General features: G+C 38.6%; 1 protein-coding gene across 2 annotated transcripts; it reads right to left on the reverse strand.

The window, feature by feature from the left end:
• Positions 1–8664: 8664 nt before the first annotated feature.
• LOC126248479 (alpha-1,3-mannosyl-glycoprotein 2-beta-N-acetylglucosaminyltransferase) lies at positions 8665–110382 on the reverse strand. 2 transcript variants are annotated; one of them, XM_049949497.1, is made up of 12 exons: positions 110285–110382; positions 109052–109180; positions 99476–99587; positions 93272–93357; positions 91362–91589; positions 90981–91119; positions 56362–56602; positions 56133–56237; positions 55895–55985; positions 49275–49445; positions 31490–31618; positions 8665–14161 (listed from the first exon to the last, which is right to left on the reverse strand). In XM_049949497.1, exons 2-11 carry the CDS (start codon positions 109157–109159, stop codon positions 31505–31507), a joined length of 1395 nt encoding a protein of 464 aa, XP_049805454.1. In that variant the 5' UTR covers positions 109160–109180; positions 110285–110382; the 3' UTR covers positions 8665–14161; positions 31490–31504. The 2 variants fall into 2 exon arrangements, with proteins under 2 accessions (XP_049805454.1, XP_049805455.1); XM_049949498.1 differs by lacking the exon at positions 110285–110382 and adding an exon at positions 109546–110214 and having other exon boundaries at positions 56362–56590.
• Between the last annotated feature and the right edge of the window lie 33797 nt (positions 110383–144179).

The raw sequence follows: 144179 nt of genomic DNA on the forward strand, positions 1-144179 counted from the left end.
ATGTGAGCAAATGTTTATCTGTCCTTACTATTGTCTTATGCATACCTGCTGTATTTTGTAATTAATATTTATGTTTTTATTTTCAGATCCTTCATACATCTTACACATTTTTCACATTACTACGTCAAGTAAGTGAAACACAGTGACATCTGAAGTATACAAAGGGATATAGATTATTCTGCATAAAAAATCTTTAATTATTCTGCCAATAAAAGGCATAGTGGTAGCCAAAAGAGACTCTCTCTCTCTCTCTCTCTCTCTCTCTCTCTCTCTCTCTCTAACACACACACACACACACACACACACACACACACACACACACAGAGTAGAACTTTTCTCTGAATAACACTAAAATTTTCATAAGACAGTATTGTATCCTGATGAAAACGATGCTTCAGAGCCACAAAATACATTACGACACTCATTTTTGCTCTCAAGCATAGTTTTAGTTTGTCCGTAATTCTCAGTCTCAGCACTTAAAACTAAAGATCATCATGAGAAGTGAAGTACAAGAAGGGAATGCTGTTGGTTGAGTAGAAATAATAGGGTTGGACAAAACTAAGGAAACATTGGGAGAAATGAATGCTGGACCATAAATGCAAATGCTTGCCAAGCCTACAGGTTGTGCTGTTGTGTTTGACCATGAATGGCACCTGTGAAATATCCTCAATATGTTGCAAGCACCAGTCATGGTCAGAACAGTGCTCTGTGTAGTTGTGAGTGCATTATTTCAGAGCTAAGTGAATTTGAAGGTGGGCAAATTGCTGGTGCTCATATGGTGGGTGCTTCCGTAACCAAAGGAGCCAAAGCATTTGGTGTCTCAAGAGGCACCATATTGAAGATTTATACCACACACAGGGAAAGCAGAAAAACGTGACAATGCAGACAAAAGTGTGTGTTTTGTGATCATGACAGTCATTGAACAAGATTGTGACAAAAAATTAGAGGATGACAGCTGCAAAAGTCATTGCAGAACTGAATGTCGCCCTTGTGAACCCTGTCAGCACTAAAATAATGATTTTATTCAACCCTTGTATGTAGCACATGATAACCTAAGACTGGTTATATTTCTGTGACATTATGGATCAAAAGCCAGTAACCAGTAGCGTATAACATCAATACAAATCGACTACTATACACCCACAAATATGTAGGAGAAACATTAATTTTAATAAAACCTCAAATGCTAATGAGACTTTTTGTAGGTACTATGTCAAATTAGGTTCTTCAGCTACCATAAATTAACACGTGGGAAAATGTACTAAAAAGAAAGAACTATGCACTCCTCCTTACAGCTTTTTGCTAACTTCAATAGTCATATGAAACAGTAGAATACAGCAATTTAGTATAACATTCCTCCTACAGCAATAAACAGTAGACGTATATTTGTGGATTTCACAGTTATAATGTCATATCAAAAATCAGACTACAGGAATCAGGGAGAGATGATACTAATGACTGATCCCTCCCTGTTAATTTCCAAACTAAGTAACTTTTGGTTCCTATTTTGACCCTTCTTTAAACAAAATGTTTAGTGAAAGTGGGCTATGAAGCTTTGTACAATAGGTGCCAGAGTAAAACTAGTAACTCTGTTACAGGTCTGTCTCTCAGCCAACTTACATGATGGATTCCTGTTAGATTTCTCAAAGTCACAGTCACAGAAGCATATTTACATGGATTAAATGCCTGTAAGCAGTATAAATTAGGAGTAGTTGTTAGATACATACTGAATACAGGAAATACTTTATTTATAGCATATTCAGTAATGGGCTGCAATTCTCAGACAGCTTCAATGAAAAACTATAACACAGAGTGAGCGTGTGTGATTTACAGTAACTTTTTCTCTCATATTAGACATATTTCTCAACTACATATTTATACTGCTGCATAAAGATGAGACATTGTTTAAAATTGTTACTAAAAATCCCAAAAAGTTCTTGACCAACTTATTTCAGAATTTTACATGATGCTCTAATAAATATTTGGATGGGCATAGATTATTTGTTTTTCTAATATATATAATATATAACACAGAAACCTTGTTAGCACAAATATCAAAAAGTTCTTGACAGATTTATTTCAAATTTTTACACAAAACTCTCACAAATATTCCAACAGACATAGAGCATATATATTTTTAAACACCTATAACAGATTTTCTGTTAAGATCAACTGCAAGAAAGAAAATTAAAACTATGCAAAATACTGTCATTGAAGCTACTATCCTCACCAATCCAGCAGCAGGAGAGGGTCTCTCTCGTACACCGTATACCAATGATCCCAACAGATTTACCCACTCATTCTAAGCAATTTGCAGTTCCCAATCAAGGTTTTGTATGCAGTAACAATAAACAAGGCTCAAGGTCACACAGGGGGAAGAGGAGATGAACAGAGAAGAGGGGAGGAAGTGATCAGGGTGGAAGGAAGGAAATGGATGGGGTGAAGGGGGGAATGGATAGAGGTGGGGGGAGGGGAAGGATGAAATGGACAGAGGAGCAGGAGGAGGATTCAGAGAGTTGAGGAAGGAGGAGATGGCCAGAGAGAATAAGGGAGGAGGTGATGGACAGTGGGGGGGGGGGGGGGGGGCAGGACAAGGAGATGGACAGGGAGATGGGGAAGATGGAGATTAGGGCATATATCTGATTCAAACACATATTTAGCTATTGCGAAGCATTGCCGGACTTGCTATATTAACATGCTGATTGTCACAATGGTGCCGCTGACCACAGCACAGCATCACACTTGATGCCATGTGTCTGCCGGTGAAACATCCACTGCTATGCACGCAGCAGTCAATATGTTAATGACAAGGGTTTCTGTGCTAATCAGCAGCGGTCTACAGATTAAATGTGTAGAATCACTTTTGAATCAAAGTTGCAGTTCATGCAACACATCTGTCATATTTCTTAATTTTATTTCATCTCTTACTTTACGTTAATCAACTTTTCTATTCCTTTATGCACAAAACCATGATGTTTAAAAGGTTTCTTGTACTCTAATAGGAGGTTGCTGGTCAAAGTTAGGAAGGAAAAAAAATACCTTTTCAAATATGGGCAGTTACACTTGCACTGCAAAATTTCTGTACTTAGTGTCAAAATTTCTGTATTTAGTGGGGCTTCCTGCTGAAATTTGGTGCTGATTTTGTACTTGGTTAAGCTGGGTGTATTTTGTAAATTGAGTTTCATATTAATATCAGTTACAGCATTTGTACCAACTGTCTTCTACAAGGGAATACCCAAATGAAACTGAACTAATTTTTTGGTAGTCACAGCTTTTGTAGTACCATGTTTTGCCACTAGGGGCACCTAGTGTCAGTATGCCTGGTGTCATCACTGAAGGAGTTCAGTAGTAGTTTTGGCAGAGTTTATAGTGACAACTGTTTTGTGTCATTGTCTTTTTGAAATGTTTGATTTTCATGAACAGCATACTGCAGTGAAATTCTGATTTATGCTCACAAAAGTTGAACAGAAACTCTTGAAATGTAACAAACAGCTTACAAGGACAATGCTATGGGGAAAACTCAAACGTTTGAGTGGTTTTCCCATTTCAAAAATACTGACGTGTCAGTTCTACATCTACATCTACATACATACTCCGCAATCCACCATACAGTGTGTGGCGGAGGGTACCTCGTACCACAACTAGCATCTTCTCTCCCTGTTCCACTCCCAAACAGAACGAGGGAAAAATGACTGCCTATATGCCTCTGTACGAGCCCTAATCTCTCTTATCTTATCTTTGTGGTCTTTCCACTAAATGTAAGTTGGCGGCAGTAAAATTGTACTGCAGTCAGCCTCAAATGCTGGTTCTCTAAATTTGCTCAGTAGCAATTCATGAAAAGAACGCCTCCTTTCCTTTAGAGACTCCCACCCGAGTTCCTGAAGCACTTCCGTAACACTCGCATGATGATCAAACCTACCAGTAACAAATCTAGCAGCCCGCCTCTGAATTGCTTCTATGTCCTCCCTCAATCCGACCTGGATAGGGATCCCAAACGCTCTAGCAGTACTCAAGAATAGGTCATATTAGTGTTTTATAAGCGGTTTCCTTCCCAAAATTCTACCAATGAACCAAAGACGACTATCCACCTTCCCCACAACTGCCATTGCATGCTTGTCCCACTTCATATCGCTCTGCAATGTTACGCCCAAATATTTAATCGATGTGACTGTGCAAGCGCTACACTACTAATGGAGTATTCAAACATTACAGGATTCTTTTTCCTATTCATCTGCATTAATTTACATTTATCTATGTTTAGAGTTAGCTGCCATTCTTTACACCAATCACAAATCCTGTCCAAGTCATCTTGTATCCTCCTACAGTCACTTAATGACGACACCTTCCCGTACACCACAGCATCATCAGCAAACAGCCGCACATTGCTATCCACCCTGTCCAAAAGATCATTTATGTAGATAGAAAACAACAGCGGACCTACCACACTTCCCTGGGGCACTCCAGATGATACCCTCACCTCCGATGAACACTCACCATCGAGGACAACATATTGGGTTCTATTACTTAAGAAGTCTTCGAGCCACTCACATACTTGGTAACAAATCCCATATGGTTGTACCTTAGTTAGGAGTCTGCAGTGGGGCACCGAGTCAAACGATTTCCGGAAGTCAAGGAATATGGCATCCGTCTGATACCCTTCATCCATGGTTCGCAAGATATCATGTGAAAAAAGGGCGAGTTGCGTTTCACAGGAGCTATGGTTTCTAAAGCCGTGCTGATGCATGGACAGCAACTTCTCTGTCTCAAGGAAATTCATTATATTCGAACTGAGAATATGTTCGAGAATCCTGCAACAAACCGATGTTAAGGATATTGGTCTGTAATTTTGAGGATCCGTCCTTCTACCCTTCTTATATGCAGGCGTCACCTGCACTTTTTTCCAGTTGCTCAGCACTTTATGTTGGGCAAGAGATTCGTGATAAATGCAAGCTAAGTAAGGAGCCAATGCAGTAGAGTACTCTCTGTAAAACCGAATTGGAATCCCATCAGGACCTGGCGATTTATTTATTTTCAACCCATTCAGCTGCTTCACAACCCCAGGGATGTCTATCACTATGTCCTCCATACAGAAATTTGTACAAGACTCAAACAGCAGTATGTTTGTATGATCCTCCTGCGTAAAAGATTTCTCAAATGCTAAATTTAAAATTTCAGCTTTCGTTTTGCTGTCTTCCGTTCCAGGCCAGACTGATCAGTCTGGAAGCCTTCGACCCACTTGATGACAAACCTCATTCTGGTTGTCCTTCCACAAACTGAACACATGAAAATATTGAAAACATTCATACAATCATCAACTAAGATCAACAACAGACCACTGAAGAAATTGTGGAGCTGTTGGGTGTAACTTGGAATTCAGTGCAGCAAATTATGACAGAAGATTTGGGAATGAAAACGGTGGCTGTCAAGTTCATGCCACAACAGCTGAATGAAAAGAAGGTCATATGGAAACATGCTGTGCTTTGAAAGAAGAGTCCAAAAATGATTCAAACATTTTTTTTAAAAGTTATCATAGATGAAGAACGATACTGAATCAAAAGAACAATCAAGCCAGTGGAAGACTTCAAGTTCGCATCACCCCAAGAAAGCTCGTCAGGTGATATTACAAATTAAAACAATGCTGATTTGTTATTTCGATGTGAGAGGAGTCGTCCATTCAGAGTTTGTTCTGCATGGTCAGACAGTTAACCAGGCTTTCTACTTGGAAGTTTTGAAAAGACTGCACAACAATGTGTGGTGGAAGTGGCCTGATTTGTGGCAGTTGGGTGATTGGTTTTATCAGAAATGTTATGACCCCTGTTCCTCCCCCCCCCCCCTCCCTCCCAACCTTCTCACCTGACCTTTTTGCTTCCTAGAACGAAAACAGACGCAAAAGGAAACTGTTTTGCTGATGTTGCTGAGGTACAGAAAAAAATGACGGAGGCGCTGTCATACACCACAAAAGATGAATTTAAACAATGTTTTGAAAAATGGAATAAAGGATTAGACAAGTGAATTTGGGCAAGTGAAGAGTACTTTGAAGGGGATTCAAGGTTTGTGTTTAAAATGTGACTAAATAAGTTAAAAAAAAGTTTGGTTTCTTTTGGATACCCCTTCGTACATGAACCATTCCATATGTATCTAACTGAGGTTGTGTTGGTATCAGAACAATGTTAACAGTTCTGTGTATTGTAAAAACAGAAACACTTACTGAAATGGAATTCAGGGAAATAGTGGTATTGTCTGTCATACACACTAATTTAAATCCACAACACTGCATACCATTAGAAAAAAAAAAAAAAAAAAACGTTAAGCAATTTATTTCAGTGACTTGCAGACACTGGGTCATTTGCAGCAGGGAGAAAGGGTCACAACCGACATAACTCAGTTCCATTGCAGGGAGTGAGTGTTCAAAGAATAGAAAATATTCCTTTAACAACTGTGAGAAGAATTTCAGCTGCTGTGGGCATCAACATGCAAATGAAAATGAGACACATGGAAAAGAAGTTGTTGAACTATTTATTATTTCAAGAGTAATCATCATAACAGTTAACGTATGTATCCCACTGAGAGACAAGATGATCAGTGCCTTCATGTGAAAATGTTTGCAGTTACCTATGGAACCATGGTTGTACCATGGCTTGCCCCTCTTCATCCAAAGCAAATAGACAGTCACAAATGTCTTTCTTTAGGGCTCCAAAAATATGGAAATCACATGGAGAGAAATCTGAACTATATGGAGGATATGTAAAAGGCCTCCCAGTTAAACTTCTGCAGTGTACTAGGAAGCACTCTCAGTAACACGTGCACAGAAGCAAAGGAATAGTGGGTCACTAACTTGTTGGTAAGTATACTTTAATGGACACATTATCAACAATTTGTTCACAGCAGAGAATGCTATCCTTGCACAGGGTGATTTATGCATGACACAACACAATTACACTTTCAACATCTCAGACGATGGTAGCACACCAAAACTTTTAATTGATGACAGATCCACTGAAAAGAAAGAAGAAATGGCTCCCTGTTTATATGACCTAAGGCCTTTGGATTTATGGCTATATGCAATTTAAAGACATTTATTGGTCTCTGACATAGATACAAACCACACACACCAAGTTCAAGATTATTGGAAGAGAACTGGATGATGTGAAAAAGAGGTAGTAACCAAATGGAACACCATCTGCAGTTTCCACATATAATCTAGTTTTCGTTTCCAGGCAGAAGTTTATATTTTTTTTTCTGTTGCTGACCATAATAGTTTTTGCAAGAATACGGTGAGCTTTTTAAACATACTGTATGTGTGTGTATTTCAAAACATAATACATCTACTACACAGAAAAAAAGTATATTCCTTCTTGCTCTACCCAACAATACAAGGTAGCCCATTAATGTAGGCGTAAGACACTCCAAAGAACATATCAACTTTCAAGTGGATTACCATTGACAGTTAAGGTCCCCTACTGTTCTAACTGGAAAGACATGAATGACATCATAAAATATTCTGCAGTTATCCTCTCACTTCTTAAACTGGAAATTCTGGACTGACCATGGACCCTATTTTCCTGCACAACAGAAACTTTCATAAAAATAAAAAACTAAATCCCTTACAATTCATTCTCTCTCTCTCTCTCTCTCTCTCGCCCCCCCCCCTCCCCCAACACACACACACACACACACACACGGAGAGAGAGAGAGAGAGAGAGAGAGAGAGAGAGAGAGAGAGAGAGAGAGAGAGAGACTGACTTTTGGGAGGGGGGGGGGGGGATGAGTTACTTCAACCAACATGTACAGAACAATCTGCTGACTGTTGTTGACACTATTCTTAATTATACTCTTCCTGATGATGAATTTAACAATCTCATATCCTCTGGCATCACTTTATTTAAGTCAGTTTTTTCTGATAATGTAGTACATTGTACAGAACTATTTTATTTTTAAATGTATGTAGTCTCCAATGCCCTACACAAATGTTTGCAGACATGCTATGGAACCAAAAGCTACAAAGTGTAAAAAGTCTCTCTTATTTAGGAGAGAATAAATAATCTGATTTAGTTCAGTGTTTTTGAAGCAATATAGAGAAAACCGATAGATACAATTATGTGCGGGGTTCTCACACATACATTTTGTTTAAAAAATGATTAGCTACACTCTGAGTATATTTAATCACTGATGAAATTTTTTATCAAGAACCTATTAGAATTTGAACAGTATTTACAAACACAATATTAGAAGGAAAATTGACAGGGTTACCTTCTAGTGAATGTAATGTTGGTACAAATAGGCAAGAAACCCAGATCTATAAAACTCTTTGCAATCTACCAATGGAAATGACATCCTGACGGGCAGCAGAATTATTTTTAAAATCAGACTGAAGTTACTTCTCACAGCCCCTAAATTCTTGATTAAAAATTGGTAGTTAGATAGAAGCATGTCAACAGACAATATGTAGCCATACAAACATATTGGTTTTAGAAGTGTGTGCAATAGCTGTTCCACTGACTTCCTGTACACATAACATTTATTGTTAATGTTATGTATGAAACATGATTTACTAATTACACCAGATGACCCTTGAGGTCATCAATAGCACTGAATCTTAAATACTAATAAATAAACTGATGTGGATGAGAGGATAAAGGACACAAATAAAACTGAGTAAAAAAATTATCATGAACTGTTTTATTTCTGATTCACTTCACACACAGCGGATATATCGTCCGACTAATTCATTCACAAATGTAGTTTCTCCAAACACACACACAGTGATCACTGCAGTAAAGATTCTTAAGTTTAGTGCCTTGGATTAATGACAAGTGACTTGTACAATGGCCCACAGCATTTACTGTTATGGTAATAAATATAATGTTCCTTCCCCACAAAATTATGGAAAAAAGGTAAAAGAAACACTGCTTCACCTTAAAATTCTACAAGCTTTGTAGCTCCTCCAACATTTTATTTCCTGGAGCTGAACAAGATAATTTTAATTATCTTGTTTTTATCTTTAACATAACGTAAATATGATCATCAAATAATAACATAGCAGAAGTTACCTAAATATTGCTTTTCATAACTGCAGCATTTCTTTCTTTATATGCAGGATCTCTCTCACACATTACAAAAACAAATCACACACAAAAAAACAATGAAGAATTATGTAAACACAATACATTGTTATAAATTTGACTGGGTAAACTTACACACAATTTTAAACCAACAATTAAATATCTGAGCCGTTAATCAAAGGGAAACAATAATTACTTAATGAAAAGGATAACATAACAAAAACTCAGCAAGCAACATGAGATCATCAGTAACCTATTTATATAAGGTTTTCGATAGTTAATGTATTCATTTTATTTACAATAACAATTTTTAGAAAAATAAATTTATGCAATGATAACCAACAAGAAATTCATTATAGCAGCTGTGAAAATGATATGTCACACAAGAATTTATACTCTTGTTTTGGAAGTTTTGCACTTGCTAAACATACAAACAGCAGACACCTGTCTGATGACATTGCTGGTAACAGAAAACTTCACAAGGAACTATCATTCAAGAAACATAGCTCTGCTGTTCTTGTAGCAAGAAAGATTGTTAATAAACATGACTGAAATAATGTTTCACAAATACAGTGGTGGCTATGACCAATAGCACTGGCTATTACCTAGTATCAAATTTTAATGCAACACTTGATCCAAAGTTTAAAGGTGGTGACCTGAATCATAGTACACACATACAATTCTTCACACTAGTGGTCCACTTTTCCAAGAAAATGACAATTTCCAAAAATACTGGACAAGCGTACAAATTATAAAATGACAAATGAAGATCTACAAAGATATTCCTCGATCAGTATGGAAAAAAAGTACTGAATACCACTGATGATCATCAGAATATTCTCCATAAACGTCAATTACATGAGATGTTAAAGAAGCTCTAAAAGTTATTGTAAGAGTACTTTGCATTTCCAATACTAAATGGTGATATATGGATGGTAAACAAACAATATATTTACTAATGCCTAGCAACACAATTTTTGTCATTAAGAACTGGCAGAGAGGAGAAAGAGGTGAAAGTAGCTCAATTACTGCAGTATTAACAATGTCCATTTTTGTGATGGACATCTGAATGCCAAAAAGAGAATATATAAAGAGATGGTGACACGGAACACAGAGATTTATCTGTCATTTATAAAATTAGGTAATTAACAAGGAGTGATGTAAAAGGTAACAAACCATTCCAGGAACACCCATAAGCAATTGTAACAAACAGATAACCTGAAAAAGATCATGTCATTAGAAGGAAAGAGAGGAAGGAGCAATTTACAGTGGGCAGATTATAAGGATGGTAAATGAACCTCAACAATTGTGTGTTCCGTGATTCTTTAAGCTGCTTTCTTTCAGCAACAATATTTAAAATCTGAATGAATTAGGAAACTTTATGTGTGATGTTTGCTGCAATTTTCTTTTCTTCCTGTGTTTTCTTTCAGCATGTTATTAATGAGCCATAATTCACCGTTCATAATATAATAGCATATAACCCAATATTTATAACATATTTGCACAGTTTTCATGGAAACACACACACACACACACACACACACACACACACACAAACCAACCACCTATAGCACAACTGCAAATTCAGACACAAAAATAATAACCAATAACAATTTAATAAAGTCTTCATTTTGCAAAGTACTGCTACTGAACAGACCAGTCTTATGTTTTACCAGTTTTCACTAGACCTATTGTCAAGATGAACAAAGTAGCTGTAAATGCACTACTATGACCAGAACATGAGAGCACACACAATGATGTGATACACATTCAATATTAGTACAGGGGAATAAAAGTAAACATAAGAGAAGACAACTTCTGAGCTTAAAATGGAATAATGTCTCACCATCATGTGTGTGCATACATGGCTAGGAATGATTTTGATATGCAACGCAAAAATTATATTACACAATAAGGAACTGTAACACCACGTGTTGTGCACAGTACCACTACCAAATTAATGAACATGGGTGGTCACAGTCAAAAAGTGATAAGCTTATTTCTCTAGGTGCGACATACATTTTCTTAAAAACTGAAAGTGATGTTTAACAGTGCAAATATTCAGCCCGCACTTGGTAACACAGATGAAATAAAAATGTTTCCTTTTTCATCCATAAAAGGATAACGTCATGGAAGTTTTCTGTAGCTAATTTTAAATTTAAAGGTATAACTACCTGAAAAATAATAGCTTATCAACTACTATATTGCACCAAACCAAACAAACAAACATATAATGTTGTACCATTAAGTATACTTAAACCACAAGACAGGTAACAAATGAATTACTATGAAGTTTGCATATTACCCTTTGCTGCACTTTTGTGACAATTTTACCCAACAATTAACACAGTCTCTCCCATCGTTTTCCGTGCCTTTCCAAGCTGCCATCTCTTAGTGAGCGTAGTGAACATATTTTTCAACATTTGCTCCTGCAATTTCTATTAATTGACATTTACTTTGAACAGTCTGCTGCTATTTCTTGTTAGTTTTAATAATTTTCTCTGTGTCTGAAATGAGCTTTGGTTAGTTCTTCATGTCAGTCTTGTTAGCCACAACGAAAAAAAAAAAAAGTGCTCAAGAGTGGAAAATGACAACAAAAAATTACATCATTGACGAAGGGAAGAATTCTCAGTGGCACTACAAAAATCAGTATGGGACATACTGTTTCTGTTCAAACTACAACACAGCTAAACATTTAGAATGTGATTCATTTAAGGTCTCATTCCTTACATTGAGAGATATAGTTTGCCACTATCTTTATTCAGCTACAGAGTTCCTATTGTATTAATGATGCCTCTGTCAGATCTGTAAAAAAAATCACCAAGGAATCTATCAATCTCCTGTTGTGTGCACCACTACGCATTCTAGAACTGATGTGTTGCCACTGGAACTATAGTTATTACCTTTATCATTACACTCCATATACAAATGAGATTTGTTGTCTCTCTTGCCAAATAAAGTTTTCAATTCAATTTCTTTACATCAAGTTTTAGTGTGTATGTATGTGTGTGTGTGTGTGTGTGTGTGTGTGTGTGTGTGTGTGTGTGTGTAATGATGTCATCACGCACTCAGCGACCCAGTCTGAATGCTTACTAGTACATGAAACGTGTGCCGAAATATGTGACATTTCCTTTCTCTTCTTCTCCTTCACATTCTTATCACATTGTACATTTCCTCCTGCCAAATGAAGGAAAGCAAGGATTCCTGTACAACACCATCATGTAGTAGAAAATAACTCTGCTCAAAATGTTCTGTTTTAATTTTGAGAGGACCCTTTCAGCAAGTAACTGTTCCAATTGGCAGATGCATTTAGAAACATTACTATGACACCTTTGTACCTCTGACAACAAGCAGAACTTCTGTAACTATCCAGAATAATAGCAAACAAAGACTGTTTTGCTTCTCTTTATGTGCGGACATTAATTTAAAATATTTACAATTCCTAGGTAAACTGACACCCAATCAAAAGGCCTTTAGTGGATTACACATTTTACATCAAAGTTTGAATATCCCTGTAGCAGTGTTCATTAAGAAGTATGATACTTTAATGTAATGCACAGGTTTCCTGTATGACCCACATTAATAGCACTACTCAAATTAGTCCCAAAGCTTGCGAAAAAATAAAGACCAAAAACTGCAGTGCAGCCTAACTGGTCTATTGACTGTTTTGGTCTTCTACATATATGAAATGTGAAAAAGAACAGGGAGACTTGAAGGAATTAAGCAGCAACAAGAGTGGAATGGAGACACGAAGGAGAGGAGGCAGGGGGCCAGTATGAATTACAGTGAGATATGGAGGAGGGAGGGGGGGGGGAGGGAGTGCGAGGGTAAGAAGGAGGGAAGGCGAACAGAAGGAGCGTCTAATATATTCTAAAATACATGTGGTGTGGTTTCATCGAAGGATAATTATACTGATTTACATATTTAGCAAGCCATACCGATAGGTAAAGTTTATATCCAGAAAGTGAGACTGTATGGTTATCTTTTGTACTCAAATACCCCTAAAAAAGCTACATTGTAAATTACAGCACAAACTGAAAAAGATAAATTAGTTTGTTAGATCATTTCATGGAATCACTCAGTATAAGAGATGACATTTACATGTTGTATTTTCACATACATAGATCAGATTATAGAGCTGACCAGCAGCCTCTCATGCAGCAAAGGTAATATGACACGTACATCAGTAGATTTTAAATGCAGTATATGGCAAAGAGTTTTAGTCAGTTTTCTGGTGGACATCAAAGGCTATTAAAAAAAAGTTTCACATTATTTATCATGAAGAAGCACATCAGATTCTCGAAATCAGAAACTGAGGTTATGGTTACAGTTAAACACAAAATGCCAAAATCGATTTTTGACTTGCAGAAAGAAAGCTTTAACTCAGACATCAATTTTGTCAAATGACACATCATTAAATACTTCTGCAAAAGTTACATAAGTGAATTAAAAAAAAAAACTCAATGCCAAAATACTTACAATCTATTTTAAAATATTAACACACTTTGCTAAAACCTTTCGCAATCTCCCTGCCCACCCCGTTTCTCTCCCTTACTTCATAGTAAATTCAAATTTAATGTAAGTACAGATGACTCTACTATTGTCACACAAATTTTCTATTAGAACATAAGCTACCCCACTAAAGCAAAATGGCAGGTTAATGATGTACCTAAGTAGTGTATCACTGAAATTCCATAATTACAAAACTCATACATAAATAGCAACCCACAGGACCTAGGAATAACCAGATTCTGAAAACAGCTTGTTCTGCAAAACACAGACTGGTTTAATAGAGAGAATGACAGCACCTATATGGTCTGAGGGACAATTTCACATTACATATCACAAGCTTTTAGCTCCACAAAGCATGAACCACATGCCATTTTTTAATTATTTATTTACTTGTCTCCCCACCACATTGCTTTTAAATTTACAAAACAATCATTTAGGCTCTGTTCAACATTCTTCATCTACTGCCTGCAAGCAGATCACCACCATAGTATAATTCTCAGAAGAAACAGCATCAGCTCTGAGAAGTCACGTCAGGACCTGGAGGTGGACTTCATTGTCGACCATAATTTTCTCTATAAACCAGCCACCTGCAAACAAAATTTTTACTTTTATAAGTACAATTTTTTTATGTATCTACATAATGGATTCAAATTATGTAGTCAGCAGTCATACACAGATCAAGCAGAACAATGAGCACTCCAAGGTCAGGGGAAGGAAATTAGTGTTTAACGTCCCGTCGACAACGAGGTCATTCGAGACGGAGCACAAGCTCGGGTGAGCGAAGGATGGGGAAGGAAATCGTCCGTGCCCTTTCAAGGGAACCATCCCGGCATTTGCCTGAAGCGATTTAGGGAAATCACGGAAAACCTAAACCAGGATGGCCGGAGACGGGATTGAACCGTCGTCCTCCCGAATGCGAGTCCAGTGTGCTTCCAAGGTCAAGTGCAGAGCATGTGATAGAGTAACATGTGCCTTCAGAGCAAGGTGAAATGTGGCAAATGGCAACCTGTATGTCTATTATTGTTTAACCTATGTCATTATCAGGTCTATAAGATACCCAAAAAGTTCTATCATAAAGTAAGAAATTGTGAATCCCTACCACTACAAAAGCAAATTTAAATGTACCCCATTATCTACTTTTTCAGCAAATTATCAGAGTATCTATACTCAGACTGCAAATTTCAGTGTTTGTTATAAAGCTGTAAGAAAAGTAATAATGTAATATAAAGAGCACTCAGTATTTATAGATGTAAAAAAGTTTTCTCTGAAAAACAGCATTGTAATCATGTAAATCTTAACCTACTAATAGCAATAAACAACAGCTGTGTAATAAAACTGAGGAGGCAACAGCTTTTGTCAAAGTAGCAGCTTTCTTATTAATTTACTCAACTAATTTTAGATAGCATAAGCATGAATAGCACTAAGCTGTAGAGCGAGAGTTTATTGTTAATACAGTACACAGATTATCTTTCTATGGTGTCTTCATCTCATGTTAATGTATACCTTGACACATTCAACATCCCTGAAGGTGTTTCTTCTTGATGTGGACCACAGAATATGATGGATGGATGAATGAATGAATGAATTAATTAATCTCAGATACAAATGGAGCATGCATGGGAATATTGTGATTTGTCTGTAGAACACTGGAAATGATTTGTTTTGTGCCAGCTTGTTGATAGTCAGTAGACACATGGCTTTCAGGAGAATGCCTTCAAGACACGTGTACACATGTAGGAGCTGTATTGCTAGACTACCGAGGATTTTTATATGGGCTTCTTTAAAATCTGTGGTTGTTACACAAAACATCATAAGAGCTGTGGTTTAAGTCATTTAGCACAGGGCAACTTTTACAGAGGCAGAGCTTCTGTGCCATTTCAGTTGGAGACTCCAAGTAGCTCTGGTTGAATGGGGAGTGGGGGAATTTCAAACACTCAGCCTCTGTGGCCCCAGGGTAGCATTGTTTCCCCAAATCCCACATACATGGCCAGGCATCTATTTCACTTTACATACTTTTTGATATGCTAAATATAATGATAATTTTTCACTATGGCCTCAAAAATAGCAAACAGTGTGTTATCATAACCATATTAATCACTAAGATACAGGTATCAAATTTTTTCTTCTGTTTTAAATTAAACTGTGCTGTTTGTTGGTTTCAAAAAAATAGCTGTAGACAACTTCTGCTGCTCTTTATGCATTCTCAGTAAGTTAGTACACTGTCAACTAATTATACATTAATAAAAATCACTGCAGTCCTAAAATTCATCTACTCATACAAATTTATAAGACTATCATACTAAATATTTTGTGATCAGTATAAATTAAATAAATTTTTGTACTTTGCTCAAATCTACAAAATGGAAATGTCTTTCTTGGTGAAGGATTTTATTCTGGAGAGAAACGTCAGATTCCAGGTTGTGCATATTCAACCCACCATAGGAATAACAGGAAAACTTAACAATAAATACATTTTTACTAAATAATTTATTCACAAATATCTTCAGAAATTTTCACATACATGTATTCATTTTTCGTACAAGATTTCATTATTTTCTTGGCCCCTCATCACTAGTATAATCTTTGTAACATTTCTTTACATAATTGTGGAGACTACACTTTCCTCCACCTGTGTCTCAGGACCCCACACAGGCTACATAGTTTGTTTTTGGTGCTCTTCTTTCTCAAAAAACTGCCATACAACCATTTTCATATTTCACATGTAGAAAAATTATTATTTTTCAGTTAGAGATGGAATAATGTTCTCAGACTTGATCAAGAAGAATCTGCAAATCAATATAAATTTCAATATACATGCTTCTCTCTGTTCAATACATTCATCATATGAGAAAATAGTGTCAATGTCCATCTGCTGTCTTTTGTCAAATGACTGCCTCATCTCTTTCCCCACTGCCTCTTGCAGATAACTGCAGGGAGCACACTAGTTGGTAGCTCTAATTTACTCATCCATTAAGCAAATCAGCTATCTAGCTATATTTAGGTCAAGTAGCTGTCATTTTATTTGCTCTGGCTGGACCCAGGCTGCTCATCTGCATCTACAGCAGCACCAAAAGTAACCAGTGGGCACACAGTACCTGGTACTCCACATTACTCGATGGATAACTGAATCCACTGACCAGCTCTAATGTTAATATCATTGTTGACCACGTACATCTCTCTCTGACAGACTCCTTCCTCACCAGTCACTTTATTTTTAAGGACACCTATCTATATCATAGGCCCAGAATCTCACTACAGAGATTTGAAGAGCACTGTGATGAATTAGAGTTTATGCTCTATGTAGTTTATGAAAAACACCCCAAATCTTTTTTTTTTCTTTTCTTTTCTTTTCTGTTTGTTTCTTTTTCCTGTCCATCCAGTTGTTATCTTAAACTGCTTTACATATCAGGTCATCAACTGGTTACATGACTTCAGAGTCACTTTGTACTACTTTACACTTAACTGTTAACTGTACATTAGTTTTGTCAAATTATAACTGATTCTCAGGCCTACTTCCAAACATACTCTATTACATTCTTCCACTCATTGTTTAAGTTTATCTTACCTCCCCTAGAGGTAAACAGCATGTTATCTTGAAATAGAGCAATCTAGAATCTTTCCATCTGTTCTTATGGCACCTCTACTAATAATTCATTCTTTTTTTTCCCCCATTTTGAAGTTAGTTACAATCATTGGGTACGAGTAGTAAATGCCCAAATCTGTCCAAACACTATTCACACTATCACACTATATTTCTTGCTAACTCAATTTTTCCTATGATAATTGTTGGTCAACTGGTTCCAACAGCATATTTAGTTTTATTGGAAACTTTATTAATTAAAAGTAATGAATAATTGAACTTATCATAAAGACATGTAAGGATAGATTTTGTATGAACTAATCAGTCACTTAGACACACAGGTACTACTCATTAGAAAGACTGGCATCCAAACACTATAGTAACATAATTTTAATTGAAACTAATTAACTTATGAGACAATTAACATTAAATTTTGGAAGCACCTAGAGTTTCCATTGTGAATTTAGCCATTGTACTTGTTACATTCCAGCTTTTATCACTGTACTTTTAGTGCTCAAACTCTGCTGGCATGAATAACATCCTCCATTAAGAGGAGTAGGACGTCAAAAATTTAAAAAAAATCAATTTTTCAAAAATATGCCTATTTTGTAGTGCACATCTTCCTGAATAGTTTGATGTATAAAACATATATATTTGAGAGATTATAAGGCATGTTATTTGGTTTTAAGTGTACCAAAATGCAGCACCACACCCCTTTGCACAGCATTCTTCTGTCATTCATAAGTGTATTTCGCTCTGTAGAATTCGAATGTTTATATTTGCGCCAGAGATTATCATACGTGAAACAAAAGACTATTGATATCGATACTTTCTCTGCTGGTATCGACGTGCATTGTTTTGATCATTGATTTTGTTTGTTCTCTGTTTTGAAAAGCTTGCAGTGTGGTGTTGTGAACAAATGTGGCATATTATCGCACAAGATGCCTAGAATTCATTGCTTCAACCGTAATCAACGTCACCAGGGCAACAGATACACAGTAAAGGGGGCTATAACAAATGTTACACCAGTGTCTCAAGACTGCAACCTCTCAGAGCCAGTAAAAAAAACCACTGCCGAGTACCTCAAGAAGAAAACTTATTTTTGGTGCAAATGGAAATGGAGGCTGTGAATCTGAACATTCATGTCATGTTATTGTTGATGTTAACATACTGTCACAGTTAATATTGGACAATGTTATCTGCAAGCATTGCTTTCGTTTGCAGTGTGTTTCTGTGGTGGAAGATTAGAGTGCCAGGAAACACCTTGGTATGAACATATCTGTGATATGCAGCAAATGCAACATTTGTGCATCTTGCACAACATCTAAAATCATAAACAAAGGTTATGAATGAATTTGAGAGTAGCATATGGCATGTGCTGAATCCTCCACCTCCTCCAGCAAGTTGCAGAATCATCAATGAAAAGTGTTGCAGAAGAATCTATTATCGAAAATGATGGTGACAGGGCCATAGTGGACACTTTTGATGGTACCTGGCAAAAAAGAGGGCACACTTCATTCAATGGTGGTGTTACAACAACATCTGCTGACACTAGCAAAGTACTAGATGCTGAATTGTTGAGCAAATTTTGTAATAGCTGCGTGAAAGGGATTCCAGATGATCAATATAATATGAACTATAAAAGCTCAAGTGGAAGGGCAGTTTACCAGATCTGTTGCCTCCCGTGGCCTGCGATATGTGAAGTGTCTTGGTCATGGTGATAGCAAAGCTTTCCTCGAGTTTCAGAAATGTGATCCATATAGAGCTGAGACTACTGTGCAGAAGTTAGAATGTGTGGGATGTGTACAGAAAAGACTTGGCACTAGACTTGGAAGGTTGAGACAAAATTTGTTAGAAAAAAAAATTATCTGATGGGAAGGGAATAAAAGGGAGAGGGCGACTGACGGATGCAGAAATTGACAAGCTACAGACATATTATGGCCTGGCAATAAGAAGGAACACAGGGGACTTGAAACATATGAAGCCAGCAGTTTCGGCCTTAAACTTCCACAAAATGTCCACAGATTATAACCCTACCCACAACTTGTGCCCAAAAGGAAGTGAATCATGGTGTGTGTGTGTGTGTGTGTGTGTGTGTGTGGCTACAAAAGGTCAATTGCTGGTGGTGAAGAATATCATCACAGGAATTCTCTACCAACTGCTGTAATGGAAGCCATCAAACCTATATTCAGGGACCTTGCAAATGAAAAATTATTGAATAATGTCTTCATGGTGGTACCCAAAATCCAAATGAAAGTTTTAACCAATGTGTATGGGATAGATTGCCAAAAGCCATTTTTGTGGGAAGAAATGCACTTGCTATTGGTGTTTACGGTGGAGTTTAATGTTTTACTGATGGTGTGCAAAGCAGGAAATATGTTTTAAAGAAAATGGGAATTAAGCCCGGAGTGCATTGCATCAAAGCTTTGTATGCTATAGACAGAGCGCTTGTAGTGGAAGCAGATAAATCATTTTTGGAGGTGATAAAATCAAGAAGAGTGCATCATAGGAATGTGAAAAGAAAGAAAACTGATTTAGAAAATGAAAAAGAACCTGCTTATGGTGTTGGGCTGTACTAAAAGAATGCCAAATACAAGCAGAAACTTTAACAGCCATTTTCAGCAAAAAACTAATTTCTGTGCTTAGGTAAATGTAACATCCAAAATAAATGTCCTATTACTTTCAAACTTGGTATGCTTATTAAACACAAACTCCTTAACGTAAAAATCTAGAATTTTCCAAATCCATTAAAAACTGTGGTAAAAATTGAGAAAAAATTAAATAAATTCTAGAGTTTCACACACCTGTAAGTGTGGTTTGTATATTGTGCAAAATTCATTGAAGAATATCTCTTACTTATGAAGAAAAGTATACCTATAGCAACAAATGCAGCCAATAGTAAATGAAAAAATGATGAAATTTCACATGTAAAAAAAATTATTTTATTTCTGGACTTCCACTGCTATGAGTGTGAATCCTAAATCCCTCATGGTCATATTGACAAAGTTTTATGAATTTATTTGTAAAATTATAGACAGTGGAAATTAAAATGTCCTGTGGTGCCTTTCCTCATCCAAGTCGGCCCATTCGTCTGCCTACCACCCTTAATCAATCAAGCAAATAATTATAAATGTGCATAAATGCTTAAAAGTCTGCAAATGGTGTATGTACTAGTAAATGATTGTTCCCAATATTGACATATAAAATGGTTACATGAACTTTTACGAGGATGTTCTGAAAAGTAAAGTCTCCATTTTCTTTCTTTTTTTGTTGTAACTATTAAGGCTTTTTATATAAAATGAATGTTATTGATATTCTACATCTTTATTCATCATGTTTACATATTCATTTCTCCAAATAGTCACTCTGGTGATGTACACATTTCTCCCAAGAGACCAATTTGTTGATACTGTCACTGTTCAGTGTTTCCCTCTGCTTGCACCACTTCATCACTAACAAAGTGAAGCCCTTGAAGGTGTTCTTTATGTTTTGGAAACAGATGCAAATTGGATGGGGCCAAGACGGAACTTTATGGAGGGTAATCACTGACAGGGAACCCAAAGCATCAGACTGTTGCAGATGTCGCAGCACTTGGGTGTGGTCTGGCATTGTCATGCTGAATGGGAGGTTGCTCCAAGTGTGGATGAACTCTTCAAATTAGAAACTTGATTACAGCATGCTGTTTCTCAGGCACCAATATAGTTGCATTACACACTGCCATGTTACACACTAAAATTTGGAGCACAGTAGTGTTAGAGGGCTACAAATGTGTGTACATGAAGAATCAAGATGTAGAATGTTAATGTTTGTTTTATTTTTAAAAAAGGTGCAGAGTTTTCACATAAAAAATTTGTGTGGCATTAGTTTTCAGCACACCCTCCTACATTTTATTAACTCACCACATATCTACATCTACATCTACATCGTTACTCTGCAATTCACACTTAAGTGCCTGGCAGAGGGTTCATCGAACCATTTTCATACTACTTCTCTATCATTCCACTCTTGAATGGCGCGTGGGAAAAAGGAACACCTAAATCTTTCCGTTCAAGCTCTGATTTCTCTTATTTTATTATGATTATCATTTCTCCCTATGTAGGTGGGTGTCAACAAAATATTTATGCATTCAGAAGAGAAAGTTAATGATTGAAATTTCATAAATAGATCTCACCGCAAAGAAAACCGCCTTTGTTTCAGTGATTGCCACCCCAACTCGCATATCATATCAGTGACACTCTCACCCCTACTGTGCAATAACACAAAACGAGCAGCCCTTCTTTGCACTTTTTCAATGTCCTCCATCAATTCTAGCTGGTAAGGATCCCATACCGCTCAGCAATATTCCAGGAGAGGACAGACAAGTGTAATTTAGGCTGTCTCTTTAGTGGGTTTGTCGCATCTTCTAAGTGTTCTGCCAACAAAGCGCAGTCTTTGTTTCACCCTCCCCACAATATTATCCACGTGATCTTTCCAATTTAAGTTGCTCGTAATTGTATTTCCTATGTATTTAGTCGAATTGACAGCCCTTAGATTTCTGTTATTTATTGTATACCCAAAATTTATCGGATTTCTTTTAGTACCCATGTGGAAGACAACACCACACTTTTCTTTGTTTAGTGATAATTGCTACTTTTCGCACCATACAGAAATTCTCTCTAGATCATTTTGTAATTGGAATTGACCGTCTGATGATTTTACTAGACGGTAAATTACAGCGTCATCTGCAAACAATCTAAGGGTGGCTGCTCAGATTATCACCTAGATCATAGCAGAGGGCCTCTGACACTACCTTGCGGAACGCCAGATATCACTTCTGTTCTACTCAATGATTTACTGTCTATCACTATGAAAAGTGACCTCTCTGAGAGGAAATCACGAATCCAGACACACAACTGAGACGATACTCCATATGCACGCAATTTGATTAATAGTCGCTTGTGAGGAATGGTATCAAAAGCCTTCTGGAAATCTAGGAATATGGAATCGATCTGAGATCCCTTGTCGACAGCACTCATTACTTCACGGGAATAAAGAGCTAGCTGTGTTGCACAAGAATGATATTTTCTGAATCCATGTTGGTTATGTATCAATAAATCATTTTCTTCAAGGTGATTCATAATGTTCGAGTACAGTATATGCTCCAAAACCCTACTGCAAATTGAGGTCAGTGATATGGGTCTGTAATTTAGTGGGTTACTCCTATTTCCCTTCTTGAATATTGGTGTGACCTGTGCTACTTTCCAGTCTTTTAGGTACAGACCTTTCGCCAAGTGAGTGGTTGTATATGAGTGCTAAGAAAGGCACTATTGTATCTGCATACTCTGAGAGGAACCTGATTGGTCTACCATCTGGACCGGAAGACTTGCCTTTCTTAAGTGATTTGAGTTGTTTCGCAACACCTAAGATATCTACTTTTATGTCACTCATGCTAACAGCTGTTCTGGTTTCGAATTCTGGAATATTTACTTTGTCTTCTTTTGTGAAGGAATGAAGGAAAACTGTATTTAGTAACGCCACTTTAGTGGCACCATCATCGGTGACATTTCCATCGCCATCGCGCAGTTACGGTATTGACTGTTTTTTTGCCACTGGTGTACTTTACATACGACCAGAATCTCTTGGTGTTTTCTACCATATTTTGAGACAATATTTCATTGTGGAAACTATTAAAAGCATCTCACATTGACATCTGCACTAAATTTCGAGCTTCTGTGAAACTTAGCTAGTCTTAGGGATTTTGCGTTCTTCTGAATTTAGCATGCTTTTTTTTGTTGCTTCTGCAACAGTGTTCTGACGTGTTTTGTGTACCATGGTGGAACAGTCCCATCTCTTATTAACTTATGTGGTATGAATATATCTATGGCTGTTGATACTGTATCTTTGAATTTGAGTCATATCTGGTGTACACTTATATAATTAGCTGGGAAGGAATGGAGACTCTCTCTTAGGAAGGCATGAAGCAAATTTTTGTCTGCTGTTTTAAATAGATATATTTTGCATTTATTTTTAGTGGTTTTGGTTGATATGGTTTTGAGCCTCACTACAATGACCTTGTGTTCACTAATCCCTGTATCCGTCATAACGCTCTCTATTAGATCAGGAATATTTGTGGCTAAGAGGTCAAGTGTGTTTTCGCAACCATTTAGTACAATTACGGAAGAAGTTCTCTGTCTACCACTGACTTTGAACATGTATTTTCACCAACAAATCGAGGGTAGATTGAAGTCTCCCCCAATTATAACTGTATGAGTGGGGTACTTATTTGTAATGAGATTCAAGTTTTCTTTGAAGCGTTCAGCTATCATATCATCTGAGTCGGGAGGTCAGTAGAAGGAGTCAATTATTATTTTGGTACAGCTGTTGAGTATTACCTCTACGCATAGTAATTTGCAGGAACTATCTATTTCAACTTCACTAGAAGATAAACTACTACCAACAGACACAAACACACCACCACCTACCTTATTTAATCTATCCTTTCTGAACACGGTTTGCTCCTCTGTAAAAATTTTGGCAGAATTTATCTCCGGCTTTAGCCAGCTTTCTGTTCCTATAATTATTTCAGCTTCAGTGCTTTCTATCAGCGCTTGAAGCTCTGGTACTTTTCCTACACAGCTACCACAATTTACAACTACAATACCGACTGTTGCTTGGTTGATTCTCGTCTTTTCTTTACCCGGTACCCTTTGAGACTGGAGCCCTTTTTGATCTTTTCCCAGACCGTCTAACCTAAAAAACCACCCAGTCCACACCACACAGCCCCTGCTACCCGTGTAGCTGCCTCCTGTGTGTAGTGGACACCTGACCTAGTTAGTGGAACCCGAAACCCCACCACCCTATGGCGCAAGTCGAGGAATCTGCAGCCTACATGGTCGCAGGACTGTCTGAACCTCTGATTCAGACCATCCACTCGGCTCTGTACCAAATTACTATCTTTACATACAGCTCATCCATTAACAAAATGTAACCTATCTGTTTTCCAAATGATTATGTAGTAACCAAAATACGACAGTGTTCATACACTAGTCTTTATAACTCCTACCTCACCCCAAAATCCTCAGTCTGCACCTGGTAATAATCTTAGAGGCAACTTCTATGCAAAAGTTCAGGAACTTGAAGCTAGTTAGTATTGTGTAGAAGCCTGTGCCCACTTATTTTATGAGCAACATCTTGGTCGTGTTCTGCAATTATGTACTCAGTTAACATATATGTGGATGTTTGTTGCCAGTAATCACACATTCAGTATACCTGTGTGATCAATTAGCATCTGAACTGTATTAAACATTATGAATTTTACTTCGAGCCAATACTGAACAATACAGTGTTTTAGGGAACATTTGTTTATTTGTGTCATCTATCATAAGACATGGTGTACTGATAGCTTATGTACATACTGAAGTCAATACGCTCAGCTGTACATTGTGTCGGAGTCTAGCTGTGACTGTTTACTGTAAATATTCTGCCACTGCCATACTGATAATTAGCACAGTGAAAGTGCCTACTTGTAAAAGTTATTTCCTGTGAGAAATGGAACTGCCCATCATATTGTCTACATTGATGATAAATGTGGGAAAAAGCACATTAGTTAAATGTTGCCCAATGTACATCAATGGAATATTTCCCATAATATCAGCTCTACAGCAATCAAATTAACTTCCTTCAATACGACTCCAAGTATAGAATACGGTTTGGCAGTTAGGTTAACTCACACTCAGCGAAAGAGTGGTGGTTCAAATATGTTCATGTAACTCATTCCTCCTCCTTTTTCCCCCAGTTTAAGAATCTGAAAACTACTTCTAGCACTTCTGAGAATGGTTTAGGTAATATGGAATTTTCAGACTTCACCTACAAACAACAACATGGTATGGCAATGAGCACCCCTGCATTGCACCATCCTATGCAAACCTATACGTGGGCCACCTAGAAGAATCCTTCCTAACCATCCAGAACCCTAAACCCATCACTTGGTTCAGGTTCACATCTTTGTGATCTGGATTGAAGGTGAGGACACCTTCTCCCCCATTCACTTCAGCTGGTCCTCCTCAACCAAACAATCCACCTTCCTCTATGCTGACCTCCACCTCAAAGATGGCTACATTAGTACCTCCGTACATAGCAAACCTACCAACCACCAACAATACCTCCACTTCGACAGCTACCACTCATTCCAGACTCTGAAGTCCCTTCCACACAGCCTAGCCACCCATGTCTGTTGCATCTGTGGTGATGAGCAGTCCCTCTCAAAATACACCAAGGGTCTCACTGAAGCCTTCACAGAATGAAATTACCCTCCCAACCTCCTACAGGAAGAGATCTCCCATGCTTTATCTCTTCAGTCACCCACCACCTCCCAAAGACCTATCTGGCCACAAAGGAGTATTCATCTCACGACTCAAGACTGGAGCAACTGAATCGCACTCTCCACCAGGGTTTTGACTGCCTCTTGTCGTGCTCTGAAATGAGGAATATCCTACATGCTCTTCTTCCCACCCCTCTCACAGTAGTATTCCGCTGCCCACCAAATCCACACAATATCCTCAACCATACCTACTCCACCTCTGCTCCCGTCCCCTTGCCTCATGGCTCATATCCCTGTAGTATACCCAGATGCAATACCATCCTTCTACCACCACCTACTCTAGTCCAGTCACAAGCATCACCCACCAGATCAAAGGCACGGCTACCTGTCAAAGCAGTAATGTGATCTAAAAGCTAAGCTGCAACCACTTAGCTGCATTCTACATAAGCGTGGCAACCAACAAGCTGTCTGTCCGCATGAATGGCCACCAACAAATTGTGGCCAAGAGACAGCTAGAACACCCAAATGCTCAGCACACTGCTCAATGCAATGTTCTTCACTTCAGTGACTGCTTTGCAGGCTGCACCATCTGGATCCTTCCTGCCAACACCAGCTTTTCCGAATTGCGCACGTAGGTGCTCTCCCTGCAAAACATCGACGTTCCAGTAATGCCTCCCCCCTTTCCCCCCAATCCTGGACTCAACCTTCATTAGTCACTGTCCTTCACCCACCAATCCCATTCCCTGCTCCCACTACAGCACTACACAGTCTTCTATTCCACCAATGCATCACAGAATCTTTACTTCTCTCCTTTTCCACTCCCTGCCCTCCCACCCCTGTCCTCCCAGTCTGCCCCCTGGCTGCACCTACCTGCTTTACCCTGTCCCCACAATGTCCCTGTGTGCTCCCACAAGCAGCACTTTACAGTTCCCCACTCCTACCATGCTTTCCCTCCCTCTCCCTGCCCCAGCCTCCTCCTTACACACACCACCCAGATTGCTTCTCCCATCAAGCGTGTCCAACCTCTGTAGCAAGACAGTGGTTTGTGTGTGTGTGTGTGTTACTAAAGTTAATACAACACAATCTATAAAGCTATTATGTACAATGTTTCTGAGGGAAATACGATCGGAATTTTTTTTTCTTTAGAACTCGTTGTTCTTTGATAGTATCTTTCTGCACCTGGACACTTATGGCAATACTCACATACATTTATTGCTTTACTCCATGAGCTTGGTGCCTCTCTGACGATGAGGAGATTAGTATTTAATGCTCTTTCAACAATGTGGTCATTAGAGATGGAGTACAAGCTCAGATTGGGGACTGATAGGGATGGAAATCAGATGTGACTTTTTGTAGGAACCATCCCAGCATCTGCCTTACACAATTGGGGAAATCACAGAAAACCTAAATCAGGATGGCCAGATGAGGGTTTGAACAGTCATCCTCCCGAATGCAGGTCCAGTGTGCCAACAACTGCACTACCTCACTTTGTTCTCTCAGCTGGGTCATTTACAAAATTGTTTAATAACTAGGTACAGAATGTTGAACATCACAGAAGTTCTTCTGCCGTATCAGTGCACACAATGCTGCAGAGTAAAAATTCATTCTCGAAACAATTCCCCAGGCTGTGGCTAAGCAACCTCTCCACAACATCCTTTATTCCATGAGTGCCAGTCCTGCAAGTTATGCAGGAGAACTTCTGTAAAGTTTGGAAGGAAAGAGATGACGTACTGATGGAAGTAAAGCTGTGAGGGCACGTCACTAGTTGTGTTTGGATAGCTCAGACAGTAGAGCACTTGCCCATGAAATACAAAGGTGTCAGGATTGAGTCCTGATCCGGTGCACAGTTTTAATTTGCCAAGAAGTGTTATCTGTAATATTGTTATTAATGTTCTCATTCACACTAAAGTCTACACCTGAGTTTCCTCCCAGTTCCATCCTATTTGGTGCTGATGACATGCCAGCACAGCCTTCAAGGCTTCAGTCAATATTGTTGTTTCATAGTCAGCCAGTCTTTGTATTAGTGAGTTACACTTAGTCCAGATGTCTGGAGTGTGTCTTGGTAAGCAACCAATTTGCACTATTGGTAGTAAATTATCCTATACCAATTTAAAAAAGAATTGTTATCCAGTCACGAAGCTTTTTAATGTGGTTTTCACATTCTTATTATGAAAGGTTTGGACAGTGATGATATCTAATCAGCAAAAATGACAGTCCTTTCTTGATGTTATATCATGGAAATACTATGAATGGGTCAATAGTTCCATGAAAAATCAGTTAAATTTTTTCCTCATTACTGCAGCAGAATGAAATCTGGTGTTACCTACATCAATAATATCTTTATGGGCTACAGTCACTGGTCCTTTGTTGATGAGTTTCCTTCTCAGTCTATCATACTATTCACAACAGAGGTCAAATATTCACTGTCTGGTTATGTGCAAGTATTTTGCACAGGCTATTCCTTTTGTAAAATCTAATCCCCCCTTTTTTAAAAAAAAAAAAAATCTGTACAATATGCTGGTCCCTTTTTGAAGTTGACAGGTGTACCATACCTTGATGAACTGCCACTGCTGCACAGTCAACTTCTGTGGGCCGCATGTTGATGACTGGGGTTGCCAATGACTATTTGGATTTTAATAGTACATATATGGATCTCAGTGGAGCAAATCCCCTGTCAATTGAATGCTGCACAACCAGTGAGCAGTCATACCATCTAGAACCCTCTCTCTGTCATTTCTACCTATGCTTACTACATAAAGCAGAGCAGAGGGAATAGCATGAGCACAAAACACTACCATTGAATACCAAAAGCATCAAAAAAGGCTCATATGAACTGATAAATCCTATCACAAGGTGGTATATAGTGGATGACAGTGTCAAAGTAACTCAAAACCCATGTGTAGAAGACATCCCATTTGCCAACAGGTCACTGTTCAGCCCTGTGTAGAGGTATTCATACACAAAAAGTACTTGCAAGGGATGAAATGGTATCCTTGAAACACCCATAATCACCTCTTACTGGCACATTATACAAAATCTACTGTCCAATCAAGTACATTTAGGTGTTTGCTTGGCATACCCCACAGATGAGAAATACCTTCAACAAAGTAATTAAGCAATTGTGTCAGAATGGTTTGAAGAACACTCCACGGGCATGAGGATGCTGAGTAGATGTATCCAAAACTGAACTAGGCACATATTCACCCCAAAACTTATCAAGATATCTTGTGTGGACCTGTAACTTTTCTGATCAGTGTATGTTTTGGAAAAAATACCATCATTTTTTAATAGAAGAGTCCTGTACAAAGGCACTTAATTTTTGTGGATGGCTGTGTTCAGTCCAAACCTATGATCATTCTTGAAGTGAAATGCAGTAAAAATGCACAAAATGGAAGATTTAAAAAGTACGAAGGGGAAGTATTCGAGGGAACAGGTGAGAAGAAAAAAAAAAAGAGACATTTGTCTGTGTGTGTCATGGGTTTCTACATTTCAACTATTTATGCATAGTGTATATGAACTGTGGAAGCAGCCATGTAGTTGCCTAAATTGTTGTAGGAAACCATATCACATTCAGAATGGCAAGTGTAACAGGCCAAGCATCATTTGTCAGGCACATGGATTTAACCTGAGTCTGGTCATCTCCTTGTTTCACAGGTTAGTGCTTCATATACAGGCTTCCATCCAGTACTATAAATATATTCGGGCATCTGCTAATAAAGTTTATTTCTCTACAATATTTAAGATACATCCTGTTATTTCCAGCAAGATGATAAGATGTGTTCGGTCTTGCAAGGACAATCTCTCTAAGTAACAAAATTATATAGTCATAGGATTAAGTAATTATCTAGCGTATGAATTTTGACTTGTTACATTCCACTCAATCTCTTTCACTCATCTCAGATAATATGGCTACTTTTGATCATGTAACAGGTTTCCCTGCCAAGAGTCAACAGGCGACTTCTCCAAGGTTTCTAAATCTGTTTTAAATGTTGTTTTTGTGTTGTACATAACCAAAACTGTTCATATGTTTCAAGTGACACCCAGTGTCAACTGAAAAAGTAATTTTGATTCTCATTTCAAACAAAATGCTGTGTTAATTGTAATTTGGTGTGCTAAATTAATACTAAAACCTGAACTTGGTCTGGTGTCATAATTCAGTGCAAGGATATTTACTGAGACAGAGAGAAAACATTAAGAATATTGATTGCATCCAGCACTAACCACGCTGTGCAGTGCTAAACTGTCAATAATTATCCTTCAAATGAATATAACAAAAGACCAATCTGAGATTGCTCCATCACTTGATAGACATAAAACCATAATTTAAGGCAACATCTTGTTTGTTATAACAACCAAAACAAGTTTTTTCTTCAACATTGTGCATCACATGCAATACCCATGAGCAGTTAAGAAAAAATAAGAAACTGCCTCAGAGTGCAATTTAACATATTTGTTACATCACAGGACAATGTCTCATTGATGTTAGTTGTCTTTCAATAATTTGCATCATCAAACCAAGGGCTTATAAAACCAGTCAAAAAATTACACCCTCAGTAGTAAGGGTTTCTTTTCGTGTGTGGTACAGTGTGTCCTTGGTTTGTCAAAACACACTGTTGAAGGACAACTGATGTCAGTAAGACATGGTCCAAAGATGAACATATCACACAACGATTTGATGTATATGCATCAGTTACATCTTATGAGGACACTAGAAGCCTTGAAATCAATCATGGCATAATAAAATTAAGAACATTAATTGCAACCTGAGACAGTTTTTCGTTTTTTCCCAATAAAGTATATGACTGCAGTCCACATAGCCCCAACAATGATGGAAAGTTTAAACATATAAACATACTAAATAAATTTTGTTTGGGCTGGCTCTATCTATACACTGCAAACACAAAATTGGAAATATCAACAAAAACACCGGAGAAAAAAGGCATACAATGACTGAAAGAAGGGCTCTTATAGTCCAATTTGTGAACAATGGTGGTCTGTGCAGGTCGATGCATGGCTGCGGCATGCAGTGTTGCCAGTGCCAAGTAAGAGTTGTGGTACATGCAAACAGGGGCTTTGTGCTTGAAGAAAGCTCATATCCTGCAAACTATGTCCCTCATTTGCTTAAATAGAATTTATCACTTATCCCAATCATCTCCCATGACAACTTGCAACTAATGGAATAAAAATTCACTAAATAACTCATTACGATCATGTTAAACATTCACATTGGCTACTACATTCACAGCAGAACACTGAAAACACTACTGAATGCACACTGGCTGCCAGAGAATGTGTGACGTCAGGTGCACAGAATGAGCCTGAACTCTACCATCCCAAGTTTTATTATGTATTATTTTGTTAGATGCCTATTACCCCATTTACAGTTTTTTTACAATGCTTACTTCCATATCCTCTGCTTTAAAGACGTTTCAGTCATCTCCAAAAATCTCATTTTTAGCTTCACACAATAACGTTGTATCTGTTACAGGCATGATTTCCTTTTCTCACAATGTAGAGTGGAAACATTTCTGTCATCCTCCCAACTGACATACTAACAAAAAACCTTGTGTGTTCTTGCTCCCAATCCCTGCCAATCAAGACTGACCACCCACTGCCACATACGCATCCCAATGTAACCTTCCCACAATACAGCACCTCAAATTTCAATTCACCTTCCTTCAAAAAATTCCATGACACAACACCAATATCATAGTGTTGAAAGGACAGCTGAAGAGCTTTATCATTTTCAGCACTGCCATGCGGTCACTTGCAATCATTATATCTCTAATAAAGAGTTTTATGAATGCTGCTCACCTCTTCTGGTCTCCCTGTCTCTCATATTATACAACCTGTTCCATTCCTGCTTAGGATTCCATAGCATGGCCTATCAAACCCAGCCTGCATAGCCTTCAGCTTCACTTATGATTGCTTCAGCTTCAAAATGTAGTACGTCAGACATACAGATTCTCTGACAATGTGAATTCAATATCAGAGTCAAAAGATATTCATTTAAGAAATTATATATTCCACACTCACCTAATCTCCCCTATGCTAGCTCCACGTTGGATCGTAACTTTTCCAGTTGGCATTTGGTGCTAAATATACTCTCCTGCCTTTGTACATGAAGCTCACAACACCACGATATCCAGTACGTGGGACACCACTCTGTATAAACATAGTTAAGTGCATTAACAAACCTTCAAATATGTCTGGAAATAAATTCCAATAAATAACTAAAAACTTCATGTTCAGGCAGCCACTCATTCAATAAATATAACTAAGAAGGAAAATGAGTTACATTTCTCTGAACATTTATTAAATATGCTGGTAGTGAGCAACAACAAATTTCAAAACCATAAAGCTAAAAATAAGTAACAGATACTAAGCTATAGTGTTTTCATTATTATATTACATATACAAACCAAAGAATAAAAATTGTAAATAAAAAGTATTAGATAAAAAAACAACATGTTCAGATATGATACTGGTCAAAGTATTGAAAAGCCAAAGGCAGAAGAGTGGCTCTATTTAGATACATAAACATTCATGAAAACTGTTCAGGTAACCAGCTGAATGGCAGTGTAAAACTGTTATGCTTCAAAATGTTATTCTAACAGGTATCCACAAGGAGGGGCATGTCATCCCTACCCCCCCCCCCTCCCCCCAACCCCTCAACCTTGAGTCTGGAGTACAGAGGTTTTAGCCATTACATAATTGTCATACACCATGGATAACTTTCACGTCTCCAGTATATAACTTTTTGTGTAACTGCCAAAATTTAATTCTTGTGGCATAACATCTCTAAACAGACCAAAGACCAACTCATTTATACCACCCCCCACCCTGCCCTCCCAGGTAAATTTCTGCAGAGAGCTACAGTCACACTCATCATCTTCTGGTGAAATGTCAAGGCAAAAACATGACTTGCAATTGCCCTCTCTCCTTGAGTGTAAGCAGTAACCCAAGATACAGGGCACCAGTCTCTTGAAGACACAGGCACAGTGGTCTGCCCCCTGTTAAAATTTTCAGTTGGTTCATACAGAGCCTGAACTATCTAGGTTCCACTGCTTTATGAGAGCCACTTTATTTGCAACATTTTTCTACATTTGCCTTTTCTTCCTTCCGAGATTACAGATACATGGCAGTTGTGGGTTTAGAGGAGGGACTTGTTGGTTCCCTTCCACAGACTTCTTACTCCACTACCTCCAGGGATGAGTCCTCTTTGGACTCATCAGTCAACCCAAGAGATGACCTAATGGCTTTGAAATTGTACTTTTATATTTTTGTTTATTTGTGTGATGAATATATTTCAATAATTGTCATTTTGGCATGCTCCTTGTATTTTGTGACACACTTTTGTTGTAGTGAAGCTCTCTCGATATGGACATATTTGTATGGGCACACGGCAGCAAGGTCTTTAGCACCTGCATGAAAACAGATTGAGACGAGTGTCAGTAAAATACACAAAACAGGAAGATAAAACAGCACGTAAAACGTAGGTAACAAAAGTTGGAAAACTATGGGCACACCTGCACAGAACCATGCAAGGAAGTATTGCATCAGTAGTAAAACATTAATGACACAGGAAGAAAGTGGTTAAGGAGCTACAACAATACAGCAGATGGACAAGGATGGCTGACCACAAGAATAAAAAAAAAGGAGAAGCCAGGCACCCTGCAACTCACTAAAACCTCTAGCCTTAAAGTTTAGGCCAGAGTTCAGACACATCACAAAACTTTAAAACCTTAGTCACACTCCTCTCATCATCAGCTAAAATAGAGAGTAGATCCCCCCAATATTTGCTTCTGCCCTTGCATCACAATATAAAATGCACTCCATTAAAATGTGGTGAATAGAGATGTGCACGCCACAAGCATCACAAAATGGGGGATTGTCTCGTTGCAGTAAAAAGCTAGTGCCCAATTCTAAGACGCGTGAGGGTCACTTCATCCCACCTGAGAAACTGGCAGGAGGAACGCCACAGTCAGGTTGTTGACTTCACTAAAAGCAGCTTATTGGCCATCACCGCCAATCATTCCTCAGCCCACAACTGCATGCACTCCCTGTGCAGTGCAGAAACAACAGCCTGCAAGGGAATGGGACATTGTGCCACGTCCTGTCCTCTGTAGGCCTCCTTGGCAGCCCGATCAGCCTCTTCATTTCCCCATATCCTTACATGACCTTGCATCCAGCAGAATGACACATGCTTACCCTGCCATTGGAGGAAGTACAGTTGGTCAATATATCAGCCGGACCAACCCCTCAGCTGGGTACAGGTTCTGTAATGATTGTAAGACACTAAGGGAATCTGAGTAAATGAGAAACTGTTTGCCCCGAATACGACGCATCTGCTCCAGTGCCTTCAGGATTGCATGGAGCTCCGCTGAGAAAATAGTATACTCATCAGGAAGGCAAATCCTGGTGACATAGTTGGGGAACACGACAGAGCAGCCAAGGGAATTCCCTTGTTTGGAGCCATCAGTGTACACTACTGTGAAACCTAGATGCATATCTAAAATGTTAAAAAAGAGAGATTGAAATGTAAAATCTGACATATAATCTTCCTTAAAATTCATCAAGTCTAAAATAAGCCTGGGCCTCTGGAGGAGCCAAGGTGGAAATCTGCTCCCATTGCGATGTAAAACATGAAAACCGGCCACACCACCTCTACAAGGAAATCCTGTGCACGAATCCCATTGGGCCTCACTGACTGTTGCTGGTTACGAAAAAGCCTTTCCAGTGGAGGCTGAGCAATGGTATGGTAGGTGGGTGTGTAAGGTATGGGCAGTAATTATATACCTGGCGCATGGTAAGTAGCCCTTGCCTGATGTCAAGTGGTGGTTCACTAGCCTCTGCACAGAGGCTAGGTGTGGGGATTGTTCTGAATGCCCCAGTGGCCCACTGAATCCCTTCATGGTGTACTAGGTCCAACATCTTTAAATAAGAAAGTCTTCCAAACCCATACACCGCGCACTCATAATCGAGCTGAGATCGCACAAATGCCGTGTAAAACAGGAGCAGACAAGTCATATCTGCTCCCCACGTACTGTGGCTAAGACGTTTTAAAATACTTAAAGCTGTAAGTGACCATTTTTTCAGGTCCTTAAGATGTGGTAACAACGTAAGCTTAGAGTCAAATATCAGACCCAGAAACCTCACTGTATCTTTAAAAGTAAGGACAGTGTCCCTCATCCTCAATCCAGGAAAGTTTAAAATGGAAAGAGAATGGTTAAAAAGAACCCACACAGATTTCTCGGTAGAAAACGTAAAACCAGTTTTCTGCATCCATTCATCCAAATGTTGAAGAGCTTGTTGCAACTGACGTGTTGTCCGTTGGTTTGTGGGGGGTTGAAGGGACCAGACTACAAAGGCCATCGGTCCTGACGTGTTGTCATTGCGAGGCTTGAAGAAGAGAAAAATACAGAGAAGTCATCCACAAACAAGGAACACTGGACAGGGCCTTTCACTATGGACGTAATGCTATTAATAGCTATGGCAAAGGCAGTCACACTTAAAACACTACCCTGAGGGACACCGTTCTCCTTCTCAAAGCAATCAGGCTCGGTACCTAAAATATCATGGTGAGAGGAAGGGCTGAACAAACATGGGAAGACAACCACAAAAACCCCATTCATGATGTTGCTCCAGGACAAGATGCCTTGAAGTAGTATCATAGGCCTTCTCAATGTCAAAAAATATGCCTACAAGGTGATGCCGGCATAGGAAAGCCTGTTGTATAGGCGCCTCCAGGTGGGCAAGATTGTCAAAGGTGGAGCGATACCTACTGAACTCACACTGAAAGTGACTAAGGAGTTGCCTGGATTCTAAAGATCCAGACAAGGCGGCGGTTGACTATCCACTACACAGTCTTCCCCATGCAGCTACTGAGGGCAACACTATGATAACTACTTGAGCATGTACAGTGTTTCCCATGTTTTAAAAGAGGAATTAAAATTGCCTCACGCCACAATTCGGGAAAGTGACCTTATGCCCAAATGGCATTAAAAAGTGCGAGGAGGATATCTTTCTTTCACCTTGTGAGGTACCGGAGCTTACAGTAATGGATTCTGTCATGACCATGGGATGTGTCACAAGCCACAGACAATGAAGAATCCAGCTCCCACACGGAAAATGGGCTGTTTTAATCTTCATCAGAGGTGGGCTGGAAGTCCAAACTGGAAACATGGATCCTGATTGGCTGTTGCAGTAACTGTAGCAAAATACGCCATCATAGTCTGGGCAATGTCTCATGGATTGGTTTGGAGAGGGCCGTTCCCCATTACAGCAGCCATGGGGCACCTGCTTCCATTCCCAGAAATTCTCCTGATGGCCTCTCACACAACAGAACTTTTTCAAACGATTAATGGTGTTCAGGAACTGTTGCCACAACCTTTTCTTGCTCTCTCAAATAATTCAGCGACACTTTGCCCTCACCACCTGAAAGGCTGCAAGATTTTCTGCAGCTGGCCGATACTTGAACCCACACAGAGCTGCACACTTGGTCCTGATTGCAGAGCAGCATTCGGCACTCCACCAAGGGATAGGTTGCCTCCTCTGTTGTCATGTGGACTGTGGAATGGATGCTGCAGCAGTGCGGTGGATCATTTTGGTAATATGATCCACCCATGCCCAAGCTTGCACAGGATAGAGTAGCATGGAGAGCTGCATCAAACCAGTCTCAGGACTGAAGACCACAACAACAACAACAACAACATGCCTCGGCATTCACACAATGTTCAGACTGGGCCAACTGGCTATAAAATGTCCAGTCAGCTCTGCCCAGCACCCATCGTGGCAGTTTCCTTTTGGGTTCCACCCCATCTGGCAGGTGAATCTAGATCGGGAAGTGATCACTTCCAGGCAAGACATCAACCACTTCCCATTGAGCAGTGTGAGCAAGAGCTGGAGAGCAAAGTGAGAGATCAATGGCAGAGAACGACCCAGTTGCTGTACAAAAGTGAGTGCTCTGCCCCACATTTATGCAAGTATGCACAAGATGAAAGTAAAAGAAACATATTGTCAACAGATGACACATGTGCGCTGATACAGCAACTGCTTGTAAAGTCATTGTAAGTGACAAAGGCGAGGAGTGGTAGTCAGTACTGAGGAAATTACATACACTTCCTCTAGCTCTCTCCCCCATCAGGTCGTCCTTTTTGAGGAATAGTAGTATAGCCAAACCAATGGCTGTAAAATTTGCTGGCATCATTCATACATAGCAGAAAACAACATGCTGTGAATGCAAGAAAACCTGATTTAATGGCACCACAGTATCATTTATCAGAAAAAGTGCAATTTTGGGGGAAGCGGGGGAATGGGCATTGGCATAATGAATGAATGTCAAACTCTGACAGAGGTGACCAAATGTATAAATATCCATAGTATTTGTCCTTCTCTTATTTATAAGACAGTAGCAACAAGTTATAATATACATTCAACAACCATGAGGTTCAGACAAGAATGGCCAGTGGCTATGAAAGGCACCAAAAATCAATATTTGGAGTTACACAAGGAAAGGAACATGACCTAAATACAGCCCGCCCAAACACTGGTCAAACCTTGCTTCAGCCACCAAAAGGATTATATCATTAACTACTGTTTTGAGAAGACTTCATGAAGCTGATATGTATATGACACAATTAACTACATGAGTGCATTCAGAGCTTGCTGAAGATCTGCAGTGGACACACCAAAATGGGCACTGGATATCTGACCAATGGAGGACATTATGCTAAGCCAGAACCAATTATTATCTAACAAATATCTGTGAAAGGAATGGTTTTAAAAGAAACTTTGCCTCTGTGGGAGGCAGTATGTCATTAGATGTCTTTCTAAATGGTACTCTGACTGTGTAGATTTGACATGAATTATGTAACATTTATTTCAGTCTAATAGGTGACTATTCCATAGTACAGGACAACAATGCTTCACCACACAGGGTTCATCTGGAGAGCAAACGTCTTCAACATCAAGAAACATAGTGCACAGAATGGTCATCATTATGAGCATCATCTGAATCACACATAGGATATTTGAGATGCTGTGGGAGACATGTTGGTGTTTGCAGTCCTCTCCCAAAGATCTCTGGCACACAGAGAACAGTTATGCAAGACAACAATCCGTTTTTATTAATCTCAAGATTCACCATAAATAATAGCTTTACGCATTGCTGTATTGCTCCTTTCAATAATCACACACCATATTTAAAGTGCTTCTGCTACATCACAGTGATATATCCACTTTCAAAACTTTTTGAAGTCTTAACGTAACTTCTTTATGTCTGAATTACGTTTCTGGGGTCTCTCATGTTAATAGCATCTTACCGCCACATCACACAATTGGCAATGGAACAGCAAGTTTCCATGCAATGCCGATAGCGGTCATGTGGGATCCAGCAGATCCATTAGAGCACACCCACTGAGCCACACCTTCAGCAACTCAGTACTGCGAGTGCCCTCTGCAGCCGCAATACTGGGCAGCTGGTGGCAGCTGCTCAGCCCTGACAAGATCTAGATCCAAGGCACTGTTGTCATTTTCAATGAGGAATTCTGGAGCAAGCAGTCTCCATTTCTCCAGGAAAGGTAGCTATGTCACGAGCTGTGGTGTACACACTGCAGTGTAGCGATTAGCGCCACTGGCTGGTGTGCTGCTGGTAACCGGCACAAACCTAACCACCTGTAGTTATTTGCTATTTAGTATTTATCATTTCTGAAGCTTCTTGAAATAAATTACATTTGGAATGTTTGTACATTCTGTATTATTCAGTGTTTGTATAAACAGTGGCACTCTCCGTCCATGAGTTCAGTTTTGTTCTGGCAGGGGACTGATGACCACAGATGTTAAGTCCCATAGTGCTCAGAGCCATTTTTTTGTTCTGGCTGTACACTGGTGTTTGTAAGAAACGTGCTTTCAGTACAAAGTGTTGTACTTCGTCAATGACCGTTTTCAGGCTTGGACCCTATTGTAGCCATGATGTGACAATGTCCTTTTAAGCAAATGGTGATGTTACGGTGTAACAGCAAATGCCACACACGATTCATATCATATGTGTTCGGCAGGAAACATAGGGGTGTGAACAGGAAAAAGTTTTGTATTAAGCTATTTGTTAGCATCCAACTGAAAACAAATTACATGGAGTGTCCCCACAAGATTCTACCTTAGGGCCATTATTTTTTCTTGTGTATGTTAATTATCTTTGATCTTTAACATTACTAGACGTTGAGTTTATTCTGTTTTCCAATGACACAAAAATTGCAACAACCAAACCTAGTTTTAGGAGGATTGGCTCATGAAATTTTCATGAACAACGAAAGGTTCCCAGCCAACCCTTTGTCACTCAACACTGACCAGACACACCATATTCGCCTCATAAGTTTTAAGACGTTTCTTTCCAGAATATGTATAAAATATGATGACTATCAGATAGAAAAGGTTGACAGTGTTGAATTCATAACTCACGAGGAATTCAGTTGGGAGCAACTGCTGCAGCACCTAAACATGTCTTTATTTACAATGCAGATGATGACAGACACAGTAGGCATAAAAATTAAAAAAGCTTGCATACTTTCACTGCATAATATCATATGGGATGATTTTTTGGGGTAACTCACCATGCCAAGCATGTAGTTTGCATTGTGTGTGTGGTGAATTCAAGAATGTCCTACAGAGGCCTGTTCAAGGTATTAGAGATACTAAATACAGCTTCCCAATAATGAGCATGTAAGGACAGTAGTAGAGAAAGCAAACGGCTGACTTCAGTTAAATGGGAGAATTTTAGGAAAGTGTGGTTCACCTGTAAAGGAGACCGTGTATAGAACACTAGTGTGATCCATTCTTCACTACTGTTTCAGTTTCTGGGATTTCCATTGGGTCAGATCAACAGAAGAAATATGAGAATTCTGAGGTTTGCATCTAGATTTGTTACTGGTAGGTTCAGTCACCAAGTGAGTATTACAGAATTGCTTTCTAATCTCAAATGCAGAGGGGAAATGATGTTACTTTGGTGAAAAACTATTGAGGAAATTTTTATAACTGACATTTGAAGTTGACTGCAGATTCCACCGCCATCAACAGACATTTCAAATAGCAATGCGTCATTTTTCCCTCACTCTATTTTCGAAAGCAACAAGAAAGGAAATAAGTAGTAGCGGTACAAGGTACTTTCATGAACCATACACTGGCTTTCAGAGTATGTATGTAGATGTAGAATATATTTCTTCCTTAATAAAGTATGTCAAATAATGTATCTCTTTTGCAAACTAACACCTCAGTTCATTGAATCAATACTAGAAATAAGACTAATTTCCATAGAAATTTAAAATCACTTACTTTGGTAGAGAAATGTGTTGATTATTCAGGAATACACATTTTCAACAACTTGTCAGCAGCCATACAAAAATTTAACTTTTAATAAAGTCCAGTATAATAGGAGCCTACAGTACTTATTAGTGGGCAACTTCTACTACACTGACAAATTTCTTAGTAGAACTGCTTCATGTATACATTAATAATAATGTCAAATACAGTGTTACACAAGATCTGATTTCTGCAAATAGTGCAGTAATGTGATCAACATTAATAAGTGTCATAAACTGATTTTCTGAATGGTGATGTGCAGCTACAATAGCCTAGGAATTATCATAGCCAGCACAGTGTATTAAACACTTATGAGATTTGTGACAAGTTTGTTATTACTTCTTAAATGAAAATACACTTAAGGGGAAAAAACTGCGGCACCAAAACATACAGTAATGAAATTTCTGGAGTAAATTAGTCTAGACAACATACTTAAGTGATTAACATTGCAAGATAACAGGTTAATGTAAGCATGAGATAAGCCACTGCAAATGTGAAATGCTGGTACATTAAAAAGCGGTGTAACTGCCAGAATGTTGAATACAAGCATGCATTTTGTTGTATAGGTGCCACATGTCAGTTCCGAGGATGTAGTTCCACGCCTGTTGCACTTGATTGGTCAATACAGGTATGGTTTATGCTACTTGTGGATGACACTGGAGTTGTTGTCTGATGTCCCATATGCACTCAACTGGAGACAGAGCTGGTGTTCAAGCAGGCAAAGGCAACATGCTGACACTCCGTAGAGCATGTTGGGTTACATTAGCGGTATGTGGATGAGCGTTATCCTGCTGGAAAACATCCCCTGGAATGCTGCCCATAAATGGCAGCTCAACAGGTCATATCACCAGACTGACATACAAATTTGCAGTCAGGGTGCGTGGGATAATAACGAAATTGTACCCCAGACCGTAACTCCAGTTGTAGGTCCAGTGTGTCTAACATGCAGACAGGTTGGTTGCAGGTCCTCAACTAACCTCCTCCTAACCAACACATGGCCATCACTGGCACTGAGGCAGAACCAGCTTTCATCAGAAAACATAACAGACCTCCACCCTGCCATCCAATGAACTCTTACTAGACATCACTGAAGTCCCAAATGAAGGTGGTTTGGTGCCAATGGAATGAACACTACAGGGTGTCTGGCTCGGAGCTGTCCTTGAAGTAACCAATTTGTAACAATCCGTTGTGTCACTGTGATGCCAACTGCTGCTCAAATTGCTGCTCCAGATGCATTAATATGCACCAGAGCCATACACTGAACATGATGGACTTACCTCTCAGTAGTGCCATGTGGTCTCCGGATCTTGGTCGTCTTGCGATCATACATTCTCGTGGCCACCACTGCCAGCAATTGTGTACAGTGGCTACATTCTTGCCAAGTCTTTCTGTAGTATCGCAGAAAGAACATCCAGCTTCTTAAAGCTCTATTACAAGACCTTGTAGAAACTCAGTGAGATGGTGATAATGGCATCTTCATCACCTTAAAGACTTTCTCGACTCACATCAAGTCATCCAATCTCAAAGGTAGCTACCGCTCATGACCATTTTACAGCATGTATTTAAAGCAAATATGATCTTCATATTCATAGTGGCACTACCTGTGCCACTCTCGTGTGACTGGCGTGAAATTTCAATTGAAACAATCTTTCAGATGCAGAAACACAACAACCAATTTTCATTTATGTTGCACAACTCCTTTGTGTTGCGATTCTTTTCCATCGAGCATGTCACTTAGGCATTGTTGAATAAACATTAGCACATCTTTTTTTATACATGTGTATTACGTATTCTTGTTTATGACACATTCAACGTCTCCTCACTATGGATCTATGGAATAAAATGTGTATCTAATCTACTCTAATCAGCAAATTCTCACCATGAATGGACACAAGGACACTGGAGTAGAGTCCTGTTGATGGATAAGTACCAGTTTAGCAAGCTTAGTATCCCTGCCAGTGGACATCGTTATGGGAGCAAGTGAGCTGGATTGGGTCACATGGCAAAGTAGCATGGCATGCTGCCATGGACAGCACATGTGAAGCATTGTATGGGCAGGACAATTGACCCAGGTGTTCACCTGTCAGCAGCTATAGGCCACGCCCATCAGTTATGCTTATTTCAACTACCTCACACCTGGCTTTTGCTCTGTTTCCATATGACAAGTGTTCAGTCACTCACATTGATCATGCTTGTATTTATCTCCATGCTCGAGTCTGTGTGATGTTTGGACTCTCTGTTCTCCTGTAGAGTGACTCACCCATCAAATTTCATTCCCTCTTCCAGGGTTCATCTCTCCAGCTTTGTTGTTGAGCCACCATTGGATAGTATAGTTACATTTGTACTGACAGCAAGCATTTCATGGGGTTGTCACGCCTGTGCAGATACAAAAGCATGGAAAAAGATGTTCTCATTATATGTGCAGATACAGAAGTGGTGTCATAGGACATTCCTGTGTGTGTGAACACTTTTACTTTTTTTTCGTAGTGTTACTTTGTAGCCACCATGGACCTGACATTTTTGCAATGCTGGCAGGAGTAGGTGCAGCAACAAAAGTTAGAGCAGGACCTGATGCAGGAACTGCTCAAACAGAATGTAGACTTCCTCCACTCTCACAACATGCTGCTAGTGGGCCAGACACCTGAAGGGAAGCCTTCTCCTCTACTGTTATTCGCCGGTTCCAATGACTCTGCAGAATGGTGGGTGAATTATCTGTGCCAGTTGGTGCTTCACTGCCAGGTAGGATTTATCTTCAATACCATTGATAAGGCCACATCATTATTGTCAAGTAGTGTGGGGTTCTACAAAATCAGGCAAAATTTGAAACCCTCCACGAAGCACGAGAAACGTAACTTTGATGAGCTCTTGTCGGCTGTTGTCACAATATTTTGGATATCAAACCCATGTGGTGGCAGTACAGTTGCAGTTAAACCAGCACCACAAGTGCTCCGGGCAATCATAAGCGGCTTGTATTGCTGGCCTGCAAGGTCTGTTGTGCAAGTATCAGTTCAAGTGTCCCCAATGTGTTACCTTACATGGACTTGCTAATTAGGTACATGATTGTTTGGTTAGCACCTGGCACTAAAGTCTGAACTAAGGCACTGGCTAGTCAGACACCTCCTTCAGCGAAATTACACAGATCACCGAATCACATAAACTTACTACTGTGGAAAGGGATGTACTTTCCAACAATTGGCACATGTGGAAGTTAGCCATGTGTGGTACACAGTCCCTGGTACACTGTAGTGTTGGCCAGGCGAGTGTATCTTCTGATGAGCCATTCTTTGATGCGCCATTGATGATTTGAGCATGGTGCTATCACAGTGTTCCCTGACTTTGCCCACAGAAAACCTGGAGGGTACACATAAGTTGAAGAGTCATGATCCTCACTCGCAAAGTTTTTCAGGTTCTAGGCATCCCTCCACATCTGAATCCACTCAATGGGCAATTTGGCGGTCCTGCACCAATTGCCCACTCAATGGGCAATTTGGCGGTCCTGCACCAATTGCCATGTGGTCCATATTACATGGGTTTGTCCGTATTTAAACGCTGTGTGCGGGATATGTTGCAAACTCGGCCATTTTGCATCAGTTTGTCACAGTTGACAGGCCACAGGATGGCTCTCAGAGGGACCAGTGTTTTCCCTGGACTTAGAAGCTGTTTCTGAAACCCTACTAGCTTTGCCCCAGTGTGTTCTGCTAACACTGGTCATGGATGACTGATCTATTGAATTTCAGCAAGATATGGGAGCAATTGTCAGCCTCATCAGACTAGACACATACAGGCTCTGGGGCTGTCCTGCACTGCAATGGCCCAATGTCAAGTTGTGTGTTATAGCAAACAGTGTATTCCTTTGAGGAAGCAATTCTCTGCATCAGCATGCTATAAGAATGTGGAATGGCAACTTGTGTAGTAAGTGGTTAATTCACTGTTGGTGCAAAATATTTTTGGGCTAAACACCACTTCTGTTTTTGGCTTCCAGACTGACATACACTTAGCATTTCAATTGGTCACCTTTCAAGATTTGGAATCTCTACTACAGTTGCATGATAAACTGTTTGAGAATAACTTGGATTGGGCAGAAAATTTTGAGACACTCATCATGCTTAAGCTGTCAATAACACCTAAACTTTGTTACCCCCCAACCTATTCTCTTTGCCAAGCGCAATGTGGTCAGGGTCAAGTCGCAACATTGGCAGGGCCTCAGAATTGTTTCTCCTATTTCATCAAGTCAATGGGCACTCTTTTGTTGGCGATTCAGAAACCGGATGGGTCGATGCTCCTCTGTGGCATTTTGTTACAGGCTTTTCAGTCCCTCAAGGAGTGTTTGTGCTCTGTTTGTGTTTTGGCTTCTTTTATGCAGGATAAACCATTAACTCTGGCCACCAACGCATCCCAGAATGGCATAAAGTGATCCTCTCACATTGGAACCCAGATGGCACTGAGCAGCCTATTGCTTACCCATTGAAGACACTTTCAATGACACAACATAATTATTCACAGGTGGAAAAGTACACCTTGGCTATCATTTTTGCATTGAAAAATTTTTCCATTTTCTTGTATGGAGCGAAGTTCCTACTTATCACCAACTACAAGCTGCTGGTTTTCTTATTCAACCCTCATTCCAAGCTAATGGATAGGATACCTACAGATTGCAGTGGTGGTGCTCTTTCCCAGTAATTACCACTATGACATTCATTACATGTCCACCATCCAGCATGCTAATGCGGATGCATTATCACAGTTTCCAGTGAAACTAAATCCAGAGTTCAACCGGCAGAAGGCTCTCATTTTCACATTGGATGATACCTTGGAGAAGACAGTGCTTTATTTTCCTTTGACAGCTCATGACCATAGCATCCACTGCCCCACTTTTTAGGAAATTTGTTTCGACAGTCCAGAAGGGATTGCCCAAGGACATCCCTATGGTAGTGGGGTCAGTGTGGCGTACTTTTTTGTCCTACATGGGTGCCTGAACATATTAAAATGGTTTTTCATGTTTGCCATGGAGGAGCAAAGCTGTCAAGTGGTTGTCGCTCCAGCATTGCATCCTCTAATACACCAATTGTGGTGTGCATTGTACTGGGGTACATCTCGTATGAAGGCTTTGGCAGAGTGTCCCATCTACTGTCCGGCAATTGATCATGATACTGAACATCTGGTGTGCACTTATGTGGCCTGTGCACAGAACTACACTGGGTCGCAGCTCCAGTTTTTCCCTTGGTCAGTCCCAGAGCATCCTTTGGAGAGGGTGCATCTCCATTTTGTGGGTTCCTTTTTGGGAAGCATGTGGTTATTGATAGTAGATGATTTGTCCAATTTCCTGGATGTTGGCAAATTGAGTTCCAAAATGTCAACAGCTACCATTCATCCACTGCCTTTCATTATTGCTACAGAAGACTCCTCTTAGACCCTCGTATTTGATAATGGTTGGCAATTTGAGCCACAGGAGTTTGAAGATTTCTGCATTTGCAATAGTATCCAGCATCTGACTACTGACCTGTTTCACCCGGCTTCCAACTCAATGGCGGAGTGCTTCTACTGAACGCTCAAGACCCAGATGAAGTCCACGTCTGCCTTGTTCCACAATAATGCACTGTCTAGTTTTTTCATCACGTACTGGGCAACACCAGGAAATGGCTGAACTCTGTAGGAGCATCCACGGGCACCCGCCTTGAGGTCTTTTCGCTTTGTTGCGAACCAAGTTGTATGCCCCAGGCTGTCGCGGCCCACAGAGCTTTCCTGATGGGTATGCCACATAAGGTCTTTTGGCTGCCAGGAGGGGTGGCTCCCTGGTATAGTGGTGAGCCACAAGGCTCAGCATTTGTTTGTCGTGGATATCAGTTTGGAGCAGCTGACCCATCATTCCAATCAGTTTCATCTGCAATCTGCTGGACCCACGGTGCCACCACCTCTGTGCCATTTGGACGATGGGGTCGGTCATGGTGTTCTCTCAGTAGGAGGCTCCAGAGTGTGGCAGCATGCATGCCCACTGCAATCCCCACTACTCTCTCCACTGTCCTACTTTTGCCTGCAGAATAGGACACTGGTGACAAACACTACTGTAATTCCAGCTGCGGAGCCTATGGAACTGGAACCAGTACCTCCTTCCCCCACTCACCCGTGGCTGTGGCCTTACCGCTAATGATGCAGATGGAATAGCCATTAAGTCAGCTTTCACAATTTTCCACCACTCCAGAGGCATCAGCATTGCTTACTTCAGGGACAGATTCAATGCCGGGGAATGTCACGCCCTCTCCAGTTTAATAGAGGTCATGGCACAAATGGGGCTATTTTCAACCCTATGTGTCCTTAAAGGACGGCAGTATTTAGTATCCCTGCCAGCAACCATTGATGTGGAATTAGATGAGTGAGTATGGGTCTCATGGCAGAGCAATGTGGCACTCTGTCATGGAAGGTGTGTGCAAAGTATTGTACGGGCAGAACCATTGATTCTGATGTTCCCTATCGGCAGTGATAAGCCGTACCCATCAGTTCTTACGACAATTTCAACTACCTTGGATCTGGCCTTCACTTGACCATGTACCGTGCTATGTTTACATGTGCTAGTGTTCAGTAATTTATGCTAGTCGTGTTTTGTGTTTATCACCATGCTCGACCATATGTGATGTTCGGACACTCTGCCCCCCCATAGATTGACTTGCACATCAAGTTTTGTTTCCTCTTCTGGGGTTTAGCTCCCTGGCTATTTGGTTGAGCTACCATCGACTATTACAGTTACATTTGTGCTGACAGTGACTGTTTCGCAGCATTGTCACGCCCTATGTAGATACAAAAGCACTGAAAGCTACTGTCATTATAAGTACATCTGGTTCATGCAGGGGTGATGTAATGGAAAAGGTGATATTTCAATCCCAGAGTTCTTGTCCAAGGCAGTGGCATGTACACTGCTACACCTGTTTTCTGGAGATACTGTAACAGTAGCAGTCTACAGGCATAACCATTCAGTACTGACATGGTGCACACATACTTGCAATATACAGACATACAGACTTAACACATCTAGAGTGGCCGCCTTGCTCCCCAGACTTTGATTATACGTGGAAAAAACTGAGCTGAAGGGTTGTACCACCACCATGGGCCACTACTGACTTGCAAAGAGCATTTGTCTAGCAATGTGAGGTGTTACCACAATAAAAGCTGGATGGTTCCTTCCACAGTATCAGTCTCCATCATAATGAAACAAGTCACAATGTTCCCAGGGCACCTTCTAGTGCACATATTATCACTGCATTTCATGATGTGTGGATTTCTAGCATCTCTTGACTCATGGGTATGAAAGTATGTTACCTCATGAGGTCCAGCTTCTTGAAATACTGGACACAGTGCGACAGTATAAATGAAAGCCCATCTTTCTCAAATCAAGATAAAGTACAAAACTTTCAAAATTTTATGACATATTAGGAGAATAATTAGCTATATATGTACCCGAATATCTTCTATTTTATGCTAATGTTATTTGTTTAAAAAAAATAAATCTTCGCCAATTTCATCAGAAGTGGGTGTTACGTAAGCATTTCTATATACAACAAAATTACTTTCTCTGAACAGATTATCTACTAAGCTGTATGCAAAGAAACAAATCTGCAGTAAGTAGCTAAACTGGACAACTAACAAGAACAAATTTGACAGCCTGCTGGCACGATATGCAGCTAAGCATAAAATGCTCAATTTCAGTGGCAGCTTCACAAGACCTGGATCCTTCCCTCCACCAACAGCTTCTTTGAACTATACAGATGGGAGTTTATCCTCACATCTTTTGCCTCAATGATTGTCCTGGCCTCAGTCTCCAGTAACTCACTGTCCCACACACTCCACCCAAGAGTTCCCCCTTTCTCCGCTCCACTACCCGCTCCCAATTCACATCCTCATGTCACCTTCAGCGGGTGCCTCTCCCCACCAGCTCTGACACCCATGCATCACATGCCTTGCCCGTGCACATACCTCCCTCCCCCCCCCCCCCCGCACCGCCACCCACACACCCACCCCAAAACCTTCAGCACGCAAACCTGCTGCCTCCCTCCAAACCACTATCCACCCACCCCCACCTACCTCCCACCTTTCTCCTCTACCCATCCCACCTGACACAACCCCCATCCCAACCTAGTCCACTTGCCAGACTGCAGCACTGGCACTGTGCATCCAGCCAGTGGCATGTAAAAGTATTGGCACACGCACCATCCGTAATGCATGACATTCATTTATTAGTAGCAAAGATGATAGCCTTTATTCTTTCAACTTAGAGAGTGAGATGCCTGATGTATTACAACTACAGAGCTTATTCTTTGCAAGACTGCAGACCAGATCTTTGGGATTTAAGTCTGTACAGTAAGGCAGAAGTAGGTAGGGAACAACTTTCCTGCAAAATTTTGCCAGTGGAAAAAACAGCAGTGATTAAAATTTCTTTTGTATTTGTGGGGATCCACAGCCTCCAGATGTTTAATAAACATAAATGTGGTCTGTTGTATGGTATAATGTGATTTTTATTCATTACAGCCTACTATGGAATATGTTCATGTTTGTTAAACAGCAGCGGGCTGGTGCTCCTTCAGTATAATGGCTTTCCTTGCCTCTATGTATCTTTAATTTTTTCTCTCTCTATTTCTACATGATAATCTGTTTTCCTGTTACAGCAATTGAGAAGTGAACAAAAAATGAAACTGTGCATTCATAACAATGAAATGTTGACCAGCACTATTGTTAGCCAACACTCTTCGACACCGTCACTTTGCAATATTCCCAGTGTAGTTCTTATGAATCCACAGTTCGTCTGAATGAATCACTGGCCACTTTAATTCTAATATGTCAAGTTTTCATAAAAAGTCTACTGCAGAATGGTCTTTCGGCTGGTACATTCTCCCATCTGCACGTAATGACTTAGTTATTGTGGAGACTTTTAGAAGCAAATCCCGTAGATGAAACAGCTTTTTCTCAGTCCTGTGCAAAAAAAGCTGTGAGTTTTTTGCAACTGTGGTATTTTGTATTGCAAAAATTGCTATTTAATAACACATTTACCTATATCATCACTGAAATATTTATTGTGTGCAGTTTACTTATTCTACTTTACAGCAAATACTTGAATGCTGCGCCACTCAGTGTCACGTCCCACCTTCTGTAATTTGCACACCACTGACTTCCTTCAATTTTGTTTATCAACATTTGCTTGCACCTTCTGTTGCCTTCTCTGCTGGAACCAATACCTCATTCTCATTCTCATTAATGAATGACGTTAACAGAAAGCTGTCATTGCTTCCCACGAAGCTGTTTTCCAAAATCAAAATTTATGCTCACACTGCAAGATAACAAGTGCTACTTTGAATTGGAATGCGATTGTACCTCATCACATGACCAAGTTAATTCTTGCAACAGCCAGATGTCCACTTTGCCTTGCCGAGTAACACAAACCAGATAAATACATCATATATGGTGAAAATAAGTCACTCACTCTAAAATCATCCATTAATCCGAGTAATTTTGCTGTCCTCTTGTAACTATCCTTCGTGTAATATGGTATTCGTACTGGTCCATCATGTACTATGGGCCCATTCTTTAGTTCTTGATAAGTTACAACTGGGCTGCCATACACTTCCTTTACAAACTGGACATCATAATTATCCTGTAAAAAATATTAATATATGGAAGTGCCTACAATATAGCCATACAAAAATAACAAAGTAATATAACCACCGGAAACGTGAAACTTATAATACAATGGTTTTTTAGTGCAACAAAACAGTTATTAAACTTCCTAAAACGACATGTGTAATCAGAGGAGAACACCATAAGGGGATGCAGAGAGCACCATAATCTTTGGCTTTCAAGACTCAAAAGAACAGACAGCTGTTGACTCAGAGATAACAAGTAAATAAATACCAAATAATTTATTTTGATTTTTATTTAACTTTACCAAAGCAACAACAGAAACTATGGGAACAGAAAATGAACACATGAAGTATTACTGAGTAAAGGCAGGTTTTAAATACCTGCTTAAAAGTAGCACCCAATACAATGCAGAGGTACTCTTCTCACCAAACAAAATATCGAAATCATCTTTGCACTCTCTCTCTCTCTCTCTCTCTCTCTCTCTCTCAAGAGAGACTCACTCATACTGACTATAAAGTGGCAAGCTGATGGAGAATGAAGTTCCTAATGTGACTAAACTAAGCGTTGTTATAAACTTGCTGGGTCAAAAACTAATCATAATCCTCATACAAAAAACCTTGGTTTTAAAAATAGTTTCACACATTGTTCCACTTGGTTACAACATGCCTACATTGCATCTCAACAAGACTAGGGCTTCAGCTGCTTATATCATGCCTGGAAATGAGGAATATCTTACCCAGAGACCTTCCTGCCAAATCCCCCCTCCCACCCAAAGTGGTAGTCCACCATCCACCCAATCTGCACAGTATCCTAGACCATATGATCTCTCATGTTTCCAAGTCACGAGTGATTAAGGGTGGGCAACCAGACTGGTTGGAGTTCAGGCAGTGAGTACATGTAACAACTGGCACCATCTGAAGAGAACCACTGTCACATGTGTCATGCCACTGTGGAAGTCCCAGGAAAGACCTGTCCGATAAATCCACCCAGCACATCTTCTCCAATCCTGTTACAGGCCCATGCTATCAGAAATAAGTCCACCTGAGCAAAAAGTCATGTCATACAATAGCTCTGCTGTAATTTCTGCATAGCATTTTATGTGGGAGTGACCACCAATCAGTTGTCCACCCATACGAATGGTCACCACAAAACTGTGACCAAGAGAAGTGTCGACTACCAAGTGTTACACACAAATGCTGGCTTTCTATGGCTGCTTCACAACCTGTGCTGTATGGAAAATACAAGATTCTCTGCAGCCAGAATGAGCTCACAGGAGCTACATTCCTATCCCAGGCACCTTCTGCCCCTCCCTCCCTCCCTCTCTCTCTCTCTCTCTCTCTCTCTCTCTCTCTCTCTCTCTCTCTCTCTCCCCCGCCCCCCCCCCCCTTCCTCCCAGGTCTCTCTCCTACTCCTCACCTCCTTTCTCCCTTCGCCCTTCGCCCACTCCACTCAACACAACCGCTCCACCTCAACTTTTTGGTGAATTATTCAGAGAATTGCTATTCCTTGAATTATTTATATGTAACCTAGGACAACTGATTACCATTATATTTGTTTTTGCAAACTATGGACCGAAACTTAAAAAAATATTTCTCATTACTCCAAAAAATACATTCATTACTTGGAATCCATAGAAAGAACTGATGTTCATTTTCCTTTGACTGCTTATACCCTGAGGAATCAATCATAACCTCTATGAACTCCATTCTTGTCACATCCTTCATGAACTCCTCCACTGCTCAGGAGTTTTATCTTTCAGATCAGTAATTTCATACAGTTCCATTTTTGCCAATTTTCAGGCAAACATATTACTTAAAATCTATTCAACTTCCACCTATTATTTAAGAAAGTAAATTAAATGCACTTGTTTTACTTAAATTCAAAACTGATTCTAAATTGTTTTGAATCACAATTTAAAAATCTAAACAGGTCAGATGAAACAAAAACTAAGATTTTCTTGAAAATCGAAATTCTTCCAAGCTTATACTTTTACAATGAAAAGTGAAACTTTCAAGACATGAAGTGCTTCTGGCTGATGAGGGCTTATGCTTTATGAAATGTTAAAGGTAAATTATGCCAATCTGCCCTATACACGTTTCATGTTGTTTTCAGTGCATACAACAATGTAATTGTGAGAAAATATGTTCTTTAGCTCAATGTACAAATCAACGTATTAACTCAAGAAGGATTTACTAATGTTTTCTACAAGGTAAGGACAAGAGGAGAAGATTAGTCAGTTGCAATGTACAAGATCTTTAATATTGTTTGGAAGTCACAGAAAGCACTCATATGTTTGGCAAAAGTTTGTACCACAATCAAGACAACCCTCATGATGCCATGACAAAGACTGGCAGATCTTTCTCACATGACATACTGAGGTGCGACAAACTGACAGATCTCTGTACACAATATACACACTTTTTTTTTATAACATACTGAAATCGAGGAGCTCCATATGCCAAGGTTGCTCAGACTGTTCTACTAAATAAATCCCCAATTAATTCCATGAGAAATATACAAAGTACCCTGGGGAATTTTAAGTGTCAGTTAGCAAAAAGAGATGAAACCAGTAAGCAGGGTCCAACAATATGATGACTGACTGTCACACCACCTTCTGAATTGCAACAGTCTACAGAACTGCCTAGGAAACTTTTAGTTATTTATGAAACATCTAGATGCACTATTGAGCTACCTGTCAGACAAGAAGAAACAGTTAATAGTTTGTGGAGATTTCAATGTAGATTTTTTAAAAGATACATACAGGAATGATGAACTAGAATCATTATTTGGGTGTTTCAATCTCATTTCAGTAGTCAATTTTCCAACTCGTATGCAGCAAGATAGCTGGACACTGATTGTTACCATTTTTATATGCAGTGCTCATGCAGAAACAATTAATGTGTACCCAATTGTTAATAGACTACCTGATCATGATGCACAATTGATGGAAATAAACAATATGATACCTTATAGCCCTGAGGCAGGTTCATACAAAGCACGGAGGCTTATTAATGAAAACACGATGCAATATTTTAAAAGTATGTTTAAAGAAGTGGTATGGGATAAGGTATACACAGAAAGAGACTTATTCAATAGTAAATGTGTGTCAACAGTTGAAAGCTGCTTTCCTAAAAAGTTATCCAGAAGATCCATAAAAACAAAACACAAAAACAAAATAAAAAGAAAAAAGACAGCAGTAGTTAACTAAGGGAATTTAAATCTCATTTAAGAGGAAAAGGGAAATTTATATAAAGGCTAGAGTATGTCAACATCTGGTATCATTTGCATACTACACAAAAATACTGTAGTATTTTAAGGAAGGTCATTAAAATGTCCAGATGTATCCACATCCTGACAGAAATAAATAAACCAGATAATAAGATTAAAACTATATGGGATACTGTGAAACAGGAGAAAGAACAGCCTGTCAGTGTACAAGATACCATAACAATTAAAGTAAATGACAATGTTGTGACTGATAATTCAAAAGCTGCAAGTATTTTCAACAACCACTTCCTATATGTAGCAGCAAAAATAGAATTAAATGGTTCAGCTGAAGAAGCAATAGAATACATTAATGTCAGTCCACAAAACTTTAAGCGACTATTCATAGCACCAAAATTCCTCACTGAAATTAATAGAATTACAAAAATTCTAAAAAACAAAAGCTCACGTGTTGATGATGGACTTTCAAACAGAATTATGAAAATGTGTTCCAACTTAATAAGTAATGTTCTTAGTGATATATGTAATGCATCACTGGCACAGGGAATTTTTCCAGACACATTAAAATACGCAACTGTTAAACCTCTTCATAGGGAAGATGGTACAACAAACTTAGATAATTATTCTCCAGTTTACTTACTAACAGCCGGGCGGGATAGCCGCGCGGTCTTAGGCGCCTTGTTATGGTCCATGGGGCTCCCCCCCTTGGAGGTTTGAGTCCTCCCTCGGGCATGGGTGCATGTGTTGTCCATAGCGTAAGTTAGTTTAAGTTAGAATAAGTAGTTCCTAGGCTTAGGGACCGATAACCTCTGCAGTTTGGTCCAATAAGACCTTACCACCAATTTCCAATTTCCTTACTAACATCTTTTTTCCAAAACATTAAAAAAAGTAATGAACTTGAGAGTAGTCTCATACTTCTACATCTACATCTACATCTACATCCATACTCCGCAAGCCACCTGACGGTGTGTGGCGGAGGGTACCCTGAGTACCTCTATCGGTTCTCCCTTCTATTCCAGTCTCGTATCGTTCGTGGAAAGAAGGATTGTCGGTATGCTTCTGTGTGGGCTCTTATCTCTCTGATTTTATCCTCATGGTCTCTTCGCGAGATATACGTAGGAGGGAGCAATATACTGCTTGAATCATCGGTGAAGGTATGTTCTCGAAACTTTAACAAAAGCCCGTACCGAGCTACTGAGCGTCTCTCCCGCAGAGTCTTCCACCGGAGTTTATCTATCATCTCCGTAACGCTTTCGCGATTACTAAATGATCCTGTGACGAAGCACGCTGCTCTCCGTTGGATCTTCTCTATCTCTTCATTCAATCCTATCTGGTACGGATCCCACACTGCTGAGCAGTATTCAAGCAGTGAGCGAACAAGCGTACTGTAACCTACTTCCTTTGTTTTCGGATTGCATTTCCTTAGGATTCTTCCAATGAATCTTAGTCTGGCATCTGCTTTACCGACGATCAACTTTATATGATCATTCCATTTTAAATCACTCCTAATGCGTACTCCCAGATAATTTATGGAATTAACTGCTTCCAGTTGCTGACCTGCTATTTTGTAGCTAAATGATAAGGGATCTTCCTATGTATTCGCAGCACATTACACTTAAGTATAAACAATTTGCTTAACATATTACAGTTTGGATTCCATAAGGGTTTCTCAACTGAGAATACTATTTATACATTCACTCATCAAACAGTACAAGCCTTAAGTAACAAAATATCCCTATTTGGTATTTTTTGTACTCTTTCCAAGGAATTTACTCTCTGGGAAAAACTGAAGTTTTACACAATTGATGGTTTTACGCACAGTTGGCTGAATCACACTTAACAAATAAAACAAAAATAAAGCTGAATAATTCAAAAAATGTTGGCAGAGGAGAAAATTTTTATGACCAGGGAGAAATCAACGGAATTCCCAAAGTGCTCAATTTTGGGTCCATTCCCATTCTTTATATGTGTGAAAGACCTTCCACTTAACATTCATCAAATAGAATGATACTAGTGGTATAATAAATCGCATTAGAGAGAAAGCAACAGAAGACATTGTTAATGATGTTTCCCAAAAAATTATTAACTGGTTCTCTGAACGTGGACTTTCCCTAACTTTCAAAAGAACACACTATATTCAGTTCTGTGCAACAAGTAGCCATGCAACAATTGATGTAGCACATGAATAGGAGTCAGTAAATCATGAAGAGTGCTCCCAAATTTTTGGGTGTTCATACTGATGAAAACTTTAACTGAAAGAAGCATATTACTGAGATTCTCAAACAACAAGTTCAGCTACTTTTGCTCTTTGTATAACTGCTAGCCTCAGAAAGAAACAAATTAAGCTCCTGAAATATTTTTGCATATTTCCACTCAATAGTGTATTATGAAATAATTTTCTGGTGTAAGTCACCACTCAGGACTAAAGTACTGATTGCACAAAAGCGAGCAATAAGACTAACATGTGGTGTTTACCCATTGTTGTCGTGTAGACACCTCCACAAGGAGTTAGGCATTTTAACTCCGCCATCACAATACATATATTTACTAATGAAATGTGTCATAAATAATCCATCACAATTTGACAAGATCAGTGATATCCATACCTACAGCACTAGAGGGAAAAATGACGTTTATAATTCAACATCAACACTGTGTGAGGGTCAGAAAGGAGTTCAATGATTTTCTATTTAAAAACTGGTAGTCAGAAAAGATTGGTAGGTAGGTAGGTAGGTAGGTAGGTAGGTAGGTAGGACAGGAAGGGAGGGAGAGAGAGAGAGAGAGAGAGAGAGAGAGAGAGAACCTAGTTTTTAAGTGTAGTTGCACAAGTGGGACCAAAAAAAGTAATGTGTTCATTAATGTTAATACTAATCATGCACACATATCCTGTAAACTGACTCATTCCACATAATTTCAGTCAAAGAATCATTCAAATGGTATATGAAACATGTAACTAACTGATTCATTTTACATGCCAGTTCAGGACAACAGCACGTGTTTTTGAATACTGATATGCTTTTTGCAGGTTCATGTGTATATATAACTTTTTTTTTTTTTTTTTTGCAGTCTTGACAGAGTCACACTCATTGGGATTTCACCATTAAATATTCTAGGGCACTATTTTCCCTAAGGAGTGAAGTATGTTACCTGCAGTTTACACATTTTGTTATGCCATACAGTACATATTTTGCCAAGATCTAGTGTCAGGGAAATGGTAATATTGGTGAAATATCTTACCTTTAAGAGGTAGTTCAAATTCATCTTAGTAAAAGGCACAAACTTTTCATTAAGTTTAATGTATTTCAAATGTTTTTCATAGAAGTGGCCACTGAAAAATAATAACACAGAAAAATAATAATATTAATTGCTCATGTTGTAAGTGTAACACTATAGTAAAACTAAATTTTCTAGGAAAAAGAAATAGAACACACTTTTGAGATAACCCAAACAGAAGCATATAATTAAGACAACATACTTGCTAACTCCAACTTTGCCAAATGTCCTCGTTCGAGATATTTCTGGCCGAATACAGGCCCTGTTTCTTCGCTGATCAGGTTGCCTGACCCAGTCATCCCAGTAACTGAAAAATTAAATAGTTCAAACTCCATTACAATTTCAAAACCCAAATCAAATCATAGTTATTATTTCTTAAATGTGTTTGTCTCAAATAGCTTGCAAAGGTGAATAGAGGAAAAAGAACTTACGACAGTGGCCATTTTGGAGCCAGTTCTTTCCACAGTTCTTTGGTCAACATCCATCCCAGACCTGGGAAGAAGTCTGTACGGTACAAGAGATCAGGGGCAGATTCATTTACAAGACCGGCCTTTCCATTGTCATTCCAGGCTGACACACACCACAAGGTAGGATCCATGTGCAAAAGTGAGTAAGTACCCAAGAAATACTCAAAAAAATCTGGAGCAACATCGAGATCATCTGCAATACAAACTGCATACGTCAAAGTAAAAGCTATGGACAATTCTCAATGTAATTTTTCATAAAACTACATTTTCTATAAAAAAAACTAATACCGTGTTTAACACCACTTTGTAAATGTATCCTGACACACAAGTTATACACAGAAGTTATCAAGAAACTAAAATGCAAAGATAAAAAAGAACGCAAGCATCCTTATGTCTATGGAGTGGTCCTCAAACCATTCTGAAATAAAATAATGCAGAAATAATAGGGTAGTGCACTATCTTACTGTAGGTACCGACTGGCTGCAGGATTTCATAGATAAATAAAGGGACGCACATTATGAGTCTGTAGGCTCCTTCACCATTCACCAACAGGAGACTATGACATTTATCAAAGGTCCCTAAATCATCCCGTTTAAACATCCTCCACATGAGAATACTTTCATCCTCCGCCTGAATGGTTCTCTGTTTGCAAGCTGGGTGATTCACCTCATGTAATTTTCAACATACCCATACTCTGTGCCAATATGAAATATGAGTTATCAAAATAGTTGATTTTTCCCATGCTTCTAATATTCAATGGCAGTAGTCCTGCACACAAATACTAATTTTTGTGCTCTTTTGTATGCAGCAAGAAGGGATACACATGTAGGACAGTGGTTTCTGTATCCCCTTGCAAGTTCTAGGTGGTATGGTTGCTCATCCACTTTTTGCTGTCCAGTGAATTGTTATTTGGTGCACTGTATCCCACCTATCCATAGTTAAAATTTGTGATAGTCAATAGCACACCATTACAAACACATTAGTGTCTATGATAGCTAATCAGGATGCAGTGGTTTACCTGAATTAGGGTACTCTGTGGTCAACTTTGACAGGGAAGCACGTGAAAAACCCCGTGACAGCATGAAGCCTGGAAAGCATGAAGTAAGGAAGATTATGGGTTAACATCTTATTTGCAGTGAGGGCAGAGCAAGGACAAGGATGTGGCAGGAAACTGATCTTGTCTTTCTCATGGACCCATGCTCAAATTTGTCTTAAATTAGAGAAATCACAATTAACCAAAACCTACATTGCCAGGCTGCAATTTGAACCCTATTCCTCATTAAAGGGATTCCAATGTATTAATCCTGAGCTAGCTACCTTACTTGATATGATCTCAGCAGTGACTACAATCTCTGACAACATCCCTCTCACAAATTATACTGAACTATTTCATATTGAATTGAATTTTATTTGATCCTGTAAGATTACATTGTGTACAGTAAATGTACGTGTAATATAGGACATGTCAAAGTATTAAAATTCTTTATCACTTATTTTCCTACACCTTTAGCTTACATTTTTACATCACTGATAATGAGTAACAATATATACAAATTTAATGGCATAAGTATTCTGCAACACTGTAAAACTCTTTTTCAATGAGATAGTCTTTAAGTTTCTTTGCAAAGTCATTGTGAAGTACACTATCTTGCAGGGTTTTGGGCAGACTTCTTAGTAGTCTTATACCAGAGTACTGGGGTCCTTTTTCTAGCATTGCCAGTCGGTGGGGTATGCTCCGTACTTCATTCTTCTTTCTTGTATTGTGAGTGTGTACACTAGCATTTGTAATCCAGTCCTCACTAGCTTTTGTGATGTACATTATTGTTTTGTATATATACAACGATGAAAAAGTTAAGATACCTAAATTCTTCAAACAGTTTCTGCATGTTTCAGAGGTCTTTCTTCTTAAAATGGTCCTAATTGCTTTTTTTTGTAATGTGAACACTCGTTTTGTCTCTTGTTTGTTTGAGTTGCCACACAGTCACTCCATACTGTAAGTATGGTTCGAAAAGTCCATGATACACTGTACACAGAAGGTTCTTGTCTGAATACTGTGATAGTTGCATCATTAAGAATATGACAGAGCTCAGTTTCTTACAGACATTATTAATATGTTTTTTTCCATTTCAGTTCATTATCCACAAGAATACCTAAGAATCTAGCAGATTCTACTTCTTCCAGCCTTGTTCCATCAACCTCTAAATCCATGTCTACAGCCTTTTCCTTGTTTTTAAACACTGCATACATATTCTTTTTTAGATTTATAACCAGTTCATTTTCCAACAGCCATTGAGCTGTGCCATTTGCAGATATGTATGCTCTTCTCTCAAGCTGTTCCATATTTTGGTCACTATTTAGTATTGTCATGTCATCAGCATACAATATTTTCTTTTCTTCCTCCTCAACACCTATATCATTAACAAATACATTAAATAACAATGGCCCCATTACCGAACCCTGCGGCACTCCATATTTGATGGATTTGGTTTCTGATTGGTACGAGTTTCCTAATGATACATACTGCTTGCGGTTGCACAAGTATGATTTTATCCATTCACCTGGTTGCCCCCGAATGCCATAGTTGCTTAATTTTTGTATCAGCATTTCATGGTCAATGGTGTCAAAAGCCTTTGAAAGATCCAGAAACATTGCAGAGACAACCTTTTTCTCGTCTAAGGACTGTAAAATGTATTCTGTTAGACTGACAATTGCTGATTCTGTAGATTTACCCTTTCTGAAACCATGTTGTGAGGTCATGAGAATGTTATGTTTGTCCAAATAGTTAACTAATCTGGTATACATAAGCATTTCTAGGATTTTTGAGAAACCTGATATCAGTGAAACTGGTCTGTAGTTGTTGGGATCATCCTTACACCCTTTCTTGTACACTGGCACTACCTTCGTTATCTTCAGTTTTTCTGGAAAAATTGCATCTCTGAAAGAACAGTTTGCTATGTTCAGCAGTGGTGTTATTATCTCCTCACACACCAGCTTTATTACATGATTTGATATTTCATCATCACCAGCTGATTTCTTGGACTTCAGTTTCTGTATAGTTTTCCGCAATTCATCTTCCGTGACTGGTCTTAAGAACATAGTACTGCATGATCTTTTTGGTACCTTAATACCCTTCTGTTTTTGACTATTTCTTTCCAATTTTAGGTTTTCTACTACACTGATATAGTTATTATTCAGTATGTTTGCTATTTCCATACCATCTGTGACCACTGTGTTGTCTACTTTAATTGACCTAATACCTTCTTCTTTGTTTGACCCATCTTTTTCCTTTCTTTCAGCATTGATTGCATTCCAAGCTGCCTTTGCCTTGTTTTTTGAGTTCACTATAGTGGTGTCAATTGCTCTTGCTTTCGCTTCTCTTATTGTTTTTCTATACTTCTTTTTTAACATTTTATAGTTTTCAGCTTCGCCCATCCGTCTCACGTCCTGAAGCTTCCTTCGCTGTTCTAGTATTTCACTCGTAATCCACTGTGCTTGATCTTGATGCCTTTCTTGTCTCTTTACTTTGGGAAATGCTACATTAAAATGGTACTTAATTGTTGAAATAAATGCATCATATTTTTCATTTACACTCTGGGCCTGTAGGGTTTCATTCCAGGTTTCCTTACTTAACATTGTTCTAAAGATGTTGATATTTTGTTCACTGATGATCCTAATTTCTTTGGTTGTTTGTTTTGGTTCTGATACTGTGTCATTACTTCTGCAAAAGCTGATTAGTTGTCCATGATGATCAGATATTTCTGTCTGAACTACATGTGACTCATAGTTACACATATTAGTAATTATGTTGTCAATAATTGTCTCACTTTGTGAAGTCACTCTTGTTGGTGCAGTTATTGTCACTTTCATGTTATGCTGTATTAACAATTCTTCAAAATCCTGTCTTATTTTTGTGTCTTTTCCCATGTCGATGTTGAAGTCTCCACATATAATAAGATTTCTCTTCATATTCATTCTCAATAAGCTAGCAACTTTTTTTAGAAAGATGCTAATATTGCCACATGGTGACCTGTACACACAAAACACTCTAAAATCCTCTGCCACTATACCAGTAGCTTCAAAGTCTTTTTCTCTAGCTATGGGAAATTTAGCAGCTTCACTGTTTACATTCTTTGATAGAGTACCTGTTTTAATATATATACAAACACCACCGCCCTTATATTTAGATCTGCAGAAGTAACTAGCTAGTTTGTAGTCCTTTATTGCCACATTATGTATTTTACTTTCAGTTAGTCCATGTTCACTTATGCATAATATGTCTGGTCTTACTTCACTCAGGAGTACTTCTGCTTCTAATTTTTTGTTACCAAAGTATTGAATATTTTGATGAAGTACTTTTATGTAATTTTTCTTTTGTTGGTTTACATGTTGTGAGCTGAATTCTGGGGCAAATTCTTTAGTATCGTCTTTTTTTGTATGGTGCTTATATTTTTCTTTTCCAGCTGGAGTGTATGATTTTTCATCCCCTTCAGGCCATATTAGTTTCCCTTGCATCTAATGATTTTGCAGACATCTGCAAACATTCTGCTGAACGTTACAGACCCCAGTCTATTTAAATGCAAGCCATCCTTCGCTAGTGAGTTTTCACATAGGAATTTGTTTGGGTCTATAAAAATTGCCCCAAGACGATCACATTGTTCTTTAAGAGCACAGTTTATTTTGGCGATATATTTTTCACTCACCGACCTTCTGTTTATGATTCCGCTAAGTATCAGACGAGATCCTGCATACATATTTCTTGCAGAACGAATCATGTTTCTTGTTTCGCTTGCCATTTCTTCCTCACTGCTGCTCCTTAACGAATTCGTCCCAACATGTATAAACACCCCATCATAGTTATGTCTGGTTTCAGAATCTGGTTCTGTAGTATCTTGTCTTGCATTTACCATATTTTTAAAATGTTTACCGAGTTGATGCGTTCTAATACCAGGTCGTACGTCGATCTTGCAATTTGGGACAGCGATATTCTTCAGCAGCGAATCGCCAATTATTAAAAAGTCATTTTCCTTTTGTTGCGTATCTGGCGCTTTGTTTTTCCTTTTGCTGTATGTCACCACCTTCCATTTATATTTATCTTCCGGTTTTTGGCTTACTGAGTTTACCGAGACATCAACGGGAACACTTGAAATGTTGTTTTTAAAGTACGATCGGTCATTCGTATTTTCGCGATCTTCTTGCTTTTCCGTTTGATGGCTTTTACACACACAGGACTTCTTTTCTTGTATTAATGTATCGTTTTCTTTCTTGATGGTTGAAAGTTCGGTTTTTAATGCCTCAATGTCACTTCGTAGTAACTTTATAATTTCGTTTTTTGTATCAACTGCACTTACAAGATCGGCCGTTTCGTCACGTAAACAACCGTGACATGTCCACGGAAAATCATCGCTGACGAACTTTAGATTTACTTTCGCGCACTTTTCGTGTAACCAGAAGTTGCATTTGATACACAGAATACCCTTCATCACACGCTTTTTACATTCTCTACACGAAGAACTGTTCATTTTTTGCCTTTTTAACGAGAGAGAAGCGTCACTACACTTTCCTATCGGCAGTGACAAAAGTTCTCTCTTTCCAACACAACAGTTGTCGCTAAGTCAGTTACTTGTAACTGTAACTGGAAGAATAAACTGGAAAGTTAGAATTTCTGGTATTTCTTTCCTCAAATAACCATGGCAAAATTAATGGAAAAGAAGATTGTACAGTTTCCTATCATCCAAAAATGAAGAGGAGCAAGGAACATAAATCACACTTGCTCCCCAATTGATTGAAAAACTTTTTCCACTTCTTCTTCTTCTCTAAGGAAGTTAATCAGTAATCACTTATAGTGTTTATAAGGCCAATCTGTCCTGCTAATGCATGCGCTTAGCTCAAACATTCTTTCAGCTGTCCCACTCACTTAGCTGTTGTAAGAATAAATCCAGTTGATGTACAACATAGAATACAATGTCTTTTTTAATGTTAACTAGTTTATCTACGTGATGGAATATGAGGATCTGGTTACAAAATGTTTTATTTATTAAAGCAAAATGCATCAACAATCCTCAGGTGCTCCTTAGAATCATAACATACCATTACTTAGGTTGTTGAGCATTTCAAAGCCTGTTATCAAAATTCCTAAATTTCTAACAAACTACTTTAAAATATTACTTTGTCAAAAAATTAAAGTGAAACAGCTCATATTATTAAGAAAATATTTGTGATCTGCGGCTTTCCCAGCTACATGCTTCTTCCATGGTTCTAGGTATACTGCCAGATCCAATCACCCAAAGTTCATGACATTTTGACAGACAACCGTTCCACCCTCATCAGGTGGCGCTGATGGAATGAAACGTCTTGTGAAGGCTCAAAGTATTTATACCTGCCAGTCCAGAGTTTAGGTCTCGCGGGCACCGTGCCATGCTTGGTGTGGGGCTGTGTGCGGCTGTGACAGTGGCTCCCATCCCTTGCTCATTTGGAAACCAGTGTCTTTGTTGATTAAATAATCAGTCACATGAATTTCAATTGCCTCTTAGAAAATGAAGTCCCACCATTTATCAGACGTAGCCAGGACTTTTGTTTGCTGTTAATTCATTTTATATCCATTTTAAATGTAGTATTCTGCTATTGCACACTTTTGGGCTGAAGCAAGCGGGTGTGGCACTCACATCCTATACATCGATCTTCAGTTGCATGGATCATTTGTGCAATATCTTCTCCAATGTCTTTTCCATTCCCACAGAACCCAGCACATCCCTGTTATTCTGAGACCAAGGTCATATTTCTCCGTTCCTAATAAAGCTTGTGTTTTGGCTGGCGGGCAGAAAACTGGCATTTTATTTTGTCAAAAACTGGCAGACTAATGTGTAAACACCACATAATGACAGTTTTCCACCTGCCAGTCAAAACATGAGCTTTATTAGGGACAGCGAAAGATGATCTGGGACTTTTTTTTTTTAAAAAAAAAGGCAGGGGTGTACCAAGTTATGTGGGAATGAGGAAAAACTTACATTGGGCAAACAATCTGCACGACTGAAGATCGACCTATAGTACGCGAGTGCCACATCAATACACTGCAGCCCAATAAGTCTGCAATAGCAGAACACTGCACTGAAAATGGACATAAAATACATTACCAGTAAATGAAAGTCCTGGCTACCATCAATCAATTTTGAGACTGTATTTTCAAAGAGTCTGCTGCTCATGGTCTCGCGATAGCATTCTCGCTTCCTGAGCATGTGGTCTTGGGTTCGATTCACGGTGTGGTCAGGGATTTTCACCTGCCCCGAGATGGCTGGGTGTTGTGTCATCTTCATCATCACCATTCATCCCCATTACGGTTGGAGGAACGCAACGGCAAACCACGTCCATTAGGACCTTGCCTAGTACGGGGGTGTGGGTCTCCCACATTGTTCCCCTACGCTCTGTCATTAAGCATGGGACTTCATTTCCATTTTTCAATTTTCAAACAGGCAATTGAAATTATAATGACTGACAATTTAATCAGTAGGGACATGGAGCTAATACTAAGCACCATGAAAGCAAAAAGTGACACCTGGATGCAAGATGCACAGAGATGGTGCGTGGAAGGCAACTGACGCTCTCCCCTCCACCATCGTAGCTGCACACGCCCCCCACAATCAGGGCCGGCAGGGCCTGACTTCTGGACCAGCAGGTATAAATACCGCAAGCTCGCAGAAGACATTTCATTCCATCACCACCACCCGATGGTGGAAGGACAGCTGTCTGCCAAATTATCATGGACTTTCGACAGTTGGATTTGGCAGTACATCCAAGAACCATGGAAGCAAGAAAATACTTGCCATGCCATATTACTGCACAATGCTTTTTGATTGTGTTCTATGTCCTTACAGTGCAAGAAGTTTCATCAAACTGAATCAGTGTGTGTGTGCGCGTGCATGCACAAGATTCGTACTCTTGGATGTCAACGACTGTTAATAAAACATATCTGCTAAATACCCAATTTGCAGTGTAAGTAACATTGCTTTTGTGTCAGATGTAGTGCCTGACATTTTCTGGTAATGCTAGAAAATGTCTGCAGTGAACAGATCTTCCACTGTCACAGAGTCTACTACTTTTGATGAAACTTGCAAGGTGTGAAGACAAAGGTCAGGGTAAAAAGAAAAACAAACAGTTCCATAGTAATGAAACCATTTCAAGCCAATATACTTTAAATGCGCAGCAGAAAGTACTCATTCTGAAGAGTGGCAGCTTTGTTTTTATACTCTTTTAATGTCCCAAAACTTAAATACGTATACTGTTTTCCAATTATTGAGTGATGTTCACAGCAAACATGTCAAAGAAGTACTACATAAACTGCTGCAAAGATTTTCTTCCATTGTTGTTTCCAGAGCTCATATACAACAGTGTGCCAAATTTAAGGACAAAAGTAACTTTTGCATGATGCATCACTGCCAAGCTTGATGAAACATGGACCATTATACGAGGAACTGCTGCAGTATGATACAGGAAGTAACTGAAAGAAATACACAATGAGGCAAACAGAAATAATGCTTTTATTGAGAGTCAATATTTACACTGACGTCACCAAAATTCACAATGGTCTCCTGGATATAACAAAAGGCGCAACATGGCTCATAATGAGGCATGTGATCACCACGGGTGGCAGTGCATGCTCTGCAATGTGCTTCCATACTGCCACCAAGGTTGGTAGAGAGTTCTTGTGGCAGGGCCTTCCATTCCTCCGCATTAGTGCACATGGAGGTGCCACAATGCATCTCCCTAGTGCATCCCACATGTGCTCGATGGGATTTAAGTCGGGGGAACAGGCAGGCCACTCCACTCGCCAAATATCCCCTTGTTCCAAGAACTACTCCACCCGTGCTGTTCAATGCGGGTAAGTAATACTGCATCTACCCTGAGGCGCCAAAGAAACTGGAATAGGCATGCATATTCAAATACAGTGATATGTATACAGGCAGAATATGGCACTGAGGTGACAATGCCTATATAAGACAACAAGTGTCTGGCACGGTTGTTAGATCGGTTACTGCTGCTACAATGGTAGGTTATCAAGATTTAAGTGAGTTTGAACGCGGTGTTATAGCCAGCACACAAGCAATGGGACACAGCACCTCCGAGGTAGTGATGAAGTGAGTATTTTCATGTACGATCCTTTCATGAGTGTACCGTGAATATCAGGAATCCAGTAAAACATAAAATCTCTGACACTGTTGCAGCTAGAAAAAGATCCTGCAAGAATGGGAGCAATGACGACTGAAAAGAATAGTTCAATGTGACAGAAGTGCAACCCTTGCACAAATTGCTGCAGATTTCAATGCTGGGTCATCAACAAGTGTCAGCGTGCAAACCATTCAACAAAACATCATCCATATGGGCTTCCATTGCTGAAGGCCCACTCATGTACCCTTGATGACTGCACGACACAAAACTTTGCTTCTCGCCTGGGCTCGTCAGCATCGACATTGGACTGTTGATCACTGGAAATAAGTTTCCTGGTCGTATGACTCTCGTTTCAAATTGTATCAAGTGGATGGACATGTATGGGTATGGAGAAAACTTCATGAATCCACGGATCCTGCATGTCAGCAGGGGAATGTTCAAGCTGGTGGAGGCTCTGTAATGGTGTGGGGTGTGTGCAGTTTGGAGTGATATGTGATCCCTGATAGGTCTAGATACAACTCTGACAGGTGACACATACACAAGTATCGTGTATGATCACCTGCATCCATTCACATCCATTGCGCATTCCAACGGACTTGAGAAACTCCATCAGGACAATGCGACACCCCACACATCCAGAATTCCTACAGAGTGGCTCCAGGAACACACTTCCGAGTTTAAACCCTTCTGCTGGCCACCAAACTCCCCAGACATGAACATTATTGAGCGTATCTGGGATGCCTTGCAACATGCTGTTCAGAAGAGATCTCCACCCCTTGTACTCTTACGGATTTATGGACAGCCCTGCAGGATTCATGGTGTCAGTTCCCTCCAGCACTACTTCAGACATTAGTTGAGTCCATGCCATACCGTGTTGCAGCACTTCTGCATGTTCGTAGAGTCCCTACTTGATATTAAGCACATGTACCAGTTTCTTTGGCTCTTTGGTGTATATAAATGAACTCAGGGTCAAATGCTCTACTGAAAAGACTCATACGGGAAAGGAGTACAGTGTCACAATCACATTGACAGTTGAGAAGACCATGTTCAAATATTTAAATGTCAGCATGTCCATACAACATTATTCCTCCATACACCCTAACACTTTGAACACCAAAACCATCTTGTTCGACAACATTCTTGGGTGCACTGCATGTTCCCACCTCTTGCCATATGAAGGTACACCAAGATTCACTATCCGGGCTTAATCTACTCTCATCTGAGATGAAGATGTGACTACTCCTCATTGGTCCAGTCTCTATACTCCTGGCATCAATTCAAACAGTGCTGCTGATGTACGGGTGTAATTGAACACTATGATACTGGTTGTCGGGCACAGAGATCACCCCCATGCACTCACTATGTCACTGTGGAGCATGAGATTGCATGACCTGCAGCCTTATTAAATGTTTCCAATTGCATCCACTGTTTGTTGTGGGTCCCTTCCTGCCTGCTGCACTATGTAGCAGTCGTCTGCTGCTGTAGTTGACCATGGTCGACCACCACCTTTCCTGTGAGCAGTAATACCTCGGGTTCAGAATGCTCCACATGCATGTGAAACAATGCTGAAACCAATACCAAATTCCTGTCTACACACGTTACACTTTATCCTTCTTCCAGTTTTCCAATAATACTTCCCCATGTGAAGGTATCCAAACATTATCTCGAGGCCATGTCGTGAGGAACACCACCACAGTGCACTGTGACTGCTTGCTGACTGACAAATACTGCCTTTTCCTGCTCCTTCTACTGCCCCATGTTGTGGGGCCACTCCCGTATGGCACTATAGTCACTGCAAGCCAAGTGTAATCCAGCTTTCTGTGCACGAATTGTATACCTCTACTTTAAATCTTTTCCACAGAGTAGTTAATATGTTATGATACTTTATCGATCCCATCCTTCAGTTTTAAAGAGCATTGTGTTATTGTTCGACTGTTATAAGAGGCATTCAAATGAATATAAGATGATGGATAAAAAGTAAGTAAACTGTTTATTATTTCAAAAGTAATTGCCGTATCTGTTAATACATTTGCTCCACTGTGAGACAAGATGATCAATTCCTTCATGGAAAAATGTTTGTGGTTGCCTATGGAACCATGATTGTACCCAGGTGTGGCAGGTTTGTCAAATGTGTGGGCCTGCCCACATGGTGCCAAGGTGGTATAGAGTACGCTGCAGAAGTTTGGCTGGAAAGCCCTTACACATTCTCCATGCAGTCCTGATCTCTCCCCATGCAATTTCCATACTTTTGGAGCCCCAAGAAGACATTCATGGCAGCCAATTTGCTTCAGATGTTGATTCATTATAATTATCACCTAAATACAGTGAATTTCACAGAATTAAGTATTTTGTTATGTTGACGATGTATTTTACATTTTTAGCTTTTGGTTAAACTATGTAGCAACGAGATTAATATTTGTTAGACAACACAAACAACTGCATATTCCTTGAGGAATAGGTTTTCTCTCAACATAAACTTTTGTCATGCCTATGTGACCCAAGTTGCCTGCCTTTCAGAACCAAGACAGTTCTGTCCAGTTAAAGCCACTAACAAGAGATGCCTTCAGCCATGCTGGAGCATGGGGAGGAGGGAATAATGTTTGGTCATTGTAGAGTTCTGGAGAGCAAAACACAGTCACTTGATTCTCTTGTAATCCAGACCTTGACTAGAGCAGAAATCTCTCTTGGGAGACAGAGCCTCTGGCTCTGCACTCTGTGAACTGCCACCTCTCCCTCTTCCTATTCCCATAACCAGGCCCCAATCTGAGACTGGCAGCCACCCTGTAACTTCCACTCTCCAGGATGATCCCTCTCTGTATACCATCATTTTGAATAAATCCGAATATTTCTAAGTAGCTCTTTTACTTTTATACACCTTTCCAATGCTGACATCAACCCCACTCCACATCCTACGCAAATGCAAACATAATGACATCAATCATGTCAACCAGCATGGATTTCGAAAACCTCGATCGGGTGAAACCCAACTCACACTTTTGTCACATGAATTCTTGAAAGCCATGGATCAACGCAGTCAAGTAGATGCAGTATTTCTCTATTTATGAAAATCTATTGACTTGGTAACACATCTATGCTTATTATAAAATGCACGACTGTGTGGGGTATCAAACTAAATCTGTGATTGGACTGAAGATTTCTTGGTAGGGAGGACAGAGCATGTTAACATGGATGGTGATTCACTGACTAACTAACGCATGTATGCCAGGGAAGTACATTGAGATCCTCGCTGTTCCTGTTGTAGATTAATGACCTTGTGGATAATATTAATAGTAACCTCAGACTTTTCACAGATGATGCATTTATCTACAATGAAGTAGTGTTTGAAAAAAGTCTCACAAATATTCAGTAGGATCTAGTAAGATTTCAAAGAGATGCAACGACTAGCAACTTTCTTTAAACATCCAGAAGTGTAAAACTGTGCACTTCACAACTGAAAAAATGTAGTATCCTTTGACTACAGTATTAATGAATCACAACTGGATTCTGATTGCAGGTGTACAAAATGGAGCTACCACATAGGCTCATGAGGCCATTGTGGTCTAGTGGGCAGCCAGCACGGTAGCTCAGCGAGTTTGGTCAGAGGGTTTAGCTAGTAATAAAAAACTGAGTGAACGGATCTATGAACAACATGAACTAGTGTCATCGGACGTCTGCCACGAACAAATTCAATGAACAGGTGATTACAGGGTTATAAATACAAAATCAAATAGGGGTAATGCAGGAGTAGGTTTAATAATGAATAAAAAAATAGGAGTGTGGGTTAGCTACTACAAACAGCATAGTGAACGCATTATTGTGGCCAAGATAGACACAAAGCCCATGCCTACTACAGTAGTACAAGTTTATATGCCAACTAGCTCTGCAGATGATGAAGAAATTGATGAAATGTATGACGAGATAAAAGAAATTATTCAGGTAGTGAAGGGAGACGAAAATTTAATAGTCATGGGTGACTGGAATTCGTCAGTAGGAAAAGGGAGAGAAGGAAACATAGTAGGGAATATGGATTGGGGGGAAGAAATGAAAGAGGAAGCCGCCTGGTAGAATTTTGCACAGAGCATAACTTAATCATAGCTAACACTTGGTTCAATAATCATAAAAGAAGGTTGTATACCTGGAAGAATCCTGGAGATACTAAAAGGTATCAGATAGATTATATAATGGTAAGACAGAGATTTAGGAACCAGGTTTTAAATTGTAAGACATTTCCAGGGGCAGATGTTGACTCTGACCACCGTCTGTTGGTTATGAACTGTAGATTAAAACTGAAGAAACTGCAAAAAGGTGGGAATTTAAGGAGATGGGACCTGGATAAACTGAAAGATCCTGAGATTGTGCAGAGTTTCAGGGAGAGCATAAGGGAACAATTGACAGGAATGGGGGAAAGAAATACAGTAGAAGAAGAATGGGTAGCTCTGAGGGATGAAGTAGTGAAGGCAGCAGAGGATCAAGTAGGTAAATAGACGAGGGCTAATAGAAATCCTTGGGTAACAGAAGAAATATTGAATTTAATTGATGAAAGGAGAAAATATAAAAATGCAGTAAATGAAGCAGGCAAAAAGGAAGACAAACGTCTCAAAAATGAGATCGACAGGAAGTGCAAAATGGCTAAGCAGGGATGGCTAGAGGACAAATGTAAGGATGTAGAGGCTTGTCTCACTAGGGGTAAGATAGATACTGCCTACAGGAAAATTAAAGAGACCTTTGGAGAGAAGAGAACCACTTGTATGAATATTAAGAGCTCAGATGGCAACCCAGTTCTAAGCAAAGAAGGGAAGGCAGAAAGGTGGAAGGAGTATATAGAGGGTTCATACAAGGGTGATGTACTTGAGGACAATATTATGGAAATGGAAGAGGATGTAGATGAAGATGAAATGGGAGATAAGATACTGCGTGAAGAGTTTGACAGAGCACTGAAAGACCTGAGTCAAAACAAGGCCCCGGGAGTAGACAACATTCCATTAGAACTACTGATGGCCTTGGCAGAGCCAGTCATGACAAAACTCTACCATCTGGTAAGCAAGATGTATGAGACAGGCGAAATACCCACAGACTTCAAGAAGAATATAATAATTCCAATCCCAAAGAAAGCAGGTGTTGACAGATGTGAAAATTACCGAACTATCAGTTTAATAAGTCACAGCTGCAAAATACTAACGCGAATTCTTTACAGACGAATGGAAAAACTGGTAGAAGCGGACCTCGGGGAAGATCAGTTTGGATTCCGTAGAAATGTTGGAACACGTGAGGCAATACTAACCTTACGACTTATCTTAGAAGAAAGATTAAGAAAAGACAAACCTACATTTCCAGCATTTGTAGACTTAGAGAAAGCTTTTGACAACGTTAACTGGAATACTCTCTTTCAAGTTCTGAAGGTGGCAGGGGTAAAATACAGGGAGCGAAAGGCTATTTACAATTTGTACAGAAACCAGATGGCAGTTATAAGAATCGAGGGGCATGAAAGGGAAGCAGTGGTTGGGAAGGGAGTGAGACAGGTTGTAGCCTCTCCCCGATGTTATTCAATCTGTATATTGAGCAAGCAGTAAAGGAAACAAAAGAAAAATTCGGAGTAGGTATTAAAATTCATGGAGAAGAAGTAAAAACTTTGAGGTTCTCCGATGACATTGTAATTCTGTCAGAGACAGCAAAGGACTTGGAAGAGCAGTTGAATGGAATGGACAGTGTCTTGAAAGGAGGATATAAGATGAACATCAACAAAAGCAAAATGAGGATAATGGAATGTATTCAAATTAAATCGGGTGATGCTGAGGGGATTAGATAAGGAAATGAGACACTTAAAGTAGTAAAGGAGTTTTGCTATTTAGGGAGTAAAATAACTGATGATGGTCGAAGTAGAGAGGATATAAAATGTAGACTGGCAATGGCAAGGAAAGCGTTTCTGAAGAAGAGAAATTTGTTAACATCGAGTATAGATTTAAGTGCCAGGAAGTCATTTCTGAAAGTATTTGTATGGAGTGTAGCCATGTATGGAAGTGAAACATGGACGATAAATAGTATGGACAAGAAGAGAATAGAAGCTTTCGAAATGTGGTGCTACAGAAGAATGCTGAAGATAAGGTGGGTAGATCACGTAACTAATGAGGAGGTATTGAATAGGATTGGGGAGAAGAGAAGTTTGTGGCACAACTTGACTAGAAGAAGGGATCGGTTGGTAGGACATGTTTTGAGCCATCAAGGGATCACAAATTTAGCATTGGAGGGCAGCGTGGAGGGTAAAAATCGTAGAGGGAGACCAAGAGATCAATACACTAAGCAGATTCAGAAGGATGTAGGTTGCAGTAGGTACTGGGAGATGAAGAAGCTTGCACAGGATAGGGTAGCATGGAGAGCTGCATCAAATCAGTCTCAGGACTGAAGACCACAACAACAACAACAACATAGACGAAATAAGATAAAAAAAGGGTTGAACACTAGACTCTAGCTCTGGAGGTCCCAGGTTCAATACCAGATAAAAGCAATTAATTTTCTTCATTCAAGTCTCTCCAGGACAACCCCAGGTCCACTCAGCCTGCCATTACATGAGTACTGCAGATTTTTCTTGGGAGTAAAAGACGGTCTCAGCAATGAGCCTGCCCCCCTTACATTACATTACATTACATTTATCGTTTTCCATGGATCCCTTGGAGAGAAGTCTCTGCGATATGGAAAGAGTCAAAGGTTTTTTTTCTTTTTTTTCCTCAGATATATGGATATTGTTCAATTCTAATGCAGAGAGAGTTATGAGCTATAATCATTGTGAAGATATTCATCGATGGAGTAGAAGGAGTTGGCCAACAGGAAGTTCTTTAATTCACTCTGAAACCAATCTTTATCACTTACAAGACCTTTCATATGCTCTGATAAGTTATTGAATATATGAGTACCCATGTATTTGACTCTTTTTTGTACTAATGTTAAGCTTTTATAGTCCTTATACAGATTGTTTTTGGATCTGGTATTATAATCATGTTTTGCATTTTTTGTTGTAAAAAAGGACACGTTGAAAATGACAAAGGACATCAATGAGTATATGTACTGAGAAGTAGTAGTTAGAATACCAAGTTTTTTAAAGAGGTCTCTGCATGATGATCTAGGACTGACACCAAATGTAATTCTAATGACTCGTTTCTGAATTTTGAAAATGTTCTCTTTGTGAGATGAGTTACCCCAAAAGATGATTCCATAACTCATTAGTGAAAGGAAGTAGGCTGAATAAAATAACTTCTTCATTTTTAAATCACCTATTTGTGCTATCATGAGTACTGTAAATGTTGCTGAACTATGGCGTTTCATTAAGTCTAGAGTGTGAGTTTTCCAATTTAGGTTGTGGTCAATTTGTAGCCCTAAAAATTTAAAACTGTCTACAGCTTTAATTTCATTGTTTGAATACATTATACTTATAGGGCCAGGTATTCTTTGTGAGGTACTATACTGTATGTACTGGGTCTTGTCAAAATTCAGTGACAATCCATTTGCTGTGAAACACCCATTGATACAGATATTTCATTAGCTGATTGCTCAGTGAGATCACAGGTACTGTTTTTTATACCAATACTTGTATCATCTGCAAATAAGACAAAATTTGCATTTTGTGACACTGCGTATGGAAAGTCATTAATATATAATAGGAACAACATGGGACCTAGAATAGAGCCCTGGGGCACCCCCTTGTCTGATGGTTTCATATTTTGAATGACTATTGTTATGTGGTAAGCCTGACACACACACACACACACACACACACACACACACACACACACACACACGAGCCTGCTACTCTTGTTATCCCACAATATTTTAACTTTTGTATAAAGATGATATGCTTAACACAATCAAAAGCTTTAACCAGATCACAGAATATTCCAAGTGGTAATAACTTTTGATTTATTGATTCTAATATATCATCTGTAAAAGTGAATATAGCTTGATCAGTTGACAGTCCTTTCCAAAATCCAAACTGATTGCGAATGAGAATATTTTTCTGTACTAAGTGTTTATAAAGTCTATTGTACATAACCCTTTCAAGCACTTTTGAAAATATTGCCAATAATGAAATGGGAAAGAAGTTTTCCACTGATGATTTGTCTCCTTTTTTGTGTAATGGTTTGACAATAGCATATTTAAGCCTATTTAGAAAAGTACCACAGTGGAGGGATTCATTACATAAATAATTCAGTCTGTCACAAAGATCTGAGGAGCAACATTTAATTATGGTAGTGCTGATTTCATCATAACCACCAGAACATTTGTTTTTAAGAGAGCTAATAATATTAGAAATCTCTTTCGGTGAGGTAGGTTATAGTTGAATTTTGTTAAACTTCTGCGGAAATGAATTTTTTAAATATTTTAAGCTGTCTGCTAAGGAACTATGCAAACTTAAGCTGTCTGCTACTGAAAGGAAAAAGTTGTTGAAAGTGTCTGCAATTTTTGAGGCATCTGTAATCAACTCATTATTTACATTTAACATAATTTCCTCATTTGCCTGATTAGTTTTTCCTGTTTCACTTTTTGCTATGTTCCATATAGTTTTTATCTTGTTATTACAGGCATTTATTTTTTCTTGAAAATAAATACATTTTGAGGTTCTGATTACTTTGTTTAGAATTTTACAATATAATGTGTTATGTGACTTAGCTCTGTAGTCATCATTTTCCCTTGACATTAAGTACAGTCTTCTCTTTGTTTTGCAAGATACTTTTATTCCATTTGTAAGCCAAGGTTTTGAAACATTTAATCTATTTGCTTTGATTACTTTCTTAGGGTAGCAGTTTTCACTGTCACTATTTTTCATTTATCCCGGGTGAATTGTATACATCTTTCCTGTTTGTATTCTTCAAACAGCTTTTTATACCTTCAATTCCTGTTTCATTTATTATTCGTATAATTTCCCACTTCCTGTTATTAGTTGAATCAGATCCCACTATATTAAATGTAAGCAACTGGGCATCATGATCTGAAAGGTCATTAAATATTGGATTTAGACTACGATTTGCTAATGTGGTAGTATCTATGAAAATGTTATCAATAGCAGTGCTGCTGGTACCCATAACCCTGGTTGGGAACTGTACTAAGGGAATCAGATTATAAGAAGTGGTAAGATACTAGTATGGATCTTGAGTAACTATCCTCCAGAAAATTTAAATTAAAATTCCTTCCTAGTGCCACAGAAAAGGTTAAATCGTGGGTAAAGTAGGTAGCAGACTATGGTTTATTGGTAGAATACTAGGGAAATGCAGTCAGTCTACAGAAGAGGTTACTTACAAATCACTACTACTAGAATACTGCTGAACTGTATGTGACCTGTACCAAATAGGACTAACAGAGGATACTGACTGCATACAGAGAAGGGTGGCATGAATGGTCCCAGGTTTGTTTGACCTGTGGCAGTGAGACACAGAAATACTGAAGAAACTGAACTGATGTACACTGGAAGACACACACAAACTATCCAGAGCAAGTCTATTTACAATGTTTCAGGAGCCATCTTTAAGTGATGAATTGAGGAATATACTACGACCCCTTACATATCACTCCCATACGGATCACAACGACAAGATTGGATTAATTACAGAACACATGGAGCCATTTAAACAGCCATCTTCCTGTACTCCATATGTGAATGGGATGGGAAGAAGCCCTAATAATTGGTACAATGGAAAGAATCATCTGCAACACGCTTCACAATGTGTTTGCAAAGCTTTAAGTGTAGATGTAGGTGTAGGGATTTCATAAAACTATTACACAAAGATATTTCTGTAAACACACTAGAAACAGATTGTACTACTACTACTACTATCATCATTTCACCCTACTTTGGGTATGTTAAATCAGTTTTTAATGTTCTGTGCCTTTCAATTATCCCACTATTGGTTCATTCTTTCTGATCTTGCTTTCCTTTCTTTTTCAGTGATTTGAATTGTTTGTTTGGTTTTCATTTTGACTTGGAACTTCTCTTTCTTGCTTGCCTTTTTTCTCCCCCCTCCCTCCCTTTTCCTCCATGAGCATATTTTCTGTGATTTGTAGTTCTCCAAGTCGTCCTCCATTTCCTTACACCAATTCTTTTTTTTTTTTTTTTTTGTGTAAATAGACAACTTTTCTTTTTTTTAATCTATTCGAGTTCATTCTGAAGATGTGTCTATAAAAATCAATTCTCCTTTTCCTCACTATGGCTGAAAATTTTTTGGTACTTTGGTAAAGGGTTTCATACTCGATTTCAATCAGTTCGTTGTTGCGGGACCTGGGGCCAAGGATTTTTTTAAATATCTTCCTTTCTTTGATTTCTGACATTTCAACTAGGCCATGGTTTGTGTCTGACTATGTTTTGGCTGCATACAGGGCTTCCGGTTTGATTACTGTACTGTATTGTCTTATTTTTGCATTCCATGACAAGGACTTTTTGTTATGTGTGTTTTTGGTGAGTTGAAAGGCCAGTTCGAATTTACTTCTTCTAGATTCATTGCCTTTTTCTCATAGGGATTCCAGCTGATCCATTCTCCAAGATATTTGAATTCTTTGATGATTTCAATTTTTTGTTCTCCCACTTTAAAATGTTTTGGTGTTTTTTTATGTTTCTCGTTATCTTGGTCTTTTCAAATTAGATTATGAGACACCTATTTGTTCAGCTTGTTTTTGTAGTTTGAGGGTCTGTTCTTTGGCTTCTTCCCAGGTCTTGGTTAATTACGGCCATCATCTGCAAAGGCTAGATAATTGACTTTGATGCTTTTGTTTTTGTTCCTAGTCAGATTGCATTATGGATCTTCATGTTCCACACTCTGATTACTTTTTCTACGGCACAGTTAAATAGCAGTGGAGAGAGTCCATCTCCTCGTCATACAACAATTTTAACCACAGAAGGGTTGGAAACTTTTCCCAGGAATCTGACTTTGAAGTATGTGTTTCTCTGATTAAAATTGAGATTTTGTTGTCTAGGTTTAATTCTTTTTATTAAAGAGATGAGAGATTCCCAGTCTACTGATTCGTATGCTTTCTGAAAGTCAATTAAAGTGATAACATATGATTTTGCTCTTGGTTTTTGGTAGGGCATAAGGTCTTTAAGGTTTAGGATTTCTTCTGGGCAGGATTTCCCTTTCCTGAAACCTGCTTGGTATTCTCCAAGTTGATGGTCTAACTGCAGTTCTGCCCTGTTTAGTAGGACTTTAGAGAATATCTTGTATGTTACATCTAGGAATGAGATCCCTCTGTAGTTGTTGGGATCTGTTTTGGACCCTTTCTTATGGAATGTGTGGATGAGTGCTGTCTTCCATTAATATGGGATTCTTTCATTTGCCCAGATTTCTTCAAAGATGTTTCAGAGAGAGTCTATGGCATTTTTGTTGACATTTCTATAAAGTTCAGCTGTGATTTGGTTTCCTCCCAAGGCTTTACAGTTTTTAGGATTTGAGATGACTGACTAGTTTCTCAGTGGAGGGTGTTTCAGATTTAGGACTGGTTATTGTTGAGACCCATTTTTTTCTATGGGTTCTTTACAGTTAAGAAGGTTTCTCAAATACTCTGCCAATATTTTGCAATTATCCCTGTTGTTGTGAGCAGTATTTCCATTTTTGTTTTGGAGCTGTAGAGTCAGTAAACTGTATTTGGGTTTTTTAAGCAAGTTCTTTGTTGTTTTTGGTGAAGTCCTCGTTGACCTGAAAGAGGAGGTGGTCTTATTGGGCTTCTTTTATTCTTTTGATTTTTTCATCACTAATTTTATATTCAAGAAGTTTTGTCTGTTCTGTTCACTCTTCTGTGACTTTCACTGTTGCCATGCTTTTCTTCTTAGTTCAAGCAGTCTATCACATTCTTCTGTCCCCCAGGCATTGTTTCTGACTTTGATTGTGGGAGCTAATTGTTCGGCTCTACTTATTAGGCTTTCTTCCATTTCATCCCAGTTTTGATTTTGTGTGTCTTTAGTTGTGAGGGGAAACTCATTGGAGTGTTATCTTTTCTGGATCATATTTTCTTCTTTTGGGGTCACTGGTTCCCTTTTTCCTTTTACGGATAATTTTGAGTTTTATTTTAGAAAGGTAATGATCAGGATCTAGAGTGGCTGCTATGAGGATTTTGACATTTCGTATTTCTTTATGGAAATTCAGTTTGATTGTCATGTGATCAAGCTGGAATTCATCTACGTGTGGGTTTGGTGAGACCCGTGTTCCTTGTTTTCAAGGTAGCTTTTTAAAGGCTGTAGATTTCAGAATCTTGTTGTGTGCTTGGCATAATTCTATCAGTCTGATGTCATTTTGGTTGGTTCTGTTAAGTGTCGGGTAGTCTCCAGAAATTTGTTTGCATTTCTTCTCCTTCCCTACCTAGGTGCTGAAGCATCCCAAAAGTAGGGCATTGTGTTTTTCTGGGATTTTCTGCACATCATCACTGAACTGGTCCCAAAAAAAATCCACCTTTCATTTGTCCTTTCGACTGTCATATTTATGGGGCATGTGCATTCACGAAGGTATATACTTATTAGCAGACTTGAAGGTAAGTTGGAGAGTCGTTTGGATTGAGATTCAAAGTTGATAATAGAGTCCAAAATATTTTTGTCTATTATGAAGTCAGTTCCAAGATGCAGTCTCTTTTTCATAATTTGTTTTGCCTACCTTTACTTTGTATATTCTGAAGCCTCCAGAATAAAAACTGTTTTCATCTACAAATCTGGTTTTTTGTACTGCTGTTATGAGAATTTTGTGCTCTTGAGGGTGTCTGTAAGGTGTTTTAATTTTCTAGTTTTTAGAAGAGAATTTGTATTGAAAGTAGCTATGTAACTTGGTTTCCTATACTTAATCTTGCTTGATATTCCAAGACACTCCAAATAGCCTCTCAAATTCTGCAGGCTCCACAGAATCCAACTGTCAACTCAAACACTGTTTCACATCACACTCTTCAGTGATTGGTAATATTATGTGTGGAGTGGCTCCTATTGTTAGAACAACTGGTTTAAAACCATGGTTGTTAGCCCTGGAGATTTTTCTCAGTCCCCCTCCCCCCCCCCCCCCCGCCAAAAAAAAAAAAAACTTAGGAAGAGATGCTGACCAAAGTCTGTCAAACCTGGGGACAGCTGTCTTTGGATTTTGATTTTTGTGTTTGTCCATGGGTTGTATTTTATTTCCCACCAGCCATGTATATCTGGAGAGCCTTACCCTATCTATCACCTAGGGATGCACCCGGTATGAGAACAGATTGTACTAATAAAATATTCTTTCCTCTAATTATGTCAGAGTGCTTTTACAAAAGAGATTTCAATGATTTCATGCCCCCCCCCCCTCCCCAAGTGATCAAGATTTTTTTCCCTCTCACTGCTATTGCTAAAATGTAGATTCAATGTGCATGACTGTTGCCAAACAATCAAAACTGTTCAAACACACCCTTCCCCCCCCCCCCCCCTCTCCCAACAGTGTTAGAGCTATCGGGCTGCCTAACCAGTATAGAATGTAGTACAGCATTTCCAACGTAGTTTACCTACGCCATTATCATCTTTCAAGCTCTTACAAAATTTTACATTATTTAAGCCAAAACCGTAACTTCTTGTTTGTGCAAAAAGAAACTTTGATATAGTCTTCACAAATGAATTGGCTAGTTTTCAAACTCTCCCTAGACACAGTATAAAAACAGGCTTTTGTTATGGACTTTCTTTGCCTCTTGCGATAGTTCTGAGACTTTCTCAGCCAACAGCACAGAAAATAATTACAACATTTTAAACATTTGAAGCAGCAAGAAGAATCCTGATCCTTTGGAGGAAACTGAAATTTACTAACACTTCCAACCTACCTCAAAATGCTTATTGAAAAACTGATTTACTGAAATCTTTTTGCAACCTTACAAAGACATTTAAGAACAATAGTAAACTTGATTACTTTGTAACAGCTTATTCTATTGTGCATCTTTGACATGTTCTCTGTGATTGCTTTCACGAAAAGAAAAACTGCATATATATATATATATATATATATATATATATATATATATATATATATATATATATATATAGAGGGAAACATTCCACGTGAGAAATATATATCTAAAAACAAAGATGATGTGACTTACCAAACGAAAGCGCTGGCATGTCGATAGACACACAAACAAACACAAACATACACACAAAATTCAAGCTTTCGCAACAAACTGTTGCCTCATCAGGAAAGAGGGAAGGAGAGGGAAAGACGAAAGGATGTGGGTTTTAAGGGAGAGGGTAAGGAATCATTCCAATCCCGGGAGCGGAAAGACTTACCTTAGGGGGAAAAAAGGATGGGTATACACTCGCGCACACACACACACACACACACACACACACACACACACATATCCATCCACACATATACAGACACAAGCAGACATACTTAAAGTAATAATTTAGAAGTTTTTTGATAATAGTTATAAAAGTAGGCAACAGTCAAAGTAAAAGAGTGTTCTGACTGTGAACGCACCAGAAGATGAACCACAGGGTTAGAAGGCACTGTGCATTAGCACATTTTGCCAACTATTTATCAGGTCCTGGTTGTTGTCAGTTATGAGCTACCTAGTACGAAGAAAGTTTGCACACAAGGTCACTTGTGTATGTTTAGGGCATTTGACATCAAATTCATTAGCACTCCTGTTAAAGCAATTTGAGATGAATGTGTTTAAAACTGGTAAAACTAAAAGCTCATAAAATACAAACTCACTTAGAACTGCAAACTTACACTCCTCCATTTTCCACACACCCACCTACCCACTTATACCCAAACACACAGAATGTAAGACTGTCAACACTGTCAATTGGTTGGTTGGTTTGTGGGGTTAAAGGGACCAGATTGCTACAGTCATCGGTCCCTTGTTCCAAAAAAACTAAAACCACCAAAAGAGACGAAAAAACGAACAACAGGAAAGACAGCAGACGAAACAGGACTAGAAATACTCCGACAAAGAACAGACAAAACAAATTAAAATCACACCGAGTGTGACGGTGGTTGGCCGACCATAGAGAAAAAAAGGGAAAGGCCAACCACCGAGAAACACATTAAAAAAACAGACTAAAATCGTAGGTCAGAGGCCAGAATCAACACAAAAACACACACATTCACATTAAGCGATAAAAGCCCCCTGCCCGAATAAAACGCAAAACCAAGTCCGCTATGGCAGAGTCGTCAGTTAAAAGCGCAGGGAGCGTATCAGGCAGCGCAAAAGTCTGCCTGAGCACAGTTAAACGGGCGCACTCCAACAGAATATGGACCACCGTCAAGGACGCCCCACAACGACAAAGAGGTGGATCCTCACGACACAGTAAATAACTTTGCGTCAGTCGGGTGTGGCCAATGCGGAGCCGACAAAGGACGACTGAGTCCCTGTGGGTGGCTCGCATGGATGACCGCCACACAGTCGTCGTCTCCTTAATGGCACGGAGTTTATTGGGCGTGATCCGATCACGCCATTCAGCGTCCCAAAGCGCAAAAACTTTTCGGCGGAGGACTGCCTGCAAATCAGTCTCTGGGAGGCCAACATTCAGAGGTGGTTTACTCGTGGCCTCTTTCGCCAGGCGGTCAACATGTTCATTGCCCGGGATACCGACATGACCGGGGGTCCACACAAATACCACAGAGCAGCCGCAACAGGCAAGAGTATGCAGGGACTCATGGATAGCCATCACCAGACGAGAACGAGGGAAACACTGGTCGAGAGCTCATAAACTGCTCAGGGAATCGCTACAGATAACAAAGGACTCACCTGAGCAGGAGCGGATAAACTCTAGGGCACGAAAGATGGCGACCAGCTCAGCAGTGTAAACTCTGCAGCCGTCCGGCAATGAACGTTGTTCGGAATGGTCCCCTAGAGTTAGTGCATAACCGACACGACCAGCAACCATCGAACCGTCAGTGTATACAACTCCAGAGCCCTGATACGTGGCCAGGATGGAATAAAAGCGGCGGAGGAAGGCCTCTGGAGGGACTGAGTCCTTCAGGCCCTGTGCCAAGTCGAGCCGAAGGCAAGGGCGAGGAACACACCATGTGGGTGTACGCAAAGTGGCCCGAAAAGGAGTTGGAACAGTGAAAACCCTAAGCCCGGAGAGAAGCTCTTTGACGCGGACCGCGATCGTACAACCTGACCGGGGCCGACGTTCTGGCAGATGGACGACCGATTGCGGGAACAGGAGATGATAGTTTGGATGCCCGGGCAAGCTAAAAACATGGGCAGCATAAGCGGCCAGCAAACGTTGGCGCCGTAACCGCAGGGAAGGGACACCTGCCTCCACTAGTATGCTGTCCACAGGGCTGGTACGGAAAGCACCAGTGGCCAGGCGTATCCCGCTGTGGAGGATCGGGTCCAGCACCCGCAACGCAGATGGGGATGCTGAGCCATAAGCCAGGCTCCCATAATCCAGACGGGACTGGATTAACGCCTGGTAGAGCCGCAACAGGCTAGATCGGTCGGTGCCCCGGCGGGCGTGGCTCAAGCATCTCAGAGCATTTAGATGCCGCCAACACGCCTGTTTAAGCTGCCGAATATGAGGCAGCCAAGTCAGCCAGGCATCAAAAACGACACCCAAAAACCTGTGGGTCTCCACCACAGCAAGGAGTTCGTCGGCAAGATAAAGCTGCGGCTCAGGATAGACTGTTCGGCGCCAGCAGAAATGCATAACGCGGGTCTTGGCAGCCGAAAACTGAAAACCATGCGCTACAGCCCAAGACTGCGCCTTGCGGATTGCGCCCTGTAGCCGACGTTCAACAGCTGCAATGCCAGTAGAGCTATAGTAAAGGCAGAAGTCGTCAGCATACAGGGACGCTGAGACAGACGTCCCCACCGCCGCAGCAAGCCCGTTAATGGCTATTAAAAACAGGCAGACACTTAAAACAGAACCCTGGGGCACACCGTTCTCCTGGACTCGGGAGGAACTATGGGAGGCCGCGACTTGCACGCGGAACGTACGATACGACAGAAAATTGTGGATAAAGATCGGCAGAGGGCCCCTTGACTCCAGTACCCAGTTCAACCGCCGGCTCACCATCCGTTCAAGCAATTTGCAAAGAACATTGGTGAGGCTAATGGGACGGTAGCTGTCCACCTCCAAAGGGTTCTTCCCAGGTTTCAGAATGGGGATTACAATACTTTCTTGCCATTGTGACGGAAACTCACCCTCGACCCAAATGCGGTTGTAAAGGTCGAGGAGCCGTCGCTGGCAGTCCACTGAAAGGTGTTTCAGCATCTGACAGTGGATGCCATCTGGCCCAGGAGCGGTATCAGGGCAAGCGGCAAGGGCACTGTGAAATTCCCACTCACTGAATGGAGCACTGTAGGGTTCAGAATGGTGGGTGCGAAAAGAAAGTCTCCGATGTTCCATCTGCTCTTTAATGGAGCGGAAGGCCAGTGGGTAATTGGAAGAAGCAGAACTAAGAGCAAAATGCTCTGCCAAGCTGTTGGCAATTTCGTCGGAGTCTGTACAAACTGCTCCATTCAGTGAGAGCGCAGGGACGCTGACAGGGATCCGATAGCCGTAGAGGCGTCGGATCTTGGCCCAGACCTGCGATGGAGAGACATGGAGGCCAATGGTGGACACATACCGCTCCCAGCACTCCTGCTTGCTTTGGCGGATAAGGCGGCGGGCCTGTGCACGCAGCCATTTGAAGGTGACGAGGTGGTCAATGCAGGGATGTCGCTTGTGACGCTGGAGCACCCGCCGGCGATCTTTAATCGCTGCAGCGATCTCACGCGACCACCAAGGCACAGTACGCCGCTGAGGGGACCCAGAAGAACAGGGAATGGCAGATTTGGCGGCAGTAACAATACCAGTGGTGACTACTGATTGAACCACTGCATCAATGTCATCACTAGAGAGAGGCTCAATAGCGGCAGTGGAGGAAAACAAGTCCCAGTCAGGCTTATTCATAGCCCACCTGCAAGGGCGCAGAGAAGACTGACGCTGTGGCAGTCACAGGAAGATCGGAACGTGGTCACTACCACACAGGTCGTCATGCACTCTCCATTGGACAGACGGTAAGAGGCTAGGGCTGCAGATCGAAAGGTCGATGGCGGAGTACGTGCCATGCACTACGCTAAAGTGTGTGGAGGAACCATCATTTAAAAGCGAAAGATCGAGCCGTGCTAATAAATGCTCAATGGTGGCGCCTCGACCTGTCGCCACTGACCCACCCCACAGAGGGTTATGGGCGTTGAAGTCGCCCAATAACAAGAAAGGTGGCGGCAATTGGGCTATCAGAGCAGCCAGGACATGCTGCGCGACAGCACCATCCGGTGGAAGGTAAAGACTGTAGACAGTAACAGCCTGTGGCGTCCACACCCGAACAACGACAGCCTCTAAAACTGTTTGTAGAGGTACAGACTCGCTGTGGAGAGAGTTAAGGACATACATGCAGACGCCACCAGACACCTTTTCATAAGCTGCCTGGTTCTTATAACAACCCCGATAGCCACGGAGGGCGGGAGTTCGCATTTCTGGAAACCAAGTTTCCTGAATAGCAATGCAGAAGAAAGGGTGAAGGCTGATAAGTTGTCGGAGCTCAGCTAGATAGTGGAAGAAACCGCTGCAGTTCCACTGGAGGATGGTACTGTCCATGCCTGAGAGAGGCGTGACGGGACTTGGAAGGCAGATTACGCCGCTCACCTGCTGCCTCCAATTGAGCACCGGTGCTAGCGCTATCCATGGCGTCTGAGGGCCCGGCAAGATCGAGGTCCTCAGCAGACGCCAGAATCTCCACCTCGTCCACAGGCACAGGGCTTGCAGGAAGCGGTGGGATGGGTGCCACCGCAATGTCGTTAGCCTTGGGGACTTTCTTCTTCTTCTGTTTCTCTCGCTGTGCCTTCAGTGGTTCAGGCTGGGAGGGCTTCACTGGGTCAGTCTCAGGGACAGACGACGACCGTGAAGCCCTACGACCAGGGACCAGTGGTTGTTTGAGCCACTTGCGGCTGTCTGCTTTTGTACCAGTCGGAACTTGCGAAGGGAGGTCCCCAAGGGACCCCTTCCTGACGAGAGGAGCCGAAGGAGACTTGCGCTTCTCCAGCTGGGAAGGGGGAACTGATGTCCCCGATGGTTGGGGGGGTGTTGCTCCTGAAGTAGATGAGCAGGAGCAACAGGGAGTTTAGTGCCCCCCACCATCAAGGGGGCAGGTGTGGGCCTTCGACTCTGAGAGCTGACTGGAGCTGATGGAACTGCAGCAGGAGTGACAGTTGCGGCATAAGAAGATGTCATACGCACCGGATGAAGCCGATCATATTTCCGCTTCGCCTCAGTGTATGTCAGTCGGTCGAGGGTCTTGATTTCCATGATTTTCCGCTCCTTCTGCAGAATCGGACAGTCCGGTGAGCAAGGCAGATGGTGCTCACCACAGTTCACACAGATTGGAGGCAGGGCACAGGGATGATCAGGATGGGATGGTCGACCGCAATCACGACATACGAGGTCGGAAGCACAGCGTGAAGACATATGGCCGAACTTCCAACACTTGAAGCACCGCATTGGGGGAGGGATATATGGCTTGACATCACAACGGTACACCATCACCTTGACCTTCTCAGGTAACATGTCACCCTCGAAGGCCAAGATGAAGGCACCGGTGGCAACTTGATGATTCCTTGGACCCCGGTGGACGCGCCAGACGAAATGGACACCTCGTTGCTCCAAGTTGGCGCGCAGCTCGTCATCGGACTGTAAAAGGAGATCCCTGAGGAAGATAATGCCCTGGACCATATTCAGACTTTTGTGGGGTGTGATAGTTACGGAGACATCCCCCAGCTTGTTACAAGCGAGCAAGGCCCGCGACTGGGCGGAGGATGCCGTTTTTATCAACACCGATCCGGACCGCATCTTGGACAAGCCCTCCACCTCCCCAAACTTGTCCTCTAAATGCTCTACAAAGAACCGAGGCTTCACGGATATAAAGGATTCCCCATCAGCTCTGGTACAGACAAGATACCTGGGCGAATACGTCTCACTTTCATTCAATGCCTTTCGTTCCTCCCATGGTGTGGCGAGGGAGGGCAACGATTTGGGGTCATAAACGTTACCTTTAAAATAGGCCCTAGAACACTTAGAGACTTCTGGTGGCTGGCCACCAGCACGAGAAGATGTGCCACGCTTCATTGCGTGTCATCCACCCTGATGCCACCTACTCCGACCAAGGGCCCTCCCCACGGGCGCCACCCAGCCGCAGCAAAGACCACCTGGCAGGATGGCCATTGCCGGGAGTCCCGATGCCCCAGGGAGATGGGCATCTACTCCTTGGCATACGTGGGGAGTTAACGGCGCAGGCATCAGTAGAGCGATCCCAGTGTTGTCAGGGCGCTGCAACCAACAGGGTAAATGGCGGCCCCACCACAACGGACTGGCTACCGTGCTGGATGTTAGGTGACATGTGGTCCATGGTCGCCGTCAGTGCAGAAAATGGCCCTGCACATTGCTTGGCAGAAAGTGCACGCAGGAGCGTATCCATGCCCAAGCGATGGAGAGTGGGCAGGACTGCAATGCAACGACGAATAAGATGGCGATGGTTCTCAACACAAGATGGACACAATGCACCAAGTAAGGCGCCCTTCCCCAATCGGCTCGCTCTTCGGAAAAATTTTTAGATATGGAGGTCAAACCCAACAGGTGACCATCACATAAGGCCGGAACGTTTGAGACTCCTTTTAGTCGCCTCTTACTACAGGCAGGAATACCGCGGGCCTATTCTAACCCCCGAACCCGCAGGGGGAAACACTGTCAATTTTAAAATACACTGTTAACATCCTAATTGTACTATAGAATAACAGGAAAAATAGTAATGTGACTGTGTGGTTTTTTAGTATTATTTCTTTTTAAGGAAGCAAACTCCTGGATGAGGCAGTTACCCTGACAACACATTAAAACCTTCTCCCACATAATTTAAGGAGCAAGTCAAACACTTAATGAAATTTTAAATGTCTTATCATGTTCCTCTCATCATTCACTAAAATAGAGGACAGATCAGTTTGTAAACTAGCCTTTGTTCACTTGTTTCAATATAAAATACATTTATAGAAGATGGCATACTGAAATCTGTACAGCACAAGTATTACACAATGGTGGGTCCTCTCACCAGAGGAGGAAACCATGTGCTACATGCCAATCTGTTGTCAATTGAACAGGACTTCAACACACTTCAGTGGAACAGGAGGTGGTACACCATAGCCAAATAGCTGATTTTCCCAGCCACAGTTTATTTTCTGTCTTCCCATTAACATAAGGCTATAGCATGCAGGGTGTACAGCACTGTGGCTAGCACACTCACTAACTCATTTCCTAAATTCCCAAGTGCCCCTGGTACCCAGCAGACTGACAGCCAATTCCAGGCTTTGTAAGTGGAGGAAAGAAGCATTATTCTTTGTACCATAATTTCTTGAGAGTAAAGGAATAAGTTTTCACCACTGCCTAAGAAGAAAACAGACATCATTCTCCTCTTGAAAGATTGAGATATTTGTACTGAGACAGGTGCAATCCCATTTTTTGTTTTGCAGATTTTGTTTGTGATCCCTGCCATGTTGTGTGAGGCCTGCTTTTAGCAAGACAGCCATTGACGCTTCAAAAAGGCAACCATAAAATTGGTGTCCGCCGCAGGATCAATATTACTCCCCTTTATACCTACAAAATTCCATGATATTCTAAAATAAATTACAGAAGCAAATATCTGCTACATTAATCATCCTTTTAAACTGCTTTTAGTGAGTAGATAACAGAACAATTGATGCTGTACGATGCAATATAAGCCTAGCCCACTCTTTTGCCTGCTCTATACCGCCTGTAATCTAATACTTTATTCTTATTGTGGCAGACATCATTTCCAAGATACCCATACATTAAATACATGTAAAATTTTCCACAAGGTTCACTTTGTTGACACATTTCTGTAAGCCTCGACCACTACCTCAAATATTTGTGCCAATAACCTCATCATCTGAACACAGTTTTAAAATGGTAGATGATGATTTGTTCAATTTACATTTCGGCTGTTTTCTAAAATTGCAAACTGCATGAAGACCGAAATTGCTACGCAAAGGCAACAGAAACAGGTTTCTGTGCAATTGAAGGGAGCAAGGTACTATAATGAGAAATGTTAAGACAGTAAATACGCTAGAAACAACTGAGATAAATGCAGACAATTAGCTTGGTGGAAGTCAAAATATTATACTACGTCATTTCAGATACTTCTTTAAGGAATGGTGTAATGAATAACAAGTTTCCAGGATGATTTACAATAAACATTAGCAATGGGAATAAAGATGGCAAACTGAACAAACGTAGATTCTAAATGGCTGCAGATTGTGACCATTTCTGACATGCTGCATTCTTGTCGATGAAAAAGTAATGTCAGTAGTATGGAGCATACGATGTGGTGCTTCTCTGTGGCAACTGATCTCTCTCATTCCACAGAGGATGCTGATAGTATTTATTTCTCAGCACAGTACTACTGTAGAGTAAAGTCCTCTTACAGACTTTGACGATAGGGCTATGTCTTATTTTTATTTGTCTTACACAGAATCATTTTCCTTCTTGCCCATTAAAAACATCAGAGCAGGAACTATATAATCACAGGCTTCATACATTTTGTAGTACCCCTTCTATAGAAACTACCCTTTCCACATTGAAAGGGAGGCATCATTCAGCCAGTTGTTAGTTTGAATGCTAAAATAGTTTATTAGGAATGGTTTTCTCTTCTCTTGATGTATGAACCCTATTATCTAATGTGTTATGTAAAGATATAGGGTTTAAGATGGTGTCTGAACAACAATCAACTTAGCATGCATCGCACATAAAGTTATCAGAGGTTAAATTCATATAAAGAGGCATAAATAAATCCTGGACATGACTGGGAATGATATGTATGGCTTTAGAATTTTTAGGCTCACACACCTGTAGTGTCAGTCTTCTCCAATGCATGTTTAGAACTTGTCATTTGTCAGCTGTAACCAAGAGCTCAAGCTGCTCCTATCAGTTTTTTCAAAGCTGTTGCTCAGTTACTATAAAGAATGTGGTACACTGAGGAATGAGGAAAAGATATTGGAAGTGCAATTTTTCTTGAAGGCTGGCAGTGGAAAAGCACCTCAAGGGAATCCTACCAAGACATACCTATCTTCCAGAGTTCTTAGGAGGTTCCTTGAGCTTTCAAACATCAGCCCTGCTGAAAAGTTAGAGTTCCACCCTTGTGGGTCTATCATGTAGCCTCCATTGTTCATTGCTTTCCTGGGGTTAGCCAGTACTGCAAATGTGTTGGTAGTGGCTCAATTGCTGCCTGTAATTTTGGTACGGTACATGTGTGGCAGACAGTAACCATCACTGTACAAGGATATATGCTGACCTGTTGGAAGATAGGTGACAGAAGACTGTGAAGAAGAACAACGATGAGTGACCTCAGACAGTTACTCGTCTAACTTCTTGTGTTTTTAGCTGTTCAGTCTCACCTCATCTGTACCTTTTTTTTCTTTATTGTGTGTCACTGGTCAGAAGTAATATACTATTCTGCCAATGATGGGAGCTGTTACTTGTTGTTCAGGCTTCTTACTTCTTCTCAGTTTATCAATAATTCCTCTCTTCCACCATGAGAGTTCATTGTATTTTCATTGAGTGTAAAAATAGAGGGGGCACCATAGGTGGCTTTGTGAGTTCTCAGGAGTGAAATATATCATCTGAGACAGTGAACATGAGATGCATTCAGTGCTGTTTCAATCAACACAACACTACAGGAGGTATATAGCAGGCAAAAGAGTGGACTAGGCTAGGCTTATATTGCAACAAACAGTATCAATTGTTCTGTTATCTACTCCCTAAAAGCAGTTCAAAAGGGTGAGTAATGTAGCAAATATTTGCTTCTGTAATTTATTTTAGAACATCATGGTATTTTATAGGTATGAAGGGGAGCAATACTGATCCTGCTGGCAGACACCAATTTTATGGTTGCCTGTTTGAAGGGTTTATGGCTGTCTTGCTAAAAGCAGGCCTCACACGACACAGCAGGGATCACAAACAAACTCTGCAAAATAAGGTTGCACCTGTCTCAGTACATGGGTTTTACTGGGAGACATCTGCATCAGCACAACAATATTCATACATACATAGAATTATCAGAATCATTTACATTTCTAGGAACATTTGACAGTCACTTTTTTGGTTAAAATTACATTATGACACTGCAGATTTGTAATCCAGAAATGCTATAAAATTTCTTGTAGCTGTTATGCAAAATTCTTCCATTTAGAAAGTTCCCCCCTCATCACTGTCAATATTGTCCAACAGAAAATTTATGATCCAGAAATTGTACATCAAAATGAAAGATGTGCTGGATTTACTTGAGAAAGCTACTGATTACGTTGTGGTGGAAGACTGGATTAAGTATGTATGCCAAGCTGGGGGAAAAAAAAACACCTTTCTGAATGAAGGTATCTGAGAAAAGCTAATTAAAAGCTTTCTCACTGCTTCAAACGGTTTCTCAGATACCAGGCCTATAGAACACGACAATTAAACAGCAATAAATTGCATGAAATGTTACATTTCATATTTATTTCCCTCCCCAAAGCTGTTAACTCCCCCCCCCCTCCCAAAAGCAATACCACCAGGTGATTTCACAGCCATAATAATGTTTAAATAAATGATTATTTACTTCCAGCTATAAAATATTTATTGCAATGTGCTATCTTCTGAATTTGGGTATCATATCATTTTCAAGTGATTGCTTTTTAATGCATTGTGCGTACATGTGACAGACAGCAGTGTCTAATGGAACAGTTTGCCAGGTTCAGCTTGACACACGCAGGCCAACAGCTTCCTACTTCTGGAGACTAAGGTGTAAAGCGAGGCTACTAGTAGGAGAAACAGGCAAAAAAAGGACAACTAGTAGGTACCTACACTTGCTCCTCCAGGCATCACCTTCACTGCTCCCTCGTACAGCCTGTACACTTTTTTTTTTTTTTTTTGACAGATTTATCCGATACTGACATCCATTGTTAGTGAAGACACACAGACCGACAAAACGGTAAAAGTAATTAAACTACTCCAGACTCATAGCAGACCATTCTCTGACAAACACCTGAGAGGTATAAATATCAAACACAATCATTTATTTCAGTTTACCACTGGGTTCACACTATCTGTGTCCTTGCGAGTGGCTAATAGTGATACGCATGCAAAAGTTCAAGAGGAATTATGTAGCTCAAAAATAAACTTAATATACAGATCAGATATGGTGGAAATGTTTTGCATTTACACTACAGTGGCTGTGACGATGTGCTTTCAGTAAAAATAACAAATGCAGTTTTTAGTTATGCCTCAGTTATTTATCCAGTTGAAGCTGCAGTCAAGTCCCACAATATACTCTATTGTCCACAGACTGTAAAGAACACAAACTACATTGAACATTGCAAAAGAAGAAAAGACAGAAAAAAAGAAGGTGAGTGATAATGCAATATGTTACCTTCCACAATGATGACTGTGTTGAACCCAAATCTGAAAAATGTTTCGTTTAGTGCCCAGCCGTAATGCCGTGCTATGTTGAAATAACCTCGAAACTTTTTCTCCTTTGGAGGTACTTCAATCTCCGACTGATCAGGTTGCTAAGATAAAGTTGAACAAAATTTTAAATTAACTGGCCAGTGTGCTTAGTCACCAACACAATACAATAATACACCAACACTGACACTTTTCAACAAAGATGGAATGCCAAATAAAAGGGTAAATACTAATAAAAGGTACATACCTTTGTTTCAGAAGATTTTTTACAATTTGTATAACATAATGAGATATTAAATATTGTACATAATAATCAGCACACAACAAAGATGAGAAAGTAATTTACCTCTATATGAAAAACTTCATTGCTATATGAATCAATAACATCAGCTGTGGCTTTATGGTGACAATCTTGGCTCACAATGATAGGAAACTGATGGCGTGATGGACGGTAACGCACCAACTGATCAATACACTTGCTGACGGTAATACGATTGCATGCAAACACAACTATAGCAATGACAGGGCCACCATTTGGTAGTTTCTGTTGCGCAATATCTTTCAACTGTTCAACCTAGAACAGCAATGGAGTTAGCCTTATTCAGTCAAGTTAGATCTTAATATAAAAGAAATATGTAACTAAAGCTTTTCCATGCAGGCAGACATACAATTCTAAATTGTGAAGCTCACAAACAGATAATTATTATATTAATTATTAAACCATACATTACGTGCACTGTACCATTTCCACTACAGGACGTGTAAAATAAGATTCTTCATTAGAAAAGTACAAACTACTTTACAAATATCATGCAGACAGAAATGAGAAGACAGATTTAGTAACAATCATCAAATGCTAAACATTCTGTGCATATCCAAAGGTATAATTATCATTAAGCTAATCTCTCTGTATAAAAACCATAACACTGATGTTAAAAATATGAAAAATAATGATGCAACTGTGCAAAACCATGAAACAGGTCAGTTACTTTGGGATGACATTATTTTTGGCACATATTTTGAATGAACAGCTGTATGCTCATTACAGATAGCTGATAGAAGATTAAAATTATGTGGTATACTTTCCATTTATTTACCACTAGTCTACTTTACACACACCTTGTTACAAAGTGTAAGTCATTTCATTCCCAACTACAGCTATACAAAATGCTTGCCAAAGTTTTCAATTTCTTGTCAATAACAAAAATTCCTCAAATAATTAAAAAAAATTATGTCCTGAATATGTTACAATAGCCCACACAGAAATTCATCATGACACTCAATTGGCCTCTTATGTAAAACTTTGTTCTGTCATTTCACTAACAAAAAAGAGTTTTAGATAGGGATCAAGTTGAAATAAAACTTGTCCAACATACGCATTTGACACGTTTATACACCACAAGCCAATTCCCAGCATACAATTAAAGGTACCTGGTACCAGCATCATTTCGTCACCTTTGTTTCCTTCATGAATGGTGTATGATAAAATTATAAAATGATTCTCTCTGTGTCTTTGTCTCTCCAGTGTGCATGTTTAATGATTCCATACCAGTTCCACATGACAAAATATCACATACATTTTAATTACAACATGCTATTTATAACGACATACTTCATTATAACTTTGTCACATGTACGATTCAACATCATATAAGAAAATGTTCTGCTTCTTATGCAATTACATAAAGGGCTCACAGAAACTGGAAAACATAACATGCCTGAACTTCGAATAATGAGCCAGTCATTGTTGCAAATAATTTTTGGATATTATATAAGAGAGAGAATCTCCGTCTCTGTCATCTAGGAGAAAGACAGCAGTCTTGTCAGTAAAAGGAGGGTTTACACTTTTAACAATCACATTACTAGCTTCTTTTTCATCCAAAGTTAGAGTGAATACACAATTTTGACTTCAAATTGATTTTACAACAGATCAAATATTTTTCAATTTTTTTTAACCATTCACAGGTCAGAATTGCAGTTTAAACCACATTAGTGGCTTATCACTAACGTTTGTTCCATAATTAGTATAGTTCTGTTCAGAAAACTGAAAGTATTCATTATAATAAAATGAAACATGATCTACAAAATTCAATTGCTTGCTTCGCAACTAATTTAGAAAAAAATGGACTATGTAGCAAAAACTATTAACTTCATATAAAAGAAGACTACTGATGAAAAACTAGTAAATTAACATACACAAGATACCTAGAATCTGAATCCGTGTTCTAAAATCACCTGTGCCAATGTGAAACCAACCTTGCTATTCTTCTGTCGACTTCCCAGGACTTCATTCTGAGCTTCATTCCCAACAAGTGAGTTTTCTCCAATGTGGTTGTTTGCAGCTAAAAAATTACGACATTTTTATATATTGCTGAGATAAAGAGGCACTTCTTCAGTTAATTATGAAAGTAGCACAAATATGACGAGTGATTTATTGTGTTACTTCATTATAAAATTTTAATTCCAGGCAAGAGTGGGCCCAGGACAGTACAATAAAAACTGCTCTCTTATGCCACTACGATTCACAAAAATGTGTAATTCTATGCAATGTGGGTTTATGCCCATATTTAAAATGGCATTGTGTTATGTAATAAAATGCACATTGCATGCAATTATCATTATTGTTTCAGGAAGCAGCCGTATGCTACAAAAAACATAAATAAATAGCACCATTGATGGAAGTCTGGACCTTTACATGTTTTACATACTGTGTAAAGTTTTCAGGGCAATGTAAAAATTATAGGTGCATTTCAAGACAGCCAGAAAAATGTAAACGGAGTTCAAAAATTGAAAACAAACCACAAAAACGGTATAAGCATATACTGATTGCTACAAATTTTGACTATATTGTTATTAGCATCATGTTGTGCCAAACCATCACAACTCAACTGGTGATATTGCAATCTGCTTTTATCACTGGTACGTAACAGATAACTGCATAGTATATTACAGAGTAAAATGACAGTCAGTGCTACAATAGGGAGGGAGTCTACCAGAGAGAAATAACTTGGTAGAATCTACATTTATGATTTCAAATATGATTAAGGGCCACCAAGATGTTAGACACACAACAAACTTGGACAGGTGTGGAGAGTCAATTAAATGCTTATCCTTGTGCTGTTGACAAACTACAGCATCAATTTCTAAACATAGGGTTGGCATCCGAAAAGTTCAGCCAATGTCTATGACATTCACCAGTGACTAATATTTGCTGTTATGTGGTTTTAATCGTGATCTGCTCTTGTTACAAGAAGTCTAATGGATTGTATCACCGAGTACTCTACTTAGAAGAAATGCTTATAAGACAGCCATGTGTGCATCACTCATCACAGGAAGCAGTATTTGCAGTTGTATGTCAACAATTCCACTCAACTGTGCATCAATGGAGAGGACCATTCACTATACAAATGAGTCTAACTTCTAACTGTGAAATGACAGTATTTGTGTTTCAGTTTGACTAGAAGCAATATTTTATTATCACCCATCCAATATCTGTGATACAGATTTCTTCACGTGAGGTATTATCCATGTAAGGGGAGCAAGTAGATGCAAAAACATCCACTTATTTCCACGTATAACTGTGATAAGGCAGTTGTATGCAAATAACAACTGTCGTGCTTATGTTGATATTTATGCCAGTACAATAACCAATAAATTTATCCAAGAAAATAATGACACTTGAGCAACAGGGCACATCTCGTGAACTCATATCTTCAACAATGAACAATTCTGTGCACGAAGTAGCCAACTCAATAATCTGACCCAAATTCTATTAAGTTTGGGGAGTTCTTTGGTGGTATTCTGTTGCTCACACACTCCTCATTAGCTCATTGTCATACTAAGAGTGGCCTGCAGGAAGAGTGACACCCATTTCTCATAAAATTTTAATTCCAGGCAAGAGTGGGCCCATGACAGTACAATAAAAACTGCTCTCTTATGCCACTACCATTGATGCCAGCTTCTTAGTATTTGCTGCTCATGGTAATGGTAAACAACCCCCCCCCCCCCCAAATCCCCTACTGATACTTTAGTTTTTTTATAAAACAAACATATCCATTCTGTAAATTTCAAACATTTTTTAAGTTCAAACATATTTTCTTTGTTTTGGAAACTGCTTTCACATTTTATTTATGCTGTATTTTCAGTTCAAGAGTGATGCACTTAAAATGTTCAATACAACAACTTCACAAGTTATTATTCTTGGTATTTTCCCTTGATTTATGAAACCCAATGTCCAACTAGGTAAAGGTTTGGATGTTGGTTAACAGCCATCTGCAGCCTGTAAAACCTTGGCAACAGGGTAGATGTCCAAATACCAAGTACCTTTAAAAATGCTTCACTTAATAAGCAGGTATTAGAAGAAACCAAGCTACCACTCTTCTTTTGTTAGTGTGGAAGTTTAGCAGCTACATTATGAATTTAAAACAAGTTCTATGAACACTTTTCCAAGCTTACATTCAAACCCTGTAGCTCTTATTTTCTATTCCCATTGATATTTTTGGAAATAAAAAAGAAGCATGTCAAACAACACTCAAGAAAGCCTCTCAAAAATGCCAGCAAGCAAATGGATATAAGGCAATGTAAATGGCAACATATGAGATTCTCAGATTGGACCAGTTACCCTGATCAAAAAGTCCTGAATATTAACAAAACAGTAAAGATATACAAGATGTGGTGAGAAACAGTCAGGCACAAAATGTTAGGTGTGACAGCAATATAGGAAAAAGTGACAGCAGTAGAGGAGGAGGAGGAGGAGGAGGAGGAGGAGGAGGAGGAGGAAGGTGGGTGGGGAGTATTTACAACACAAGCAAGTCCCATCACTGATGGCAATATGGTATTGTATCATGATGATCTCTCCATTGGCAAAAGATTCCAGAATAGTCCCCCATTCGGATCTCCGGGAGGGGACTGCCAAGGGGGAGGTTACCATGAGAAAAAAATTGAATAATCAACGAAAGGATAACGTTCTACGAGTCGGGGTGTGGAATGTCAGAAGCTTGAATGTGGTAGGGAAACTATAAAATCTGAAAAGGGGGAGGTTACCATGAGAAAAAAATTGAATAATCAACGAAAGGATAACATTCTACGAGTCGGGGCGTGGAATGTCAGAAGCTTGAACGTGGTAGGGAAACTAGAAAATCTGAAAAGAGAAATGCAAAGGCTCAATCTAGATATAGTAGGGGTCAGTGAAGTGAAGTGGAAGGAAGACAAGGATTTCTGGTCAGATGAGTATCGGGTAATGTCAACAGCAGCAGAAATTGGTATAACAGGTGTAGGATTCGTTATGAATCTGAAGGTAGGGCAGAGGGTTTGTTACTGTGAACAGTTCAGTGACCGGGTTGTTATAATCAGAATCGACAGCAGACCAACACCGACAACGATAGTTCAGGTATACATGCCGACGTCGCAAGCTGAAGATGAACAGATAGAGAAAGTGTATGAGGATATTGAGAGGGTAATGCAGTATGTAAGGGGGGACGAAAATCTAATAGTCATGGGTGACTGGAATGCAGTTGTAGGGGAAGGAGTAGAAGAAAAGGTTACAGGAGAATATGGGCTTGGGACAAGGAATGAAAGAGGAGAAAGACTCATTGAGTTCTGTAACAAGTTTCAGCTAGTAATAGCGAATACCCTGTTCAAGAATCACAAGAGGAGGAGGTATACTTGGAAAAGGCCGGGAGATAGGGGAAGATTTCAATTAGATTACATCATGGTCAGACAGAGATTCCGAAATCAGATACTGGACTGTAAGGCAGATATAGACTCAGATCACAATATAGTAGTGATGAAGGGTAGGCTGAAGTTCAAGACATTAATTAGTCAGGAAGAATCAATACGCAAAGAAGTGGGATACGGAAGTACTAAGGAATGACGAGATACGTTTGAAATTCTCTAACGCTATAGATACAGCAATAAGGAATAGCACAGTAGGCATTACAGTTGAAGAGGAATGGACATCTCTAAAAGGGGCCATCACAGAAGTTGGGAAGGAAAACATAGGTACAAAGAAGGTAGCTGCGAAGAAACCATGGGTAACAGAAGAAATACTTCAGTTGATTGATGAAAAGAGGAAGTACAAACATGTTCCGGGAAAATCAGGAATACAGAAATACAAGTCGCTGAGGAATGAAATAAATAGGAAGTGCAGGGAAGCTAAGACGAAATGGCTGCAGGAAAAATGTGAAGACATCGAAAAAGATATGATTGTCGGAAGGACAGACTCAGCATACAGGAAAGTCAAAACAACCTTTGGTGACATTAAAAGCAACGGTGGTAACATTAACAGTGCAACGGGAATTCCACTGTTAAATGCAGAGGAGAGAGCAGATAGGTGGAAAGAATAAATTGAAGGCCTCTATGAGGGTGAAGATTTGTCTGATGTGATAGAAGAAGAAACAGGAGTCGATTTAGAAGAGATAGGGGATCCAGTATTAGAATCGGAATTTAAAAGAGCTTTGGAGGACTTACGGTCAAATAAGGCAGAAGGGATAGATAACATTCCATCAGAATTTCTAAAATCATTGGGGGAAGTGGCAACAAAATGACTATTCACGTTGGTGTGTAGAATATATGAGTCTGGCGACATACCATCTGACTTTCGGAAAAGCATCATACACACAATTCCGAAGACGGCAAGAGCTGACAAGTGCGAGAATTATCGCACAATCAGCTTAACAGCTCATGCATCGAAGCTGCTTACAAGAAGAATATACAGAAGAATGGAAAAGAAAATTGAGAATGCACTAGCTGACGATCAGTTTGGCTTTAGGAAAAGTAAAGGGACGAGAGAGGCAATTCTGACGTTATGGCTAATAATGGAAGCAAGGCTAAAAAAAAAATCAAGACACTTTCATAGGATTTGTCGACCTGGAAAAAGCGTTCAACAATATAAAACGGAGCAAGCTTTCGAGATTCTGAAAAAAGTAGGGGTAAGCTATAGGGAGAGACAGGTCATATACAATATGTACAACAACCAAGAGGGAATAATAAGAGTGGACGATCAAGAGCGAAGTGCTCGTATTAAGAAGGGTGTAAGACAAGGCTGTAGCCTTTCACCCCTACTCTTCAATCTGTACATCGAGGAAGCAATGATGGAAATAAAAGAAAGGTTCAGGAGTGGAATTAAAATACAAGGTGAAAGGATATCAATGATACGATACGCTGATGACATTGCTAACCTGAGTGAAAGTGAAGAAGAATTAAATGATCTGCTGAACGGAATGAACAGTCTAATGAGTACACAGTATGGTTTGAGAGTAAATCGGAGAAAAACGAAGGTAATGAGAAGTAGTAGAAATGAGAACAGTGAGAAACTTAACATCAGGATTGATGGTCACGAAGTCAATGAAGTTAAGGAATTCTGCTACCTAGGCAGTAAAATAACCAATGACGGACGGAGCAAGGAGGACATCAAAAGCAGACTCGCTATGGCAAAAAAGGCATTTCTGGCCAAGAGAAGTCTACTAATATCAAATACCGGCCTTAATTTGAGGAAGAAATTTCTGAGGATGTACATCTGGAGTACAGCATTGTATGGTAGTGAAACATGGACTGTGGGAAAACCGGAACAGAAGAGAATCGAAGCATTTGAGATGTGGTGCTATAGACGAATGTTGAAAATTAGGTGGACTGATAAGGTAAGGAATGAGGAGGTTCTATGCAGAATCGGAGAGGAAAGGAATATGTGGAAAACACTGATAAGGAGAAGGGACAGGATGATAGGACATCTGCTAAGACATGAGGGAATGACTTCCATGGTACTAGAGGGAGCTGTAGAGGGCAAAAACTGTAGAGGAAGACAGAGATTGGAATACGTCAAGCAAATAATTGAGGACGTAGGTTGCAAGTGCTACTCTGAGATGAAGAGGTTACCACAGGAAAGGAATTCGTGGCGGGCCGCATCAAACCAGTCAGTAGACTGATGACCAAAAAAGGAAAGAAAGTGATGAGATAGGAACATCTGTCACTGTTCTGTATCCAATTTGTCCTCCTGATCTCTACCTCTGTGGGACAGTTTCCCATATCACTCCAGTAGTATAATCTATTTCCACATGCCTATGGGATATGTTACGTTTCAAGATTTCATGTTAGTTATACAACAATCTCTCTAATTAGCTTGGCTTTTCATATCTCTTGACCCCCATTTTGTAGTACAACTTTGAAATTAATATTGTTGATTAGTATTGCAAACATTCTCATATTTAAGCAATGCAAAATATATGAAATTTGAAGATTATAAAAATATTTATTATTAGTATTATTATTATTTTTATTTATACTAATTAATAAAAACAATATTATTTGAACAACAATAATTATGTAAATGTCAACTTAAATACGTTTTTCTTTAAAACTTGAGAATCAGATGGATATTTGTGATTTCTTCAAACCATAGTTAAATATTTAAAATCACAACAATATGAAGCCTTCAAATATTTGAAATTAAAAAAATATTGTTACCTTCCTTAAAAACAAATTCCTGTATTTCTCTGAATAAGTTTTTGTTGGCTTTTAAATGTTCCTTCAACTTTTTTTCCAGTCTTGCTAAAGGGTCCTCTACAACAGATGCCTTCTGCAACAGAATCATAAGGCTATGATCTCTTCATGTATTTACTGATTTACATACGTATGCACGAACGTATGTGTGCATCAATTTATAGTTGTTAGAAAACAGCTCAGATATAAGAAGTATCAAACATATTTATATTCAAAATTAATCATACACAAATGACATGACACACTATTCTCAGCCTCGCTCCTAATTTTACTAAGCATATGGATCCTGAGTCAAATCACAATTATGAGTATAAAGGTTATATTACCATTTATCATATACACAAGATCACAAAAATGTACGTCACATGCGGTTTATGGTGCACAGTTGCTTCAGCTTTCAAATTTTCCAGTGTTTTCAAAGGGTGAGAGGCTGATGCTAGAGTTGTGTACAGTTTAGGTTTCAAGCTGTCTAGCCCATGTAACATGCAATGGCACATACAGACTCACACACTACAGTTGTGAGCCAAGTGCAGCTTACCACACCATAGGTGGCAGGATAGTATCCAACCCACCAACTCAACAGTACACTATGCTGTGCTTGCTGGTTACAGACTAATCACTCTAGCTCACTGCATGTGCTGCAGAACATCTTATGTCTATCTGCAACATCCCAAAACTTATGGGGAGAAAATATGAGATTGTGTCATACTTGATTCCTACTGTGTGTCACTGGTTTCTTACATTGTGACTATCAGTAATTCCACACTACAAAAATGTGGTGTCTTTAACTCCATCAATGTATGATATTCTTGATATGCACTATTTGGATTTTTAATAAGTAGACTTATATGAGTCTATCCAAAGGAAAGATATTCTGCGAGTATTGTTGGTATTATATACTCTCTTCTGAGCATAAAAAGAGCTATCTATGTAGATAATGTGACTGGGTGGATATGAAAAGACTGGATAAACTGACACTAGAGTGAAGCTCAAACATTCACTGAAACTGCTGCCCACATAAAAATGTACAGTTAATTGAAATAATAATACACAAGGATAAATTCAGGGCATTGTAGAGGCATGCAGACTGAACTACAGTAGAGGCAACAGGTTGATCCAATGAGTAACTTCAGTGGGCTGAGGAAGTGACTAGTTGACAAAGCATGTCACCCCACTGGGCTGGGCCAGCAGCTTGCCCTCAGCTTCACAGTGCAGTGAGACAGCTGGGCTGGCACATGTACCATATGAGCAGGCTGCAAGACAGGGGTAGGCAGGCTGAAACCTGCACTGTGCTCGACTATCTATAGAACAAGAACATGAGCTACACTTCTGCTATTAAGCGAACTGTGTTTAAATCTTATGTTTTTGAGGAGCGTCCCATCCCTGTACACTTTTCTCTTACCTTCTCTTAATAACTTGCATTTTAGCTTCAAAAATGTACATTATTTACATCTGTTATGTTTGCCACACAGCTGCGGGGATTTAAGCACATGGATATCCTGTTTATTTCTTCCATGCTTGTGACTGGATTTTCCAAAGAATTCTAGGGTTGCTATTATTCTGTAGAATGGACCCCCCCCCCCCATCTCTCTTCAAATGTTTTACAGTAATTTATAGCTGGAATCTGGAGGGGTACTGAATATATGAGATGAACAATTTTCTCATGCAACACTAAGACTGACTGCCACATTGGTTCTATAAAATTCACTCTTCTTCACTGTGCAAATGTCAGTGAAAAGAACTGAAACAATTCTCACGCCCTGTTATTACCAGAACAAAAATTATATGGCAACTGAAACATCTGATACAAGACCCCTTTGACCGAAAGTAGCACTACACTACTAACACAAACCAGAAGGTAGACATGCCAATTCCTCTACTTCTTCACTAATACTATGATAGTTGCTCGATCAGACTACCCTGTAAATTACTTAGCCTATATACCGTGAACAGTTCAAACATTCATGCAACTCCATATCGAATTTGTTGCAGAATATTACTCAAAAATATAATTACGCAGTCGTTTCCAGTTATAACACTGGAATGTCACATTTTAGTACGGCATTTGATTTATTTGGAAGCAATTTCTTTCTTTCCTCCATTTTAAATGCTTATTCAGCCTGTGATTCCACAAATCACATACCATCAACTTACTAACTGTATTTTTCTTCAGCTACTTTCTGCATAATTTTGGTCAACTTTTAATGGAATACTTGTTTTGTGCTTATTATTTCCCTTTATGATTTCCTTCATTAGTAACACTAACTTTTGTTCTAGTTTAATCATCTCCACAACTGTCACAGTTCCAGCAATTTTTTACCCATTCTCTTTCTGCACTTCTTGGCATAAAACTATGCCAAGAAGTGTAGCAATAATGGGTAAAAAATTGCAGCAACTGTTTCTCTACAAATACGTCATACATTTCAATCATCATTCAACATTTGATTGGGCTACTTGAAGCTCCCACGTGGAAAATTTGTATTACGGGGCATCGGTTTCTTATGAATTTGTGTTTGACAGCCTGGGCACCTACGAAACATAAAAAGAAATTAGTTAGCTGGAAACACCACATTCAGATGTAATTAATACACAAACTAATGAGCTTTTAGCAAGCAGCGAGCTTCACAATGCACATTACAAGTAGGTACAGTCAATATGATGAAACCTTTGATTAGGAATTGTTTCCATAGAGGATGTGTAAAAGTGACACTAGATAGGCATATTAGGTTGAGGGGTTATTCTTCCAAGAGAGAACCCATGCTCATAAATTAATGGTTTGGGCATTGTGGAGTACTAAAGTTTCATTAGAGTGACTCCAGTGTCCTGATAATTTGGTATGGAACACATTACTAATTACCAAAGATGGACTGACAAAGCCTAAACTTTAATTTGCATATTCTGGGCTCAAATCATACTCGACAATGTACTGTGTGCCAAAAGATCTGTTGCATGCATACAGCAAGGTTGATGCAGATATGCAGCAAGACTGTACTCAGAAAGATTTCCCTTCGTGTCAACTGACACTCAAAGCAATTGAGAGAAGAGCAGAAAGTTGCATGATGGTATCAAGTTTTCAAAAAATTTTTCCATGTACATGCAGTTAATCATATTTTCTGCATTTGTTACATTTTACTGTATGTCAGTAGTACCATGTGGTACTGAGAAATCTACTGTACATACAGAAGACTTTCAGAATTCTGTATCAATTATTCTCTATTTCTATCCAATAGCAGATATCAACAACAGATGTGGGGCCATGCACACTCGAAACAAACCACTCCCAGCACTCACAAAGAGTTGCAAACACTGAACACATGTCATTCTTATGTGTGAAGAGCTGTCTGAACAACAGTTACATCCACATTCTTATATACCTGAAGATAGTAGTGGTTCAGACATCAGCTACAAGAAGATGTAATATCACAAGATTTCCAGCAGGAAGTGTGTATGAAGAGGTAAGTCGTTTTAATTGCCATAGCAGGATACTCAAAGATACCACAGAGAAACTGATCTTTAATGGCACTACAAAGTGGTATGCCATTCTTATCACTCATGGACTGACCTGGTTGCACAGGAGAGACCAATATAAGTTGAACTGCCAGCTGAATTGTGGCTAGAGTTCATAATACTGTTGTGGGCACATGTTCACAACTATTGCCTTGACTTTCTGCAGATGGTATGTGAAGGAGCCATAGATTTATTGCTGGACACAACAATGTGCAGCATTTATTGACAATCATGAACAGTTCACACACACACACACACACACACACACACACACACACACACACACACATTTATTGACAATCATGAACAGTTCACACACACACACACACACACACACACACACACACACTCTCTCTCTCTCTCTCTCTCTCTCTCTCTCTCTCTTTTTGTGGCTTTAGGGCGCACAACGTCAACGGTCATTAGCGCCCAGACTACTTTAGGAATGCACCGCGAGTCACAAGTTTAAAACAGCAACAAAACGGAGAACACGATTAAAGACAGACTGACAGGCATAGGATTAAAAAAGAAAACAGCATAATCAAATGTCCTGTGAGAGGGTTGTCAAATTGATAAAATGAAGAACGCGAGCAGCTGCTCGTGGGTCATCCGCTAAAATGGCTTCTACAGTACATGGCAGGCCAATATCGAGACGTAGGGTGTTAAAATTCGGACACGACGTTAAAATGTGGCGGACCGTCAGCAATTGCCCACATGGGCAGAACGGCGCCGGCGCAGCAGTCAGCAGATGGCGATGGCTGAACCGGCAGTGGCCAATTCGCAACCGGGCCAAAACTACCTCCTCCCGCCGAGAAGGGCGTGAGGAGGACGTCCAAGCCACGGGTAGAGCTTTCAAGGCCCGAAGCTTGTTGTCTGAAAGTGCAGCCCAATCGGCATGCCACAGCGAGACAATGCGCCGACAAATTACCCTGCTACAATCTGACGAAGGGACACCACAAGAAGCTGTCCGAGGCTGGAGGACCGCAGCCTTGGCCGCGGCATCTGCAGCTTCGTTCCCAGGGATACCGACATGGCCAGGAATCCACATAAAGCTAACCGGAGAACCGACGTCCACCAGCTGCTGAAGAGAGCGTTGGATCCGGTGCACGAAAGGGTGAACCGGGTACGGATCACCGAGGCTCTGGATAGCGCTCAGGGAATCGGAGCAGATGACATATGCAGAATGTCGGTGGCGGCAGATGTAAAGGACAGCCTGGTAGAGGGCAAAGAGCTCAGCTGTGAAGACCGAACAATGGCCATGGAGCCGATATTGGAAACTTTGTGCCCCGACAATAAAAGAACACCCGACCCCGTCATTGGTCTTAGAGCCATCTGTATAAATTAAGGTCGTATTAATGAACTTCGAACGAAGTTCGACAAAACGGGAGTGGTAGACTGAATCGGGGGTAACCTCCTTCGGGAGTGAGCAGAGGTCAAGGTGGACGCGAACCTGAGCCTGGAGCCAAGGTGGCGTGTGGCTCTCGCCCACTCGAAAGGTGGCAGGGAGTGAAAAATGAAGGTGTTGAAGGAGGCGACGAAAGCGAACTCCAGGGGGTAGCAGGGCGGAGACATACAACCCGTATTGACTGTCGAGAGAGTCATCAAAAAAGGAACGATAAGATGGGTGGTCAGGCATTGCCAGTAGCCGACAGGCATACCGACAAAGCAGTATATCGCGCCGGTAGGTGAGTGGCAACTCACCAGCGTCAGCATGAAGACTCTCGACGGGACTAGTATAAAACGCTCCGATCGCAAGTCGTAAACCCCGATGTTGTATGGAGTTGAGGCGGCGTAAGATGGATGGCCGTGCAGAGGAGTATACGAAGCTCCCATAATCCAGCTTGGAGCGGACGATCGACCGATATAGGTGAAGGAGGACGGTTCGATCCGCTCCCCACGACATACCACTGAGAACACGGAGGACATTGAGAGAACGGGTACAACGGGCAGCCAAATAAGACACATGTGGAGACCAACTAAGTTTCCTGTCAAATGTAAGACCTAAAAATTTTGTTGTCTCCACGAATCTCTCTCTCTCTCTCTCTCTCTCTCTCTCTCTTCACTGTGCAAATGTCAGTGGAAGGGGTCAATGGAAATGTCCGATTCCACAAGTCTGCTTTGACTCATGACGTAAGGGTATTGTGGTGTGTGATGAAATTACAGCATGCAGTTTATAAGTTGGTTGTGTTTGTGTGTGTGTGTGTGTGTGTGTGTGTGTGTGTGTGTTTGGGATGTCTGATCTACTTGGCAGTGCCGAAATTTGTTGATGGTAAGTAATTGTTTTTTTGGGTCTATTTTTCTTGAGCTGTAATGTTTTGTGTATTTATTGTGTATTGAATGTGTCTTAATTTACGCAAGGTTGTTTGACTTTTGAATTTTTGCATGGTTTTGTTTTTGTTTTTCATAGTTGTAGGTATTGATTTTTTCGTATCAATAGTTATGGTTGACCTATATAGGTCATGGGAAAAGACTGATTCCAATTTTCGTAGTTTTATATGTAGGTATTGGTGGTTTGGTATTGTCAGCTGTGGTCAAGCAAAATGTCTGATTCCAATTTCCATAGTTTTTGCTGTAGGCGTTGGTGTTTTGGTATAATCAGCTGCGGTTGACCTATATAGTTCAAGGGAAGTGTCCGATTCCTGTAGATATTCATTATTTTTTTCATCATTTTGTGTGTTTTGGGATCTTGGTGTTTTTTTCTGTTATATTTAGCTTGTCCCCTCCCAAAAATCCCAGTTTCCTGCAGTTGTCCTATTACTTTGATTCTATTTTGGGAGTGAGATGTTATTGTCTTATTTATACGTATTTTTGTGTTTGTTGCTGTGTGTATGTAGTGCCATTATAGGCGCCATATTGGAGATGATCAGAAAAGCCATTTCCGCCACACTGATGACGTCAGGGGTCAAAGCAGACGGGTGGAATCCGACACTTCCATAATCCCAACCGAATTCAAAGTAAGCAGCGTGGCCTATCAGCACAGGCGTGCACAAAATGAAGGCCTAAAAATTTCCACTTAAGTCTGTAGCCACAAGCCTCTCCTGCCTTCTGACACACAAAGAAATGAATCATCAGGCTTGGGATCCAGTGGTAAAGAAATCCACTGGTGGCTACTGCTGATGCACAACTAATGGGCATTGCCCCAATGGCAACGGGGATGCAAGTTTTCTGACCTGAAAAGCAGCCTGCAGTTGTTAAGCCACCATGGACCATAACAAGATATTTAAATAATTTTTAATCAGATCACATAAACCACAAACTATATGAAGAAAAATGTTATACTTTATACACTGAAATTAAACAAGCATGCCAACAGCATTTCACAATAAAAAAAGAGACATACTCAAAATTCTCTATAACAAGAGTCTTTACTACAAATGTCAGTTAGACTATTATGAACTTCCTCAAAACTTAATGTGACAGTGGTGTAAAATTTGAAGGCACTTTATACAATGTGTGTTGCACTTGTTATGCAACAATTTTACTACCATAATGTCCAACACCTTGGTAGTTACAGTTAAATTGTGAAGTGCATAACCAGTTTGATTCAGTGGTTATCATAGCAGAAAAACAGGCTGAAATGTGTCAAGATCAGTTGTAACGAAAGATACCACTTTTTATTTAAGTTTTTCCAACTTAATCTCACTTCCACCTCATGAAGAACTTTAGCATTACCTTCCCCCAAAAAGTACTAACCAGCTGTAGAACAATAAAAGATGTCAGATTTAATTTGAGGACCAGTAGAATATGGGCATATTTTAAGTACACCTCTATCTTGTTGTCATGTTTTAGGGCTTTATATGCTCGCATTGCAAAAGCAAATTTAGTTTTTAAGAACATGTCCATTCTGATGAAAACATTTTGAAAAAGTTTTCAGGAGAGACTTCCTTTTTTTTTTTACAAAAATATTCAAATTTGCCCTCAATTTGTAAACTGTTCAAAAGCAGTAGGGGAATGAAATTTTATATTCTAAAACCTTGTATTGGTGAGTTATAACTTGCAAAGTTTCAGTCAGGTTTATCCCACAATTACTTCCGGAGGTATAAAAAGCTAAACTCCACATTTTTTCAAGAGTCTTTTTTTCAGCCCACTTTGCTTCAAATGATCCATACGAAAATTGCTCAAGAAATATTTTTTTTATTGTTTTCATTAATAGAGTGCAATGAGTTGTACAAGATGGCCTAGTTTTGTCTCTTTCAAGAAAATATTGCCGGAGATGACAACATGCTCAAATTTGCTGAAAACTCAGGGCAGTACTTTACATAGCTGCACTATGGGGTCAAACAAATGACTGTCTCTGGAAATATTATACTGACCAAAGTGAAACTTTACCAATGCTCACTGGGAACATGGGCAAATGTTCACACAGAATTTCAGCAAAATCGGTGACTGCCATGTGGGAACCTTTTCCCGAAGTTAGACGACTTGGCATGGAATGGCCCTACTACTCAAAATGTAACTTTATCCCAATTTCCAGAGTTACTCAAACAAAGTCCAACTTTCCTGTTTTTCTTTTCATGTTATCTGCACAGCTCCACTGCATCACCCTTTAGGTACGAAATATTTTCTCCTGTGTTATCAGAAAGACTTCTCATTTCAGTTTTTAAGCAGACATGATGCATTTACTTGTTATAAAGTGATTGTGAGCACAGATAGTTACAAATTTTTTTTTTTAAAAAAAAGGTAATTCTGTGTCACTTTACAGCATCACAAACAAACAAAAATTCTAGTCAGTTTCAGGGTACAATGTAAAGATAGGTACCAAAAATTACACGTATGGTCCTGCAATGAAATGGCTTTTGCTTTAATCTACATACATAGCTGTGTCTCCATTTGTGTGAACAGACAAACATTTGTACATTACCTGTACACTCCAGTTGAAACATAATGGTTTGGATAGTTTAAAACAGTAAATAATTCTGTGAAAGCTTCCTTTGAATACAGTCTCTCTCCTACAGATGAAAGGAATAAAATTTCATATCAAAGATACTGGTACCAAGTACCACCATAATGTCTGTAATCAACTTGTTGTGTACAAATTCATGAACTGCAACATAAACACACTCCACAAATGGGTATGTGGATGCTGGCAATTCTTATCAACTTAAATGTAGATTTGAATAATAGTGATGTAGTAGAGGAGGCATTAAGTTGCGATGGGCACAATGAAAAAGTATGGACTTTCCGCTGTTTTGATGGAAAAAGGCATGATTGTGATGTTTCATTAGGTTAAAATTTGCTCCCCCCCCCCCCTCATCACAATAAAGACACTTAACTATGCAGCTTTTGATATGTAAATATTATGATTTTCATATTTTTGTTATTTTGAAATAGTGCTGGAGTAACGACTTCTGCATGATCTCACAACTTTACTTTTATCATACCAAAGGACATGACCACTACATAGTAACAAGATTTTTCTTAACTATCAATATTATAATTTCAAAACATCTACAACCCACTTTTAATAACATGAACTATGCTTATGCCTACTGCACTACTAACAGATGGAGGGCAGGAAAGTCACTGAATCTCAGAACTTCTGAGATAAAAAAAAAATAGTTGTTCAGTTTGGCAAGGAAGGAGAGTTTTACATCATGTCAAATTTATAATGATACACAGTTCTTTCTATTGTACCAATATGAGAGAGTAAGCCTCAGTATTTTAAATTTACAATCCACTTTTGTTTTCATTTACATGATGGTTATTTAGGCAGATTCCTACAATCCCTATATCATTTAGAAAGTGAACCCACCTTCCAAGCCTAAGCTAACGACTGTGCTACAACACTTCTCACAATAACTGTATGGGGTGCCACAGGCACTGTCATAACAGGTTGCCATGTGCGTTTCATAAAATGCCCACACCATATGAGGTCAGTATCAAGAATGTAAAGCATGGAGACATCCACCAAAGCTATAACACTGAAGTTATCAAAAAATACAAACACTGAACACATAACAAGCACATACATATCAAAGCATAAACATTTTTCATAGCAAGAACACAATGTTATTACTAATTCAATGCAATACTTACATCTGGGAAGCGCGTTCCGAGAGGTCGGTGTTGGAACAGATAATATGTCACTACAGTCCACAAACAAAAGGACACAAACACAAATGCAAAGAATTGATTTTTGCGCATGGCAATTTGTCGTCACATCATCTGAAACATAATATAAAAACCACAACCAAATTTACTTGTGAAAAAGTCGCATAAATTTCTTTGGAGGTGTCACTTGCAATTCTGATACCAACAACTAATAATGGTATGCACTACAAAACGAATTACACGAAATAAAAGAAGCCTGCTACTGACAACATAAGTATAAGCACCTAATGTACATAAATACTACATTACTTCACAGAATTATACACCAAAACAGCAACAAATCTTGATTCAAACCTTTTGCTAATGCTATATGTACAGTTTCATTTGCTACATCTTCAAGCAACATTATGCAAAGAGGATCACCACATTGATTGGGAACAAAGGTTTCAATACTTAATACAAGAAATACAACAACTAACCTTTAACGACACAAACAAGAGTTTGAGCTCTGAAGAAACTGTCGTAACAACGTTCAAGCAGGAAAGCTACAAAGTATGCATCGTGCAACATTCAATTCTTGCATGCAGTTTGTGTACGATATCCAGGATGTCAGGTTGCAAAAGTGTTTAAATTTTCTCGGAGACCTCATTTCGGTGACTGAGAATACTGCCGGTTTCAACAGATATCTTCACAACTTTCCTCTTCTTCCATTCCTTCAGCATTCGTCGTCGATCGAAAACATGTTCTGTTAACATACCCGGGTGCAATGTAACACTTTTGGGACTTTTTGACAGATCACAACTCACGTTCGAGGACAGAAAAGCGTGGTCGAAGTATCTGCACACGGTTCACTTCGGTGTTGTTGGCATATATTTCATTGAAATACAACAAACATTGTCAATTTGAAAGATTGGACGAACAACAATATTGACGGAAAGTCATGTCTCACGCAACTGCAGAAGTGAAACACGAAGTACTAAAACAGTTCCGACGCATTAAACGTTGTATAGAATAAAAGCAGGTGAAACCGAATGACAGTTACTGCTAACAAAAAACGCTGTCATCTGTTATTTCCAACTGAATACAGTGTGTAGCGCATCCTCCTTCGGTAACTATGGGCCGGAAAGATTGTACTATAGCTCAAACTTTGTCTTCCCGTTATTTATTGCCTTTGCCATATACGTGCAAATCAGCTGTGAACAGAAAAAAAATACTTACGCCTGCCAGTTTATGCGCCAAACGCGTTATTTTTCCGCGTACGCACAAAACTATAGTACGTGTGCATATCTACTGCTGACGTTTCAAAGCAGTTCATCTAAACACTAATAATATCATGCACAGATGAAGAACTTGAATAAGATCACACCGAGCGTATTTGTAAACAAGTTACCAGTGGTACCTAATATTTTGATTTATCATACGTAAACAATTTATACGCTAACGCAGAACACAATTTTTTACATTCCATATTATGTGTGCAGTAAACTTCATGATTCACCTTAATACCATTGACCTAAACATTATTCCTTATTTCAGGCGGAGCTACAACAATAATAACAACACTGCATTTTTCAGACAGATATTTACTAAAGTGTTGGGGTCTTCAGTCCGGGAACTGGATTAGCCATACGAAAAGAAAATTAATTCAGCGCACGATCCATTTTACGTTTTTCTTTTTCCATTTTACGTTTTACTTTAGCCCAAAAGCACGATATTAAAAAAAATCGGAATACCATCGGCCCACTTAATGCTACTTGCTAACTGTATAAACAAGAAAACGGATAGAAATCAAATCACATCAATATCTGTTTCATATTTTAAAAATTATGCGTGACTTGACTCAAAGTATGCCTACATGACTGATTCAAAAGTCTGCTATGAAATTGTACAAATATCTCAATAAGTTGTCTCAATGTAAGATGTGATGGTTTTAATAAATGAACACACTATTCGCCTCGTATAGGCAGGTAAAATCACAAATAGTCAATATTATTCTCTTTCTGCTGTTTGTTGAACTAGTGTAGTAGCATGCATAGCCGCCCGTAAAGCATTAGTTCCTTAACAAGGATTAGAGCTTAACGCCCCATAGACGATGCCATATTCTTTAATAATCTGCCACAGGGTTGTTTCGTACCGAGAAATGGAACCACATTCATAAAGTGCATATGCATGAGCGTTCTTGTAATCTTGTCCTCACCGTTCTACATCTACAGCCATACTCTGTAAATCACAGTGAAGTGCTTCGCAGAGGGTACGTACCATTGTACCAGTTATTAGAGCTTTTTCCTGTGCCATTCGTGCATGGAGCGCGGGAAGAATGACTGTTCAAATACCTCTGTGTGCGTTATATTGGGTTGGTGAGTAACGTTTTTCTATGAGTTCAATAAACACAACAGATACACATAATAGAGGCTTTTGTCATAAATAATATATTCTCCTTCACTATTTACAATAGTCTGCCAGTTCTGGGGTAACTTTTCGAACTGTATAAATCATGTGGTTTTGAGACAACTCGTCGAACCATGTCCGGTGCGTATTTTCATCCGGAAAGGAAGTTCCTCGAAGGTTCTTCGGTAGAGAGCGTAAAAGGTGTAAAATCTAGACGTTATCGTGAAATAGCGTCACTTCACACAGTCCTCCTGATCGTTGTTCTTGGATTGCATCAGCAATACATCTCAGTCGTTGACAATACATGTCAGCAGTGATGGTTACACCTACGGGAAGCAATTCATAGTGCACCACACCGTCGCTGTACCACCAGATGTCAAACATTACCTTCTGTGGATGCGGGTAGGTCCCTGTATGGGGAGTTGCTGCTTCGTTTGGGCTCAATCATTCCTCGCTTTTCCTTATCTTAGCATAAAGATACCAAGATACAAATGATCATATTTCATCAAATTTGCCAGTTCTGGAGTACTCTGACTAGGATCATTGTGCATTAATGCATTTAAACTATCTTCATCAAACCCCAAAGGTCTTCCTGAACATGGAGAGTCACTAATACCATAAAGATCTTCCTCAAAAGGAGAAAACAATTTTCTTGCCATACTGGATCCAATGGCATAATCCCCATACATGGCACAAATTATTCCGGCTTCTTCCACTGCTGTCACCCCTCAATTGAACTCAAACAGAAGAATATGTCGTAAATGTTCCGATATTTCCACTTGGCACTCCATTTTCTAGCTTTCACGGCTCCACTCACAATCTCAGAATGACAATATGTAAACTCAGATAGCAAGAGTGAACTACAGATAAAAGAATGGCACTAGATAAATAAACCAATAGCAACCGGAATACCAGCGTGCAAAATAAAAAACGCTAAGAACATATGTACCAAACTAATAATTAACCTTCTCCTCACAATTCCTATGGGAGCAATATGTGGGGAGTTGTAGTATATTGTCAGAGTCATCATTTAAAGCCAATTCTTGAAACTTTATAAGTAGCCTCACTTGGGATATTTGACATCTACCTTCAAGAGTCTGCCATTTCAGTTCTTTCATCATCCATGACACTCTCCCATGAGCCAAACAAACCTGCGACCATTCGTGCTGGTGTTCTCTGTATACATTCAATGTCTCCTGTTAGTCTAGTTTGGTATGGGTAGCACACACTTGAGCATTCTTCTAGGATGGGTTGCATGACTCTTCCTTACTATTCCACCTGTCAACTGAAGTTTGCCATCTGCTTTACCTATGCCTGAGCCTAGGTGGTGATTCCATTTCATATCCCTACAAAGTCTTACACTCAGGTATTGTATTAATTGACCGATTCCATCTGTGACAAATTGATACTATAGTCATAGGTATTACGTTTTTTCTAGTTTTGTGAAGTGAACAATTTTACATTTCTGAATATTTAAAGCAAGTTGCTATCTTTGGAAAATTTTACTGAATAATTGTGCCACTTCTTTGAGATGGTCCTCATTATTGATGACTTTATCATCTCCAAAACGTCTGAAGTTACTATTAATATTGTCCACAAGGTCATTAACATACATTAGGAACAGCAAGGTTTTCAATACACTTCCCTGGAGCACACACAAAGTTATATCTTACATCTGCGATGACTCTCCATCCAACATAACATGCCGTGTCCTCCCTAGCAAGAAATTCTCAATCACAATCCGAATTTTGTTTGATACCATATACAGTCGTACTTTTTATAATAAGTGTAGATGTGGTACTGAGCCAAATGTTTTTCGGCAGTCGAGAAATACTGCATCTACCTGACTTCTTTGATCCATGGCTTCCAGTATGCCATGTGAAAAAAGTGCGAGTTGGGCACCATATGATCGATGTTTTCGATTACCATGCTGGTTGGTACGGATAAGGTCTCCTGTTCGAAGTAATGCATCATGTTTGAGCTCAGAATATGTTTTCAGATTCTACAAAAAACTTATGTCAAGGATACTGGACAGTATTTTTGCAGATCGCTTCTGCTACCCTTCTTGTAGATAAGATAGTGTTTAAAAAAAGTGTCAAATACTTTGAGAGATGGTAGTACTCATCAAAACAAGAAAAATAAGTCTAGTGAACATGGGACTGGAAATGCATACTTTCCGAGATAAACGCGTGTTTATAGGAAGGATTGCGCGACTCTTAGTTGTGGATATTAGCATAATCGTTGCATTGGCGCTCTGTCAAATGTGTCAGCAGGGTACTATGATGTCTTATTCACAGTGTTGCACCTACCATTAGGTGGCCTGCAGTCAGCTGTGTGGTTTGAGTCGTGTTGTAGGCTACATTAGTTTTCGTCGTGTTTTTGTACCTTATTGTACAGTACTATCAATCCTTGGTACATATTATGGCATTTTACCTTCTCCTAAACACGGATTCACTTATGTGTTTACTGTTATTGCGCTGATTGTACGTATAAATGGTGTGGTGCACATACATTTTCTCTCTTCCCCTACTTGTTAGCAATGGAAGCGTACTACTTAAAAAGTGAAATGGTGAATTTGATATTCTGCTATGGTTAAGCAAATGAACATAGCCTGCGAGTCCATGCCCTCTACGCTGAAAATAACCCACAGTGCAGGTTGTCCTCGGATAAGCTGTTTGGCAGACTTTTCCAGCGTCTGAGGGACACAGGTACCCTTACACCTCAGAAGACTGACAGAAGAAGGCCCACACAGTCCGCACACCTGACATGGAGGAGCATGTGCTACGTTCAGTGGAAGGTAACCTGAGGACCAGTGTGCGATGAGCAGCAAAATATGAGTCTCAATCTCTTATGTGGAGTAGCTTCACGAACAATTCTTCTTATTTCAGGAACAGCATGTAGAAAGCTGCATTAGGATGTTCAAGTAATACATACTGTGAAGACATCGCTATTTTGCGATATATATATATATATATATATATATATATATATATATATATATATATATATATATATATCTTGTTTTTCCCCGTCTGTTCATATATCTTTGATGTTGCAGCGCATTTTTTCTTTTGTCCTGTAATATAGAGATAAAAGTTGTTTTCTAGATGTAATATGTAACTGGAAATTATTTCTTTTTTGTAAGTAGATAAATATGTTTACAGTTTATTGATTGTGGAAAGCTTTAATTTTTTTCTGTTTATCATTTACTGTAATAAGGTTGGTAGAAAATAGTTGTGTGAAGATATATGTAATTTACTTTGATGTTGTATAAACTGTGGGCGAGAGTATTTAGAAAGAGAGAGAGCAATATCGATAGTCGATCCAACAAAGGGTGTTGTGTATTGTTGGGTAGCTAGGGAGGCGGACACATGTTTTACTGTGGGAGTTGTGACTTTTACGAACTGGTGAAGATTGAGTTTAGTGGCAAGCAATGTACGTTTTGAATGACTGATTTATACCAGTAAGTGATATGATAATAGTGAGTGTAGAAACTGGGCGAAGTAAATACTGAGACTGTGCCGTGAGACGAAGTAACTATGACAATGCAACCGAGAATGGGCGGTATTGTAGCTTTGTGTCTGTGAATTGAACTGCACTTGTATTTTGACTGTGTTTTCGTACACTCAAGTGCTGTGAACTTACATATTTATTCGCGTTTCGATGAACTGTCGGACGCCTATAATCAGTAAGAGTCGTTATGAAGTTATGCGAACTGTCTATTGTGAGTGAGTACATTCCCGCCCAGGACGGTTTTTTTCGCGATCGCGGCAGTCATAATACGAATTGACTTTCTATAGAATTCTCCGTCGGCAAGTTTTATAAACTGTGTGTGGCATAAGTAAACTTAAATTGTGTGTGCCAGAAACATTAATACTGTGCACATACAGACATCTGTAACAACAATTACATCGACCAACCTGTGGCCTGCAAAACGCCACTGTAATCAGATTTGCAGCTTAATGAATACCACCGCCCGCCCGATTACGAGGAAAAATCATCAGGTGCAATCACACGACCGTGGGAGCAGATCCCAGCGTTTCACCAGGACCAGCCAGCTGCCGTCGATATCGCGACCATCGTCACAACACACAACATAAGATTTAAAAGCAGCGCTCTCCTCTCAAAGACCCAAAATTATTGCTAACAATTTTAATTTCCTTTTGGCTGACATACACGTAACATTTGTCTTCCTTAGAATAAAAGTGTTCCCCACGAAGTGGTGTGTGCTATGTAGACATTGTTGACTTTCATTAGCAGTAGCCATTTCCCTTTTAATTATTTCCATTTTTATTTTCTTTTACATTTTAAATCCGCTGCCGCTGCATGTGTATTTTTTTATAACTTTTGGAGGGTATGTGTGTAAATTCGTGTGCTGTAGCATTTACCAGAAGTATTGTAATGCTTTGCTACTTGGACAAGGGCGCCCGCCATTAATTTCTTAAACGTCGACCAATGACAATGAAGCTCGCTTGCTATTCGTGCTAACATAATATAGTGGGTAATTCAAAGGTGGGTAGCTGTCAAACCACACGGGTTGTGATTACTTTGAATGAGAGTCGTGTAAAATTGTGGGTTCATCACTCAACTTTGGTATTCTTTTGTTTATTGATGTTAGAAACAATTTTTTGTCAGTGTCCTTAAATATTATTTAATATAGTTATTCTATGCTAAACTGGGATAAATGCACGGTCAGATATTGTGTTGGGAAGTAAAATTTGGAGAAACGTCTATTTAGATACGACTTGATTTGGACTGCATTAGTTAACACGGTACTTTTCGGGTATTTTGGCGATACTTAGTGACAGGGTAGAATCGCAGTCGTCACAATACTTATAGGGATGTCATGTCACCTACATGGGCAGAAATCGCAATGGGCATACTGTAGAGTTCAGTCATGCACCAGTTACTTCCCTAGACCTATGTCGATGACCTACTACGGTATTTTATTTTAATCAAGAAGCAAAATTAATTTTCTTTGCAGCTGATACAATCATTATCGTCAGTTCCAGCAAAGAACCACCCACAAAGAGAACGTAACATTCATTTTAATTCGTGAGCAGTTCAAGTTGTCATAATGTGGTTTCTGGCAAATTATAGAACACTGTGGGGCATACAATTTTGTTCATTAATTAAAGGAGATATTATGTCTCAGGTAACTCATACTGTGTGTACAGCAGGCTACTGACTGGTTTATAATTGATTCCTTATATTTAATCTGTACAGAATGGGTTATTAAAGAGAAACAAGTTAAATCACGATTGGGTCAGTTACATGCTGGAAGACTAATAAAGATTTTGTTACATTTGAAAACACTTCTGCTCGCTGCCAGACATTTTGTTTCAGTTGGCAAATTAACAGTTTTATAGCTGTGAATTTCTCCCTATTCTGTGTCAAACTGGATACAGTAAAGGGAAATGCAGAACATTTTTCCTTCAAGTAAAGTATTGTATTTTGACTCTTACTCTGTAAATGTACTGTGTGGCTGTGATTAGTGTTCTCAGTTTCTTAAACAAATGCCAACAATCTTTTCTTGTATAAACATGTACCACAGCATAGATTTTATCATCAATATGATCTATTGCCTATGGATCACATTAATACATAAATCGAAAATCTTTGGTTCACCTCTCTTTCACTTTCAGACCCCCAGAGATTCCCCTACAAACCCTTCGAAGTTTACAGATTATGTTGGATAGTGGATTAGGAATTTATAAAGTATGAATATAAGTTAAAAAAAATATCTTGACCTTTTAATAATTAATCTACACGAATAATGAGTTGAATAACTATGTCTTTTTCAATATACCATAACCTCCATTGCCTCTCTTGCATTTTGTGTGCATACAGACTGATTCATTACTTATAATGGGTAATAATTGCGCAATACAAATGTTGAGCTGTGTGGCTTTGGATAGTCACGCAGGAACAATTTTGATAATGGGCCTCAATGTTTGGTGTAAGCTGCTGCCTTAAAAGATAGATATCTCTGTTGTCTTTTCAGTTTGCTCACAGTATGACATTTCTGGCAGAACCCACAATTTCTTCTCCAGTTGTTTTATTAAAGCTTTTTGCACTGGAATAATGTCTTATCGCAGCCGAGTATGTTGAATATGTCACATATCGGTCGAGCAGTCAATGGGATTACCTCGCTAATTAGAACACAGGCTCGGCACTGTGGCTGTTGTAGTGATATAGAACCGGCGCACTCGCCGCAGCTTCCCAATGGGAACATATATGAAAGTAGTTCGGGAAACTCTCAATGTTAATCAGATGGTGTCAAATTGATATAAAATCCGTATCAAGTACAGTTTTAAGCCCCCTTCATATCGAAGCGAACATTATCAAATGTGCAACATGGAACAGCGAACTAGAATTCTCTTTGCACATGAATGCAAACGGCATTCAGTCATGTGAGGGTCGCATTCACAGGTGTTCGCTAGTGATCCGCTGGATGTCGGTTTCTGAACCAACGAGGAAAGGAAGTTCGCGCCTTCTCCGCTTCAGCGCTAGTGCTACAGAAAACTATTCCTTGCTATCTTGTCTACTTCTGTTGTTGAAATAAGTCGTGTGAGCGACAGGCTGAGCTGAAGGAAATGTAATGTTGCTGATAGAAGAATGTAGATAAAATACATGCTTCTTTGCTCGAAGAGATAAATAGCGAAAATGTCGAAGGAAAAGAAATATGATTGGTAGAAAATTGCTGAAGCACTCGAAGGTCTAACTGGGGACGTGAAAAAGACGATAAATTCATTAGACGCTTGCATCCAGTGGGAACGAAGTGAAAAGACACAAGCTTTGTAATGCTTTTTATTAAAAAGTAAAACCACTATGAATTTCCGTAAAGTAAACAAATCTATATCTATTATGCTGATTGAAATTAAAAATATGCGAAAGACATGATCATGTTTGTTGCTTATGGACACGCTATCTGAAACTGTATGGCTGATTTATCACTGCTAGCGATGTTTGATGATAAATAAAAATGATCACGCTATCTACATCTACAACACACTCCCCAAGCCACCTAATAATGTGTGGCGGAGGGTACATGTAGAACAAGTAACTGATTTCCCACTCGTAAATGGCATGTGGGGAGAATGATTGGCGGTAAGCCTCTATATTAGCTCTAATTTCTCGAATTTTCTCGTCATAGTCATTTCTTGAAGTGTATGTGGGAAGAAGTAACATGTTGTCTGACTCTCCCTGGAAAGTGTTCATTCGAAGTTTCAATAGCAAAGCTCTCAATGATGTGTACCTCCTCTCCTGTACCGCTTGCCACTGGAGTCTGTTGAGCACCTCTGTAATGCCCTTGCGCCAACTAAACGATTCCAAGAAGAAACGCATCGCTCTTTGTTCGATATTTTCTCTCTCTCTCTCTCGCTCTCTCTCTCTCTGTCTTCTATCAGTTCTATCTGGCAAGGACCCCAGTTGATAGTCTAGAATAGGTCGAACAAGCGCCTTGTAAATCACTTCCTTCATTGGATGAACTATATTTCCCTAAGATTTTTTCCTATGAATCCGAGTCTTCCATGTACTTATCTTACTATTTGTTTTATGTTCTGATTCCAATCAAGGTCGCTCTGGATAGCTAGTCCAAAATATTTTACGTATATATTGTTTCCAGCAATTTGTCAGCAATAGTGTAGTTGTAGAGTGGTGGATTTGTTTTTTTATGTTGCACAATATGTTACATTTATTTGCGTTCATGTAAACTGGCAGAGTCTGCAATATTCATCAATCCCCTGTAGGTCTATCAGCAAATCGATATGTTGCTACTTTCTTATAGACAACTGCATCACATGTGAACAGTCTTAAAGAGCTTCCGACACTTTCTACTAGATCATTTATACAGGGTGTATCATAATGAATGGCGTAAACACATACAGTTGAAAGTACACGATACTAGAAGCAAAAAAGTCTCAGTAAACATGGGGTCGAAAATGCATACCTTAAGAGCTATGAGCAATTTTTCATCTTCAACACTGTGAAACAAATCCCTTCTACTGCAAGTTCTTTGCTTTCTATATTTTGGAAAGTGGTAGTATAGGCCAAAATAAGTAAAAAATGTCCAGCAAACGTGTGCTCTAAAACGCATACCTTAAAAGTTACGTGCATTTGATCATTAGAAGAATTGTTGGAAAGCAAAGAACGTGCAGTAGAAGAGATTTGTTTCACAATATCGAAGATGAAAAATTGCTAATAGCCACGGTCGCCTGTAATACAGGCGGCCGTGTCATAGCTCTTAAGGTATGCATTACCGACCCTATGTTTGCCGAGACATTTTTGCTTCTAGTATCGTGTACTTTCGGCTGTATGCACTTACGCCATTAATTATGATACACCCGAATACATTGTAAACAGAAACGACCTCTTCCATTTCCTTGCAGTACTCCAGAAATTACCTTTACATCTGTAATTTTTATTCCGTTAAGTGTATTGAGTTCTGTCTGCAAGCAAGTCTTGAGATCAGTCGCAAGTGTAGTCCAATACTTGGTAAGTTCGTGTAATTTTTTTCACTAAACGGCAGTGCAGGACGATGTCAAATACCTTCCTGATGTCAAGGACATGCCATCGACCTGATCGTTGCTGTCTGCAGAGCTATGACTCTCATGAAGGAATAGAGCGAGATGAGTTTCACAAGATCTCTGTCTGCGGAATCCATGTTGATTTTATATAGAGATTTTCGTTCTCCAAAAAGTCATAATTCTTAAGCATGAAACATTTTCCGTACTTCCACAACAGACTTATGTCAGCGATATAGGCCTGTAGTTATGTGCATCTGTCTAAGGCACTTCTTGAAAACGGAAATGACCTGCCCTTTTTTCCAGTTGATAGGTACACTTTGTTACTCCAGCAACCTACGATAAACTTCTGCTAGAAGGGGAGACAGCTATTACGCATAATCTTTGTAGAATCTTACAGGTATCCCATATGGGTCTGATACTTTTCCACTACTATGCGCTTATAATTGGTTTCCTGTTTCACGTTCAGCTATCTCAATATCTGCCATTTACACATTCGTACGATGACTGAAAGGAAGCACCACAGTGAAAGAATTTCAGGAGAACGAGTTCAGTATTTCGACATTCCCTCAGTCATCTTCCATTTCGGTGCCAGTGTGGTCACTGTGTAACTGAATAATTCGAACCACTTACTGATTTTACATATGACCAGAAAATCTTAAGGGTATACGGAACGCCCTATGCTTACAATGTTAAATAGAGCTAAAAGTTAGGAACATTTTCTTATTTGTTATTTGGACAATACTCTTGATTTTTTCACAGAACGCAGAGATATGTTCTGCTTTTATGCTGAATTATTAATTTTGAAAAAATAATGTATAGTTTTTCAGATATTTTATTTTTTGTAAATGTTAAAAAAGTTATACATTTTAACAAGTATTTTAAAATTACATCCATTAATACAAAATAATTCCAAGTATCGTTTAATTCAGATATATTAGAAGGTCTTAAGGAACAACTACAGAAAATTTCATCTTTCAACTATACATAGGCCCTGAGAAAATGTACCTTATACACAAAAAAACTAAAGTTACGGGAAATTAGCTTCAAAGTTTTTACTTCAGTACAAGCCTGCTCCATAGCTTGTATCATCAGAATCGTCCAACAGCTTCCTCTGGATGGCTCTGCTATGCTGTCTAGCCATCTTTGAATATACTTTTATGGCATTATCTGAAGACCTGAGCCATTCCTTGTCCAAACAAAGCATAGCTGCGGCAGTTCGTAGTCCTACACAGAGCCCCAACTTCCGCAGAACTTTGCACTTTGTTATATTGCCCTGATTGAATGATGAAACAGCATCATAAACGCCAAAGTGAAGTGTGTTTATACCCACAAACACAGTTTTAGGTACTCTATTCCAAATCACATGGTTCACACACTTATTTAGATTTTGAGTCCGGCCATGAAGACATTTCTTTAGTAGACTAGTATCTGCGAGGTCTCGGAATATTGGTTTTATTCCATCCATTATGGCAGGTGGCAGGTGATGCGGGTGATTGTATTGTTTCTTAGTTACCTTGCCTCTGTTGTACTTGCACCAACTATCGTCTCCTTTTGGGCATAGCCCATGTTGGGGATTCTCATTGTTTGAAGCTGTATGAAAAAAACAGAGCCCAGACTGCTCTTCTCATTAATTCTGCATCTGCTGTATTCTGTCTTATTGCTAGACCATAGCACTTCTCAATATGATCTATTGTAGCATCTGTCAGTCTATTTTTCCCATCTTAAATCTTTCCATCGCTCAATTTCTTGCCTTTCATGCTAGCCTTGAGCCGTCGAAGTCTTGATCCCATCCTTTTCTGAACATGGCCAACACACTCCAGTTTGGAAATTTTTTTCATCGTTACCATAGGGTCTCAGTTCCTCAATTTCTTTGAAAGCCTTTGAGTCACCATCTCCAAGAAAATTTATGTATCTAATGTACCATTTTACTGAGCGTTGATAAATACTTCTTACACCAGCAATTCCATACCACCACTTGACCCATAGTAATTTGCCATGCACTCCTCTTCATGTTTATTTTTCATTTTCTCCTTGCATCTGCAATGCTTGGAAAGTATTGCCACATCAACTACCTTACCAGTGTCCACACTTGTAGCTGTTACAACACCATTCAGAAATGTGTGGCCTCTCTTCTGCCAGCTTCCATCAAAAGCTATGGACAAGTCTCTGCTATTATTATTTTCAACAACTGCTTCCTCAACAGCATCTTTCATGTTTTCCTGTGCCACATCTTCTACAGCAGAGCCTATTGCAATTATGTGTTTGTTAAATTTTGAAGGTGGAGGAGGGAGGTTCATCACACCGCACAACACGTCACCTGCAGCCCTGCCCTTTCCTATACACCGTAATCCATAAACCAGTCTAATGTTTACCGAGCGAGGTGGCGCAGTGGTTAGCACACTGGACTCGCATACGGGAGGACGACGGTTCAATCCCGTCTCTGGCCATCCTGATTTAGGTTTTCCATGATTTCCCTAAATCGTTTCAGGCAAATGCCGGGATGGTTCCTTTGAAAGGGCACGGCCGATTTCCTTCCCAATCCTTTCCTAACCCGAGCTTGCGCTCCATCTCTAATGACCTCGTTGTCGACAGGACGTTAAACACTAACCACCACCACCACCAGTCTAATGTTTATATCGTATAGTTTACCTGTATCTGCAGTAACATGTGAGGAATTGAAGAAAGTAACACTGTGTTTGCAATAACTGCACATCAACTCTAATTCACAAGCAAGTCCTACATGTAAGTTTGTTTTCAATGAAACACCATATTTTCCACATTGTTTGCAGCGCACATTGTTCTCCAAAACGTCTGATAATAAAGAGACGTTAATTACCTCATATTTTGTAGTCCCAGCATTTACTTTCTTGTATTCTTCTTCAATTCCAGCTAGTTTTCTTCTTGCAGCACTTTCCGGTGTAGTGGCAGCAGCATCACTCAATGTATCACTACCAGTGTTGAGGTTAGTCGCTACTGGGACATCAGATAGTGATGAAGATGAATCAGACGAATTTTTAGTACACTTTACTTTCTTGCGCCAATGTACACGCTTTCTAAATACGTTCAGACTAGGTCTTGGCATGTTGAAGGAAAGAAAACTCAATGACTTCTCCACATACGACTTTCACAACAATTACATGGATGTACTCACAAAGGAAACAATACAAATGGTGCAGAATTTATTGTCAACTGTCTAGCAGTGTAGCCAACAGAAAAGCTAACTCTCTTGTGCTCAATTATATCTCTGGCAAGGCTGTCTATATCAGGTATATTTCACGTCCCATATACAAGGTGCGGAACATCGTGTGTCGAAATTATTTTAAAAAATTATTTAAAATAGTTCTATTCACGTCATCCAAATATTTTATACATGGTATTAAACGGGATGGTCTAAATTTTTCGAAAATGCATTTACCCAAAAATCGATTTTTTCATCGAAAAACTCATTCCGTATAGCCTTAAGGTTTTTAGTCATATCGGTTGCCAAAATTTTTCTTTAAAAATAATTTTCTCGTTGCTCCCCTTATGCTCATTTTCGTTTCGTTCAGCATTTGTTTGCAGCTAGATTGTGACTTCTCTTTAAACTGCGATGAAACTCTCCCTGTTACATATCAGATTTCTAAGCCAGCTATTAAACCATGGTAGGTCTTCCCCATCCCTTAAGACCTTGATCGGGAAATACTTGTCTAAGGCATATTGAACGACGGTTATATTCCACATCTTCGTCATCAGCACTGAACATTTGATGCTGACTACTCAGATACTCTACAATTTGTATTACTGACACCTTCCACTACGTTAACAGAATCTACAGGTTTAGCTCTGTTTGTAGCTAGGATGCCTAAGACATTATCTTGATGAGATGGTTCTCTAAGTATCAGCTCAAAGTAATTTTCATTGAGAATAATGGTACACGAATCTCTCTCTCTTGAGCCTGTGTTAATAACATAACTTTCCAAATCTATACCTGACATGTTGAAGTCAACCTCTATTACAAGCCTGGCCAAACAGCAGTCCGTGAGTGCTCTGGTCACACTCCTGCTTAGAGCTCCAAGTGCAGTGGCGAGTGTGGCTGAAGGGTGAGGAGGACAATGAAGGCTGCAACCAGACACCGTTAGAGCTGGAGAGTTGGCTTGTCAGAAGCCAAACTGTTTGCTGACTAACTGGCGTTAATTTAGATTTACGTTCTGCATTAGTGCATTAGCTATACTATGGGATCGACGCACTTGTCTAAGAAAAACAGAAAGTGGAGAAGCCACTCGTTCATTTCTGAAACTTAATTGCCCCTTAAAGACCAAGGAAAGGGTTTAATATGCAATCACCCTATTATGGGCTGGAAAATTATTTATTGGAAACTCATTACAACACCAGCCACAAAGATGATACGCTGCACTTGTTGTCTGATGAACGATGGTGAATAGTTCCTGAACTGAAGACAGCCACTGGCGAATAAACCGGAATTTGGAGTAAGTAGAATGGTGACAAAATCATTTATTGTTGATATACCAAATTGTTTGAATTCATTAGGTGTCTTAATGCAAGAGGAGAATCATTTAATAACCCATATGATACACAAGAGTGAGGCTGTCAAACAAAAAGTAATCCTATGGAAAAATTAGCTTCAAGTTCATGACACGAAACATTTCCTAAAACTCAAGACAGTCATTTGTGGATCAGACGTTACTGAAGTCACTGAACCATTTCATCATGAGTTCTCAAAGAGAGCTATCGCTTTTTGTTACTAATGTACCTCATTAAATCTGACTTGAGTTGGTAGATGTACAGTGGAGCAACCAGCTCAACCACCTGTTCGTCCAGTCCAGGACCGCTTGCTCTGGGAGCACAAATGTTGGCCAGGCCTGCCCTATTACAATAGCATGATCAGGAATGTAATTAACAGTATTCTGCAAGTTCTCTCTGAAGTGCTCTACCACTACAGCTTCTGAAGCAGGCAGTCTATAAAAACATCTGCTTACCTTCATTGACTGACCTTTGATACTTGATTTCACCCAAATTAATTCACATTCAGAATCTGTGATAATCCCACTAGATATTATAAATGTGCCACCACCATTGACAACTAACACTGGAAGCAAAATAATGTCACGAGTACACTTTTGCCAAAAACCATTTAAATTGTGAATTTATAACTGATTTTTTAAAAATATCTTTAACCATATACAATAAACAGTTAAATTATAAATTTAGACTGAATATTAAGAGAAAATGATTGAAAATTAGTTAAATCATAATTTCTTAATTGAATATTATAAAAATTAATAAATTCAAGCATTAAAATATTTAATTAAATTTTTTCAGTAATTTAACCGATTTTCAATCATTTTGAATTATTCGTTACATTTTTTATTGAAATATATTTAAAATTTTGTGCACATTGCTAGTAAAATAAAAATTTTTAGTTTTAAAATTGTATATTGTATTTCTACAACATACTCAAGGAATTAATGTAGGAAATTCTATATAATGAGTCTAACTATCTTGATATTCTTTCATCCCTTTATGTTTTAATTTAATACCTCCATCTACAAAATAATTAAAATCATATCCAATAATTAATTTATTTTATCTATTTCGCAAAAAAGTTCTTAACAAATTATTAAGCTCCCATATCTAGTAAACAAGTTTCACAGCCAGTAATATTCCAAAAAAGGTTAATTCTAAATCATTATTTTTTTGAAAGAATTAGAATTGTTGAACTTCTTAAGAAATGGCTCATATATATATATATCATAATTTATATATATCATAATTTATATATATCATAATTTATATATATCATAATTTATTTTAGAGAATATAAACTTTAAAAATATTAATTTAATAAATATTTTAGAAAAATATGAACTCTAAAAAACATAAGCTTAAGAAACATAGATTCGTCTTTTTGATTTTCAAATATCTAATATCAATTAGCTGCAAAAATAAAGTATTCAGACATTCACAACCTATACAAATAGAATAACTCCTTTCTTCGTTTTTTAAAAATCTAATATTTTTTGTCTCATAAATCAGAACAAATAAAATATGACTAATATGCATGATGAACTTAAATTTTACTACAATATTTTTGTTGATAAAAATAATAAATTAAAAGAAGAACAAGTTGTATGTAATATTTGAAATATTATTTTAAACAATATTTAATTATAGAATACTTGAGAAGTTTGAAACATAAATATGCTGTTGATTATTTTAAGAGAATTTTCAAAGAACAAGCATCCTACTTATTAGATTGGGTTTTTGATTATTTTGAGGACACAGATGTAGTTATTTCTGAAGAAATTGAAAAATCAAACGATCTCTTTTCTATGACTGAGAAAAAAGCAAATTATCGGCTTTATGGATATCCTTATTATTTAGTGGAAAATTACAGTTTATTACTAAATAGCGTATCACAAGTATTAGAAAATTACAATTTACCAATAAATAATTTACCAAAAATATTACAAAATTATATATATATATATATATATATATATATATATATATATATATATATATATATATATATATATATATATATTTAAACGTTTCTCTCTCATTAACCAAAAAACATTAATATTAATTTTATATTAAAAATTTATCAAAATAAAAATTTTCATATTGATTTAAAAATTCACAAATAACATTCTATGTTGAGCATGGTAGTTAAATTTAATTTCGATGAAAATTATATAAGCCAAAGTATCGTTACGAATTTTTACATCAAAAATAGAACATAATTACATATTAGTTTTTTTGTGCCACAATATTTTTCTTCTACACTCACAATCAAAAATTAAGGATAATGATGACACAGGGTGAAACAACGCTCTGGTGGGCGGATTGCAGGTTTAAATCACCTCAGGGAATGACCATACAGTGCATCTGACCTGCAGTCGTCGGACGGTGGTGCTGGCAGCAGTCCACATACGCAGAGGTGTGTTGGTGTATGACAGAGTACGCTGCAGCAAGTAAGTGTGCAGACGTTTTCAGACTTGCTAAAGCTGACTGTGTATTGAGAATGACTCAGAGAACATATATTGATTACGTTATGAGGGGTAGAATACTAGGGCGACTGAAGGCTGGTCAAACACAGCAGGTCGTAGCGCAGGCCCTCAGTGTACCACAAAGTGTGATCTCAAGATTATAGCAACAATTCCAGCAGACAGGAAACATGTCCAGGGGTGTTCACAATGTACAACACCACAAGAAGACTTATATCTCACCATTAGTACCTGCAGACGAACATGGAGTACTGCAGGTAGCCTTGCTCGGGACCTTACTGTAGCCACTGGAAGACTTGTCTCCAGATACACAGTCTACAGATGACTCAATAGACATGGTTTATTCACTAGAGGCCTGAAAGGTGCATTCCACTGACCCCTGGTCACAGGAGAGCCCGTAAAACCTGGTGTCAAGAAGATGGTCATTGGAACAGTGGTCCCAGGTTATGTTGACAGACAAGTCCACTTATAGTCTGAACAGTGATTCTCGCTGTGTTTTCATCTGGCATGAACCAGAAACCAGATACCAACCCGTAATGTCCTTGAAAGGGAACTGAATGGAGGTAGTGGCTTGATGGTGTGGGGTGGGATTACGATTGGTGCACGTACACCCCTGCATGTCTTTGACAGAGGAACTCTAACATGTCAGGTGTATAAGGACGTCATTTTGCACCAGTATGTCCACCTTTTCAGGGGTTCAGTGGATCCCACCTTCCTCCTGATGGATGATAATGCACGACCCTACCGAGCTGCCATCTTGGAGGAGTACCTCGAAACAGAAGATATCAGGTGAATGGAGTGGCCTGCCTATTCTCCAGACCTAAACCCCATCTAGCAAGTCTGGCACGCTCCCAGTCAACATATCACTGCACGTCTTCAAACACCTATGACACTTCAGACACTGGTGCAAGAATGGGAGGCTATAACCCAGCAGCTGCTCGACCACATTATGGAGAGTATGCCAACCCATTGTGTGGCCTGTGTACATGTGCGTGGTGATCATATCCCATATTAATGTCAGGATAAATGTGCAGGAAACAGTGGCGTTTTGTAGCACATGTGTTTCGGGATGGTTCCTCAACTTATAACGAATACCGTGGACTTACAGATCTATGTAGAGTGTGAGCCTATGTTGCTATGCTATTAGCCCCAGTTTTGTGTAGTGCCACGCTGTGTGACACCACATTCAGCAATTATCCTTAATTTATGAGCATGAGTGTAGTTATTTTTGAAAACATAATTTGTAATAAAATTACAGGGATTTCTATCAATATCACCTTTTAATTGTGCTACTCGTTTAAAATCAAGGAGTGAATCATAAGTTTTTTAAAAAGTTATATGGTGGGTCTAAATTCTACAGCTCTTGTGGGAAAACGTAATTCCATCACTTTTTAAATCAATATTCTGTAATTTGACATTATCAAACAATGAACAATCAATGAATCGATTATTTTTGCACTTTGTTTGAAAAACATCACAAATAAAATAAGGTATACCAAACTCTGTTTAGTTGTAATGATTTGTTATATCTAACTGAAAATTATTTTCCTACTCAACCCAACGATTTCAATCGTTTATATTCATAGAATTATAGTGATATTTGAGGATTTTTTAATCTTTCACATTCTAATTCAGGGTGATATTCAGATTCATATTTAACAATATTTACTCTAATTTTCATGATTCCTATAACATATTTGCGTTTTTTGAAAGGTTATACCTCACTACATTATTAACAAATTGTTCTGGTGCACCTAACGTATTAGAATAATTGCGATGATATTCAGATATTGAGTTTTCTTTAATTCTTTGATATTTGTTTATTGAATTGGGGTAATAATCAAGTCTTGACATTTATTTAAAATTAGGGTGTCTATTTCTAATTTCCTTTATTTGTTTTTCAATTTTTGTTTGTAATCAAAATTTATCATCATATAATCTTAAATAACAAATGATACTCTCAAATCTTGGTCAGTTACTGGAGCCACAAAATGTGCTGACATTTCTTCGATTATATTATTTTTCTGTGCCAAAAATGTTTAAAGCTCCAACTAATTTTTCACCTATTTCTCTATATATTCGTCGTTAATTCTATTAAGAATTTTTAACTGAACAATAGAAGTTCATCAAGTTGTCTTATATCATCCATTACTTTATGTTATCCATTTTTTGAATTGAAGTCAAGATTTCATTTGTAACCTAGTTTTGTAAATAATATAAATTCTTTATCTTGTGACCTAAAAATTAAAGAATATAACAATATTCGTTGATAAATACTGAGTTAGGGAGGGAATTCTTAGGGGTCTCTGAATCATCTACATGTTTTTGTGAAGCATTTAGATGTTTTTTATATTATAAAATTACAGCATCAGTTTTAGTTTTGAGAAGATTTATTTTTCATCAGTAATCATTACATCGTGTTGTTATTGAAAATTGCATTTAGCAGAAAATTTTTTATTAGAATTTTGATTTTTAGATTCCTCCATTTTATTTTTAAATTAAAGAACATAAAAGTCAGATTCATCGAAAAATCTTGTTTTGGAATGAGTGTATTCAGACAGTGATGAATTTTCATATATCATGTAGTAGTTATCTGATTTTTATGTTCATTTTTTTCTAATGAAATGGATGCCATCAAATTTATGAAGTGTATAACTTGTCAGGTAGAGAAATCAATTTACAATTTTACGCACAAAAATGAACCATATGTGGTAAAGAACAATGTGTAGTTCTTGTTTAAATCAATATCATAAAAGTATATAAGAAATTGAATTCTTTGTGTTTTTGAAAAATATGTTTCTAAACATTATTACAAAGAGCATTTAAAAGGAGTTCTGTGTGAAGAACACACAAAAACATTATTAATGATTTAAAAGTAATGAAGACATAAATTCAAAAAGGATAAAAAATTTAAATTAAAAAGTCATATAAATAACAAGAAACTAAAGATTTAAAATAAACTTATAACCATCCAACATGTCAGAGATATATTCATATAAATATATAAAATGTATTCTAGAATAAAAGAAAAATAATAAAAATCATTTATAATGTCCATGCAGTAACGTATCTCTTTCATATTCCACAACATATCTTTTATTACTGTAAGGACTTAAAGTTAATTTATTAATCAGAACCATACAAATTTTGTATTTACATCTTCATATTAAATTCATAGTTCTAACTTGTTCGTTATTGTCAAACAGACAATTCGTAGTCTCATAAAATTATTTTATTTTTACCAAACTTTTTATTTACTACTTTGTACTTTTTCTCTTCCTTGTCATCAGCTTGAAAATTATACATTTTTGCACTTAAATCACTAAATTCTTCCATTATTTTCCCATTACATTCATCTCTAATTTTTCTTAATACTCTTTCATTAACTTGAAGGATATCTTTCATATTATCTGTTGAATCATTACTGTTATCAAATTTATGAATTATTTTTTATATCTTTATAGAAATCTTCAGTTTTCATATTATAGATGTAGCTGACAGTAGCCTGATAACAAAGTTCAATATTTTCCATATTTTTGTTTCATAACATTATAGTAAAAATGGTAAATTAATTCTTTCAATGAATCACATATTTACATTCCAATATAGAGAGCAACCAAAGTTACATTAAATATTGCCCGATTTAAAATTTGGTTTCACTATAAGTTTATCAGTTTTAACTAAATTTGAGACTAAATTTATATCTTTTTCTTATATATATCTTTTCCTGCATATTGAATTGTCATTAATTTCTTATAAATCTTTTCCAAAACCTTTTTCCGTTTTAATCCTCAGTTCTGTATATAAATCTATATACTTTCTCAACCAATCAAACTGTTTAAATCCTAAAACACTATGTGAATTTGTTAATTTCATCCCCAACATAAATATTGTTTAAAATTTCTGTAATGAACAATGTCATCATATTCATTACCTAAAGTAGTTAATTATTTGTTCTGTAGTTCCTGGTACAATTTTGTTTTCAGGAGCTAATGGTGGATCATTGTGTAGATTGCTTAAATTTTTTGAATATTCTACATCTACTTTGATAATATAACCTATTCTTAAAGTGTCAGAAATTTCGATTTTTTTTTTGGTATCGAGCAAAGGTGAGACAACATATTCAAATCCAGCATATGAAAAATATTCACTCACAGCATATACATTATTTGCATAAAAATATTTAAACAATTTCACATATTAGTTTTATCAAAATCTTCCATATATTTGTTATTTGATTTAACATATCTTTTACACAGTAAGCGCAAAAATGCTATGCAGGAATGGCTCGATGACAAATGGAAGAATTTAGAAGTGTATTTCAGAATACTGATGATTTTTACTTTTGGACTGTCTAACTACCACTGAATGAAACACAATTTTCGACCTGTAAGCGTTTCACCTTATTTCTCTGCAAGGTATCTTCAGTGGCCTGGAATATGTTCATATTTTTTCTGCTTAGTTTATATTTTGAGGCAATGTGCCTATAGGCTATCAAAGGTTCTGGTGGTTGGTTTTTGCAAAGATGTAGTAATATTTTAAATTCTACTTGCAGGTTGCATGGATGATTTTCTACATATTGTGTTTCTGTTTTCTCTCTTCCTCCCTTTCCACTCTTTGCCTTATGGACACACACACACACACACACACACACACACACACACACACACACACACGTGCACTCACAAACAAATCACACACATAGCAAAAATTACGCTGAAAAGTTGGCAAAAATATTCGATCTTTGCCAACAATATCCGACAATCGGCAACACAAACCAAAACATTGCATCAAAACAAGTGCTTAGTTCCTAGGGCTAACCTAACCCCAAGTGGCTATTATAATAAGAAGAAACAGCACCAAAAGTGGACCAGAAATATAATATGTAGAAATTTGTCCAAACGACTGTAAGTAGAATTTTCACTATTACCACACCATTGCAAAAACCAGCCACCAATACTGTTGATAATCTATAGGTACATTGCCTCAAAATCTAAACTAAATAGTAAAAATATGTGCATATTCCAGGGCACTGAAGATGCCTTGCAGAGAATTAAGGCAAAATGCGAATGGCACGACAATTGTGTTTCATACAGTTGAAGTCAGATGTTCCAAAATTAAAAATTATAAATATACTGTAATATAACATACAACTGAGGACGACAGGACTACCAAAGTTGAAGATTTGGAATCATATTTCACTAGGGGAAGGACAGATACTGCCTACAGGAAGATTGAAGAGGCCTTTGGGGAAAAGAGAAGCAGAATATTAAGAGCTCAGATGGTAAACCAGTCCTAAGCAAAGAAGGGAAAGCTGAAAGGTGGGAGGAGTATATAGAGGGTCTATAGAGGGAAGATGAAAGCAGTATTCTAGAAAGTGACGTCGATGCAGATGAAGATGAGAAGGGACATACGATACTGTGAGAAGAATTTGACAAAGCTATGAAAGACCTAAGTCGAAACAAGGCCCTGGGAGTATACGACATTCCATCAGAACTACTGATAGGCTTGGGAGAGCCAGGCATGGCGAAAATCTTCCATATGGTGTGCAAGCTGTATTGGACAATGGAAATACTCTCAGACTTCAAGCAGAATGTGGTAATTCCAATTCCAAAGAAAGCAGTTGGTGACAGGTGTGAAGATTGCCAAAGTATGATTTTAATAAGTCATGGTTGCAAGATAGTAACACGAATTCCCTACAGAAGAATGGAAAATCTTGTACAAATAAATCTGTGCAAAGATTAGTTTGGGTTCTGGAACATGTGAGGCAATACTGACCCTATGACTTGTCTTAGAAAATATGCTTAGAAAAATATAACCTACATTTATGGCATTTGCGTGCTTATAGAAAGGTTTTGACAGTGTTGACTGGACTACTCTCTTTGAAATTCTGAATCTAGCAGGGATAAAATACAGGGAGCAAAAGCCTACTACCAATTTGTACAGAAACCAGATAGCAGTAATAAGAGTGAAGCAGCATGAAGGAAGAGTAGTGGTTCAGAGGGAGTGAGACATGGTTGTAGCCTAACCCTGATGTTATTCAATCTGTACATTGAACAAGAAGTAAGGAACTCAAAGAACAATTTGGAGTAGGAATTAAAATTCAAGGAGACGAAATAGAAACTTTGAAGTTTGCCAACGATACTGTAATTCTGGCATAGACATCAAGGTGCCTGGAAGATCAGTTGAATGGAATGGATTGTCTTTTGAAAAGAGGAAAAGCAAACCAAAGATAATGGAATGTAGTGGAATTAAATCAGGAGATGATAAGGGAATTAGATTAGGAAATGAGACACTTAAAGCAGGAGATGACTTTTGCTATTTGGAGAGCAAAATAACTAATGATGGCTGAAGAGGAGAAGATATAAAATATAAACTGGCTATTGCAAGGAAAGCGTTTCTGAAGAAGTGTCAGGAAGGCTTTTCTGAAAGTATTTGTATGGAGTGTAGCGATGTATGGTAGTGAAAAATAGACGATAAATAGTTTGGACAAGAAGGGCATAGAAGATTTCTTAATGTCGTGCTACATAAGAATGCTGGAGATTAGATGGGTCGATCACCCAACTAATGAGGAAGTACTGAATAGAATTGGGGAAACAAGAGATTCGTGCACTAAAGAAGGGATCAGATGATAAGAAACATTCTGAGACATCAAAGGATCACCAGTTTAGTATTTGAGGGAAGTGTGGGGGGTAAAAATCGTAGAGGAAGGTCAAGAGATGAATACAGTAAGCAGACTCAGAAACAGATTCAGAGACAAAGAGCATAGCACAGGAGAGAGTAGCATGAAGCGCTGCATCAGACCAGTCGTTGGACTGAAGGCCATAATAACAACATTTTATACAACATTGTGATATGCTTCCTGTTATGCCTTTTTCTATTATTAAAATCATATCATAATTGTGTACTAAATCATGTAGTTGTCCAGTCATTTTTAAAATCGACCGAAAGATAAACCTGGAGCAAAGAAATACCAAGAGGTGCTAGATCATAAGCTTCTACATAAATTTTTCAAAAATTTTTAAAAACCTCAACTAATATTAGAACATCAGTTTTAAAATATAAATCATGATATTGTCCTAGATTTTCTGTGTTAAAATTTTCACAAATTAGTTTAGTGTGTTTATAGTCTTCTTCACTAATGTTGCATCCATTTCAATTATTATAAAATCCTTCTTCTGATGGAAGTTCTTTTCCTTCATATTTTTCATAACTTTTTATATATTCATAAGGATAAACTCCTTTTCTGACTACTAAATGTACTAGATCTGGAAAATCTTTTTAATTTTTTCCTTTCTTTTCTTTAATTTAATGAACGTTTGTCAAGACTTAAACATATAAATCTAAATGCGTTGATAAAGTGTATTACTATCTTTTGAGTTTTTTTACTAAAACTAATATAACTGTGTTCATTATTTCGTATTAAATCTACTTGTTATTCATCATAACCTAGTTCATTTACAAATAAATGGGAACTATATTGTGAGAAATTATGTAAACAAATTGGGGAAAAACTTGGGTGTTTCAGTTTCTTATTGCAATTAATTTATAATGGATTCGTATATTTCCCTGTAATTGATCATGACAATGAACTATTTTATTATTTTTTGTATGTTTTCTACACAAAAAACAAATTTAATTCTTAAGTCTTGATTGTTCTTCAAAAATTAAAGTTTTCATTTCTTTTCCTCCTTCTGAATAAATACTGTCAATTTCTCCAACTTTTTTTAATTTATATAGATTTTTATGAGAGTTGGGTTCTTTATATACTACAGTATTTTCACCAAACCCATTTATATATTTAATATAATAACAAGAACCACTTCAATCGTGTTTTTTATTTTTTACAGTATACAACTGATTATTTCATTTTAATTCGATTTCATTTATTGGTCACTGCTATGTTTTTATACACATTTTATTTTTTATCCATTGACACCATTAACACTATAATCTGCTGTTAATTCAGGACAGTTTTAACTTAATTTTGATAACAAACTTTCTAAATCATCATTAATAACAAAACTATCTTTTTGAGCAAATTGCTAATTTTTAAACTTATATACAATCCTTTCTGTGGTAATTCTAATTTTAATGGTTTCTTATTTTAAAAAAGTTTTGTGTGATCATTCGATTTTTCTTTCTTATTAAAATGTAATGACCACATGTCAGAGATAAATTTTGCTTGCTCATGTTTTGTTATCTTTACCGAAACAAGACTAGATAAATCTTTTATCCAACAGTAATCTGAGTTATTTTCATTTTTAAGATAGAAAATATTATTAAGGTTTTCCTTCATAGATTTTGTTATTTTTCGTGGATGTACTTCATATTTTTTATTAAAGGATTAAATGGTGATGGGTATATTAATTTAACTCTCGATTTTTTAAATGTGATACTACAATTAGGTATTCAAAATTTTAAGGTTTTTCATCGATAATAATACTAAAATTTTTATATTTAATAACTCTTTGTGGATATAATGATGATTTTATTGAATGCAAAAACATTTTGTGTCATAATTTTCAGCATTAATAAAAGATAGTTTCTTTTACATTTTGACATACTTTAAAAGTTAGATATTTTTGCCATTATTTCTGTCTTCCTTTTTTAAATTTTGCAATCAAATCTTTTTCTTAGTAATCGTATCATTTTCTGTTTGTAGTCCATATTCTATAATGCCATTATTGGTCTGTATTCTCTACTCATGACAAAGAATAAATTTATTTTCACACCATTATATAATTTCAAATTTTCTTTCACTATTTTGATAATGTTTGATATCACTGCATTTGAGAAATAATCTGGTTTAATTAAGTTTATATTATTTTTGAAATTTGTAGTTTGTAGTCTATTTTCAGAGGCAGCGTTAACTAAATACTGATTCACTATATTCCATTTTTTGTCTTCCCAAATATATATATATACAAAAAGAAAATAATTCTTTCATATGTTTAGCTTCACCTTTTTTAAAAAATTTCATCATTGTTTTCATTGTCAGAATAAGTTGTTCTCGTATTTTTCTTTCGAATTTTCTCTGATTAAATATGTGTATAATTATATAATTAATTAAAACATTTTTTAAATTTCTAATATCCCCTTGTGTTACTTGCTTTACAATAGTCAGAAAGTCTAAACCACAGTGAAGTTATTTATTTTTTCACTCATTTATAAAGAAATAATTTTTAATTGATTTTTAAAAATGAAGAAACTAACTAGTTGTTATTTTTAAAAATGTATGTGTTTTTAATATATATATTTTTAAATTTCATATCTTCTACAAAATTTTTATATAATTGTAGTCATTCTTAAAAATCTCAATAGTTCTAATTCTTTCAGAAAATAATGAGTTAGAAGTAATTTTTTATCAAATATTACACTTTCAGATATTTAAATACTGTGTTAGGGAGGAAATTTGTATGGAACTTAATAATGATTCAAAAATTAATTATCCAAAGAGATGTAATAAATTAATTTATGGATATGATTGTAATTATTCTGAAGAAGGAATTATTAAACTAAAATATAAAGAAATAAAACAATTGTAAAGATAGTGGGCTTTATGATATAGAATGCACTGTATGAGTATTTTGATAGAAATACAACTAAGAATTTTTAAACTAAAACTTTTTACCTTCTTAGCGATAACATACTCGGTGTACGAGCAATGGGACACAGCATCTCCGAGGTAGTGATGAAATTGGGATTTTCCCATAAGACCATTAGAAGTGTACCATGAATATCGGGAATCCGGCAAAACATCGAATATCTGACATCACTGCGGCTGGAAAAAGATCCTGCAAGAACGAGATCAACGACGACTGAAGAGAATCTTTCACTGTTATGGAAGTGCACCCTTTCGGAAATTTATGCAGATTTTAATGCTGGGTCATCGACAAGTGTCAGCGTGTGAACCATTCAACATATATCACCTATATGGCTTTTGGAGGCCCACTCGTTTACCTTTGATGACTGCATGACGCAAAGCTTTTTGCCCTGCCTGGGCCCATAAACAACGACATTGGACTCTTGGTGACTGGAAACATGTTGACTGGCTAGACAAGTATCGTGTCAAATTATAACGAGCGGATGGATGTGAACAGGCATGAAGATAACCTCATGAAACCGTGGACCCTGCATGTCAACAGGGGACTGTTCAAGCTGGTAGAGCCTCTGTAATGGTGTGCGCCATGTGCAAATGGAGTGATATGGGAACCCTGATACATCTAGATATGACTCTGACAGGTGACACATACGTAAGCATCCTGCGCGATCACCTAAATCTATTTATGTCTATTGTGCTTTCCGACAGACTTTGTCAACTCAAGCGACACTTCAGGGACACCCCCCCCCCCACCACCACGTCCAGAATTGCTACAGACTGGCTCCAGGTACACTCTTCTTAATTAAAAAATTTCCGCTGGCCACCAAATTCCCCAGACATGAACATTTATTGATTATATCTGGGATGCCTTACAACATAAGGTTCAAAAGAGATCTCCACTCGCTCGTACTCTTACAGCCCTGCAGAATACATGGTGATAGTTCCCTCCAGAACTACTTCAGACATTAGTCGTGTCCATGCCATATCGTGCTTGAGGGGGCCCTACACGTATTAGGAAGGTGTACCAGTTTCTTTGGCTCTTCAGAGTGTGTGTGTGTGTGTGTGTGTGTGTGTGTGTGTGTATACATACATATATATATTCAGCTACCAAGTTCGTATTTCTTTTCAGGGTCATACAACAGCAACAGAATAAACATTTGTATAGCTTAAAAACAATGGAATAAGAACTTTTGATGTTAATTTCTTTACAAAAGATCTAAATTTAAAGCTCTATGTGGAAAATTCAGAAGAATGTCCGGGAGAGAAGTTGTTAGTGCACACACAGGAAGACGTGGAGTGTTATATCACTAGTGTTATGCACGGAATAAGAGGTAAAATTAATGCTCTCAGCTAGAAGATTTGCAGGAAGGGACAGAACTAAATGTTGAAGCCATAAAACAGATACTTTATAAGAAAAAATTATATACATATTCAAATTCAAGAACATACGTTTTTTCCATTTGTCAGATTACTGGCTCGAGAAAGAATTAGAAATTTCCAGTGTAGATCTAAATTGTACATTAATAGTTAAGCTGGATTTTATTAAAATTACACCAAGCACAACGGAGAGTTATATTCTGCATAAAAATGTATACAGATATATTGTACAAGAATATTGGTTTTCGTATTCTCTATCATGCCAAAATCTCTAGAAGAGTCTCCTATTTACAGTGGTATAGTGTATGGGAAACGGAAGCCACTGAAAATTCACAGACAAGGTTGACATATAGCTTTAAACATGAGGAGACATTAATTTTACTGAGAACAACAATGGCGAGTAGCCAGACATTGGGGTACTGGTAAAAAAAATGTTGGAATCGAGGCCGTTTACTGCATTAAGAAACAAATAACAGCGACATAACATCCGTTTTTGCAGAGTTAAAAACCGATGGAATAACTGGTGTAATGGTAATTTGGAAACGCTCCACAACAACTTGCTGTCACATTTTAATGCAGCTCATCTCTGCATACAATAAAATAATAATCCGTGAGTGTTGTCCTGCAAAATGTGTTATGTATAAGAAAAAAGCTGAAAATATTGGTTAGGTGCTTTCGCATGCACCAGTTTGGCAGAACAGACATTCTGTCTGTTCATCGAACGACATGTTGTGTTTAAAATAACGCCTGTGTCACTAGACAAGTGTTACATTAAACCACAGGGAGAAAAATATCTTTCGCTTCACTAGTGTGAAGCAGTGTTATTTCCTAGGTCGCAAGAGAATAAATGAACCAGTTATCAAACGCAAACTGTCATCTACCTGTCTATAGTTGCGGAGTGGTTTTAACAGCAGTCTTATGCAGGGAATGTTCTGTGGGATGTGTTTAGCATGGAGGCTGGTGAAGAACTGGGCTGCAGGTCCCACGGCAGTGCACGAAAGTGCATGTTTTGCTAAAATGCAGGTGTGTGCGCTGTGGTGTGATCGATTTCTAAAAAACCGTATAGGTGCAAATCGCTGGCAGGCTGGATGCAAAAAGTACGACTACAACTTTGTCCTGCAAAAGAAAAAAAGTACGGAAGCAGCCGGCACGTATATGTGAGAACTCAGCGTTCCTCTTTTTCGCTACATTGCTAATTGTGAAGCGAAGTTTCGGGTAGTCGATCTCAGCACTGCGTTCAGACGTGTATTTTCACGACAAGAGCGATTTTGCGCTGCGCCTGCGCCTGCGCGTGTCACCATCCTCATGGTAAGAAGAGCGGAAACTTGCACACATATCATACACTAGACTAATATTGTTGTTCTTCCAGTCAAGCTGTAAGTTATTATATGTAAAATACTATGAATTTAGGAACACTTTAGTACTGGATAGTTTACAGTTGTCAAATATGACTGAGTCCTTTTTCCTATTCCACCCTATCGTCTATCTGCATCATTAGAACAATAAATAGAGGCGTTCCTATTTGAACAGACGTATTTAATGTCCATGACTGGAAGGATCGGATATTCATCAGGTTCCAGTGAGCATAAAGTTAATGGCGCCTGGGCACCTGCATGCAACACATGCAAAAGTTTCAGGCGCTCTTTGTCTGATAGTGATATATGTGGTACTTTCCACACCAATTTATCCAGTGAAACTTTGTCCATTCCTTCTTGTTCTTATTGAATATGTTAGTTATTATCTGTAGCACTTCATACTAGAATCAGTTCCTACTTATCTCATAATGACTAGATTATATTCCTCAAATGAGCCCATTAATATTTTGAGCAGGATACAGACGCTAAAGTGGGCATATATCTATCTATCTATGAATCATCCTGCATCCAAAGTTGATACAGATTAATATGTTTTGATAGTCGATGCGATTTCATCGTTGCTTATGCAGATGAGCTCAGTACCATTGAGTTCATTTCTGATTTCTTGAAACAGAAAGGTGAATCCATTAGGTGTACATTCTGATGTTGCTGTTGACAGAGCACTTCCTTCTTTCTTTGTGATCATAATTCTTCTCTCTAAATATAGGAAACTGTTACTTGAAAGTGTTAACTCGTCTTGATGATGAATAAGAATTTGTATCTAATCGTTATTGTTGTAGGTTGTTGAAGCAAAAGGTCTGTGAGAGAAATATTCTTGACAAATGATCTGATCGATACACTGAACGGGAGTTGTTGCCGCTGAGAGGTTTCAAGCCTGTCATTTTAAGAAATCCACATTGGCTGTGTACCCTTTATTTACGCTTGAAACCCATGATGCTACTTCAGACGAAGATACATTGTAATTTCATCACTCCAAAAAAAGTCTACTAGATTCCCATTGTCATCTATGGTATTCAGTTAAAGTTGGTCTAATGTCTGAACAGTCACAGGGACATATATTGAACTGCCAGACACCACAGTTTTGTAACGTTGACCCACCATGCGAAAAAATCTGTAGATAATCTTAATTAATCTATCCTTAAGGTATGAATTCGTTGCCATACTACGCTCAACATGTACTGTACTGCCAGGTGGATATTCAGTTTGTGATTCGAATCATAAATTTCATCAGTATTAGTCACCAATATTTGACTCCACGGGAAACCAAATAGTGATTCTTTTGAACCTTTATGTTTAAAGTCTCTTGTCTGTTCTCCGTTTTAAGAATATTAATGTCTGCACGCTTTATACAGGCATTCTAAGCGTCAGTATCATCCACTCCCCCTGGCTTAGATTTATTGGGGAAAAGTAGTCCTAATGTCAATGAGCATTCTTTTAAAGTAAGAGTGTACGAAATCACATCGAGATGTAGTAGCTGATGTAGCAATGTGCATACTGCTTTATCTTATGCATTTGTCACGAGAAACATTGACTGGATATGACTGCAGCGATACGAATTGAAATCTTGGTAGCGTCGAAAATGGTAGAACGTCTGGTTGTTGTCAGTAAGGAATTGACATAAGTCTTCAGGTGGTTTCAAATCACTGTATGAGTCAAAGCAGTAGATGGTACTTAGGCTTTTTCAAACATACGCAACCCAGTGAGTACCATATCCTCCTGTAACATCTAAATTGACAATCCCACATTCCTTGTACTTCCACGTTGTCTTTGGCAATGAATCTCACATAAACACTCCATGAAATATTGAGATTTCGATTTTCTTAGCGAATTTAACCAGATCTGTATTGGAAAGCAGTTTGTCCAGTAGTATAGTTAAAGGATTCTTTTTATAAACATACCATACCATACCATACCATGGTTTGAATATAATCCTTTACTGATAGTGATGGTCTCCATTGCCCTATTATTACTTTTAGCTTTCTGTAATTGCTACCCTCCATTTTGTGCTTTCTTCACTGTTCGAGTTATTGAAGAAACTCCTTTAGCCAACGAATCAACTGCTAATGGCCTGCGAGTGCTGAAATTAGAAACAGAATGATTCCAGTCATTATTGCTAACCCCATATATACTGTCGAACTCTCTATCATACTGTTTGTTAATGTAATCGGTAATAGTGTTTCCTTCTTCTACTACCCTTCTACCTCCTTTCATTGACTGTGAGAGCCATTTCAGTCTTTGTGTTACTGGTTTAAGCATTTCAGAGCCAGACTGTTCTTGTTTCACTTGTTCTAATTACAGCCTTCGTAATTTCTGTCAAACAGCTTTCTGAAATTCAATAACTTTACACCTTGTAACTGACCTGCTGTTGCATACTAAGTTAGTTTTGTTTCGTTATACAACTTATATATACTGTGAGACTATTGGCGAAAGGAGTGTAGTACCTTATCTATGGCCATATCTATTAGTTTTGTGGTGACTCGATCAATTTCCTCATTGACACATACTTCACATTGCTGGATTCTAGCCTTCAACCACTCTAACATCTCACCATTTCTACCTTGATAAGACTTTCCAGTTACATTATTTTTCAACTGATTGTCTCGATTTTTCTCTCAGTATACAGAAGCATGTTCTCCACACCCTTGGGCCCAGTGATCATCACATGTGAAAATTTGTCCATAGTCTACAGAATACTGATATGTTATACATTAGTGCACTACCTTTTATGCAGAAACTCCTAGAAGTTTCGTCCATGTCAATCATTATTCAGTTTCCTTCTTTTATCAATAACGAGAAAGGAATATTGTATGTGATTCCAGCAATCAGAGCTTATAGTAACAATTCATTGAAAGTCATGTTGATTCCTACATGAACTTGGTAAATATGCTTTAAATTTAAATTGTCATTTTTGAATGAGTAGATGAAAATATCTGATGCAGCACCAGATTATGGGTCAGTCTCCAATTTTCATATAATATAAAAAATTAGAAAACTTATTAATTTTAACTGAATATGAGAAAGATTGAAGAATTTAACATAACACACAACAAAATTTTATTTTTTTATTTTTCATTTAAGAAATATAATAAATGTTTTTAATTTATGATTGTTTGAAAGTTAATCAATTTTTCCTAATAACAAATAACCAAAAAATCTTATAAATTAGCCCTCTCAAATCTAGTATGCAATTCGTTTTTCCATTTTTTAAAATCTAATAAACGACAATGAATAAAAAATGAGTAATGTACGGTATATATTTAAAAGTAAGGAAAAATATATATGTTGAAATCAATAATAAGATAGGAGACAAACAATTTAAATGTCACATCTGTCAATACTATTTTACACCATATTTAATAACTGAAAATTTGAAAAGGATAGAAGGTGGTGGTGGTGGTTGTTGGGATGAGTAAGGGGGACTAAACAGCGAAGGTCATCAGTCCCCTGAAAAGGATAGAACATAAGGATACTATTAATTATATTGAAGAATTTTATTATGAAAATACATATGAATTTGATTTCTATAGGTATATAAAAATTCATTATAGTAATGGAAGAAATAGAAAAATCTTTTTTACACATTTAAAAATTTCATAATTATCATATAAATGCAAATACTGATAGTAATTTTTATTTTATTTCTGATGAAATATTAAAAGAGTTTAATAATTTATAAAAAAACAAGAGTATATAATTGTTGACCCAATATTTTAAAAACTTTTTTTTCACAACCAAACCAATATAAATATTTTAAAAATTTGCATTCAATATCCCATCATATGTAAAATTCCATTTTCCCTACAAGTGAATAAGCTATTGTTTCATTAGGAATTTTAACATTAAAACTAGCACATAACTTTGTCATTGGTTTTTGATTAGGCTCAACATATTTTCTTCTAGTCATATTTATAACATAAATACGATAATTTGTAACAAAATTACATTGATTTACAAACAAATCTTCTTTATATTGTGTTACTCATTTAAAATCACGAAATGGATCATAATGTTTTAGAAATTATTTGTAGAATTTAAAGTCCACATTTCTTGAGGAAAATTTCAAATCTTCCATTTTTTAAGATTACCATTCTGTTAATTAAAACTATCAAACAATGAAGAAACAATCACTCGAATCTTACATCTTTATGTTTGAAAAAGAACAAAAACAAAATAAGAAATATCAAATTCTCAAAATTGTTTTTATTAGTCCATTCACAGATTTCTATAGCTTGTCATTCACAGAAACATATTGGTATTTTAGGATTTTGTAATCTTGCGTGTTCTAATTCAATTCATAGCTGGATTATATTTAACAATAGGTATTCCAATTTCTCTATTTTCAATAACAATTTTTCCTTCATTTGGTAATGCAGTTTTCATTTTTAGTCCAGCTTCATTGTTATCAAACCACCTAACAACAACACCTCTAACACTAGTACTAAAAGTAAGAATAACACTTAAATCTTCTTCCCAGATAATTTCTGTTTAACTTTTAAAGACATACTTCATTTTCATTACTATTTCCTTTACCATTATTAGGTATATGTCCTTCCATATAAATTTGTTCATAAAGGGATGAACTTAAATATAATAAAAGGGATGAAGAAATAAAAGGATGTCCTATTTTTGGTAAAATATGATTTTCCAGCTTCATGGCTACAAAATAAAATAATTATGAAAGATAATTATCAATTAACAGTTTATTAGATTTTCTGTCATCTGTCGGGCAATCAGAGTCATCAGTTTGAATGGTTTTAAAACTCGTATACAACTGAGTTTCAATTTGATGAACCCAACCATCTTCAATACTCATATTAAATTTTGTATTTCTGA

The sequence above is a fragment of the Schistocerca nitens genome, chromosome 3 (genome assembly GCF_023898315.1).
Source record: "Schistocerca nitens isolate TAMUIC-IGC-003100 chromosome 3, iqSchNite1.1, whole genome shotgun sequence".
Classification (NCBI taxonomy): Eukaryota; Metazoa; Arthropoda; class Insecta; order Orthoptera; family Acrididae; genus Schistocerca; species Schistocerca nitens.

Bases quoted from the DNA above. Each gene is read 5' to 3' on its own strand.
- LOC126248479 (XM_049949497.1), bottom strand. From the start codon at position 109,159: ATGCGCAAAAATCAATTCTTTGCATTTGTGTTTGTGTCCTTTTGTTTG. The intron at 93,358-99,475 runs GTAACAATATTT...GTAATTTTTTAG, and splicing joins GGAATTTGTTTTTAAGGAAG to CTGCAAACAACCACATTGGA. The intron at 56,603-90,980 runs GTAACATATTGC...TGACGTATGCAG, and splicing joins CACAGTCATCATTGTGGAAG to TTTGTATTGCAGATGATCTC.